Source organism: Rhineura floridana, chromosome 3 (assembly GCF_030035675.1).
Source record: "Rhineura floridana isolate rRhiFlo1 chromosome 3, rRhiFlo1.hap2, whole genome shotgun sequence".
NCBI classification, from domain to species: domain Eukaryota; kingdom Metazoa; phylum Chordata; class Lepidosauria; order Squamata; family Rhineuridae; genus Rhineura; species Rhineura floridana.
The window spans coordinates 190,535,338-190,678,915 of NC_084482.1; the positions used below are offsets into that span (position 1 = coordinate 190,535,338).

Consider the following 143,578-nt stretch of genomic DNA (forward strand, 5'->3'; position numbering starts at 1 on the left):
AACAGGATGGTTGAATCCACAGAAATCTGATAGGAAATCTGTAATAATAGTTACTTTTTACTAGCTATTGATTTTTCGTTCATTATATATTGAGTCATAACTGAGCTTCCATGACAACTTTTCCTATCAATTTTTTGCAGTGTTAGCTTCAATAGTGAGAACTGGGCCCACATTCTAGCAAGTTATCCCCCTCCCCAGCCTCTTCTACAGTTTTGCAAAAAGTATTCTTACCATGCAGCACTGATTCTGATTTCAACGATCTCAGCCAAAAATTATTTTGACTAAGGCCCCAGTGAGCCAGTGTCAGTAGATGGTGGCGGTGGTATGGACCAGTTCATTGATCCATGCTAGAGTAGCTCCAGATGTTGCTGGACTCCAGTTCCCCTGAGCCCCAATCAGCGTAGCCAATGGTCAGAGATGATGGGAGTTGTAGTCCAGCAATATCTGGAGGGCCACCAGTTTCCCATCGCTGCTTTAAAGCAATTCAGCACCTTGGGCTTTTATTCTTAGGGTAGCAGGGAGGGAGAGGAGTAGGAGATGACGATCTTCAGCCCTGCTCTCTAGTGTAAAACCCAAAGTCAGGCTAAAGGGCAAAATGTTGGCTCAATGGGGAGTCCTTTTTTTGCAGCCTGACACATGAGCCACACTTTTTCCTCTGCCCTCTTTCATAGGCAGGCTTACAGAATGACATTGTTGGAAGCGACCTTGGAAGTCATCTAGTCCAGCAGTGCAGGGTCCACAATGCAGGATGCATTTACCACAGGGTTGGGGTAACCTGCAGCCCTCCAGATATTGTTGGACTCTGACTCCCATGAGCCTCAGTGTGCCTGGCTAATAGTCCCGGATGATGGGAGTTGTAGTCCAATGACATCTGGAGGGCTACAGCTTCTCCATCCCTGATTTACCACATCCCTGACAGATGGATGCCCAAACTCTGCTTAAATACTTCAAGTGATGATATATACACAAAAGCACTGTCTCATTGCTGTGTGCACCAGGAGTGGCCCTCCAGAGGTGGTTGCGCATCCCTGACCATTAACCATGCTGGCTGGGGCTGATGGGAGTTGAACTACAACTACAACAACATCTGCAGGGCCACAGGTTTCCTACACCTCATCTTCATCTTCCTCTCGGCCAGTGGCGGCTGGTGGCTCCGTGTCAGTGAGGCAGTGGAATCCGTTCCAGAGTTTAGTCTGAGCTTTCAAGGAGCTGTCCAAGGTGCAGCAACTCTGACTGCTTCCCAAACACATGATAGCTGAGGCAGACATTAGGGCAGATCCACAACAGATAGTGAAAGCACAAACAATGCACATTTAAAGCACATGGCTTTCCTCAAAGAATCTCAGGGCACTGGGAATTGTAGCTCTGTGAGGGGGGAAACTACGGTTCCCAGAATTCTTGAAATGTGCATCCAGTGTGGTTTAAGTATATGGTGGATCTGGAGTCTGTCTGCTACAAGGAGTTCCTAAGAACACAATCTGGAAGCCCTTGATTTTTTTAGTGAAAGAATGGGGTGAGATAGTAATAGCTACAGCCACCAGATGGCTCTAGTTATTCTAGGCATCCGCTCTTCCTCTGGTCTTCCTCGCTTCCTTCACTCTCGTTTTTGAGGTTGGGCTTCCCAGGTTAGACGATTATGCTGCTTCCTGTCACTCCTTCTCCTCCTCTGCGACCCCCAAACCTGAGCGGAGCCCATCGGCTGCTCCTCCACCCCAAATGGAAACGATCCGCGCAGGGGAGAACCCTTGAACCCCTTGCGCTGTGCGGCAGAGGCCCTTCCTGGATGCCAGAGCCAAAGGAACCAGCCGCCCCTTGACTCCCACCGACTCGAGCTCCTAGGATCGATCCTTGATCGCTTCCGCACGGGTCTGGCCAGCCGGTTTCCTGTTACGATCTCTAGGAATGAGCCGCTGATGGTCTGCCCATAAGGACAAGAATCGCCCCTGGAAGGGAAGAAAGCTGACTTCTCCATCCAAGGAAGGGAGCCCGACGTCTTGTCCCCTTTTAATCCTTTAACATCTCTTTCTCTTCACGGAGGCTGCCCCAGTAACCACGGCCCTCTTTCTCGTCGTCGTTCCCCAAGACCAGCGGTTCCTAAACTGTGGTCTGCAGACCACCAGTGGTCCACAAGCTTCGTTCAGGTGGCCCATGGTATGTCTCTGGATTTGTGCTTGAAGATGGAAGAGGGTACATTTGTTGCATCAAATATAAATACTGATTTTAATTACATTTTTATTGCTGCTTTTATTTCTTATATATTGCATTTTATTTACCCAGCATAACCGCATCCACACAGGAGAGAAGCCCTATACGTGCACTTACTGTGGGAAAAGTTTGAATTCAAATTATAGTTCAATAAAATGCAATGTATAAGAAATAAAAGAAGCAATCAACATACAACTGAAAGTCATACAGCAGCTAGCACGGCACATTGAAATTGCTACAACGGGCAGAAAAGCCACTAAATGGTCTGCTAAGACCCTCAGCAAAGTGGCCCTTGGGGGAAACTATTTGGGAGCTACTGCCCTAGACTGCATTGGAAACAAAAATAGGCTAAATGCTACTGTGAAAGGCAAGAGATGGCACCTCTGCTGTGCCAGGTCCAGACCCTAAGAGGGTTACTGTACCTTTAAGAGGTGCAGGGAAGGCAGAATTCCATCAGGGGCAGCTTTCCCCCATCAGACTGATGCAGTAGCAGGAACTGCTGGAAATTTCATTTCTGTGGAGCTGTTAAAGGGGCAGGAGCCTTCTCAGGGTCTAGGTGCCCTATATAGGGATTGCAGCCCCAGCCCTAGAAGATGTACGGTGACAAGGGCAAGACAGTGCCAGGTGCGAGTTGCCAGGGTCTGGGGATGGGGAAAGAGTCCATCGATCACAGAGTAGAGCTGCCACCAGGTTTATTTTTCCCTTCCAGGGATACTTTACAGTTCCAGAGATGGACCGACATAAAAGCAGATGCATGTCCATCAGTAAGGCCAGAAGATCCCGGGTTTGAGTCCCCAGCATCTCCAGAGAGGGCTGGGAAAGAATCCGGTCTAAGTTCCTGGAGAACTCTCTGAAACTCAGTATTGTTGAGATGGAGTTAGATAGACTGATAGTAGGAGACAGTTTCCACCATGTGTCTGGGCTGGGGGGAATTGTGCCCATTGGATTTCTGCCCAGCATGCAATTGCAGGGCTCTCTCCTAGACGAACGTGAAGATGCTGGGGATTGAACCTGGGACCTTCTGCATGCAAGGCAGTGGCTCTGCTACTGAGCTACAGCCAGAATGTGCTGTGTGCCATGGAGAAGCCGCTGTCATCATTGTACAAATGAAGCTGAATATGAGGACGTGGGCTGGGGATATTGAGGCCAGAAAGAGGACCTGTGTAATTAAATCAATCCTTATATATTTATTGTATTATTGTTGTGTTTTATATGTTACTGTTATTTTAATTGAGTTGTTTTCTGGTTGCTGCTAGCCACTTGGCTTCTCTCGGGAAGGCAAGATATAAGCCAGGGGTGGGGATGCTGTGACCCTTTAAATATTGTTGGGCTGCAACTTCCATCATCCCTAACCATTGGCCATGCTGTCTGGGGCTGATGGGAGTTGGAGTCCAGCAGCACCTGGAGGGCAACAGCTTCCCCATCCCTGATACAAGCAATAATCAACATGTGTGCACCTTTCTCTCTGTTTATCTGCACAGGTTATGGAACTACAGGTGTGACCCAAGAGGGAGACTGTTCAGTTTCAGCAGAATCCAAGCAAGATGCCTCCAAAGAGATCCAGAGGGAAAATTCCTCAGACCTCAGGTCAGAAAAGAAAGCTGAAAGGCCAGAGGGCGTCAGAAGCACAGCAGCAGAACCTTCTCCTTGTAGAGGGGAAGCCTGCCCCCCCTGATAAAAAGGTGAGGAAACGCAAAGGCATCACTGCCCCACAGAGGACCTGCTCAGGAGAGAACCCTAACATCTGCACTGAGTGTGGGCAGACCTTTGCACAGAGCTCAGATCTGATTAATCACCAGAGAATCCATACGGGGGAGAAGCCTTATAAATGCTCCGACTGCGGGAAAATGTTCAGTGTCAGTTCCAACCTGAGCAGGCACCAGAGAATCCACACAGGCGAGAAGCCGTACCTTTGCTCTGAGTGTGGGAAAAGTTTCACTGACAAGTCAACCTTGGTTCAGCATGTGCGAACCCACACTGGAGAGAAGCCCTACCAGTGTATCGACTGTGGGAAAACCTTCAGCCGGAGCTCCCATCACAAGCGGCATTTGAAGAGTCCATCAGGAAAACGGCAGGTCAAATGCAGTCACCCAGAGAGTGCCACCACCAATGCCTTGGCTTCTGGCAAAGCCAAAAAGACGAGAGCCTCTAAGAAGCAAAACTCTCCCTTTGAAATCCCCCACACGTGTGCAGAGTGCTGGCAGAGCTTTAACCAGACCTCAGACCTAGTCAAGCACATGCGCATCCACACAGGTGAAAAGCCCTTTGAATGTAACCACTGCGGGAAGTGCTTCAACGTCAGCTCCAACCTTATCAGACACAAGAGAATCCACACAGGGGAGAAGCCCTATACCTGCTCTGACTGCGGGAAGAGCTTCACTGACAAGTCCACCCTCACCCAGCATAACCGCATCCACACAGGAGAGAAGCCCTATACGTGCACTTACTGTGGGAAAAGCTTCAGCCGCAGCTCCCACCACAAGAGACACCAGCGGATCCATGCAGGAGAAAACCCAGTCTCTTTCCTGCCCTTGTGGCCTTACCCTAACCAAATGTACTGACATGGACTCACACTTGTATGTCATTTGGTGGAATAGAAATTTCAGGGGATCTCGTTGTTGCTTCAGCTGGACAGAGATCCCCTGAAAATTCTATCCCACCAAATGACATACAAGCACCCCCAGCTCTCAGAGTCAAAATCTGTCTTGAGAAATTTGGTGGATGTGATTGGAGCTCTCTAATAAGGGCTTTCCTACTTCTCTTCTGCAAGTAACCTTCCCCTATCTGGTCCTTTCTTTAAGTACTCTCTTTTATTTAATGTCATCTAAGATGTGCATCCTATAGATTTTTTTAAAAAACTCAGTTAACAGAAATATTATTGCAACGTAATAAACAGTCACAATGTATGATGCTTTCATATATATATATAGTTGACGTTACTGTCCTGAACAGATTTTCTTCTGTTGGTGAGCATATTAAGAGTGTGTTCCCCTTCCGCTTTTCTGAACATGAATGATCAAGGGGATGGAGCGACTCCCTTACGAGGAAAGGTTGCAGCATTTGGGGCTTTTTAGTTTAGAGAAAAGGCGGGTCAGAGGAGACATAGAAGTGTATAAAATTATGCATGGCATTGAGAAAGTGGATAGAGAAAAGTTCTTCTCCCTCTCTCATAATACTAGAACTCGTGGACATTCAAAGAAGCTGAATGTTGGAAGATTCAGGACAGACAAAAGGAAGTACTTCTTTACTCAGCGCATAGTTAAACTATGGAATTTGCTCCCACAAGATGCAGTAATGGCCACCAGCTTGGATGGCTTTAAAAGAAGATTAGACAAATTCATGGAGGACAGGGCTATCAATGGCTACTAGCCATGATGGCTGTGCTGTGCCACCCTAGTCAGAGGCAGCATGCTTCTGAAAACCAGTTGCCGGAAGCCTCAGGAGGGGAGAGTGTTCTTGCACTCGGGTCCTGCTTGCGGGCTTCCCCCAGGCACCTGGTTGGCCACTGTGAGAACAGGATGCTGGACTAGATGGGCCACTGGCCTGATCCAGCAGGCTCTTCTTATGTTCTTATGTTCTTAACATACAGCCCATCTGGGTTCTGTTGGACAAGTTTGCCCACCCTTTGGAAGCAGATAGAAAGTTTCTGCCAAGTGAAGCACTTACAGTGCAATCTTATGCATGTCTACTCAGATGTAAGCCCTATAGAGCTCAACGGGGCTTATTCCCAGTAAAGTGTGTTTAAGATTGCAGCTTTAATGTTTCTTTAAGTGGCATTTTTGTATAATAATAATAATTGCCCACCTTTCACCAGTAGGTCCCAGTAGGTTTACAGAAATTTAAAATACAGTGTTAAAAACAAACACATTACATTCATAGGGATATGGTGGGTCCTGAAAACAGTTTCAAAGGCCAGGATGAAGAGGTACGGTGAAAGCTGTACAGTGAAGGTGCCAGACACACCGCAGTGGGGAGGGAATTTCACAGCTTAGGGGGGCTGTCACAGAGAAAGCCATCTCCCAGGCCACCACCCCGTGAACTTCTGAGGGCAGCAGAACTACCAAGAAGGCCCCTCTGCTGATCTTAACAGCTGAGAGGGACTCTAGGGAAGGAGATGGTCTCTCAGATATTTGAGGCCTAAGTCGTTTAGGGCTTTTCCTAATCGCCTTCTTCCTGGAGTAGAGGCTTCCTGGCTGTCTGGCCAGAAGCTAATGCTACCAGGACAGAGGGAAACACAGGTATGCTTTCTCATTTCTTGAGCATGGTGTGTGTGTGTCATGTGATGCAATGGTGGTGAGGCTACAACAGTGGATACAAAAGCTGTAGTCCAAGAATAGCAGAGGGCTTCTCCTGGCCTGTGGGTCCATCTTCCCATTTGGTCTGTCACTTGGTTTGGCCCAAACCTCGCCTATTTGTTCATCTCCTGATGTCATAGGACATCCGGCATGGAAGAGACAAAAACTACAGGGCCAGAATGCAAAAGAAGAATCACCCACCTGTCAAAGTAGTCCATGGGGTAATTGGGGACTTTGGGATCTGGGGCATTGGTCAGATCTAGTTTCCCACCTCTGCCAAAAATTCTGCCACAGTTCATTCTCTGCAAGCTGGGGCTTGTATTTTTAAGGGGCTGACCTTTTGCTCCTTCTCAGTGAGGTCATTTTTCTTTTGGTCTCTCAGAACTTGTGAACATCCAATGAAGCTGAATATTGGAAGATTCAGGACAGACAAAAGAAAATACTTCTTCAGACAGTGCATATTTAAACTATGGAATTTGCTCCCGCAAGAGGCAGAGATCGCCACAAGCTTGGATGGCTTTAAAAGAGGATTAGACAAATTCATGGAGGATAAGGCTACTAGCCACGATGGCTATACTCTGCCCCTATAGTTGGAGGCAGCATGTTTCTGAATACATTTCTGGAAGCCACAGGAGGGGAGAGTGCTCCTTGCACTCAGGTCCTGCTTACTGGTTTCCCACAACTGCTTGGCCACTGTGAGACCAGGATGCTAGGCTACATGGGCCGCTGGCCTGATCCAGCAGGATCTTATGTTCTTTGTGTCTTGTGGAACAGATTAGGCTGCAGACAGCCTGGTACCTCTCACACCTTACCTCTGCAAGCAAAGTCTCTGGAAATGATTTAAGTCCCAGAGCTTATAGCAAGGGATCCCTCTCCCTTTCCACAGTGCTCTTTTCTCTCTTGTCGCTGGTGAGCTCCTTCCCGTCAAGGTATACCTGGCTTGGGTCCACAGTCACCAGTACATCTCTGGTGCATTTCATTAGCTTGGAGCTGTTATCACCAGGTCCAAACATACATATAAGGCTGAAATTTGCATCTTGAGGGGAAATTCCCATTGAAGCAAATAGCCGGTGTGAGGGCCTTGATCCATAATGGGACCACAGCAGGGGACAAAGGGCTAAAGTGCAATTTCTCCTCATGCCAGGGTCCAATCCAGATTGGGCCTTTGTACCTGTAATTTGTAGTTTCCATTGCTGGCTGAGAAGCCCCCCCTTTTGCAACCAGCACTGAAATCAAGGAGGAAGGCCTATTAGCCATTACGGCTGTGTTCTCCCTCCGCTGTTGGAGGCAGTATGCCTCTGAATCAGTACTTGGAAAGTTCATTTTAAGAAGGAATCGGTTCCAGTTCAACCCCTCCAAAATTGATTCGCTCCAGTTTAAGTTCCCTCCCTCCAAAAACAAACTAATTCTGTTCCAGTTTTCTTCACAATTCATTGATGTGGTCCTCGGTATTTTTTTCAGCCATTTACAAGCTGCTCTGCTAAAGTATAAAATATACTTAAGACAAAGAAAACATGAAAGGACACACAAAGTGTAATGGGAATAATCGATTTATTTCCCCCAACAATGAAGATCTTTAAGCTTAAACAGCAGCATCACTTTTCAAATACGACAAAAATGGCAAATGCAATGGCCACAATCAAAGTTCAGTGCGGTGAAACCCCCAATAAATAAACTTTCAGGTGTAATTCAGGAATTTTTGAATTAAATTCAGTGAATCATTCTAAGCACTGCTCTGAATGCATGTTGCTCAAAATCTCAAATGGGGAGAGGAGCTGTTGTGCTCAAGTCCTGCTTGTGACAGACAATAGAAACTGCCTGCAAGTAAGTCATGATGCTGTGCTTGTGATTTGGGTCTCTGGCACAACATTCAGTCCTCCTAGAGAAGCCAGTTTGGAAGACATGGGATCATGCCCCTTTGTGGCTGTGTGTCAGCACCTGGGAAGATTTTGATGGACTAGACACACTAGTCACACCACTGCCTCCAAGCATCTTGGCAGAAGATCTCATTTATTTCTATACTGACATGATTAAGAACAAATATGGCATAGCAGCAAACAACATAAAACCAAGAATAAAATTACATCCATAAAACAGGCACAAAATACATCACAAATCAGTAGGTCAGTTTAACACATCAACAGGGTTGATTCACTCTTCATGGAAAGCCTGGGTGATTACAGATAAGTTTTAAGCAGGATTGGCGATCACTCGTGGCCGAGTAAGATTGTCTTCCAAGATAATTTGGATGGAAGATGCCTGTGCATGAATTTGTTTTATGTGGGGAGATCGGCGCAAGACGATCAACACACAATCTTGACAGAAAAAGACTTTGATCCAATGGCATGGATGCCACGACGATTGGAAGTCTTTTATCTGCTGCAGCCTTCATCCGCCTTCACAGCCGTTGTAACATACACATTGTTATCCTCCGCCTGTTCTGCCGTTGAGGACATGCTTGGTAAATGTCATTACTTTAGGTAACTCATGTGACCCTCATATGCAGAGTCACTCATGCTGCTCCACTGCAGCACATCTGAGGCTTGATTTGTGTAACATGCTGCAGAATTCTGCAGATGGGAGGTACCATTCTGAATGCCCCCCTTGCATTAAAAAAAACAAACCTCTGCAAGTAAAAAATAAGTACAGCAAGGAGTGAACCAAGCTAGAATGTTTCCCCTGGTGTCTTAGCTTTCTACTTGCAGGGACTTTGGGGTTTTAATGCAAGAAGCATTAGAAATGGCATTTCCCAACTACAGCCTCAAATAGTGCAGTCTGATCTGCCACCTCAGTATTCTACCACTTCATCCTGTTGCATGTGTAGACCAGGCCTCAGCCACAGATAGTCAAGCCCTGTATATCCCAGAGCATTTCTGTAAATATCTGAGAGATCACATCTTAATCCTGGACCAAGATCATCTAGGACCAGAGAAATCTGATTGTGATTCAGAGCTGCTTCAACCCTGACACTCCACACCATTCCACCCAGCCGCAGCGAGGTGCTCTGAATGTGTAAGACTTGAACTCCTGGCTATGTGAAGCAGCCATGTAACAACCGACTTGTACAACCAACAGACAATGCAGCTATTTCAGGGTTGGGAATCTCAGGCTCAGGGCTCAGTCGGGCCCTCAGGAACCTCACTAAGCCACACCACACTTTTAGGCCACACCCTTCATTGGCCAGGCTCTCTGCTCTCCTTTAGTGCTTTTGCTTGGCTGGAATATGTCCTTAAACTGTGATAATGTCTCTTGCTTACCTGAATGGATGGACAAATATACTGTGCTGCGTAGAAAACTGACTTTTGTGTGGCTGAAATGTAGCCTACTATACAAAGGTAAGTGTCAGATCTGTTGCGTCCCTCCACTTCTGCCCCAGCCTCCATCCACTACTGGTATATGGCCCCTAGAATGTACCACATGAGGGAATGTGGCCCTCAGGTTGAAAAAGTTTCCCCACCCCTAAGCTATATCATCAGCCAACTTGCTGCAGTATAATGTAGGCTGCCTGGAGCCCAATCTGCACCATACATTTAAAGCAGTTTAATACCGCTTTAAACAGTTACGGCTTCCCATAACATTCTGGGAACTGTAGTTTGCTAAAGGTCCTGAGTATTGTTAGGAGACCCAGATTCCCCTCAAAAAGCTACAGTCCCCTGGGTTCCTTGGAAAGAGGGATTGATTGTTAAATCACAATGCTAAGCCACACCACACATTGGCCTTAGTTTACAGGCCAGATATATTGGACCTCACTTTTGCTCCATCTGAGTTGATGGTGCACCCTAAAGCACATCCGATAGTCCCATTTATAACTACATATTTTTACAAGGACAAGCTGTATTTCAGGGAAGTTTGCCTGCTGTTACTCTGCCTTCTTGAGCAACCCCTAATAAGCTGTTGAGAGACCCCAGGGTTTCCCAGAACACTGTTTAAAAAGGGGTAGAATGTTTTTTTGAATTAAAATAAGCAAAAAGCGAAGTGTCCCTGAAAACAGAAGGATGCAGCACTGGATAGAGTGATCAAATTCTGCTATTTGCAGGATAATTTATTTGTGCTGTAAATAAGTATGTCAGGATGCATCTTTTCTTTATGAGATTCCTTGGGGATGTCATTGTGCATCAAGAGATGCCAGTTGCCAGAGTGACAAAAAGAGGGATCTTCATTCTGCTTTGGCGCATTGAATGTCGTGATGAAAGAGGAACTTTGTAATCTAGTTTTTGGATCATCTGTACCTGCATCATTCTGCCTGCACATTGGCATCTCAGTCAGATGCCCTCTTTGCTTGTTCATCCCCTATGCCTGTGAGGTGGGTGGGCAATGCAGAGAGGGTCTTTTCTGTGGTAGCCCCATGGTTGTGGAACTCCCAGTAGATCTGCAGTGTGGAGGAGCTATGCTTCAGGGTTTTTGGAAGGCCTTAAAGACCTATTTGTTTTTATTGATATTCCTTTGAGTAATTTTTATTTCATTTGCTGAACTGAGGCTGGTGTGGGGCCCCATCTGCACTACACATTTTAAGCAACCTTGTACCACTTTAATGGTACAAGGATGTGAATGTTCTATTTTTATTTTTTTGGTAATACTGATTCTTTTTTACCATTGTAGTTCTTACTGTTGTTAGGCTCTTTGGATCGCCGTTGGCCAGAAAAGTGCCACAGAAACATTTTCAAATTATAATAATGATGATGATAATAAAAAAACCTCTGAGTGAAAATGCATCTCTTCAGTTTGCAGTTTCACAACCTAATTAAATTTGGGAGGAACAAAAGCCAAGAGATGTTTCCAAGGATAAGAGAAGTGTGGTCTTGTTTAAACATTGTGCTAAACCAGACTTTGCCAGCCTGGGGTCCTACAGGGGGTTGGACTCCCAACTCCCATCAGTTGGAGTCCCATCGATTGGTGTCCAAAACACTGCACTGACAGGGGCTGATGGAAGTTGAAGTCTGGAAGGCACCAGGTTGACAAAGACTGCGCTAAGCCACGTAGAGTGTGCCTCTTCTATATTTTTACAAATGCATATGCTTCAGTTGCCCAGTTTTCATCACAAACTCCAGCACGGTCTCTTCTGCCACAGCACAAGAAGAGGAGAAATAGTCTTAAGTCCTGGATGTGGTTAATATACATATATCTACTCTGAGGTCCCATGTTAGTTTCATTGCCTTTAATACTGCTGCTCGAGATATTAGGAGCTATCAGCTTTGCAGGTACCTTGGTGTGGTGCACTTTGTTCTTAACAATTGCCACCACAGTTCCAGTTAGTCCAGCACTCTGTGTCTCCGTGGCCAGCCAAATGCTTCTGAGAAGCTCACAAGCAGACAGGATAGAGAGAGCCACCCCTTGTGGTTTGCCCCAGCATCCAGTAATCAGCACTATGTTTAAGGCTGGGCATTGCATTCTTAGCTATTTGATGGACTATCCTCAACAATCTATCTAGATTCCCATTCTCTGTATAATGAGTGGCATGCAGTAGTTTGGAGTACAGGTACTACGCAGCAACCATGAAGAGCCTTGTGGCAAATTAATTTATTATGGAATAAGGTTTCATGGACCAGAGCAAGTGTTCCCAAACTGTGGTCCATGGCCCACCAGTGATCTGCGAGCTTCATTCAAGTGGTCTGCAGCATGTCTGTAAAAACACATTTAAAATCATACAACATCTAGCTCAATACATTACAATTGTTATAACAGGCAGAAAAATAATTAACTGGTCCACCAAGACCCTCAGCAATTTTCAAGTGGTCTGGAGGGGGTTGGTTTGGGAACTGCTGTTTCATCTGATGAAGTGGTCTCTAGGCAACAAAAGCTTACACCATAATGAATTTGTTAGCCTTTAAGGTGCCATAAGAATCTTTGTTGCTTTTGCTACACTACAGACTAACATAGGTTTAGGAATTTATCCATTTGAGGCAGATGCATGGTGCTGGATGCAAGTAGGGGGGGTGCACTTGACCACTTTCATGTCCCCTGCAGCCTTATGATTTTACATTTGTCTGAGCTGGTGGCTACCATATGATACCCATAGCTTTCCCACCATTTCAACACCTCTCTTGCATTCTAGCGTTGTGGTCATAAAAATACTCACTGGCTGTTGCTCTATGGCAGATATGGTGTACCTGTGGCCTTCCAGATGTTTTTGGATACTAGCTTCCATCTTACCTAGCCAAGATAGCAAATGTTTAAGGCTGATGGGAGTTGGGAGTCCAACAACATTTAAGAACAAAGAAGAGCCTGCTGAATCATACAGCACAGGGGGCTCCTTTACTCAGGTTCAACTCATGATATCCTGGTCAAAGGAGAAAGAGAGGGACAGGCAAAGTCATATCTCCCCTTTTCTTTCCATCATCAAGAACCAGAGCCCTCTAGTGGTCACACAGTTTGCCACACCACCTCTCTCTCTTTCTCTCCTCCTCCCCACCCCCCCACTCCACTTCCCAGCATACATCTTCCACCAGCTTAGAGCAGAGATTGTCTTCTTTCTCCTGAAGTGATGAAAAGCTTGAGAATTGAATCTGGTGCTCAGTCTAACCCATCTCAACTTTTTAATGTATTTTCAGTGCCAGCGTTCAGTCCTGCAAGAGGCAAAGTAATACATGTGCCTCTGAGCATATGCCACTGAATTAACCACCATCACCCCTTCTGCTACGTGCCGATGAATTCTGTGTAACTAGAAAGTGTGCATATTCTGAGAGAAGATGGCCTAGTAAAAAAAATGTGTGTCTTTGGTCCACTAATAATAACAACAAGGTATGAGAAGGAACTTGGTTAGGATCCGTCTGAGTCACTCAAAGCGTTCCTGACACAATGAACTCCATTGGCTCAGAAACAAAAAGGCAGGTGAAGTCTTGAAGTCAGTGGAGATCTTTCTTTCACAAAACCAGGTGTACCTCATGAGGTCTGCTGCATAATTTTTATTGGCTGAATGAAGGATTTTGGCATATAGCTGGGATGGGGAACCTGTGGCCCTCTAGACACTGTTGGACTCTATCAGCCACAGCCAGCGTGGCCAAGGGTCAGGGATGATGGGAGTGGGAATCCAGCAAAAACTGGGGGCCAACTGTGCTCATGAATTGCATTCATGCTCTCCCCAACATTCCTCCTATCCCCTTTGTTATCTCCCCCTTCAGTGCTGCTCCACTGGGGCAAAGTTCCTGCTCTTCGTGGGCAGGACTAGCTGGCCAAACCTTCTGGCTCCTCCAACAGGCTGTTATTCTCCAGGTGCAGCAGAAAAGTACTGGGGAGTCTAAGGCTGGTATCCACCTTCCTGCCAGTAAAACTGTTGGCCTCCAACACTTTTCAGCTCATTTTCATTGTCTTCTTTGCTCATGATGGAGTTAATCAAAATTTCTTAGCTAGTTTTAGAAAGCCAAGACAGCCAGAAAGAACCAACAGAACTGTGCAGTTATGGAGAACAGAACAGGCTGCCCCCAATGACATCCCTATTGCTTTCCAAAAAAGGTATAGCTTGGCTTTTGTTTTCTTTCCTTTAGTATAGACTCACAGAAGATGCCTTAATTGCCATTACAGTTCCCAAAAGAACCCCTGTAATTTCTGACACCCTGGAAGAACACCCTCTAATTTCAAAACATGGTATCACCATCTCCCATCCCCAATATTCATAATTTGTCTTTATTGAGATTTGCAGGGCCGTAGGCCAACGCAAGTATAAAACAAACAAATACAATAAAAATTACCAATAGCTTAAAACAAATTCTTAAGAGCAATCAAAGAGAATTCCTCAGCTGCAACAAAATCACGAACCATCAACTTCATATGTCATTCTGTAATTAAATCGTAGTTTCCGCGCCGCTATCGCAAACAAGGATACATTGTGAGTCACCTCCAAATTTGAATCGAACATTAGAAAAATTATTTTATCCTCTTCTGAACTGAACAGATAAGTATCTAGCCATTTCCTAAGGAATCTGGTTCTAGGGATCTTATAAATTGGGCAGTAAAGTAATATATGTGGGAGATCCTCCGCCATATTGGATCCGCAGATGCATTTCCTTTGATCCTTAGGGATACCAGAGAACCGGCCCTCTCTATCGGCATTGGGCAGAGAAAAAAAACGTAGTGCAGTAAATGTCTGTCTAAGAGTAAGAGGGAGGGGTTGTGTGAGGTATAAGGAACAATGATAATCGAGCTTAAACCTCCAAAACCAAGGGGCCACCTTAGAGTTAATTAAAGATAGTCTGTCTAAATTCATAGAGTGAAGGAAGACAGCCTCACGAAGCCTTTTATTAGTTGGTATTGAATCAAATTCCTGTGATGAAAGATGATAACTGTGTATCAATTCATCTAATTTACAGCCCCATAGAATAGAGGCGAAGGGATGGTCGAGACATAGATTTAGTATTTCTCTACCCTGAAGTTCTTTAGAGGGTCTCATAAACTTCATAAGAGTGAGGTGGATATGTGCACTCAACGGGGGGAGACCAGTCTCTGCCCGTAGCATAGCTGCTGAAGTTCCCGTTGGGAGGGACAATATGCGCCTAAGGAAGTTGTTTTGAATGGACTCTAAGGACATTATGATCTTATTGTCCCAACCCCAAACAGATACTCCATACAGAATCTGGGGAATCACCTTAGCCTTAAAGATTTTTAAGGCTGGATGGATCAGGTTACCGCCTGTAGAGCAATAAAATTTTAGGATTGCACCCACCGTTTTTGCCGCTAGTGATTTAATATATTGTAGATGACATTTCCAAGTGAGAGTATCCGAGAAAAATACTCCCAAATACTTGTACTCACGAGACTGCGCTAACTGATGATTTGCCATTTGCCAACGGTGTCCTTCAAATCTCTTTCTGAAGAATAAAACTTTCATTTTTTCGTAGTTTATTTTCAGCTTTTCCCTTATACAAAAGGACTGTAGTCTTCTCAGCAACTTTCTTAGTCCAATAGGAACTAATGAGAGAAGGACCATGTCGGCATAAAGCAACACAGACACTTTCCTTTGCCCAATGGAGGGTGGAAAGTATTGAGAGCCAGATAAGACGGGAATGATGCTATTTAAAAACAGGTTGAAAAGCAAGGGAGCTAAAAGACATCGTTGCTTAACACCCCTCTCTACCGCAATCGGTTCGTACAGAACTCCAGATTGACCAACTCTAACCAAAGCGTAGGTGTTAGTATATAAAGCTCTGCTCCACGAGCTAGAGGGAGCCCCAGCTGACAAAGCGTCAAGGCCCCAGCTGACAAAGCGTCAAGGCGAGTTAAGCAGCAGAGCGAGTTCGGCAGCAGGTCGAGGAGGCCAGGGCCCCCACTCTGCCCGTCTGTTCCCTGACCTCAACTAAACCGCAGTCTCCAACCCATTGACGTAATAAACCTTAAACAAAACTATGCAGGTAAGAAGCCAGCAGGGGTGTGGGGGCTTTCCAGTGTTTTGCACCACCTGCAGCATGTACGACTATCTGCCTGTTGGACAGAAGTCGTGGGTGTGCTCTCGGTGCAATGAGCTCCTGGCTCTCCGGGAACGACTTCATTTCCTTGAGGCCAAGGTGGCGGACCTGGAAAAGCTGAGAGAGGCAGAGAGGTGTGTGGAGGAGGCCTTCAGGGACGTTATAGCTGTGTCCCACTCCAACGATGATAGCTGTCCTGCTATCATGGACAACGATGGTCTCGGGGAAGGAGAGCATCCAGCTGAGGAAGAGGGAAACGATCCCTTAGAAGGGACCCATTCCTTGGGGGATGAGCAGCTATCCTCTCGTGCCGAGGATATATCTCCAGGGGGTGGAGGGATCCTTGTAGTGGGTGATTCGATCATTAGGAACATAGACAGTCGGGTGTGTGATGGGCGTGTAGACCGCAAGGTGTTTTGCCTGCCTGGTGCGAAGGTTGCGGATATCGCCCGTCGTTTAGATAGTTTGGTAGACAGTGCTGGGAAGGTCAGTGGTCATGGTGCACGTTGGCACCAACGACATGGGGAAATGCAGCCATGAGGTCCTGGAAGCAAAATTTAGGTTGCTAGGTAGGATGCTGAAAGCCAGGACCTCCAAGGTGGCTTTCTCTGAAATGCTACCGGTTCCACGCGCAGGACCAGCCAGACAGGCCCAGCTTCGCAGTCTCAATGCGTGGATGAGACGATGGTGTCGGGTGGAAGGGTTTGGATTTGTTAGGCACTGGGGAACATTTTGGGACAAGCCGGGCCTGTACAAAAGGGACCGGCTCCACTTGAACCAGAATGGAACCAGACTGCTGGCACTTAAAATTAAAAAGGTGGCAGAGCAGCTTTTAAACTGACTGAGGGGGGAAACCCGACAGGAGCTGAGAAAGGTCCGGTTCGGAATAAACCTCCCCCCTGGGATAAAAACCAAAGAAATGATGAAATTTTAAAAGGGGTAGGCCTAGAAGTAGGCATTGTGAGAGCAGGGGCACAGGATATAAATTCAGAAGAGCAAAATTACCACAGGCCTAACCACAAGTGCCAAAGACACTTGAAGAGAGACACTGCTTACAAGTGCCTGTACGCTAATGCTAGGAGCCTGCGAACCAAGATGGGAGAACTGGAGTGCTTGGTCTTAGAGGAGAGCATTGATATAGTGAGCATAACGGAGACCTGGTGGAATGGAGAAAACCAGTGGGATACGGTTATCCCTGGATATAAAATATATCGGAAGGACAGGGAAGGACGTATTGGTGGCGGAGTCGCTCTATACGTGAAAGAAGGCATTGAATCCAGCAAGCTGGAAACCCCAAAAGAGGCAGACTCCTCCACAGAATCGTTGTGGGTGGTGATACCATGCCCCAGGAGGGACTTAATACTGGGAACGATCTATTGTCCCCCTGATCAAAATGCTCAGGGAGACCTTGAGATGAGATATGAAATTGAGAAAGCATCCAAACTAGGAAATGTGGTAGTAATGGGTGACTTCAACTACCCGGACATAGACTGGCTGCATATGTGTTCCAGTCATGACAAAGAAGCAAAGTTTCTAGATATTCTAAATGACTATTCCCTAGACCAGTTGGTCATGGAACCGACCAGAGGGACGGCAACCCTGGACTTAATCCTCAGTGGGGACTGGGACCTGGTGCAAGATGTAAGTGTTGTTGAACCGATTGGGAGCAGTGACCACAGTGCTATTAAATTAAACATACATGTAACTGGCCAATTGCCAAGAAAATCCAACACGGTCACATTTGACTTCAAAAGAGGAAACTTCACAAAAATGAGGGGATTGGTAAAAAGAAAGCTGAAAAACAAAGTCCAGAGGGTCACATCACTTGAAAATGCTTGGAAGTTGTTTAAAAACACTATATTAGAAGCTCAACTGGAGTGCATACCGCAGATCAGAAAAGGTACCGCCAGGGCCAAGAAGATGCCAGCATGGTTAACGAGCAAAGTCAAGGAAGCTCTTAGAGGCAAAAAGGCTTCCTTCAGAAAATGGAAATCTTGTCCGAATGAAGAAAATAAAAAAGAACACAAACTCTGGCAAAAGAAATGCAAGAAGACAATAAGGGATGCTAAAAAAGAATTTGAGGAGCACATTGCTAAGAACATAAAAACCAACAACAAAAAATTATATAAATACATTCAAAGCAGGAGACCATCTAGGGAGACAATTGGACCCTTGGATGATAAGGGAGTCAAAGGTGTACTAAAGAACGATAAGGAGATTGCAGAGAAGCTAAATGAATTCTTTGCATCTGTCTTCACAGTGGAAGATATAGGGCAGATCCCTGAACCTGAACTAACATTTGCAGGAAGGGATTCTGAGGAACTGAGACAAATAGTGGTAACGAGAGAGGAAGTTCTAAGCTTAATGGACAATATAAAAACTGACAAATCACTGGGCCCGGATGGCATCCACCTGAGAGTTCTCAAAGAACTCAAAGGTGCAATTGCTGATCTGCTAACTAAAATATGTAACTTGTCCCTTGGGTCCTCCTCCGTGCCTGAGGACTGGAAAGTGGCAAATGTAACGCCAATCTTCAAAAAGGGATCCAGAGGGGATCCCGGAAATTACAGGCCAGTTAGCTTAACTTCTGTCCCTGGAAAACTGGTAGAAAGTATGATTAAAGCTAGATTAACTAAGCACATAGAAGAACAAGCCTTGCTGAAGCAGAGCCAGCATGGCTTCTGCAAGGGAAAGTCCTGTCTCAGTAACCTATTAGAATTCTTTGAGAGTGTCAACAAGCATATAGATAGAGGTGATCCAGTGGACATAGTGTACTTAGACTTTCAAAAAGCGTTTGACAAGGTACCTCACCAAAGGCTTCTGAGGAAGCTTAGCAGTCATGGAATAAGAGGAGAGGTCCTCTTGTGGATAAGGAATTGGTTAAGAAGCAGAAAGCAGAGAGTAGGAATCAACGGACAGTTCTCCCAATGGAGGGCTGTAGAAAGTGGAGTCCCTCAAGGATCGGTATTGGGACCTGTACTTTTCAACTTGTTCATTAATGACCTAGAATTAGGAGTGAGCAGTGAAGTGGCCAAGTTTGCTGATGACACTAAATTGTTCAGGGTTGTTAAAACAAAAAGGGATTGCTAAGAGCTCCAAAAAGACCTCTCCAAACTGAGTGAATGGGCAGAAAAATGGCAAATGCAATTCAATATAAACAAGTGTAAAATTATGCATATTGGAACAAAAAATCTTAATTTCACATATACGCTCATGGGGTCTGAACTGGCGGTGACCGACCAGGAGAGAGACCTCGGGGTTGTAGTGGACAGCACGATGAAAATGTCGACCCAGTGTGTGGCAGCTGTGAAAAAGGCAAATTCCATGCTAGCGATAATTAGGAAAGGTATTGAAAATAAAACAGCCGATATCATAATGCCGTTGTATAAATCTATGGTGCGGCCGCATTTGGAATACTGTGTACAGTTCTGGTCACCTCATCTCAAAAAGGATATTATAGAGTTGGAAAAGGTTCAGAAGAGGGCAACCAGAATGATCAAGGGGATGGAGCGACTCCCTTACGAGGAAAGGTTGCAGCATTTGGGGCTTTTTAGTTTAGAGAAAAGGCGGGTCAGAGGAGACATGATAGAAGTGTATAAAATTATGCATGGCATTGAGAAAGTGGATAGAGAAAAGTTCTTCTCCCTCTCTCCTAATACTAGAACTCGTGGACATTCAAAGAAACTGAATGTTGGAAGATTCAGGACAGACAAAAGGAAGTACTTCTTTACTCAGCACATAGTTAAACTATGGAACTTGCTCCCACAAGATGCAGTAATGGCCACCAGCTTGGATGGCTTTAAAAGAAGATTAGACAAATTCATGGAGGACAGGGCTATCAATGGCTACTAGCCGTGATGGCTGTGCTCTGCCACCCTAGTCAGAGGCAGCATGCTTCTGAAAACCAGTTGCCGGAAGCCTCAGGAGGGGAGGTGTTCTTGCACTCGGGTCCTGCTTGCAGGCTTCCCCCAGGCACCTGGTTGGCCACTGTGAGAACAGGATGCTGGACTAGATGGGCCACTGGCCTGATCCAGCAGGCTCTTCTTATGTTCTTATGATAAGGTGTAATAAACAAGGGTCAATATTCAAGTTATGCAATTTAGACCAAAGGGCATTCCTGTCAACCGAATCAAAAGCTGAGGCCAGATCGACAAATGCAGCATACAGATGTCTTGTGGGGCCAGCAATGCTCTGTTTTGCCAAGAAATGAAGAGTTAGGCAGTGATCAGTTGGGGAGGAACCTTTTCTAAAACCGACTTGTTCAGGGTGGATAATCTGATGAGATTCCACCCAGTCTTCTAGCTTTAGGAGAAGGAATTTGCTGTAAAGTTTGGATTCCCCTTCAGCCCTAATTATGGATATTCATAATGAAAACCCTTTTCCAATTCTCCTGTTCCACTTAATTATCCTAACGACTTGAATGATGAACTAATTAACTGGATGTACTCACAGAAAATAGATGAATTGCTTTTGGAGAGTTCTTATTGAATATCAGGCAGGGTTACTGTCTTCTGTAGGCCCAGCACAAGAGTGGTTCATCAATGAACAGGTTAGCACCCAACTGCAAAGGAAAATGAAGGTAAGCACAAGAACAAGATAAAGGGTGGAGTCTTTTGTCCCATTATTGACTCTGTGAAAGAGCTGACAAACCTTCCATGGCAAAGTGGGATGAATCTGCAAACCTTACTGGGAAGCCAGGCTTGCTTGGCCTTCCAAAATGGTTTGCACAATACCTGCCTGCTCCTCTCCTGTTCCAAAGAGCACCTTTACAGTGGTGAGTGGTTCAAATGAATTCTGCCATAAAGGCTTTTGGCGGGACGGGCGAGGAGGTATTTATAAACACTGAATGCAATGCCACTCTGTTAGAATACTTCAGACAAGCCAAATCCACTGGTGTTATAACAACATGAGAACTGTCCTACCAATCAAACCAAATGACCATCAGACCCAGTATTCTGTCTCTGACACTGGCCAGTAACAGATACCTCAAGAGCCAGGGATGCGCAACAAAGAGGCTCCAGAGTACTCTTGAATGATGCACAGGTGCTTCAGGTTTGCATTAAGTAGGCTCCCACAGGACAGGTGGCCATCTGATTTAAAGCCCCCCCCCAATTTTTTTGAAACTGGGGACACACTGAGAAAATACCCCCTCCAGATAGGCAAAACACTTGCACGTAGCGCACACATCAGAAACTAACAAAACACATACAAAAATAGGAAACAGCCACCAAAAATGGCAACCCCTTTCCAAACCCAACAACAGCAACAAGAACTCATTTTAAAAATAAAGGTGCAGGGGAGTTGGTTGGATGCCAAGAGGGGTATCCAGAGTGCCACACTGGGGACCCCAGGATTACAGCTTTGAGATGCATGGGGATCTCTTCCCAGGATATGTGGCCACTGGGGGTTAGGAGTCATCATCACTTACATATCCTTGAATGTGCATTTTCTGCCAGTCTCTAAGGTTGAAGAATTAGGGAAAGGATTCCAGATTTTCCAGCAAAGACCCTGTGGTTGACAGAGGCAGTTGCTGGGGCTACTCCACTGAGCAGCTGTGGCTACTTTCATGTTCACAATAACCCTTTCATTTTAAAGGCCTTCACATGCCCTGCCATGCGCTGTCAGTTGTCACTGACAGTGGATTCTCATGCTGCAACTGTCGGGAGGGAACTCACTGACTGCAATGGCGGCAGCAGCTCCAGGGAGCATGTGTGTATATTTGTGAGAGATGGTGATGCAACATGGGAGAGCATTGGCCCAGTCACGTGAAGAATTCCCAGGCCAGTGCCACACAATTCTTGACAAGTTTTGTTATGGAGAAACAAGGCCTATGTGCCTGCAAAGTGTAATGCATTAAAATACAATACAAGAAATAAAAGCAATAAGAATACCATTAAAAATCAATATGACTACTTAATGTGATGGATGTGCTGTCTCCAGTATTTGGCCACAAATCTACAGACATGCCATGGACCACATGAATGAAGGCTCGCAGGCCACTAGTGGTCCATCGACCAAAAGTAAGTAAGGAATTGCTTAAGTCTCTATTTTGGCCAAAGAGTCTATTGTTGTTGTTGTTGTTATGTGCCTGCAAGTCGACTACGACTTATGGTGACCCTATGAATCAGTGACCTCCAAAAGCATCTGTCATGAACCACCCTGTTCAGATCTTGTAAGTTCAGGTCTGTGGCTCCCTTTATGGAATCAATCCATCTCTTGTTTGGCCTTCCTCTTTTTCTACTTCCTTCTGTTTTCCCCAACATTATTATCTTTTCTAATGAATCATGTCTTCTCATGATGTGTCCAAAGTATGATAACCTCAGTTTCATCACCCCAAAAATTTGACATGGGAGAGCAGTGACTGCTATCTTGGGAACTCTATGCTGCTCACTATGGAATTAGTTTTATATCTCATGTATTTTTTACTTACTGTTGTAATTCTGGGGATTTATCTCATGTGTTTGTTATTTATAATTTGTTACCTTTTCTTTTACAAAATTGATACAAATTAATGTAAAAAACACAATGTTCCCTGTAATATTGTTGCACACACCCCATGCTCTGTGCAGTGAGAGACTTCAGGGGTTCCAGCAGGCATCTGGGATTTGATTTCCTTGGAATGAAGGTAGCTGGAGACTGTGGTGTCTTTGTAAGATATGACTTTTTGTTGTTGTTATATGCCTTCACATTTATTACGACTTACGGCAACCCTATGAATCAGTGACCTCCAGGAGCATCTGTTATAAACCACCCGGTTCAGATCTTGCATGTTCAGGTCTATGGCTCCCTTTATGGAATCAATCCATCTCTTGTTTGGCCTTCCTCTTTTTCTACTCCCTTCTGTTTTTCCCCAGCATTATTGTCTTTTCTAGTGAATCCTGTCTTCCCATTATGTGTCCAAAGTATGATAACCTCAGTTTCATCATTTTTGCTTCTAATGATAGTTCTGGTTTAATTTGTTCTAACACCCAATTATTTGCCTTTTTCGTGGTCCATGGTATGCGCAAAGCTCTCTTCCAAAAACATTTCAAATGAGCTGGTTTTTCTCTTATCTGCTTTTTTCACTGTCCAGCTTTCACATCCATACATAGAGATCAGGAATACCATGGTCTGCATGATCCTGACTTTAGTGTTCAGTGATACATCTTTGCATTTGAGGACTTTTTTCTAGTTCTCTCATAGCAACCCTCCCCAGTCCTAACCTTCTTCTGATTTCTTGACTGTTGTCTCCATTTTGGTTAATGACTGTACCAAGGTATTGATAACCCTTGACAAGTTCAATGTCCTCATTGTCAACTTTAAAGTTACATAAATCTTTTGTTGTCATTACTTTAGTCTTTTTGACGTTCAGCTGTAGTCCTGTTTTTGTGCTTTCAGCATTCCTCTCAAATCATTACTGGTTTCTGCTAGTAGTATAGTATCGCCTGCATATCTTAAATTATTTATATTTCTCCCTCCAGTTTTCACACCTCCTTCATCTTGGTCCAATCCCACTTTCCATATGATATGTTCTGCATATAGATTAAAGAAATAGGGTGATAAAACACACCCCTGTCTCACACCCTTTCTGACTGGGAACCAGTCGGTTTCTCCATATTCTGTCCTTACAGTCCATTTCCATATTCTGTCCTTACAGCCAATTTTGCCCTAGCCGCAAAAAAACTGAGGGCGAGTTACATCAAGTCCCTTACAGATATGTGCTCGTTGTAATATTGTACCCCTCCCAGCTCCTATGGAGTTTATCTGACTGTTTATTTTAACCTTTTTGTACTGTGCAAAGGCCTATGGCTATATGCAATAAAGTTGATTGATTGATTGATACAGTCATTCATTCATTGGCGATCACTCGTGGCTGAGTAAGATTGTCTTTCAATATAAGGTCTTTAATGGTGGGTCCATAGGTGACTGTGGAGGCCAATTCTGGATCCACACAGCCTCCCACAGTGAGGACACAGGTTTCCAGATGGAAGATGGTCACGATGAGGATTTGCTTGACGTGCCTTCTGCTTAGCTCGTTTGTCCCTTTCACCCTGTACTCGTGCTTCTTCAAAGTCCATAGCACCTTTGATAATGGCCAACCTCTGACTGGGCCAAGGCTTCCCAGTTCTCGATGCTCATGTTACATTTTTTTAGATTAGCTTTGAGAACATCTTTAAACCTCCTCTTGTCCAGAGTATAGGTTGCATTACTTTACATGCATGGGATATTAAGGCAATAGTTCGATAATTACTGCATTCCCTGGGATCCCCTTTCTTTGGAATTGGGATATGGAAGGGCTGACAGTATTAACATTCTAACAGACCTGGCACCCTTATAAGGTTTCTAGGGGAGTCTCCAAAGCCATAGCTTTGGTTTTAGCCCAGAGGAGTTAAGCTTCCCAGCTCCAGACAAAACTGGCCTATGGTTAATTGTTCTCTTACACCTAGGATGCCATTGCCTCCAGCCAGATGAGAGGGATAGGCTTGCCCCCCTTCTAGAAGCACCTTGAACAAGCAGACTCTATGGCAACACACCTGCAGTTAGCTGACTCTTTAGCCATGCAAAAAGTTGTTTAACAGACTTGGCTAGAGGCATTAACATAATAAAGAGACTGGTTTGACTACTTCAGCAGTTCCTTCTGCTACAGAATCCCATCTTACAGATATAAGAACGTAAAAGGAGACCTGCTGGATGAGGCCAGTGGCCTGTCTAGCCCACCATCCTGTTCTCACAGTGGCCCAGATGCCCGGGGGAAGCCCACAAGCAGGACCTGAGTGCAACAGCACCTCTCCCCTCCTGTGTTTTTTTCTAGCAATTGGAATTCAGAAGCGTATGGCCTCTGACAATGGAGGTAAAACCACAGGCTTGGAGGGGACCCCAGAGATGATATGTAGACTCCCCCCACAAATCCTATAATACTGTGTTCCGTACTTCAAAACTGTTAAAAGTTACATCATCACCATCATTATTGTTGTTTTTGTTATTATAAACTGAATTTATATCCTGCCTTTCCTCCCAAAGGAGCTGAAGACGGCAAACATAAACAAAACAATTTAACAAGAAAAAGAGAAACATACTAAAAACAGCTAAAAATTACAAAACACAATTACAAAAACACTCAAAAACATTGAGTGGGGGGGGGATGCAGTACTCCATCCAATCTCCGACTGCTGTTGTGTAATGCCAGGTCTGTGGTACAGAAAACATCGCTCATCCACGATCTTATCCTGGATGAGAACGCAGACCTGGTATGTATTACGGAGACCTGGCTGGATGAGGCCTCAGCTCCTATACTTGAGGCCATGTGTCCAGCTGGTTTCCGATACGCACAGCAGCTGAGAATTGGTAGGCGGGGAGGGGGAGTGGCAGTCATCTATCGGGGATCTCTGATTTTCGCCAGACCCCCTCTCCATGAGACCAAGTTTGTTGATTGCATGTACTGGAGGTTGGGCCCAAAGGGCAGTTTAGGGATTCTACTTGTGTACCGCCCACCCCGCTGCACAGCAGACTCCCTGACCGAGGTGCTCGAGGTGATCTTGAGCGTGCGGTTGCTTTCCCCCAACCTATTGGTTGTAGGGGATTTCAACGTACACGCCGAGACTGCCCTTACGGGAGCCCCTCAGGATTTCATTGAAACCATGACTTCTTGGGATCTGCACCTTAGTAATACGGGGCCCACCCATGTAGCCGGTCATGCTATTGACCTTGTGTTTGTCTCGGGAGGGGAGGGAAGTGTTCTGAAAATGGGGGCTGTTTCTTCTAAACCTGTGTCATGGTCAGATCACTATCTGGTGAATATAGATCTCTCGATGCCGCACACCCTCCGCAGGGGACAAGGACCTATTAGGATGGTCCGCCCCAGACACCTGATGGAACCGCAGGGATTCCTGAATGCGCTGGGTGATTTGGAGCCTGCTGAAGGACGCCCGGTTGAAGCTCTGGTGACGGAGTGGAACAGGGAGATTACTGGAGCTTTGAATCGGGTGGCTCCGAAATGTCCTCTCCCCCTGAATAGAACTCAGACAGCACCCTGGTACACACCACGGTTGCGGGGTCTGAGACAGGAGGTGAGACGACTTGAGCGCCGGTGGCGGAAATCTCGCACTGAAGACGACCGGACACTGGTGAGGGCAGCAATAACTGTCTACCAAGTGGCAATAAAGACAACAAAGAGGGAGTTCTTTGCTGCCTCTATTGCGTCAGCAGAGTGTTGTCCCAGGAGATTGTTCCAAGTGGTCCGAAGCCTGGTCGGTCCAGTTGCTCAGGAACCCATGGAGCAATCTAAAATCTCCTGTGATAATTTTGCTAAACACTTTGCTGATAAAATTGAGCGCCTGAAGAGCACGATTCCGCTCGCCGTGGATACAGGAAGTGGGCCAGGGTCGGCCAGTTGCATTCTGGTCCGGTGGGATCAGTTCCGGCCTCTTCCCTCTGAGGAAGTGGACAAGGTGCTCAGTACTGTGAAGCCAACCACCTGTCTGCTTGATCCTTGCCCTTCGTGGCTTATTATAAGTTGCAAAGAGAGACTAAGCGAAGGGATCAAGGCAGTGGTAAATGCATCCTTGAAGGAGGGTGCTATGCCATCAGCCCTCAAGGAGGCGGTGATAAAGCCCATCTTGAAAAAACCCTCCTTGGATCCCCAAGAGTTGAATAACTTCCGCCCAGTCTCTAACTTACCATTCTTGGGCAAGGTGATTGAGCGAGTGGTGGCCAAACAGTTACAGACACATTTGGAGGAAACGGATTATTTAGATCCATTCCAATCGGGCTTTAGGACTGGGCATGGAACTGAAACAGCCTTGGTTGCTCTGGTGGATGATATGAGGAGGGCGTTGGATAGGGGAGAATATACCTTCCTCGTCCTCCTGCATCTCTCAGCGGCTTTTGACACCGTTGACCACGGTATCCTGTTGGATCGCCTGGGGCAATTGGGATGGGGAGCACTGTTTTACAGTGGTTCCGTTCCTATCTCTCAGGTAGATACCAGCGGGTGGCTTTGGGAGATGAGGTTTCAGACCCTTGGCCTCTTAATTGTGGGGTGCCACAGGGTTCTATCCTCTCTCCCATGCTGTTTAACATCTATGTGAAACCGCTGGGGGCTATCATCAGGAGTTTTGGGCTGAAGTGTCACCAATATGCGGATGACACTCAGCTCTATCTCTCATTTAAGTCCACACCAGAGTTGGCTGTGAATACTTTGTCCAAGCGCCTGGAGGCCGTAAGTGGTTGGATGGGAGAGAACAGGCTGAAGCTGAATCCCGATAAGACTGAGGTGTTGCTTGTGGGAGACAGAGGGAAGTTGGGCATTACGGACCTGATGCTTAATGGGGTGAGATTGCCCCTGCAGGACCAGGTCCGCAGCCTTGGGGTTATTTTGGACTCCAGGCTGTCCATGGAGGCTCAGGTTTCGGCGGTGAGTCGGGCAGCCTGGTATCAATTACATCTGATATGAAGGCTGCAACCCTACCTCCCTGTTCATCTTCTCCCACAGGTGATACATGCCCTGGTCTCCTCTCGCCTAGACTACTGTAACGCGCTCTACGTGGGGCTACCCTTGAAAACGGTCCGGAAATTACAGCTGGTACAAAATGTGGCAGCGCGCTTGATTAAGCGTGGTCGTTGTCGTGACCATGTCACGCCAGTATTAATAGATCTTCACTGGTTACCAGTTGTTTACCGGGCCCAATTCAAGGTGTTGGTGCTGACCTTTAAAGCCCTATACGGTTTCGGCCCAGTCTATCTGAAGGAGCGCCTCCAGAATCACCAATTATGCCGCCTGAGAAGATCAGCCTCGCAAGACCTTCTCTCGGTCCCACCAGTTAAAACAGCTAGACTGGTGCGGACCAGAGAGAGGGCATTTTCGATCGTGGCCCCCACCCTCTGGAATTCCCTTCCTCTAGATCTCCGACATGCTCCCTCCCTGACAGGTTTTCGCAAAGCCTTAAAGACCTGGCTATTCAGGTGGGCCTAGGAATGGCAGAGGATTGATTTTTATGTGGTTTTAACTGGAATTGTTCTAAACTGATTATGATTATGTTATTGGTTTATTATGTTGTATACTATGTATTGTTTTTATAATTGTAAGTCGCCTAGAGTGTCCACTTACCTGGACAGATAGGCGACCAATAAATAAAATTTATAATTATTATTATTTATTATTAAAAAACACAGCTTAAATATTTATTATTAAATAACACAGATTAGTTCATCAGTGACCTAAAAGGTTTCCAGGAACAGTCCCCTTCAGAACTTCGGGGGGGGGGGACGGACTTACACTGCTTGGATGATCGTTCCTAACTTCATGCCAGGAATGACCATCTGGCTCACATGCCCCTCCCTCCCCTCTGCACCTTCATTCCTGGCATGCACAAACCCAGAGTTCCCCATGACCCTCCAGACTCGCAGGACAAGTGTTTCCTCCAGTGATTCCTTGGTGACACACCTGTCTGTATTCTGCAGCCTCTATAAATAATGTTGTTGGTTACCTTTGCATTGTTACAGAGGCAAAGTTCAGCTTTTCTCCAACAAGGAAATGAAGCATTTACCTGTTCCTCCAAGGGGCATCTAGCGACAAATAAGGTCTCTCCTTTTTCTCCAAGGAGGAATCATCATCCCCGTGATATCCACTCAGTATATCACGCTGAAAAGGTAACTGGAGCATCCTAACTAGTCTGGGTCTTTTCACAAAACAGTATTTGAGGAATGAAACCACTGATTGGGTCCTTGGGGTGCCTGGTTACCGGTAAGTGGTTAAGCTTTGTGGACTGGAAACCAAGGAGACAGAATTAGCAAGCAGAATCGCATGCCAGGCAGTGGCCCTGGAGGGAACTTTTCAAGAGGTTACAGGACAGCACTTCATTCAGTGCTCTCTTCAGGAGTTGTGAGAGCAGAGCTGGGGGTCCTCTCCAGTTTGTGTCCTGTACCAATGAACACCTTGGTGAGGGGCAAATGGAAATGACAAGAAAAGCAGGTAAGGGACATGAACTTGCTCAGTGGAGGATTCAGGAATCCTTTGTGTACACACTAGGAATAAAAAGGGCATGGTTTTTACAGATGTGTAAATGCACCAGACTAATTCCCAGCCACTTGTGGGGGGGGGAGGAGGGAAGGCTAAATCCCCTGTTCGGGGGTCCAAGCAATTTCCCCCCTCCCCCACAAGTCCCTGAATTTTGCAGTGTATATTTTTGATATGTATTAGTTGCTTCCCTGCCATTTCCACTAATTGATTCTAATCTTGCAATTTTTTCTGGAGGAACAAACAGCAAGGGATGTCAACTGTCAATTGATGGAGATCATCCAGAAGAGCGCTCTCAGTTGTCCCCCATGTTACAAAGGCCCGACTAGCCTTCACCAGAAGTCAGGCATTTAGTGTTGCAAGTCCCATGCTGTGGAACACTCTTCCAGCAAAGATTTGGCAGGCATCCTTGCTTTTGACTTTCAGGCGTCTCTTGATGACTCTTTTGTGCCGACAGGCCTAGACAGCTATTTAAACTTTCTTGATTGGCTAGTCATTTTAATAATTACTTTGTACTGTTTTTATTGTGTTTTATGTTTTTATTGTATTTGTATATATTGTTTACACTGCCTTACTATTTTAGATGAGTTGGCAATATATAAATACTTTTTATAAACAAATAAGTGGGTTATACTGCTCTTTTTTTCAGCTGAACATCCAGGAGAAGAATGGCCTTTCATGATGGTTTATCTCGCACTCAGCAGATTCTGCTGGCAATCTTCTGCTTTCCGCTGCTGCCCTTCTATCTCTTCTACTTGTGTGAGTAGGAAGTGTTGCTTGATGGTTAATAATTTGTGCAAATGACAATGCTACACTTGAAACTCTGTTGGATCTGTGTTACAGGTGGCTGGTGTCTTGGCTTGTCTGTTTTGTGCACTACCCTATGACACACCTGAATAGGCCACATCAATCCCACACAGCCTTATTCAACTTGTTTAATATCCCTCTCCCCCAGGGAATCGTGGGAACTGTAGTTCTGAGGTGAGGACTAGGACTCGTAACAGGGAATTCTCACTACCACCTCATTCAACCATTTCTGTGACAGGCTGGGGGAGCCAATGACATTTGAATTGAAATAATCTGATACATTTGATATAGGTAGGGTGTGTGTGTCTGCCTTAAGTGTGTTGTTTTGCAGACTTTGCTATATCTTTTGCAACAGAATCATTCCTTTTTAAATGGCTACCAAATTATGTAAGAATCCCCAAGGGTCAAACAAGGGACTTGGGTTGCTTCTATATTAGAGATTTATTCTGAAAATGCCACCCTTCATTCACTCAATTTTTATAGAGAATCGAGACAACATCATTGCTAGTCCACTGCATTCCAGTGTTTTCTGTCTATCTCCACTATTGTCTGCCTGCGTCCTATCCCTGGATCAGATATGTGGCTATATTTTGTCTTAAAATGCAGTGCCAGTATGGACTGGCCAAATGCTAATGAAGCTTTAACAGGCTACTGTCCTGTTGTTTACGAGCTTCTTTCTACTCCCTTCTTTCAAATGTCTAATTAACTGCTTCCTATGCAATTTGGTCACACCACATTACTGCAGCATCCTTGAATTGCCCTGAATGGAACTTATTTCTAAGTTAATTTCTAGTGTTGTGCGATCTTTCACTTGGGGGTGGGCATTACGAAAGGTTTTATGAGGAAAACTATTAAGTGCCATGTGTAACCGCTTTGAATTCCACTTCCAGCTGATTGTGGAAAAAGGATACCTCAGTAGCACAAAAAAAACCCCTAGTGTGCAAGCGACTTCTCAGGAGTATTGTGTGTGTGTGTGTGTGTGTTGTGCACACCAGGCAAGTCAACTTCTATCATGAATATAAACCCTGCATTGGCATTTGATTTTTCTTCTGAATTCTCAGCCACATTCACATGTGGCAGAAAAAGCTGAAGGAAGCTCACATGTGCTTCTCATTTATTTATTTAAATATTTATAAACCATATCTTCATAAAAATATGACAAGGTGTGCACCATACAAAATTACAATGAGAGCAGTAAAAATTTATATAAAAACATCAGTTTGCAAAGGCCTGTCCTGAACAACATAGTTTTTAGGAGATGTCTTAAAAGAAGGCAAGAATGGTTCCTTATGAACCTCTACAGGCAGGAGTTCCACAGGGCTTCGTCCCTGGTGAAGGGCAACCAAACCTCAAGGGTGTGGAGAACCACAAGAAGTGCCCCATCAGAGGATTTCAGTTATCAAGATGGAGCATAATGGATCAGATGATCCTTAAGGTACTTTGGGGCCAAATTGTTTAGGGCTTTGTGAACCTTGAACCTGCCCTGGTAGCAAATTGGCAACCATAGCAGCTCTCTCCAGAGTGGAGTAACATGTTGACAGTAGCCTGGTCCTGTGATCAGTTTGGCTGCTGCATTCTGCGTTAGCTGCAGCTTCGGACCAGATACAAGCATAGCCCCAAATAAAGTGTGTTATAGTATTCAGGTTCTTAGTGTCCATCACATATGAAAACAACTACATCGGTAAAGTAATCTGTGGACTGGGGTGTGTAATGTGTGCCTTTCGGTTAGGACTAATATCAGCAGCTTGTTGTTATGGGCATTTCTTCTGGTCACTGGATCTACAAGGATAATTCAGAAGATTATTGCTAATCTCACCCAGCTACCTCATTCCACACTGATGCACTTGACCTTTCCTGTGAGGCTTCACAAGTGGAGGTAAAACAGGGAGGGATGTGTTGTTAAAGCAGCAAATATAGTACTTCGGGTCCCATTACAGGAGACGAAGGTAGGAGGGCAGACCTCCTTTGTTGGTGTGGCATAACGTCATCCCAGTGCAGAAGGCTGCTGCATGTTTGCAGTGGGGCCTTACAGCTCTGAGGATGTGCAGAAAACCCTGACAGGTTCCATTAAGGCAGAGATGGGGAACATCTGTGGCCCTCCAGATGTTGTTGGACTCCAGCTCCCATCAGCCCCAGCCAGCATGTGCCATGGTCAAGGATTATACGAGTTGTTGTCCAACAATGTGTGGAGGACCACAGGTTTCCTTCCACCCCAACCTAAGCCCAGGTTATGTTCCAAATGACATTGCTGAGAGGGAATTAAGAGGAGATGGAGAAGAAGAAAATTGTTCACAATGAGGCCTGTTTTCTATATTTTATTTTGTATAATGCTATCTCTGTAGGCTTTACAAGGAGTGAGAAGGATAAAGGGCAACCTGACAACCTTGGTAAGTGAACATCGACATTCTGTTCTGTTTCCTTCCTGTCATACTTTGGATGATAAGAATAAATACAATGGTGCTGAAGAAACCACTTACAAGGACACTCATGGGCTCTTGACGTTAACACTTGGTGTAACAACCAGCAGTCTAATACGTATAAGGTTTTGTCCAAAGTTGGAGCCAAGAGTGTGGAATATTGGAGGTGAAAATTAAACAAATACCTTACCCTGAGGGCTTACACTCTGTATGACTTAGTTTTTACCCGAGTATCTCTGGATGTCCTCAGCCAGTCTGGTCATCACGGGAAGAGAAAACTGTGTTGGTGCCATGAACGTATGTACGTATCTATAATTCCCCCTTTTCTCTGTGGGTTCTATAACCTCATTGGTGGCGATAACCATCTTTTGTACCTCATTTTGGATTGAGGTCTTCATGTTCATCATAGACTATTTGGACACCTAATTTGGATTACCTCTTCCCCCTGAAGAGGAATGTAGGAAGCTACCTAATCCTGAGTCAGACCATTGTTCCATCTAGCTCAGTATGGTTGACATACCGGCAGTATGTCAGCTCTTCAAGGTTTCAGACCGGGGTCTCTCCCAGTCCTACCTGGAGGTGCTGGGGATTGATCTTGAGACCTTCTGCATATAAAGCAGAGGCTCTGACACATAGCTATGGCCCTTCCCTAATGTAGGAACCTACTATAAAGACTCAAAGGTGTGGCTATATAATAGTATTATTGTATGTCAGACAAGAACGATGCAAGTTGGAGCAGTAATGATGGACTGTTTTTCCAACAGCTCAAGCTGAAGAAGGGAAGGTGCAGCAAGCAAACACACAACCCAGATTCGCAGGTGAGAGAAATGTGTTTCCTGAAATGGCAGAGCTTTCCACAGGGGCTTCCTGGTCTATTTTTTTTAATTGCCAGTTTTTCACCATGATGCCACAGTTAGTTCCTTGTTATGTCTGTGTATGTGAAATGACCTGGATCTTGCTTTTCTCCACATATGAGGCCTTCCTCAACATTGGAAGCTGCCTTATAAAGTCAGGCCATTGGTCCATCTAGTTCAGTATTGTCAACTCTGACTGGTAGTGGCTCCCCAAGGTGTCAGATAGGGATCTCTCCTAGCCTTACCTGGAGGTGCTGGGAATTGAACATGGGACCTTCTGCATGGACAGCAGGCGCTCAAAACAGAGCTATGGCCCTATTCTGAAAAATGGACCTAAAAGAGTATAAGTGGTGTGTTAGGAACATAGAAAGCTGCCTAATACTAACAGCGCTGGCTCCAGGTATGACTGCGCACTTGGGCACCAGCTTGACCCAGGCCCATGGCGCCAGAGACAAAGCCCCCCTGATACAGGCGGTGCTGGGTTAATAAGCTCACCTGCACACCCCATCTACCTCTTGTGCTATGTGAATGACATGCATGCACAGTGCACACACCATTCACACTGACAGGAGAGGTAGGTGGGGTATGCATGTGGGTTTACTGAAACCCATGTTGTCTGTATGGGAGGGTGCCTAGGAGCTGCCTCTCCACAATCACGGCATGGTCAGGTTGCAGGACATGACACTGCCACAGATCACGAAATGGGAGCACCACCCTCCCACCCTAAGGAGGGGCCCTTGACCAGGGCCCAACCTGGCCACCCTCTGGCACCAGCCCTGAATACTAAATCAGAACATTAGCCCGTCTTGTTTAGTATCATCTACATCAGGTTTTAGGGAACCTTTGCCCTCCAAAAGTTACCTCCAAGAGCCAGGGGTGATGGGAGTTGTAATTCAGCAACATCTGGAAGGCCAAAGGTTTCCCACACCTGGTCTACATTGACTAGCAGGTTTCAGACAGGACATTCCATGTCCTACCTGAAAGTGCTGAGGATTGAACCAGGGACCTCCTACATGCAAAGGAGATGCTCTGCCCCTGAACTATGGTCCTTCACCTATTTTTCGGGGTGGGGAAGAGTTTTGATGTTGTTATGTGCCTTCAAATTGATTTCAACTTATGGTGACCCTATGAATCAGCGACCTCCAATAGCATGTGTTATAAATCACCCGGTTCAGATCTTGCAAGTTCAGGTTTGTGGCTTCCTTTATGGAATCAATCTCTTGTTTGGCCTTCCTTTTTTCCTACTCCCTTCTGTTTTCGCCAGCATTGTTGTCTTTTCTAGTTAATCATGTCTTCTCATTATGTATCCAAAGTATGATAACCTCAATTTCATCATTTTAGCTTCTAGTGATAGTTTTGGTTTAATTGGTTCTAACACCCAATTATTTGTCTTTTTTTGCAGTCCATGGTATGTGTAAAGGTCTCATCCAACACCACATTTCAAATGAGTTGATTCTTTTCTTATCCATAGAGATCAGGAATACCATGGTCTGAATGATCCTGACTTTAGCGTTCATTGATACATCTTGCATTTGAGGACCTTTTCTAGTTCTCTCATAGCTGCCTTCCCCAGTCCTAGCCTTCTGATTTCTTGATTGTTGTCTTCATTTTGGCGAATGACTGTGTTGTCATTACTTTAGTCTTCTTGACATTCAGCTGTAGTCCTGCTTTTGTGTTTTCTCTTTAACTTTCATCAGTATTTGTTTCAAATCATTACCGGTTTCTGCTAGTAGTTTGGAATCGTCAGCATATCTTAAATTATTGAAATTTCTCCCTCCAATTTTCACACTTTCTTCATCTTGGTCCAAACCTACTTTCCGTATGATATGTTCTGCATATAGATTAAACAAATAGGGTGATAGAATACACTCCTGTCTCACTCCCTTTCTGATGAGGAAACAATCAGTTTCTCCATATTCTGTCTTTACAGTAGCCTCTTGCCCAGAGTATAGGTTGTGCATCAGAACAATCAGATGCCGTGGCACCCCCATTTCTTTTAAAGCATTTCATAGTTTTTCATAATCTACACAGTTGAAGGCTTTGCTGTAATCTATAAAGCACAGGGTGATTTCCTTCTGAAATTCCTTGGTATATTCCATTATCCAACATATGTTTGCAACATGATCTCTGGTACCTCTTCCCTTTCTAAATCCAGCTTAGACATCTAGCATTTCTTGCTCCATACATGGTAAGAGCCTTTGTTGTACAATCTTGAGCATTACTTTACTTGCATGGGATATTAAGGCAATAGTTCAATAATTACTGCATTCCCTGGAATCCCCTTTCTTTGGAATTGGGAAGTATATAGAACGCTTCCAGTCTGTGGGCCATTGTTTAGTTTTCCATATTTGTTGACATTTTTTGTCAACATTTGAAAGGATTCAGTCTCAGAAACTTGTAGCAACTCTATTGGTATGCCATCTGTTCCTGGTGATTTGTTTCTTCCAAGTATTTTAAGAGCAGCTTTCACCTCACATTCTAAAATTCCTGGTTCTTCATCATACGGTTCCTCAGTGAATGAATCTGTCATCCTGGCATCTCTTTTATAGAGTTCTTCAGTGTATTGCTTCCATCTTCCTTTTATTTCATCTCAGTCAGTCAGTGTGTTCCCCTGTTGATTATTCAACATCCCTGCTCTTGGATTAAATTTCCCTTTCATTTCTCTAATCTTTTGGAACAGGGCTCTTATTCTACCCTTTTTGTTGTCCTCTTCTATTTCTATACAATAACTATTGTATTAGTTCTCTTTGTCCCTACGTACTAGTTGCTGTATTGTTGCATTTAAGGTTCTGACCATGTTTCTATCTCCTTTTGCTTTTGCTTTCCTTCTCTCTTTAACCATTTTAAGAGTTTCTTCAGTCATCCATTGAAGTCTTTCTCTCTTGTTAACTAGAGGTATTGTCTTTTTGCATTCTTCCCTGATAATGTCTCTGACTTCAGTCCATAGTTCTTCGGGTTCTCTGTCAATTAAGTTTAAAGCCTCAAACCTGTTCCTTATTTGATCTTTATATGCTTCTGGGATGTTATTTAAATTGTATTTTGGCATTATGATTACTTTGTTGTTGTTCTTTAGCTTTACTCTGATTTTTGATATGACCAGTTCATGATCTGTACCGCAGTCTGCTTCTGGTCTTGTTTTTGCAGAAAGTATGGAACTTCTCCATCTTCTGCTACTAATTATATAATCAATTTGATTCCTATATTGACCATTTGGTGATGTCCACATGTACAGTCGTTTTTTTGGTTGGTCAAAAAATGTGTTTGCAAGAAGCAAATTATTGGCTTCACAGAATTCGATACATCTTTCTCCTGCTTCATTTCTATCTCCTAAGCCCCATTTTCCCACCATTCCTAGTTCTTTTCTATTCCCTGCTTTTGCATTCCAGTCCCCCATGATGATCAGAACATCTTATTTTGGTGTGTGATCAATTTCTTCCTGTACTTCTGCTTAAAATCTTTCCAGTTCCTCTTCTTCTGCGTTTGCTGTTGGAGCACAGACTTGGATGATGGCTATGTTAATAGGTTTCCCATTAAATCTCATTGATATCACTCTCTCAGACCTTGCTTTATAGCTCCTAATTGCTTTTGCTACATCACTTCTTACCATTAAAGCAACCTCGTTTCTTCTTAATTTCTCATTTCCTGCATAAAATATTTTGTAGTTGCCTAATTGAAAATGTCCCATTCCCATCCATTTTAATTCATTCACACCAAGTATTGTAATATTGATATGTTTCATTGAGGAAGAGTTTAGAGCTTTCTTAAAGGAGGTAGAAATAGTTAGGGGCAGAGGAGGGCCTTTTTAAAATGAGAGAGAAATGCCAAAAGCTTGAACTGATTTGGTTGCCAGTTAAATTATTACTTCATATTTCATTTGTAAGATACTTAACTTTAAAATCATTATTGTGCTCTCCCTGACATCAGCTCTGTGATGTAGGTCAGTACTACTTCACTTTACAAGTTAAGCTACTCATTTTGCAAATGGAGCTGTAGTGACTCACCCAAACCCACACAGTGCTACGGAGTACGGTAAGCTTTCAACTTCAGACCCTAGAATCCAGCTCTGTCTATAACTGGGGCCACACTGGCTTTCAGATTCATTGGCTATTTCTGCTGTGGGTTTATAGGGTCCAATTAAACTGTCAGCAGTCAACTGACTGACTTGCACATAGTTTTATTGATTTCCCTCAAAGGAAAATGGCTGGCAGTGGAAGTTATATATGCACTATGGTTGGGATCACACCCTTACCAGGAAGGGTTCAGTATTCATTGGTGAGAGAGGAGCATAGTGAAAGCGCATAGGGCTCCACCATGCCCCCTGCTGTGTACAGTGGATATATTTGCAGAAAATTCTGGTGAGCTTGGGGCGGGGATGGGGAACCTGTCGCCCTTCAGACTCCAATTCCCATCAGCCCCAGTTAGCACAGCCAGTGGTCAGAGATTATGGGAGTTGTAGTTCAACAACATCTGGAGGGCTACAGTTTCCTTATCCCTCGCCTAGAGGGATAAATATGTGAACTGATCCAAAAAATAATCTCTGCAGAGTTTAGCACTGTGACTTGTTAGGTACTCTCGGTTAACACATTGAAGAGGGTTTGGCCACATGCTTCAGGTACGGTCTCAGTAATGGTGGATCATGTTTCCAACAGCTCAAACCAAAGAAGGAACAGGTCAAGAAATCAACAGGAATCCCGGAGTCACAGGTGAGATTTATGAAGCAGGAGGTTGACCTTGATGGCCATGTAGGCCCCTTCTGACTACTATTCTATTATTATTATATTTTAGAAAAACCTGTAAAGCCTTCTAGTTTTGGCAAATTGGTCACTGTGACGCAACTGTTTGGTATTGTGGCTGTGCATGTCAGAGAGAACATCTCCCCATATTTATTGTATATCACCTTGAGATGCTTGTGTGGAAGGCGATTAATAAATGAATAATAATAATTAATAAGCCAAGACATTGTCTGAAGGCAGATGATGCAGCCACCTTGCTGAAGCTAAGCAGGTCTGGGTGCAGTCAGTCCTGCCTTAGGTCAGAGGGTTTGATGAGATTGCTCATGGACAGTTTTCTGGGTATATGAATTTTTAAATTCCTTTTGCTTTCCAGTCTCTGAGCTGCTCTCTTTTTTCTTTAACAGGTCAAGCAGCTGAAACACACAATGATGGGCAACAGCCAGTTGTTACCTTTCAGCCAAACCAAAGTATGTAGCATGAGCCAGTGAATGTTGATGTTGAGAGTGTTAAATATAATTGCTGTAAGTGTGATCTTGGAAAGAAGATCTTAATCAAGAGTTTGGTCTGGAAGAGTCTGAAAGTCTGATTGTAGCACATTTTTTAAATAAAGGAATGCACTGAATTATTTCAGTTATTGATTTTTCCCTCTTTGGCACCATCATTTCCCTGGACTGTTGCTCCTTCAGTGCCTTTTTTGCCTCTACGTGGTTTTTCTTCCCTCTTTCTGGATTAAGCCATGGATGTGATCCTGCCCAATCAGGGGTGAAAGAGTGAGCAGAATACTGTCTCACTGCTATGTAACCAATTGGATTTGCCTGGCTGTGTTCTGTTCCATCCAGGCAATGCCCTTAGCAGTAGGGGGCTTCCAGCCCAAGCAGGAGATTTAAGGCAACAGTTCTGCATCCAGGAAGGCATCATAGGGCAAAGATTAGGTTCAGGTGAGACAAGAATTAGGGGCTCAGAGAGCACTCTGGAGAGCTGTCTCTGCTGCTCAGGCTGGAGACTTCATAAGAGCCCAAATGTTGTAACTCCAGACTACGCCTTAAGTAGTGCTACAACTCTATCTGCCTGGCTGGCTCTGTTTTTGGTGAGATAAGCCTCTTCAGTTAAAGCATCTGCTTTTACAACCATTAACTCCAAGAGGGCAGAGGAGTTTGTTCCAGTGGGGCTTCCAGGGGCTCAGAACGCCACAGAGTGTGATTCAAGCAATTTATTATAATGAAAGGAAATTAACATATTCATTAGCACACTAAACAATAGCTCCTTAAACAGGAGTGGGGAAACCTTTTGGCTTCACGGGCCAGATGTTTATCAGGGCCAGCCTTGCGGGCCAAATTTGACAGTTGGGCGAGATGTCCACCTATCAATCACATGACATCACAATTATGTCATGGGCAAGGTGATTTGAAGTCCTGAAATTGGGACTTCAAACACTTTGCAAGGTCCTGCTAAATCAGAGATTTCCCCCCATCGTTTTAGCAAAAGACCCCTTGTAGGTTTGCATGGAATCTCCTGCTACAATGATGGGGAAAATGTCCCTTTTAGCTTCCTGATTCAGGGAGGGGTGTGCATCAAAATCCCTCACTGAAAGGGCAGCCTCTCCTTCCCTAGCCCCTCTCCTGAGTGCATGTTTAATTGGGGGTTTAAACTCTGATTAAACAAGCAATCAAGACGGGGTGAGGAAAAGAGGAATGGCAGCTGTGCAGAGACACCCCTTTCCTCCCCCCTCCAACTACAGCAGGGGTTTGATCCTGCAGGTGCTGCTGCTTGTCAAGAGCCTTTCCCATAGGGCAAGAGTGGGGAACCGCCAGCCCCTTGGGTCAATCTAGGCCCATCAGGGAGTCCAGTTTGGCCCACAAGCCCATTTTCCTTAGTCCACACTAGGGTTGCCAGGTTCAAGGCCTGAGACTGATCCTATATCTTTAGCAGAAGAGAAAGTCAGCCAAGTGCAGGTGTTCTTGCAATGCTGTAATGGGAAAAACCACAAGGTGGAATTCTCCCTTCCCCCTACACAACTTTTAAAGATACAGAAGACCTCTTGGTTGCCACTGGTGATATCAGCTGATGGGCAGGATAGGTTTAATCCTGCATTGACTGTACTCTCTGTTTCCAGTAGGGAACAGGATCATGCAGCCAAGGCAGCACCTTGCTCATCAGCTGATGGGTGGGGGTTAAAGCCCTTTCAAAAAGCGCTCTTTGAAGAAGCTCCGAGCTTTTCCTTTGAGTGAGCAGGCAGGCAAGCAAATGGGCAAGAGGATGAAGGAGCCTGTACAATCCAGGCTTCTTTCTTCTCTTTTAAGCGGGGGGGGGGAGCAGGGAGAAGTGTGGAGCTGCTTCAAAGGGGACTTTTGGAAAGAGCTTTAAGTCCCTGCATTCCTGTTTGAGACTCTGGAGCCACAAATGGGAGCAGGGAGGCTGTCTGAAAGCCCTTTGCAGAACATTCAAGCAAAGTTAAAAAGAGAGAGGCACTGTTTCAAAGAATGTTTTTTGCCAAGTGCTTTCAGACAGCCCTCCCCACTCCCATTTGAGGCTCCGGAGGCCTTAAAGCCCTTGGCAAACAGCAAAAGGGCTTTGAAGCCATTGTGGGTTCTCAAGCACCTGACAGCCAGCTGGCTGTTGGCTCTTGGAAACCCTGCACATGGGATTTCATCTGTAACATGTCAGTCATGTTACATCATAATGATACAATGCAATTAACAGGTTTGTGACCCCACTCATTTGTTAAACTTGGCCTGTGAGGCCAATCCTGATAAGGACCTGGCCCACAGAGCCAGAAAGGTTCTCCTTCCCTGCTGTAGGGTCAGAAAATCAGTTTAAAAAGGAAGGTGTTCTTTGGCAGTGCCAAAAATATTTGCAACAAACAGTCAGTAGTTCTGGCTGAGCCCCATGCTGAATATTCAATAAGCATTTCTAAAATAAATACTGGATTTATTTTACTTATGGCACCTTTGATGTGGGGTTAAGCCATGCACCAAGGAGCTCTTCATTCACAATGCAGAAGGTTAACTTCTATTCCACCCATGTATCTTCCCTTGCAAAGATGAATATCAGATCATTTCAAAAGTGATGCAGAGAAGCAAACCATTTCCCCCGGCAGTAAATCAGGTTTTCCCTCCCTTCTTCAAAGCAGCAAGAGTGTTTTCTTCTGCTTTTGTGTGCTTTTGCTGTGTAGTTGGCTTGACGTTCTCTTTCTTCTTGTTTGGGTTTTTTTGTTTTGTTTACTTCAGACCATATCACTGTAGAAATACATCCAAGACACAGCACATCACGGAGGGGAAAGTTCTCCTTCAGAAAAGGTAGGTTCATTTCTATATTACCATGACTAACAAAACAGAGATTAATTTTTCATAGGAAAACATTTCAGCTTCCACCTACTTGAGCTGCTCTGATGAGAATTGAAGGATGCGGCAGCCAAGGTGGCATTTCTAGAACCCTGAGGATGGAAGATTCCAAAGTGTTGCATTTGCTGTAACTGAGTGTTATCCTCCAAGTTGAGGCCATGTGGTGCTAAGGAGTCATGTCTATAGAACCAGATATTCTCTGTCATTTCCCAATGTTCTTGCATCAGATGGCATCTCTTTTGCCATAACTGAGACTGTGAGTATCTGAGCTAAAGTGCTGTGCAACTGGGTGTTCCAATTTATTTATGTTTGGTTAAGATTGAGGATTTACAATTCCTAAAGTGCCTGTGTAGGTTAGTTGTTGTCTTATCCATCTGATTATGGCACCTGGGCATTTGCATTCAATGATACTGTTTAAATTGCACTGTAGGACCTGCAGATGATGATGCCCAGGTTAACCCCTCATTAACTGCATCCTACCAGGATCCAGGGCAAACGTGGCTGAAGTGATGCATGAAACTTTAAAAATCTTCTCTCTCTCTCTCTCTCTCTCTCTCTCTCTCTCTCACGCACGCACACACGCACGCACGCACACACACACACACACACAGACATAGACACAGACACACACACAGCAAAACAATCACATAGTTGTGGCAACTGCTATATTGTATACACATTGGATGTGCTTCAAGAGGCTGTGTTTCACCTCTGTGAATGCGGATGTTGGCTGTTACGTGAGTCAGTACATAAATTATAGCTACATGCATCCCAATCTCCTAGCAGTGAGAGATTTATTTAATATTTAACAAAAGTTATATACCACTTGATTGTAACAAAATCTTTAAGTGGTTTACAAGAAATACTAATTATTTTAAAAGCAGTTAAAACAAGTATTAAATATTTTGAAACATTTAAAAGACAACTAGTATTTATTTTACTTAACAAAATTTAAATAATTTAAATAATGGCAGATTTCAGGGATGCCAGCAGATACCAGGGGTTTGATTTCTTTGGAATGAAGGTCACTAGAGGCTGTGGTGTCTTTGTGATATATGGTTTTATTTGCACATATATACAGGCTCAACTTCAGATAGCAAGACTTGAAGCATTAATACTCCAACAGATCTTGCTCTCCCTTTGGGATTCTAGGGACACCTCTGAAGCTATAGTTATTGAGCACAGACAGCAAGTCAAGCCTCCATGTTTTCCCAGGTCCAGACAAGACTGGCTCAGGTCTATTGTTCTCTTAACACTCACTGATGACATCACCCCCAGCCAGGGAAGGACTGCCCCTTAGCTCACCTTTGGGAAGCATCTGTAGCTAGTACTTTCTGTGGCAACCAGTTACCTGTACTCTGTAGACATGCACAGAGATACTTGGCTAGAGCCATTAACTTAACAAAGAGACTTCTTAGCAGCCTCTCTTTCTGCCGAACCCCATCTTAATGATATAAAACCACAGGCTCGGCGGGGACTTAAAGATGACATCCAGACTAACTCCCCAACCGTATAACATTATATTATTCCAGTTTGTGTTCATATGGATTCTCCAGTAGCTCATTCTTTTTGTGTGTGTGTTTCTGGTGTTGCAGGAATCCAGGTATTTCCCAGTCAGACAGGGCAGGACAACGAAGGTAAGGCCTCCATGTGGCAGTAAATTTGGGCAAAGGAGAGCTGTAGCAGATGAGCCCAGATCATAACATAGGACGCTGCCTTATACTGAGTCAGACCATTCGTTCATCTAGCTCAGTATTCCTGACACTGACTGGCAGTGGCTGCCCAGGCTTTCATGTGGGGGACATTCAGAGCCCTACCTGGAGATGTTGGGGACTGAACCAAAGACCTTCTGCAGGCAAAACAATGAACTACAGCCCTTCCCTGAAGGCAGAAGTCCCAAACTACAGGCCCAAACTACAACATGATGTACAGTCAATTTCTTCCCCTCCCCCGTTTCCTTTTTATACGAAAAGTAGCCATAGAAGACCAACAGTATGAAGACCAACACCAGGGTGAGGGAAAGCGGGCCTTTTAAAGCTTTTAAATAGTTTTTCTACTCTCCATCCCTACAAAACATATTTGCCTCATATGGGGGAAAATGTGCACTCATATCTTTTCTCATATAAAGTACAAGGGGAGTGCTTTGGAATGGAAAAACTGCCAGAGACAAAATAGTTAAAAAGGACCTCCCCTCCTCCTCCTGCATTTAAAGCCGTATCATACCAGTTTAAACAGTCATAGCTTCCCCCAAAGAATCCTGGGATGTGTAGTTTGTTAAGGGTGCTGAGAATTGTTAGGAGACCTGTTGTTCTCCTCACAGAGTACAGTTCTCAGAGTGGTTTAACATTCAGTCCCTCTTCCTAGGGAACTCTGGGAACTGTAGTTCTGTGAGGGGAATAGGGGGTCTCCTAACAACTCCCAGCACATTTAACAAATTACACTTCCCAGGATTCTTTGGGGAAAGCCGTTACTGTTTAAACAGATACGATACTGCTTTAGATGTATACTGCAGCAGGCCTGTTGTGGTCACTCCTAGGTGCTGGCTCTATGCTGTGAGGTTTGAGACAGCCTTCTGTTGCCATCTGGTGGCCAATAGGGAAAAATAGTTACCGCTGCTGGTGGTGGTTTTAAATATTTATTTATTTATTTATTAGATTTGTTAGTCGCCCATCTGGCTGGTATCCAGTCACTCTGAGCGACGTACACAAGAAAGCATAAGAAATACATTAAAACTGTAAAATCTCAACCAAAAATTTGATAAAAACCTATTCATGTGCATATTCATGTGCATGCTCCTGGAGTGGTGAGTGTCATGTCTGACACCACCCTCAAGCTCAGAGAGTGATTTGGGCAAGGAGTCCCCATACCCCCATCCTCAGCAGCGGCTCACCAGGTGGGGCAGAGCAGCTATGCTAGCTTCCCAGCAGGTGAGTCACTGTTGCTTATCAGGAGGGAAAGGGGGAAGGTGAGGTAGCGGGGAGGTTGGGGTGGTGCTAATTTCTTCTGGTGTGTTTGCACTGCGGTGCCCTCCTCACTGCTTCCTGCCCCCCTTGATAAGCAACAGGGACCCACCGGCACTAGCATCGTGGCTCCGCCCCACTCAGTGAGCCATTTTTGCCTACTAGGTCTTTCAGGCTTTAGAAGACTTACAGTGCTGGATGTCACCTATGCAGCTGTCAGATGTGAATGGAAACAAGACTAATTTATGATATTAATACTATTTAAATTATCTCTTCTTGGTAAGCCACAAGGTGCTATCTGAAAACCTAAAGTGATTATTGCAAGTACTGGAAATCTAAAGGGTCACCTTCTGGTATACAAATAAAGTATCAGACCAGAAAACACGCCTTTGCTGGACTTCTCAGATTCAGAATTCTCCCTTCTAGGGCAGCCCTCATCAGTCCCACACTACAGGAGCCAAAGGCTGCGGAGCAAGGCATGCCCCTTTAAAGGCTCAGATAGCTCCTCACAGGGGGTGCAGCCAACAGCAGGTCTAGCCTGGCCAGCTTTCATAATAAAAGGCCTCAGAAGGCCTTTGCACCTCAATGAAGCATCAGCTCTCCTCTGGCCCAGTGCTGTGCCTCACCTGGACAAGCAAACCTCTGTTGCAGGGACAGGGAAACTATGGCCCTCCAGTGACTGGTAGACTCCAGCTCCCATCAGCCCCAACCAGCATGGGCAGTGGTCCTTCAGCAACATCTGGAGGGCTGCTGGGTCCTCTTCATTGCTCTACTGTATCTGTCACTACTAAGAGATAGCGGAAATGTAGACACCTGGGAGTCTGGAGCCCAGCCACAAGCCAGGGCTTTTTTGGTTCTCCAAGATGGCAGTGCAGTTGGAGCCTCTGTAACATTGCTTGATTCAGAGACTTTTTAAGGCTGCAATCCCATGCACACGTATCTGGGAGGAAGTCCCATTGAACTCAGTGGAACTTAACCTCTGAGTAGACCAGAGCAGGACTGCACTGTAAAAGAGCATAAAGTAGTATAAGAGAGGCATCTTGTCCAACTGAGTACATGTGTGTTTATCTTGTGCTACAGCTGCTTCAGGTCAAGCAAGTTTTGATCATCCCTCCCCCCAAAAAACAACCACAAAAATCCCTTACAAAATCTGTTTTGTAACAGATGAAAGTGGGAGAAATGCTCAGAGATCATCAGTCTCTTTTTTCAATGTTCCTAAAAAAAAGAAAAAGAAAAGAAGCTATTGTTGGTCTCCAGCATTTGGAGGGTCAAAACTAGGGTTGCCATCTGGCCAGTACATTTTTGTAAAGGAAACAAAACGTAGAAATGTCAACAAGAAGTGTTAACTCTCAAACCTGTGCTTCAGTATAATCTACTAGTCCTCTGCTGCCTGCTTTACAGTGTAAGCATTTCTACTCTGCAGAATTAAGTTGGTTAGTCATATGTGTCTGAAGGGAATCGCTTAGTAACTTTTTGAAGGAGGCTCGGAATCTCAAATAGAGGAATCTGAGCACCCGTCAAACTACAATTCCCACAATTCATTAAGGCAAGGATAGGGAACCTGCCCCCACCCTGGAGGTTGCTGGACTACAACTCTCCTCATCCCTGTTGGCTGGGGCTGATGGGAGTTGTGAGTCTAGCAACCTCTGGAGGGCCTCAGATTCCCTGTTGATGCATTCAGGGCAGCTATGAAAGTCACACTGACATAAAAGCAGCAGCAGCATATTGGGGAGGAGGAATCTGTGGTCCCAACAGTCCTAGCCTGCATGGCCAATGGTCATGGATGACTGGACTTGTAATATATGTTTTAATGTACATATTGTCTCATCCCAACAATAATGATTTTGTAGGCTTTCAAGAGGATGGAGAACAAGGATCAACGTTGTCCCAGGGGCAAGATCTGTATGGTAAATATAAGTTCTTTGTTATGTTTATATATGGCAATTGACCTGGTTCTTCATATCAGGTGTGGGGGGACAATGGACCTCCAAATATTTTTGGACTACAACTCACATAAGCCCCAGCTGGGGACGATGGGAGTGGTAGTTCAGAAACATCTGAAGACCTAAAGATTCCCCACACCTGCTGTATATCTTAGTAGCGAAAGTACTGTTGGGTCCAGAATTAAGAAAATTTAAGATAAGAGGCGAGGAAGAGAGTTAGATTGACACCTATTAAGAGACAAAGATAGGGCTAGGATGCTTGTGAAAGTCATCCACTCAGCAGTATGACGTAAAACTATGGATACAATTCTTAGTTAAAGTATTTGGGAACACGTCTTCCTTTGTGCTGAGTTTGTTAATATGCACAGGATGGGTAAAGTGAGGCAAGATAAGGGACATATCAACAATCCAGAATGGGATACATTTTATCTCTTTTCCAGGAGGTTACAGTCAGTAAGGCGCCTCTGTGCGTTCTTTCTCACAAGAGAAGAAACGAAACTTAGAGTGTTATGTCCCCCACCCTCTCTTAGATCCATCATTCATTGCGGCAATAGTTCTGGCTACAATTTAACATCTCTGAACAACTCTTGGGGCCTGGAAATAAAATATTTCCTAACAATACTTCCCCATATGAGCCCCTCCACACCTGTTAAAATATTCCAGAAACAAGTAAATATTTACTGCATTGTACCTTTGCATCGAAGGATGGCCCTACGATTAGGCATAGCAAAGTGGCCACCTCAGGCAGCAGATGTTGGGCAGCAATGTTGAGATGTTGAGATGTTGAAGCTCTGCATGCTATACAGCCTGCCCTGCATCCGCTGAGTTGGCTTTCTCTTCTCAGTGTGGTGGAGGACTCTGTCTCATCACAAGGGTTTGGTTTCTGTAAGTGCTGTTTTCTATATGCAGAATGCTCTGTCTGTGTGTGTGCGTGCGTGTGTGCGCACGCACCTTATCTCAAGCAGCCATGTTTTTATTTTGTTATGCTATGCTATGAGTGTAGATCTTCACAGGAACCTACAGTTTACATCCCAGTGAAGTGAATGGATATATCGGAGATGGATATGATGGCATCTTAAGGGAAGCCTTTGCTGATGGCAGGGTAGAGATGCCAGGCATCACCTACATTAACAATCAGATTTTGTTGTGAAGAGGGTTTCCCTAAGGAGGCACCAACTATGGCAATGGGAGGAGTAAACTTCATGCCACTCTGATCACAAGAATTGCTTACTTTGGTCCAAGAAAAGGAATACTTTAAAACTGTCTTGCGAGAACCAGTCAAAGATCCATCTGGCCCAGCACTGCCTCTCCATCTCTAACTGTGGCCATTTAATCCTGTGTAGGCAGAGCTATACTGATAACTATGTGCCTCAGGGGCATCACTACCAGGGTGCGGAGGGTGCGGCCCACACCCGGGTGTCACCATGAGGGGGGTGACACCTAGAGCCGCCCCGCCCCACCCAGCAAGGCTGCTCCAACTCCTCCTCGGAGGCGGGCGGGCGGGCGAGACTGGGAGCAGCGTCGGCGGGGTGAGGGAGGCGTTCCGGCGTTCCCAGGCCTTCTCTGGCTGGGTGCCCCTCCGGCGCGCGCCCTCCCAGGGGCATGCACGGGGTGGCTGGCCTCGAGTGCACGTGCACACATGCGCACATGCAAGCCCAGCCACCTCGTCCATGCCCCTGGGAGGGCACGCACCGGAGGTCTGCACCCCCCCCCGCACTCCTGCTAGTGATGCCGCTGATGTGCCTCTATTCTCTGCTCCTGGATTTCATGTGGCAAGCACTGCAGTAAAACAGGGCTCCCTGTTTCAGTGGCCTTTTTGGTTCCCTGTAGTCCAACCCCTTTCATCCCATTATAGGTCCTTCTTTTCTCCTCTTCCCTTTTTATGCTGGATTTGCTCTGTTTCTAGAATGACTTTTCCATGTTTGTTCCTAGCTTATCCATGGGATAAATCCAGTCTGAAATCAATACAAATAGACTTGATGCAGTTTAAGGAATTGGATGCCTATGCATCAGAGGTATGCTGTATCTTATTGTGATATACATCATGTGAAATAACAGCCCTGTATGGAATCTGCTGGGATGCTGAGGTGTTTTTTTCCCCCTTGTGGATTTGGAATTTGATAGTATCTTTTAAGCATGCTCTTCTGAACTTCACTTCTGTTCACATTGAAGGTTGCAATGGGAAGCCTCATGAGTCACAAGACCATGTTCCTGTTTTGCACATGATTAACACAATTTGTTGTTTGTTGTTATGTACCTTCAAGTCGATTATGACTTATGGCGACCCTATGAATTAGTGACCTCCTAGAGCATCTGTCATGAACCACCCTGTTCAGATCTTGTAAGTTCAGGTCTGTGGCGTCCTTTATGGAATCAATCCATCTTTTGTTCAGTCTTCTCTTTTTCTACTCCCTTCTGTTTTCCCCAGCACCTATTTACATAGGCTGAGTACACACCATATATTTAAAGCGCATTCCTTCCGCCCAAGTATCCTGGGAACTGTAGTTTACTCCTCACAGAGCTACAATTCACAACACCCTTTATAAACTACAGTTCCCTGGATTCTTTGGGAGATGCCAGGTGCTCTAAATGTACTGTGTGTACTCAGTTCCTAAGCTGTGTCCTCTTTCTAGAGCACAGAGTATACAGATTCCTGGATGTCAGGGAAGTGAACTGCAGCTAGGGATGAGGGAGAGATGTGATTCAGTCTGCACTGAAAGGTGAATTTACCTAATTCTCACTTTTTGAAACCATGTGCAAACTGAAACTTACCCATCCTTTGAAATTCACGCTTCTCTGAACTTTGCAGTGCAGTTCTCCAGCCAAGTAATATTATATGCTACCATATTTGGTTGTTCTGAGATAACATTACTTTGGTCGCTGCTTTGCTTTTAAAATTAAAGAGATAAATCGAAAGTCAGATTAAGGGGAGAGTCAACAGCCACTGGCAATACCAAAATAACTTTAGATCTTATTTCTACTACAAACCTCAATTGATTTAGCAGTCCTTTCCTCTCCTGGGGGAACTCTGGGAATTATAGCTCTGTGAACGGGCTAGCAATCGTTAACAGGCAATCCTCGGCCCTTCATCAAACGACAATTTCCAGAAATCTCTGGGGGAACTTATAACAATTAAACTGGGATAAAATGTGTATGTAGTGTTGGAGCTTGTGCCGCAACTGGCCCCAGATCAGCCCAAATGCTGTCAAATGACAGCGGGAGGGGGGGGACAGCTCCGGATCCAGGGCTATTTCAGCCCCCAGGCTCCAATCCCCCCATTGTTTTTTTTGTTCACCCACACATTTGGCAGGTAGAACAGGGTTCTCAGTGCTGAGGGAGTGATGCTGGCATCATTCCACCAGCAGAGGTCGATACCTCTGCCCAATCCAACCCCCGCCAACTGAGAACAAAGAGGGTTTAGATTGTAGCCTAAGATTGCGAAAATGGTGTGCTTGTAAAACAGCATGTAAAAACAAGGTTAGCTTGCTTCAGAATGATTTATCCAGGGGCAAATTTTTGCAAATTGAATAAATCTATTGATTAAGTGTATGCATTTTAGTTGATTAATTAATCAGCTATCAGTGGAATCCTGAGCATGTTTGCTCAGAAATAAGTTTCATTGAGTTCAATAAGACTGGCACACTTGTAAGTACATGTAGAATTGCATCCTAAATTTTCTTTAAACAAGTGACAGTCTTAGATAGCAGCAAGGGACTGAGGTAGTACCCTCCTCCATATTAACTGCCACCAAATTTATTTACTTTTTGTAAAATAGGTGAATGCCAGCAGTAGCGTGGAAAATCTGGTGAGAGTCTTGCTCCAAAAAGCAAACAGTGATTTGGAGAAAGTCCGAGCTATCTGGATGTGGATTTGTCATCATATAGGTAGGTAGGGATGCCACCTTTACAAATGTTGGAGTCTCCATGCCTCTTACAACAACACAACAGGCAAGCATTTCACAGGTGAAGTTTTCTACCATCGCTGCGTGTCTATTTATATTGTTTTGCCTGTGGAACTGCCACCTGTCATGTGGCTGTTAGTGGCGTGGGGGTCCTAAGGGAGAACCCTAATGCAGGTGTGGGGAACCTGTTGTCTTATTTGTTGGACTACATCGCCCATCATTCCTGACTACTGGCCATGCTGGCTGGGGCTGATGGGAGTTGGAGTCCAACAATGTCTGTAGGGTCACATAGTCCCCATCCTTGCCCTAAAGATAGACAGAAATCAAATGTTTTTAACAGTTTTTGGAATGCTTTGTTAAAAAATATTGTTGATGTGTTTGCTCTCCTGGGCTCCTTCGGGAGAAAGGGCAGGATATAAACTGAGTAAATGAATAATAAATAAATCTCTACAACATTAGCAGGAAAACTTTGTGCTGGTGTCTGTTGCTTCTTTTCTGTAGATCATCTGCAGAGCCAGCATTGGACACAACGAAATAGCCTCTAAATAATCCCCCTTCAGTTGTTTATTTGAACCAGTGAAGGGTTTTTTTTAATTAACCTACTATAATGAGTTACTACAAGCTACTGAGACTGAATCTGTCCAAATTTTGACAAAAATCTGTCAAGAAATATGGAAAACTAAACAATGGCCCACCAACTGGAAGCATTCAATATACATCCCAATTCCAAAGAAAGGGGATCCCAGGGAATGCAGTAATTATCGAACTATTGCCTTAATATCCCATGCAAGTAAAGTAAAGTTCAAGATTCTACAGCAAAGGCTCGTACCATATATGGAGCAAGAAATGCCAGATGTCCAAGCTGGATTTAGAAAAGAAAGAGGCACCAGAGATCATACCGCAAACATAGGTTGGATAATGGAACTGACCAAGGAATTTCAGAAGAAAATCATCCAGTGCTTTATCGATTACAGCAAAACCTTTGACTGTGTAGAACAGATCATGAAAAACTATGGAATGTTTTAAAAGAAATGGGGATGCCACAGCATCTGATTGTCCTGATGTGCAACTTATACTCTGCACAAGAGGCTACTGTAAAGACAGAATATGGAGAAACCGATTGGTTCCCCATTGGAAAGGGTGTGAGACAGGGGTATATTTTATCACCCTATTTGTTTAATCTATACACAGAACATACGGAAAGCAGGACTGGACCAAGATGGAGGTGTGAAAACTGGAGGGAGAAATTTCAATAATTTAATAATTTAAGATATGCAGACGATACCATACTACTAGCAGAAACCAGCAATAATTTGAAACGAATGCTGATGAAAGTTAAAGAGGAAAGCACAAAAGCAGGACTACAGCTGAACATCAAAAAGACTAAAGAAATGACAACAGAAGATCTATGTAACTTTAAAGTAGACAATGAGGACATTGAACTTGTCAAGGGTTATCAATACACAGTCATTAATCAAAATGGGTACAATAGTCAAGAAACCAGAAGAAGGCTAGGACTGGGGAGGGCAGCTGTGAGAAAACTAGGAAAGGTCCTCAAATGCAAAGATGTATCACTGAACACAAAAGTCAGGATCAGTCAGACCATGGTATTCCCGATCTCTATGTATGGATGTGAAAGTTGGACAGTGAAAAAAGCGGACCAGAGAAAAATCAACTCATTTGAAATGTGGTGTTGGAGGAGAGTTTTGCAGATACCATGGACTGCGAAAAACACAAATAATTGGGTGTTAGAACAAATTAAACCAGAACTATCATTAGAAGCAAAAATGATGAAACTGAGGTTATCATACTTTGGACATATAATGAGAAGACATGAGTCACTAGAAAAGATAATAATGCTGGGAAAAACAGAAGGGAGTAGAAAAAGAGGAAGGCCAAACAAGAGATGGATTGATTCCATAAAGGAAGCCACAGACCTGAACTTACAAGATCTGAACAGGATGGTTCACGACAGATGCTATTGGAGGTCACTGATTCATAGTAGTCGACTTGATGGCACATAACAACAACAACAATTATAATGAATGGACAGCCACATCAATCTGGAACACAAGTCCTCTACCAGAGATCCAGGCACACCCTGGGCTCTGATTGCCAACCAAGGAAGATGCAGACATAAGGTCAGATCCAATTAAATCATACTTGGAGTTAGACCTCTTGAAATCAATGGACTCACAGACATTGATTTCAGTTGGTCTACTCTGAGTGTGACTTGATTGGAGATAACCCATAGGCTTCTTCACCATTCCATAGCCATCTACGAGTGCACCATTTGCACAGAGGATACTGGATTGTAACCAGTATTGATCAGGGGTTAGGGTGCTGGTGTTTGCTTGACTATGAAAGACCCAAATTAAATCTCTGTTCAGTCATGAAATTCACTGGGGTCAGAAGGTGCTCATTCAGACCCCTGTGTCCTGTCTCTTTTAACCTCTGCACTAGTGTAGATAAACCTTGGATTTACACAAAAGACTCTTCAGGCAGATCTATAGGTGCTTTCAGACTACCACTATTTCTGAGTGGGATTCAGTCACATACCAGCAAATTCAGGTTGTGCAATGCAAATGGATGTGGTGCTCTTGTGCAGTAAACCCGCCGCCTCCTGCCCTACCCAATCTGACTTGTTGCAGTAAGGAGAGTGACAGGGAAATGCCCTGGAAAGTGTGGGATGATTGTTTGATGCTACCCTCAAGCAAATCAGAATGAATGCTCAATAAATAGCTGAGGTCATCTAACTACCCCACAAACTTTGTGTAAACAAATCAGGATGAATGCTCAATAAACAGGTCACCCTGGAGGCTATGTCAGCAGATGGCAGGCATGGAGAGAGATGGTGCTTTTTAGGAAGCACCTTTCCAATGTGCTACAAAATTATGTGGCTATTATCATAGCAACCATGCTATTGTTGGTGAGAGAGAAAAAGCAGGTGTTTCATAGGAAAGCAGTTTTGTACACAGTACCTTTGGGGATGATTTGCAACACAATAAACTGTTATTTGGGGAAGAATATATATATTTTTTCATTGATTAATCACTTGGATCTTCTGCTAAATGTTTGCCACTCAAGTGAGGCTGTTGCAGTTCCTTCTTCATTCCATGCTTTGGGGTGACAATTTCATAAATGGCTTTATTTCTCCAGAATATGATGTGGAAGGCTATCATAACAAAGCCAAGAGATCTTGTGAGCCAGCTAACGTCCTTCAGTCAGGAAAGAGTGTTTGTGCTGGATATGCTGCACTCTTTGAAGAAATGTGCAGGTAACTCCCATCAATTCTAACCATCATGGTAAATAGTTATTACTCGGTAGGAAGGCCACAGATTCCCCACCCCGTTCTTCAGTGTCAGTGCTGTGAAGCACATTTGCATATATTACGACTGCATCGAACTAAGCCATACTCGGTGTAGATCCATTGAAATCAATGCATTTAATGACTAATTTGATTTTAATGGATTTCTTCCAAATCTGACTTAGGAGGATGCATCTCATATTCTCTTTTTTTGCATTATTTATTCTGACACCTCATCATGGAGACAAGCAAAGAACAAAGCATAGGTCACCCTCCTCCCAATTACTCGAAATCCTGCTTGGCCTCTCCCAACCACATTTCCTTTTTTAAGCATTGCCAGCACATTTTAAAGCCGTTCTGTGCTGCTGCAAGAACGATTCTCCCTCCCTTTTCAAAAAGTAAGCTGAGATTCTCAGGCTGCCTGATTCTGCTTCTAACAACAATTTTTACACAGATGCAGCATACAAACCGTCATGCCTATCTACTATTTTTTGGAAAGTTTTTTTGTTTGCCTTGCATTTAGATACCTCTTCAGGAATACAGGAAGCTGCCTTAGAGGATGGTTCCTGAGATCAAGGAGCAAGTTTTAATCTATGTTTGGATAGAATTGGACACAATTTCAAATCAAGATGGCGGACTGAACCTTTCAAAAATGCACTGATTTCAATATTGCAGTGATTTTTGGTTTCTTAGAATTCCTGAGCAATCCAGGTATAAGGCAGCTAGTTTACAATAAATGAGACAGGCTGCTGCCACACTTGGGTCCTTTAGTGCTGCTGAGCATTTGCTTTTCTGCAAAGTAAAGTAGTGGTCTCACATGGCACTTATCATAATTCTATTTTCTCTGTAAAAAAATCACAGTGCACATCCCTGATAGGCAAGATGCCATTTTACGTTTACTGAGAAGTCAGTTCCATTCAGCAAAAGTTCTATGTTCTTACTTCTATATGCAGCTGTTCCTTTAATTATTAGCTTCTTCTTTGAACCTTTGGTTTAAAATAATTAAGTCATTTCTTCCTCTTCAGTTACTGTGTCTGTGGTATTCCTGAATAGTTATTATTCATCATTGCCTGTTCTCTGCAGTTAAATGAGGGTTTCCTCTTTGTACCCAGAATAATAATGTTCATAATTTTTATATAATGATTGCAATGCAAAACTGTAAAATTGCACCAATAAAAAATACAATTGAAATAAATTAATGAGCAAGCAGTTTTACTTGCTGCATACTGGAATTCAGTAAAGATCCTGCACCCAATGAACAGGAACTGATTAATTGCACCCATTCAGGAATTCAGTGACCACCACCCTTTAACAGGAAACAGCTAATTAGCTGTTTTCAAGGGTGCAAGGAGGAAGCTACTTATTAAAAGGATAATAGCCCTCTAGTATGTTTTTTATTTAAAAGTAGGGAATTGTTTTGATTATTTTGTATTATATTTCTATTTTGTATGTGATTGAAAATTTAATAAAAACATTATTTTTTTTAAAAAAGCATAATAGCCTCAATAATATGTCTTTTAATAATGTTTTAAACCCTTTTTTAAAAAGTTTTTTTTAATGTTTTTAACACTGTTTTGTTTTAATGTATTTTAAGATCTCTTTTTATGATGTTTTAAAGTGTTTTTAGTGCTTTGTTTGCCACCCTGGGCTCCTGCTGGGAGGAAGGGCTGGATACAAATTAAATAATAAATAAATAAATAAAATAACAGTTTTCCAGTCCAAGTTGCTGCAACTATGTGTTAAGATGGAAAATAGCCACAAAAAAGCAAGCTTGAAAAATAAAGGTAGGAATACAATATGGAAAAAGTCTGAAATGCAACGAGCTGGCAAGGATGTTGTTTGGCTTCTCCATAAAACCAGGGCAAAATGAAGGATGGTCATTCCATTTCAAACCGTGTGAAAACAACTGCAGTCCTCTTTATAACAATGGTGTTCCTAAATCCCTTTCTTTTCCCTCAGTCTTGCAGGGATACAATGCAAAAAGTTGTCAGGCTACTCCAAAGGATATGAGTACAAACCCGGGAAAGTCTTTAAGGAGAGCAACCATGCCTGGAATGCTGTTTATCTTGATCAAAGGTGGCATCTTATAGATAGCACATGGGGAAGTGGCCATGTGGGTGACTCTTGTAGCAAGTTCACTTTCAGGTATGTTGTTAGGCTGTGTGGGACACAACGAGGGCAGTTCTGGACTACAACTCCCATCATCGCTGACTATGAGCTGTGTTAGCTGAGGTTGATAGGACACAGAGCCCAGCAACAGGTAGAGGGCATCAGATCAGGGAACGCTGGTTTAGCATGTCATCCAAATCCTAAACTGTGGTTAATGTTAACTATGGTTTGTTTAAACAAGTTAGCTTGATAAACCATGGTTTGTCAAACAACCCATAGTTAACTTTAAGCATAGTTTGCCAGATTAGGGTGATCCAACCAGCTGTGGCTAGTCTAAACCAGGAGCTAGTTTCCATTTGTGCAAGGGGAGGAAGTGGAGAGAGTGTGGGCTCATTCTCAATATGCTAAACAATGTTTTACTCGACATCTGAACTGGGCCTATAAGTATTCCATACTTTTCCTCAGATAGCTTTGTCTGTTGTCCCTTCTGCTATTAGGAAATATTATGAAACACTGCAATATTGTACTTTCTCCTTTTGCAGATATGATGAGTTTTACTTCCTTACCCATCCTGCTCTATTTATTAATGATCACTTCCCAGAAGACCACAAGTGGCAGCTTCTGAAACATACATTGACACTGCAGCAGTTTGAATGTAAGGTGCGGTATAGGTCTGAGTTTTATTTAGCAGGATTGATTGAAACATCCACGGACATGTCAGTCATTGAAACAGGTAAAATCAACAAGAAGCATCCGACCTGTTCCTTTTGATTATCACAGTTGCACTGAAAATCACTCATGTATTTTTTCAAAGGAAAGCTGCCCCGTCAAACAAGCTGCAACTGCAGTGTATAACAGAGATAGGAGACTTATGTCCCACTGGATGTTGCTGGACTACAACTCTTATCATTCCTGACCATTGGCGATGCTGCCTGGGGCTGATGGGAGTTGCCAAGTCCCACATCTGGTGGGCCATAGGTTCCTCACCCCTGACATAACAGAACCAGAACTTAGCAAATCTTCCAATACGTGAAGAAGGCTCAGGGAATGTTCTCCTGTCACCTTTGTCTGAAGTGTTAGGTACAGATATTGTGAGGCAACTGGACTGTCCCTGATCTATTTGAACAAACCCTGTGCATTAGATACTATGGGTTGTATCCAACTAAGTTTTACTCAGAGTAGATCTGTTTGGTTATATTCAATGTTGCTGTTCCACTAGTGTAGCAAATTTTTACTTGCATAAACAGAACTTTCCTAGCTCCTGCACGCCCACAAAATCTGCTCCAAAGGGTTGGTAGAGCTTCTGTAGCAGATTGAGGGCACTCCAGGAGAGAAGGAAGGGGAAAGGCTCATTGTGGGAGCAGAACTCTGCATGCACAGGGTTTCTTTATTATTGCATTTATATCCTGCCTTTCTTCTAAGGAACTCAAGGTGGCATACATAGTTCTCCCCCTCTCCATTATATCCTCACAACAACCCTGGGAGGTAGGTTAAGCTGAGTGGCAGTGATTGGCCCAAGGTCACCCCATTAAATAAACAGAAATATTTCCCAACAAACCATACAGCAAGTATTACTCTTAAAGAAAGTTTTTATAATGATGCGATGGTATCTGGTGCCAGCAAAACTTAATCGTATATGCAGAACAACAAGCAATGTATGATGGCATTGTAAAATCAGTAATGCTGATATACAACATAACTTCTGGACTTGCCCCAAGATAAAGAAATTCTGGTGCATGGTTATAAAAGAAACAGAAACAATCACAGGGCATATACACTTCAAGTGAATGTATTGGTTATTCTTTTTGGATATATTAAAAACCATGATCTAACAGATGATAAAAGAAGAACAGGTTATCAACTAATTAACTGCTGCTCATATAACCAATGACATAATTGGAAAAAATAAGGACCCCTTTATTTGAAGGCTCGATAATCAGCATGGGTGCATAGTACAGTAAATATGATAATACTGACTAATTTAGTCAGAACAGGCAGTCAATCTTATCATTTTATAGAAAATGAAGCATGTTTATAATGTCCAGTGTGGCGTAGTGGTTAGAGTGTTGGACTACGACCTGGGAGACCAGGGTTCAAATCCCCACACAGCCATGAAGCTCACTGGGTGACCTTGGGCCAGTTGCTGCCTCTCAGCCTCAGAGGAAGGCTATGGTAAACCGCCTCTGAATACTGCTTATCATGGAAACCCCATTCATAGGGTCGCCATAAGTTGGAATCGACTTGAAGGCAGTCCATGTCATGTTTGTGTAATAAAGTGCAGGAAAATGTAAATCCACACATTTCATTAGATATATTATAATGCATTCCTGTGTAGTCAAACACAGATTTTATATAGATCAAGAATATGTACTATAAGTTTCCATTACTTTTCTTTTTTTATGCTGCTTTTTCACAAGCATTAACTACAGGAAAACCTTTACTCTTGTTTCACAGAAGATGGCAAGGCAGCTGTTTTCATTGAGAGTCGTTCTCCAACACTCTTCCTTTGTGAGCTTAATGGGGCAAAAGAGCACTGTTTAATGACCCTGCAGAGGAACGGGATGAACCTGGAAGTGTATCCTCCGCGGGTGGGGACTCATAGTTTGGACATATATGCCAAATCTTCCAAGGCTGAGGAAGAAACATATCACCATGTGTTAGAATACTCCCTGAAGTGCAGCTCTGTGGACAAAAGCATTGCCTTTCCCAGAGCGCTCATCCATCCTGTGGGACCCAACTGGTATTCAGAAGAGAAGGGCATCCTAGGGGCCTTGCCTGCTAGCCCAGTTATCCACACTGACGATGGGCGCTGTGTCATCACTTTCACTCGGAGTAAAGATCTGGACTTCTTCACCACCCTGGACTCTGATGCCAGTAGCACGCCGGAGGATATACGGAGGCGTCACATCTGGAAGACCTGCCAGGGCACCCAGGTTGAGTTAAAGATACACCTTCCCCATGCAGGGGCCTTTGCTCTTCACATCTGGGCAAAGAAAGCATCTGATCCGGGTAGCAACCACTGCGCCCTCAGCTACCTCCTCTCCTGCCCAAACAAGAACGTGAGGTGGCCGGCTTTCCCTATGAGATATACAAACTGGGAGGATGGCTACGAGCTGGTGGCGCCTCTTGCCGGTGTCCTGCCAGCCAATCGCAATGTGCAGTTTAAGCTCAAGCTACCTGGAGTAGACGAGGTGTCTGTCGAATGCAGAGAGACTCTCCAGCTTACTCTCAGTGGAGATGGTTTCTGGGAGGGAGCCTGTAGTACCTCCGGTGGCTCAAAGGTGACAATCAGAGTATCAAAAAATTGTGATAAAACTTTGTGGTCCCTGTTGAAGTACAAAGTGGAAAGCCACTAGCTAGGAGAGGACCAAGTTCGGCCATGTAAAAAGGTCTAGTCTCACTAGAAGGGAGAGAAATGGTAATGCATCTATTAACAGCTGCTTGCTTGGCAGTCGGCTATAGCTGGAAAAAAATTAGTAGTCCCACACTACTATGGGATATGATATTATGGATATGGGATTGGATGTTAGGGGTATGGGAAGTGGTCCAAATGATTAATTATATTGGTCAATTTTGAGTAAGGAAAGGTAGACAACAATAATCATTTTGTTGAAAGATGGAGGTTTTTTTTACCGTGTATTGGCATAACAAAGAAAATGCTGAACCATATACATTTTGGGAACACTGTAAAATGTGTATATTACACACATATACAGTGGAGTTATCAGCCAAGCCTGTAAATTATTTTTTGTTATTATTATTATTTATTAAATTTATATCCTGCCTAGGACAGCAAACATGCGATAAAACACTAAAACATCTAAAAAAACCAATTCCAACACAGATGCAGACTGGGATAAGGTCTGTACTTAAAGGCTTGTTGAAAGAGGAAGGTCTTCAGTAGGTGCCAAAAAGACAACAGAGACAGCCCCTCTCTAATATTTAAGGGGAGGGAATTCCAAAGGGTAGGTGCCACTACACTAAAGGTCCACTTGTGTGGAATGGACCTCCTGATAAGATGGTATCTGCAAGAGGCCCTCACCTGCAGAGTGCAGTGATCAACTGGGCATATAAAGGGTGAGACTGTCTTTCAAGTATCCTTGTCCCAAGCTGTATTGGATTTTGTACACCAAAACCAGCACCTTGAACTTAGCCTGGTACCGAATGGATCTTTAGGGACATATATATTAAGGTATATATTGTTTTGTTTCTCTTTGATTCTTAACCTATTCTTATGTCACAATTTTGAAATAAAATATGGGGGTGGGGGGAGAAATTAGCAAGTAAATGGGACCATCTGCTGCAGCAGGACTTCATGCCCATGTTTGATGGACCCCCTACCCAGCCCTCATGCAGAGTATGGTATTTCATACCTGAAGCCAAGGGGAAAAAGAGAAATCTTCTAAATAAATAAAGAAAATATCTTATTTTTTCCTAATACCATGGTGGAATTTCTTTCTATGAGGCATCCTGAAGTGATTTCAATATAAGCATATTAAACTGTTACATACTTAAAAACAGTTAAAACAATTTTAAAAACATACTTAGGTTTAGAACAACAGCACATATGTGAAATCAAGTCAAATTCAAAACAGGTACCAACCGGGGTAAAGATCTCCATTTTAGAAGGCTTGTTGAAAGAGGAATGTAGGCACCAATAAGATAACTGAGAAGATGCCTGTGTGATTTATATTGGGAGGGATTCCAAAGGGCATGTGTAGCCACATAAAAGGCCTGATTCTGACATCAGGTGGAACAGATCTCCTGAAAGGACGGTATCTGCAGGATGGGGCATCCTGCAGAACACAGTGGTTGGTTAGGTGTGTACAGAGTGACAGCTTTAAGTACTAGGGCAGTGGTTCCCAACCTTTATGAGTACAGGACTCCCTCTGTAACAAAAAAAAATTGTGACTCCCCCACGTTAATTGTTGGTCCCCCTGCTGCTGCTTCTCTGGCCATCACCACGATTTGCATGCAGGCGGAGAAACAGAGGCAGGAGAGAGAAATTAAAGCCCAATAAATATGTAATAAATTTAAACACACAGTTTATGCAAGTGAATAAGCAAAATCAAAACAGGAGCAAACTTGGATGCTGAGGGGTGAGGGCAGGCTAGTGCGAGTGGGCAGAGAGAGATAGAAGTAATGCGAAGGGAGGGGGCAGGGTTAGAGGGAGGAAAGGCGTGTCAAGTTGTGGGTGGGGAAGAGATTCTGTGGGTCAAAAGAAGGCAGCAAGTAAGAGGCGGTAACTGCTGGAAGAGGGAAGAGGAGCAGCCACATGGGAGGGAGGGTGCTCAGGACATGAGAGCAGGGAGGACTGAAATAAAGTGGGCTGCATGTCCATTCTAGGTGTTTCCTTTCTCAGAGTGACCTATGGTGGCAGTGAGACCTCAAAACAAATGCACACGGTCCCATTCCTCTTCTAAGAACATAAGAAGAGTCTGCTGGATCAGGCCAGTGGCCCATCTAGTCCAGCATCCTGTTCTCACAGTGGCCAACCAAGTGCCTTTCCCTCACTCCCCACTCCTGTCCCCTTACACCAAAGGGAGGGTGTCCCACAGTAGGCAGAAGAAGAAAGTAGACAGTGAGCATGAGGGTGGAATCCTCCTCAACCGCCACCTCTTTCTCTCCCCCTCTTTCTGGGGCAAAGGGGTGAGGAGTGACCTGTCCTTTTCTCTCCCTTACCCCCCCTTCCCCTTAGCCTGGTCATGGCCTGTGTGGGGCTACAGGAAAATGCATGGGGAGGGGAGAGTGTGCTGCTGCGTGCCTCTCTCCCTGTGTTGTTCACATTGCAGGAGTCCGGCAGGTTATGGGAAAGGGTTGCAAGAAGGCCAGAGGACCCCTCTTCTCCTACATGCACCCCTCCCACTCAATACATGTTCGCCACCATGTCTACGCTCTCCTTCTGCTATTGTTGCTACTGCTGTCACCAGTCCATGCAGCACACAAAGGCTGGGGCTACCCTTCTCCATATGCAGTTAGGAGCTGGAAGATCAGGAAGAGCAATCGGCAGCTGGTCTCCCTGAGGGGCGGGGCGAGGAGCCAGGAATGGAAGTTGCTCGCAATTGCTCAGTTTGTTTCCTGAAGACTTAATAATAATAATAATAATAATAATAATAAACAATTCCTCTCTTGGCTCCTCGTGCCCCCCCCCTCCAGGATGACTTCTCAGCACCCCTAGGGATCACAGACTTCACAGGCTCCAGGTTGAGAATCACTATACAGGGGCTTAGAAATCCCTTTTCATCACAGGACCCATTTCTATCCTATATTCCACAGTGTAGGGCTTTCTTACCTACACCAGTGTATATTTTCCTATAGTGTGGTGGTTCCCCTCTGCTGCCCATGCTGTTCTACACTACTCTCTTCCTGGCTTCCTACAGGACAACAGCACAGAACTGCTCTCTTCCCTCTGGCTCTCCATTACCTTTCACCTCTGTTCACCTTTCCCTTGTGAATTCCCTGAGACCTCGCCCACCTATCCTGCTTTTAATGGCCACTGTCAGTAATGCGCTAATGTATTCTGCCTCCTCCTCCTGGCCCACCTCTTTTTTCCTTTGAATGAGCTGAGAGACAAACCTAGCAAAAGGCAGAGCAACAGGTCATGGATCCTCCTGGCAACTTACTTAATAAATTCTAGGCCTAAGGGTATTTCCATCCTTAACCCTAGGGCTGCAATCCTGTGCACATTTACTTGGGAGCATGTCCTGTTCAGTTCAGTGAGATATGAGTAAACACTAGGATGCTGCTGCAAAAAACATCTTTCAACTTGTTGCACACTATATGCACAAGAAGATGTAAGTCACAGCAACACCATATATTTAAAGCCCATAACTTCCTCCATCCTGGGAACTGTAGTTTGTTAAGGCTGCTGTGAGTTATAGCTCTATGAGGGGTAAGCTACACTTTCCAGGATTCTTTGGAGGGAAGCCATGGTCATTAAATGCATGAAGTGTATGGTGCGCATGTGACCTTTGAACACCAACTCAGGCCATTAGTCCATCCTTGGTATTGTTGGATAAAAATGGACTTTGAAGAAATAAAATTGATCTCGGTTTATTTGCCCCTCACCTAACCCTTCCCAGGTAACTTTACAAATGTAATGTGATTCACAATATACAAGTGGAATCCACACCTCCATGTTTATTGAGCCTTACCAGAGACGTGTCAAGGGATGAAAGCCTTTTGCCCCACAAGAATGTATTCTGTGCAAGCCTAAGATCGTTTGCCTTTTGCCTGCTTCTTTTGACGTCCCCTGTAATCTTCTCCCAGGCATCCTGGCACCAACTCTTATCTCAAGGCTGTATAATATGCAAGACTGATCTTGAAAGGGAGTAACATGTCCCTGGTATTTGTCCTTTCTTATGCCCCTCTCCCTCCCTCCAACCCCTGCCTTGATATGTAGTTTTCTTTATGTTTTATGACGTTTTACTTCCCTACGCTGTAACCTCTTGGGGAGGGTATATAATCTGAACTCTTTCAATAAACGAGGTTCCCATCTCTGGAAAGCATCTTGCTGGAAGGATTGGGACCCCTTTGCAAGGGTATATTTTGTTGTTGTGTCTTCCTGAGGCCTCTGGCAGTGGGGATAGATCTCTCAACTCTGCACCCTCCCGGGGTGAACGAGAGGTGAGTAGGTTGTGACGGCTTTTGGTTGGGTTTGGACCTAACAACTTGGGAGCTCGTCGGGGATCTCCTGTGTGACCCTCGTGCTGCCGGCGGCTTTTCTCTGGTTCAGGAAACAGACGCCACGAGAGATTTCTGGATAGAGAGCTCTCGCCGACAGCACGCAGGATAAGCAGCAGTTGAGAAACCTCTGCCAGACGCCATGGGACAAAGAGGGAGCATTCCTGTGGAGGAAGGCCCTTTAGGGATCATGTGCAAGTTGTGGGATGAGGAAAGATTGCCGGTTCAGAGAGGCATGAAGAAGAAAGAGATGATTGAGCTCTGCATGGAACGGTGGCCACGCGAAACTGCAGTTTTGGCACCTGGTGAGAGGTGGCCGAGAGGTGGCTCTTTTGAAGCTGCCGCATTGAGCGCAGTAAGGCAGCGGACTGAGGCTGACAACCCGGGACAAATGAATTTCTGGTTCCTGTGGCAGGCAGGAGCGCAGAAATGGAAGGAAATAATCATACCTGTTAGATCTTTGACCAGTGAGGATCCCCCTCCTAGTTATTTTACTGATGATTCAGTGGGAAGGTGCGTTCAGAGCCGCACCATAATACCTTCCACCCCGCTTTTACCTCCCAACCCCAGAGGTGAAACTCCCCAGGCGGGGCCTGAAGGGACTCCCCCTTCCTCTGAGGAAGTGTGGGAAGAAGAAGAGGAGGGGGCCTCAGGGGGAGTGGTCACCCGCTGGCGAGAAAAAGAGAATATTAGGAAGAAAAAGGAGAAGGAGGAGCTGGAGGAGAAACAGACACCAAGTTTTGAACTTCCATGGATTGTGCACGACCAGCCCTGTGTGGATAACGCAGGAGCCCTGCGAGACACGGCAGTGGTCGCGCACAAGACGTGGTTGGAATGGGATCTTAAGGAGTGGAGTAAGTTGTCAGGCTACTTCCGGGAGCAACCGAGGAAAGTGTTGGATTTGTTGAACAGGTTGTTTGTGAGTCACAATCCTACATATGCTGATGTGGATAATTTGTTGAGCAGAATGTTGACAGGAGAAGAGCAGAGTAGACTCTGGGCGCTGGAAGCGGCTTGGGCTGGAGAAGCCGCGGCGAGGACAGCCTGGCCCGAAAGGGCGCGGGCGGCAGCAAACTGGATTGTGAGGGACTGGACGCAGTCCCGCCGCACTCAGTTGCAGGCAGACAGGGAGAGGCTTTTGGGATATCTTTGGCAAATGTCACAGAAGCCACCTAACCAGGGCAAATTTATGGCCATAAAGCAAGAAGCTAGTGAGTCTCCAAGGCAGTTTTGGACTCGCCTGCTCGAAGGGGCTCGTAGTTTCACCAATTTGGATCCCGAAAGGCCGGAAGACCACCCCTCCTTAATCTCCTCTTTCGTTCACCAGTCTCAGCCTTCCATCCGGAACTACTTTTTGAACTATAGACCTGGTTGGGGCGGAGAGTCTGTGGCAGTTGTTCTAGATGCGGCGGACTTCATTTGGAAGAAGGAACTAGAACGTTGCAGGAAAAGAGAGAAAAAGGAGAATTTTCGGATGTTGGCAATGGCTTTCAGAGGCGTCCAGATGGGCCGTGGGTTCCGCGGACAAAGGAGGGGACAGGGGAGAGGTTCCCGGGGAGGAGGGCAGCAAGGGAGAGGGAAGGCATGCCAGTCTTGGGGGGGCGAAAGGGCCTGCTTTCAATGTGGGGATTTCACGCACTTCAAACGAGATTGCCCATGGAAGACGGGGGGTTACCACCAAAATGAGCCCTTCGGGTATGCTAATAATGAGTGTCCAGATTTCACAGGTGCACCCGCTAACTTCCCTCCACCACCTCCTCTTGCGCAGCAACAACAGATGCCTGCAGCCTGGGCACAGTACGGCCAGCCGCCCAACGCACCGCAATGACTGAGCCCTGGGGAGGAACGCATGCCAAACACAGGACTCGCAAATCTAATGTCTTTAGCCGGCTTTCCTTTCTCTTTCCTCCCCTACAACGGAGCCCGCCTTCCTCTCACTGTTCAGGGAACTCAGTTTTTTCCTTCCTTATAGATACTGGATCAAGTCCCACATATCCTTCGACTGTTGAATATGGTTCCAAAGTGTTTATGCATGTTTTCTTGTATTCTGAAACCTGTCCCATTCCCTCGATGGGGCGTGATATGTTGTGTAAACGTGAGGCCACTTTAACCTGCACTCCTGAAGGGGTGGGATTACTTCTGTGTATGTTAGGAGAAAGGGATTACACACACATGCTAGGGAGCCTTACATTGCCATCCGACCTTGCCGATCTGCCAGCTTCTTTATGGGGAGCCGAAGACACAGACGTAGGACTTTTGCAGTCTGTTCAGCCGGTAAGAATCCAGGTAAAGCCCTCTCTACCCCCCCCCCCGCCTCGCATCCCCCAGTATCCATTGTCCTTGGAGGCGAGGGAAGGAATTCGACCCATAATAGAGGACTTCATTGCCAAGGGAATTGTGCATCCCCAGCAAACCCCATGTAACACTCCCATACTGCCAATGAAGAAGCCCCCTAAGAAACCGGGGGACCCTGTGCGCTGGAGGCAGAATTGTTAGAGGACCCCAATCTCCTCTTTGAACGCTGCGGCCTGTTGAACCCGGCTACGCTGCTTCCTGACTTGCCTGCTCCCGCTGCAGACCACAACTGTGTACAAGTACTTCAATCCACCTTACCCGTGAGACCAGATCTATTTGATGAAACTTTACTCAATCCAGATCTCATCCTCTTCAAGGACTGGAGCTCCTTTTACAAGGACGGTGTTTGGTATACCGGGTTTGCCATTACTACTCAGTGGGAGCCGGTAGAAGCGGCAGCATTACCTGGGAGATGGGGCATGCAAGCGGCTGAACTCTACGCTCTCGCCCCCGAGCCTGTCAACTGGCTTCTGGTAAGACTATTACAATTTATACAAATAGCAGATATGCTTTTGGGGTCATCCACTGCCACATTCATCTCTGGCGTTACAGGGGGTTTACGACCGCGGGAGGCAAGCCCATCCAACATTTGGAGCTTGTGCGTAAACTCCTGCAAGTCGTACTTGAGCCAGCCACCCTCGCCGTGGTTCATTGCAAGGCACACACAAACGAACAGGACCCAGTTGCGCAAGGGAACGCCCTGGCGGACCACATCGCGAGGCAAGCTGCCCTGCTGTCTTTGGCGTTGCCCACATTGGCCCTTGCGGCTTCTGACTTTGTGCCTGCCCTAACTGTTTCTGTTTCCCCCTCCGAGGCGCAGCACTGGATCACACTAGGCGCGCGCCTGGACAAGGGACTGTGGATCATGCCTGACGGATGGGCTTGCCTGCCTCGCTCGGCGTACCGCGTGGCAGCAGGATGGCATCATGACAGGGGGGGTCACTATGGCACGCACGCACTGGTCGAGGCGATCACCAGGCACTGGTATGCGCCAGGGATACAGTCTATGTGTACTGCAATAGTGAATGCATGCCACACTTGCCAAGCTAACGGCCTGCCCTGCTGAATAGGGCCCCTCAAGGGGGGCATCCGATGCCGGCTGCTCCCTTCCTCCACATTCAGATGGACTTTGTTGATTTGCCACGGGCCATGGGCAAGAAACATTTACTTGTCCTTGTATGCACCCTGGCGTCCTGGATAGAAGCATTCCCCACAGCAAACGCCACAGCCACCACCGTAACAAAGACATTGTTAAGAGAATTCATCCCCTGTTTTGGAGTTCCTCTGCTTATTGACTCTGATAGAGGCACACATTTTCGGGACAGTATTGAATGCTACAACCGGGAATTGAAGACGGCTTTGGCTAAGTGTACCCAGGAGACAGGGTTAAAGTGGCCACAGGTATTGCCTCTAGTGTTATTCCATGTGCGTACCTGGCCCACTCGGGCGCTGGGGCTTTCCCCCTACGAATTGCTGTTTGGGCATCCCCCCTCCAAGGGGGGACTCTTGCCAAGTGTGGATGTTTCACTATTGGGGGGGACCACATAACTGTGTCTCAGTATCTTTCTTTACAGAACAGGTTAAGGGAGCTGTGGAAGGCGTCCAACTATTCCCAAACGGTGCCTCTGGAGGACAAGTCCATCCATACCAGCCTGGGGATTTCGTGTGGGCCAAGAAGTTTGTTGGAGGAGACTCCCTCCAACCGAGATACACAGGACCACACCAGATCTTATTGACTACGCAGGTGCCGGGACACAAGCACGGGCCACTGGACTCCGGACCTGCTTCCTTTCCAGAACGCTGATACCTTTTGACTTTTCTCCACCAGATGTCCAAGATGCGTCCCACGACTACTGCAATGCCTGCTGAACTATTAATGTTTTGCCTTTTTCCCCCGGGTTATTTCTTTGCGCTGCCCGCAAGGGGTGCGGATATGTGGAGCTGCTGATTACTATGTGCCCGAAGGACAGGGAGGTGCAGGGAGGATAGTACCTAGAGCCCCGGCTGATTGTCCCGACCCTTATTGGTATAACATTTACAAAGCACATTACCAACTCGAGAGAGCAGAAATAGCTGGGTGGCTCTGTAAGGCTGCGGTCATTTTGCAACACAACCACCTGGGAACTCTGGTTACACACTGCACTCGAGTGGAGCTGGAATGGTCCATATGGTTAGCTTTAAACTGCACAGGATCACACGGCCTGCAAAGGCAGTCAGCATGCCCTGCAGAGATAAATGAAACCACTCGATGACAATTGAATATAATATGATTACACATCACCCAACAAGTAGACAGGATCCCAAGGTGTACATAGGGGTAGGGGGGTCTCACGTGTTACAAAACCCTGCGGGCCACGATAAAGGCACGCCAACACCTGGATGCCAGCAAAGAGCCCTCCATAGCCCAACGACCAGCCAGCAATGCAGGGGGGCCCACAGCCAACCAGGGATGGGGGACAAACACCTTTTTGGCTTTACTGGAAGCTGCAGCCCCCAAGACGGGAACATGTTACGTATGTGCACATACCCCTCCCCACGGACTGGCTGGAGTCCCCCTGATAGGGGCCCCACTATCCCTAACTGAGTTCATTTCGTTTCCAAACATCAAGGCTGCTCAGGAACTAGAGGGGGGCCTGATACTCAGCGGTTCACTAATAAGTGAAGCCTGCGTCAGCAACACAGTCCAGGTATGTGGAGGCATGGTTTGCACACACATCATTTATTCCACTGGCTGAGACAGCTGGGGCCTTTGGAATGGGACACATGTGGTGATTAACTCAACCTGGATCACGGCATGGTGGGCTCTACTGAACCTCACTACCTCAGACCACCACCTGGCCCCCTTTCTCCTTACCTTTAAGTTCAAGCAAACTCCTTTGGGACCACAAGTAGTTATATGCAGCTTACTGATTGATCCATGGGCTCAATCAGTGCTGAGAGGGGGGATATTGTTGGATAAAAATGGACTTTGAAGAAATAAAATTGATCTTGGTTTATTTGCCTCTCACCTAACCCTTCCCAGGTAACTTTACAAATGTAATGTGATTCACAATATACAAGTGGAATCCACATCTCCATGTTTATTGAGCCTTACCAGAGACATGTCAAGGGATGAAAGCCTTTTGCCCCACAAGAATGTATTCTGTGCAAGCCTAAGATCGTTTGCCTTTTGCCTGCTTGTTTTGATGTCTCCTGTAATCTTCTCCCAGGCATCCTGGCACCAACTCTTATCTCAAGGCTGTATAATATGCAAGACTGATCTCGAAAGGGAGTAACATGTCCCTGGTATTTGTCCTTTCTTATGCCTCTCTCCCTCCCTCCGACCCCTGCCTTGATATGTAGTTTTTCTTTATGTTTTATGACGTTTTACTCCCCTACTTACTCCCCTACGCTGTAACCTCTTGCGGAGGGTATATAATCTGAACTCTTTCAATAAACGAGGTTCCCATCTCTGGAAAGCATCTTGCTGGAAGGATTGGGACCCCTTTGCAAAGGTATATTTTGTTGTTGTGTCTTCCTGAGGCCTCTGGCAGTGGGGATAGATCTCTCAACTCTGCACCCTCCCGGGTGAACGAGAGGTGAGTAGGTTGTGACGGCTCGTGGTTGGGTTTGGACCTAACAGTATTGTTTGCACCAGGAGTGGGGAACATTATTTGGGTCGAGGACCATGTTCCCCTGCACATAATCTTTCAGGGGCCGACCGCTAACAGTGGGGATGGGGGAGAGCCAAAAGTGAGTATGCCTTATTCTCTCTCTCTTTTTGACACCCCCTTATCTCTCTCTCTCTTTCGCTTCCTTCTTGTCCCTCTGAGGCAGCCTGTTGGACAACTCACTCTTGCCAGAGGTTAGAAAAGAGAGCTCCAACCATTTTGCCATTTCCTACCACCTTGCCACCCACATGACATTAGGGCAAGGCCTGCAGGTTTCCCCCTACTGCTATACATTAACTGGCAGTGGCTCTCCATAGTTTCAGACAGGAGCCTTTCCCTGTCCTATTTGGAGCTGCCAGAGCTTGGACCTGGGATCTCCTGCTTGGAAGGTACAGCCCTTCACCTATTTCAAAGACCATGAGTGTATGAGATGTGAATGCACAGGAATCTAGCTTTGAAATCAGTTGGGGACTGGTGGAAGATGAATGTACATCCTTATTTCTATTGGAATTTAGTATATGTAATAGTAGTGTGCAGAAATAACTAGTCTGGTAAGACTGGTGATTGAAGGTATAAAGAAACGTAAGGTTTATTACTCCTAAGAAAATCTGCACACCATTTTGAGTGCAGATATATATGTTGTCATAATGGAGTCATGAGGTTAGCACTCACACACACTAACTGACTAGAAGAAAGAGGAAGGAACTAAAGCCTGAGAAAAACAATCTGTATATCAACAAGCATTTACCAGAGAAGGTATCAGCAAGAGCAGAATTGGTTGCCTTTCTGTCTGTTGTCTCCCATTGGCTCAGGTTACTTGTTAGAAGTGTTAGTGCTTTACTCCCAACAATTTCAACCATTCAAAATGTTATTTGTGACACATACATATGCTCTTATCTAAAGTGCATTATTGATTGTCCATCAGCAAACATTGTCACAGAACTGTATACTTTCTGGACAAGTCAAGCATTACCATATAGCATGTAAAAAATTCAGATTTAGAATATACAGTTATTTTAATAAATAGACACACTGCTAAAGGAATTGCTTGCTCATCCTTGGTCACTACACACTTGCCCACTCTAAAAGGTCTCTCCAAAATACACAAGAACTCTGGGTGGATTGAACTAAGTCCTATTCAGAGCAGGCCCATTAAAATTAATGAACTTAAGTTAGTCATGTTCATAAACTTCAGTGGGTCTGCTCTGAGTAGAACTAACATTGAATACCACCCTCAATTACCATTCAAACAGGACAAATGCATTCCTCTGGCCAGAGCCATTCTGAAATCTCAACTTGGTATCATTCATTTAAAAGCAACAACTGTCACAACAAAGAAGAGCGTGGTTCACCTTTAACGTAAACAAATAACTAAATTATATCTCGCCTTTCAAAATTATTCACATTGATGTGTGGTTTGCAACAACAATTAATAATGCAAATCCTTAATAAAAGCCACCATATAAAAAGGGAATTGGGATTTTTATTAGGACCAACCAAAATGTCACAAAGTGAGGGTGTTCATCAAGTTCTACAGAATTAGGAGAATTTTCATTAGACAAGATGTTACACAAAGCAGTGGGATGGCGGAGGGAAGATAGAAAGCAAGTCCACAACAGGCAGGTACCACTAACCCTTGATTTTGTGACCAGCAATATGTAAGAACAAAAGAAGGGCGCTGAAGCTGGATCAGGCTAAAGGCCCACTAGTCCAGCATCCTCTCCCCACAGTGGCCAACCTGATGTCTACGTGAAGCCTCCAAGCAAGACCTGAGCGCAGCAGCACTCTCCCTCCCTGTGGTTTCTAGCAACCTGAGAGAGCTCTGGACACTTCCTTGGGAGAGCTGTGGCTAGTGTACCTCTTTCTTGGGTCCTATGGGGCTCTTTGAAATGAATACTGCAAACACAATTACAAAGTTGGTTTTTTTTATATATTAAGTAATAATGGAAAAGAACATAACACGATATATGCCAACAGAATATATCATATGTCTTCATAACATAATAATCCCCAAAGTCCTATGCATCCAGCAAGGTATCAATGAAGAAGTTGCTTGTAGAAGGTCCAGGAGAGAAAGTTCAGAAGTTTCCCATACACAATCTTAAAGCCCTAAATAAAGTATAAAATGAATTCAAATACATAAAGCCACAAAAAAAGAGAATTTACTCTTCCATTCCCTTTTACACACATAATTTAAAACCCCATTACCTAATTCAAGGTGACAAGGGCCTAATCCTTACTCCCTGGCACTAACAGCTCCTTTTCTCTTCAGCCCTCACGTTTGCTAGTCTTAAACTCCCAAGTACGATCATTCCTTCAGGTTTCTCCACGCACTGGACCGAACCAATAACCCATAGGGGTTACACTAGCATTTGGGGCAAGGATAAAAGAGGGTGCTGCAGGGTGCCCAGCAGCAGGGTGAACCTCATAGAGGACTGTCCCTGGGGGAGAAGCAAGAGAAACTAAACTCTCTTTGTTGCATTTACTATGGATCCCCCTCTCTGGCTAAGAGCCAGGAAAATGAAGGGTGTTTGGTGGGGCCTCTCCGTGTGAGTGGCAGGTTGTTTCACATTAAACTTTTGTGGTTATCTGAAGGCTTTAATGGGAATCTGGGCCTAGAGGCCAGAGTGGAGGTGATCAAACCTATTGTTGAAAGAAGAGTGGCTCCCTGCGAGGACTGGTGAAAGGGTGGTTTTTAAAAATACTTTATATGATGATCATGTATGTAGTTTTGACTTTTAGCCTCTATAAATTCTTTGTGCATTTTATAGTATGAAGTTATGAATTGCTATGTATATTTTATAATAGATGATCAAGCTGCCAGGAACCCTGTGCACTTTAACTTTTCAGCTTCTATGAAAAATTTTATATACTGTGAAAGTTTTTATACCATTTGATATAATAATGCAGTGGCTGCTGGTTATATTATCGTTGACGTCATTGTAATTGGAAAGTTTATTGTAATTGTCGTTAACGGATATGTTTTAATGACTGATAGTTTTATGATGACTGCAAAATGTTATAATGTTAATATAATCAAACTGAGTTACTTGTTGGATTGTTACATTTTGAAATGATTTAGTATGTTATTGTAATAATGTATTGATTTGCATTTTTGTTCTGTTGTGAGCCGCTTTGAGTATATTTATATTGAAGAGCAGCATACAAATGTAAATAAATAGAAACATTTTTAGCAACCCCCCTCACTCTCCCCCTTCCTTTGTTAATTCTGGAGAACAAAACAGCTTGCTGCTATATTTGGTGACATTTTGGTTGCTCAAAGACATTGTCCAGCCCTCGATTTTAGCGTTCTCTTATGGACCAACCATTTGCTTTTAATATAAAAAGTGTTATGCTTCTTACAATGTAAAGTTTCCTGTGCTGGGTGAGTGATTTTACTTATTTAACATTGCAATGGACACAGTCAGCAAGACAAGTGGGCTCTGTTACAATGCGTTACTGAAGTCAAGGTATAGAACAGCCCCTCTCAAATACCATTTGGATTGCTCACCAGTTCAAGCCTTACGTATCTGCAAAACATGAAAAGCAACAGCTATTTGGATGCATTTATCAATATTATTGTTTTATAGCGTTTTTAGTGTTTTTGTTTGCCGCCCCGGGCTCCTACTGGGAGGAAGGGTGGTTAACAACAACAATAATAAAATGTAAAACGTCATCTCAAAACACGGGGTGGGGAGGATATGCTGGCTGGTGCGTGTGTGAATACGCGCTGCTGAGGAACAATTGATACAGCTCAAGCGCTCCGCTCGGAATGGGCGGCGCAATTGCGATTTATCCACGTGGCGGGAACCTGCCGAGCCTCTATGATTCTTTGGCTTTTGTGTGTGTTTGTTTTGAAAGCCGTCCCATTATTTCCTGCTTCAGCTCTCTCCTTCACCGTCTCTCTCGCCTTCTGTCTGTGGGAGCTCCACCTTTTTAGCTCTCCTCCAACCAACCTCTTCCTGTCTCCATCTCTCATACTTAAGCCGGGAGGCGACGTCGGAGCCGCGAAAGGTAGTCGCCGCGCTTTTAGGCTGGGAGCTGAGAAGGCGTGCTGGCTCGGCTCTGCTGCCTTCCTAATCCCTCTTGTTTGGCTTCCCTTCGCAGGGATCCGGGCTTCTTGTAGCCGATCGTCCCGGCAAAGGAGTAACACCAGAGTAACACCAGAGTAACACCAGCCCCGCGAGAGCCGCTGACACGCGGCGCCAGCCGCTCCTTTGCCCTGAGCGCTTTTGTGTGCGTCCAGGCAGCAGCCATGGCCGCCGGAGCCGCAATCCTGGCCGGGACCGTCAGAGTGGGTTGATCCCCGAGGGAGTTTGGGGGGGAAAGAATGGCAGGCTATGGGGAGCGAGAGGTCTACGGGCGCCAATCCTAGCCCGGAGCGGCCTGGAAATGGCAGGAACGTAGCCCAAGGAATGGTATCGAAGTTTTGGTGCAGCGCAGGGGAACCGATGGTCCTTCGGCTGTTGTTGGACTACAACTCCCATCATACTTTATCGTTGGTCATGCGGGCGGAGGCTGATGGGACCTGGGGACCAGCAACATCCGGAGGGCCACAGGCTCTTTGTCTCTGTTGTCGGGGGACAGTAGGCTCTTAATTTGGATTTAGGCTGCCTACACAACTTACATTTAAAGCACATTCCCCCTCCCAGAACCCTGGGAAATGTAGTTTACCCCTCACAGACTTACAATTTGTCACCCTTAATAAACTAAAGTTCCTAAGAGTCTTTAGGGGGAGGGAATGCGCTTTAAATGTATGACGTGTATGCAGCCCGAGGCTGAGTGAGCTGTTGTACTCTGATGTGGAAGTGCTCTTATCTAGTCCAAGGTTTCTCAGACTTTTTGAACTTCAGCCCACCTTCTAAGTTCACTCTCCTTTCTAGCTACTATTCTATCCATCACCAACCATGTATTAATTTTCACACACGACTATTTGGAGTCGCCCCTCCCCATGCACAGTTGTGTGCAAGCAGCTCACTACTATGAGCACGATCTGGGATTTATATATTATTTTATTATTTATACTTGCCCAGCCTTCATCAGTCGGTCTCAGTGCGCATTACAAAAATGGCACAATGAAAAACAAATACAGATTACATTAAATCATAAAATAAAACCACACAATAATACAATTAGAAGAGGGATATGATGCCAAAAGTGAGACCTGCAACAAAAATGTGGCAGCATACTCTCACCTCTTGCCTGCTTAGATCAGAGATAACAGATCTCTGCATGTGATGTCATAGGACATCAGGTGACTTAGAAGGGGGTGTGGTTTGCCCCAAATGACTTCATGGGCTAAATCCAGAGGCCTGGTTGGTCTAATTAGGTTTGCGGGCTAGAGATTGCCCACCACTGTCCTAACAGGAGTGTTCTGGTTTAGGGTTCCAGCCAAGCAAGGCATTCCACTTTCCCCATCCCACTTTTCTGTTTTTTCAGAAAAAGAACATTTTGTGGGTACTGAGCATGCCCAGTGTTTATGGTTTGTTTTTGGGTTTGTTTTGTTTTGTTTAGGCAGGCCGGTTGCCCACTTACATTTTTCTTTATAAGTTTTGCAAAGTTTTTAAACGTTTTTTTTAGTTTTCCAACCGTCAGGGTTCCCCCAGGTATGCTGATACTTTCCTTTTGTACCTTAGTGGTCTCATTCTGTTGGCACTCACCAGCTGAGTTTGACTTTAGAAGGAGTGCTATATCTGATACTCTCCTAAAATACACATGCACAGGGAAATATTAGGACAAAGCCACAATTCTTTCTGAACTCCCTTCTTCCCAGGCTATTGTGGGATGGTAGAGTCGAGGGACTATAGTTACTCCCAAGACACAATGTGGATCAATAAGCAGTGGTGGAGAGGTGTCCACCCTATTCTTTTCTGTCCCTGGAATCCCCCCCCCAATCTTCCATATATATCACTCTAAGCTGTTTTATCTCTATTTTTAAGGGAAAATAGAGATATCTGAGAAACGCCTCTCTCTGTTCTAACCCACCCATTAAGACTTTGAGCCTCGCTTCATTAGGAACACAGGAAGCTGCCATACTGAGTCAGACCATTGGTCATCTACCTTAGTATTGTCTAGACTGACTGGCAGGGGCTTTCCAGGGTTTCGGGCAGTAGTCTCCCCCAGCCCTAACTAGAGATGCCAGAGATTGAACCTGGAACCAGCTGCGTATGAAACCATGTTCCTTTCCTATGTCCTAGTTTGCATATAGGGAACCTTTAGCCCTCCAGGACTTCTGCTGCCATCATCCCTAATCAGTGGCCATTCTGACTGGGGCTGATGGGAGCTGGAGTCCAAAAACACTTGGAGGGCCACAGGTTCCCTGTCTTAGCTGACCACTGTATTAGATGAACTAGGACAGGAATAGAGAACCTATGGCTTTCCAGATGTTCTTGAGCTACAACTTCTATCATCCCTGACTATGGGCAATGCTGTTTAGAGTTGATGGGAATTGGGAGTCCTTCAGAGTTTCCCAGCCCTGAACTAGGACATGAGGCAGGACTTTTCCAGTCTGACGAAATTCACTTCCCTCCCAAAGAGACCTGCCAGAGTCTTAAGATGGCAAAATTGTAGGAAGTAGAGGAGGCCATTTGCCAGAGTGGATCAAAATTCCTTTTGATACGGAGCTGGCATTTTATCAGTGTAAGCAGATTGCTGAAGCCACTTGCCATTAGAAGATCTGGGAGTTGCTCTTAGCAGCAGCTCCTAGGCTTCCCTCGAACTGAAATACTTGGGCAAGAGTGCCCTATTGCAAATGAAGAGTCTCCACGCTGCTTTACTGACTGGGACTGCATGGGTGGAACTGAAGTAGTTAAATTTCATTGGGGTATGTGAGGGTGGACTTGATAGTTACCTGTGTGAAAGTGGAGCTAGGAGCTTCAGTGAATAAGCACATCAATAAAACAGATCCTTTTGGTCTCTTCTTCAGGTGGAACTGCAAGAGCGCTTGGCCTGTCTAAGGAAACAGAGAGAAGCAGTGAAAGCTGACGAGAAGAAAATCAAGGAGCTCTTGGCAAGTCTCCAGAGCCACTCTCTTCCCCTTTTCTCCACCTGGCCCCTTGTTAGAATATTATGCCTTCAGGACATTATATTCTTTAGCGTGATATTGTTAAGTGCATAAACTAGGAGTGGGGATGTGACCCATGAATTTTGAGTTCCAATCTCTGGCCTCCCTTCCTCATGTACACTGGTGGTAGTACACAACCACTATGGCTAGTGGCCATTGAGAGCCTTTTCCTCGATTAATTTGCCTAATTCCCTTGTTGGTCGTCACTGCCTCTTGTGAGAGCAATTTTCATAGTTTGACTATGTGCTACGGGGAGAACTTTATCTGGAATTTCCCAACATTCCGTTTCATTGGATGCCCCCAAGTTCTAGTATTATAGGAGAAAAAGTTCTTTTTATCCACTTTCTTCACACAACGCATAATCTTACACACCTCTATGATGCCCCCCCACTCACTTTTTTCCTAAAGCTCCAAATGCTGCCACCTTTCCTCATTTTGGTTGCCCTTTTCAGAACCTTTCCCAACTCTACAATTATCCTTTTTGAGGCAACCAGAACCATACACACTATTCCAAGTGCAGTTGCACCATAGATTGACATAACAGCATTATGATATTGGTGGTTTTATTTTCAGTCCTTTTCCTAATGATCCTTAGCATGAAATTTGCCTTTTCCATGGCTGCTGCACACTGGCACACTTTTCCATGGCTGCTGTACCTCCTCAAAGCGACTGTTTTGTTTCCTTGTGACTCCTCCTGCTGTTCCCTTCTTTTGAGCACAGAAACGAATAGAAGCCGAGAAGCAGAAAATAATCCAGGAATGGAAGCAGCTACGTGAGTTTCTGAAGGAGCAGGAGCAGTTTCTGTTGAGCTGGCTGGAGATGCTGGACAAGAAGCTTGCACAGAAGAGGGAGGAGAACATCTCTAAGCTCTCCCTGGAGATTTTCCTGCTTGATGGTTTGCTTGGAGGAACAGGAGGGGAGAAAGAGAAGCCACTGTCAAACAGATTCCGGCAGGTGAGGCTGTGCTCTTGAATACTATCAAGCGTTTCTGTGTCTTTGTTCTCCTTGTGGAAGCACAAATAGGATTGTTCTCCCAAGTTTTGGTCTTTAAAGCACTAAACTTCATAGGCCCCAAATATCTGAAAGACCCCCCCAAATATTCCCTACAGACCATCTCGGATGTTAAGATCAGCAGAGGGGGCCCTCTTAGTAGTTCCACCGCCTTCATCAGCTTGGGGGGTGGTGGTGACAGACCAGGAGAGGGCCTTCTCTGTGTCAGCCCCTAAGCTGTGGAATTCCCTCCCACGTAGGTGCACAGTTTTCATTGTTTGTTGGAGACACACCTTTTTACCCTGGCCTCTAACACCTAAGAAAAATATTTTTAGGATGTACTCTGTTCTTCTAACTGTAAACTGTTTTAACTGATTTTGATATTGTATCTTTATTTATGTAACCTGCCCTGAGACTTTATGGTGAGGGGTGGGTAAGAAATCCAATAAATGACGATGATGATCTTATGGTGAAGGGCAGGTAAGAAATTGTATAATTGATGAGGATTAATAATGATGAGGATGAGGGCTAAGAGGCCAAAATAAAGGTGATGATGGGCTGAGAAAAAAAGGAGGGAGTGGAAGTTCTGTTCTGGGATGACACTTGGATGCTGGGCTAACACAGGGTGGACTCAGAGGGGTCACTACGCCCAAGAAGCCATATTATGAAAGGCTGGTGAGTATCCTTGAATGCTGAAGTCATGGGGTCAGGTATATAAGCTCCTAATGTGGTTCACAGCATCGAGGCGTCAAGCTGGACCCTGTGTTCATCACCAGAGGCCCTTCTTCATGTGCCCCCTCCACGGGTGGCTTGGAGGGTGGCAACAAGAGAACAGGCCTTTTCTGTCGTGCCCCCCCCCGGCTGTGGAATGCTCTCCCCAGGGAGACATGCCTGGCACCTTCTTTATCCATTTTTAGGCACCAAGCAAAGACCTAACTTTTCACTCAGGCCTTTGGCCCTTGATGTGTGCTGTCATAGTTACTACTTTTTGTTTGAATTTTAAGTTTTTAGATTAAAGTTTTTGTATATATATTAAGTTTTTATATATTGCATGTTTTTAAATTTGTTTTATATTGTATGTTTTTAATTTTGTTGTAAGTTGCCTAGAGACCATTGGATATGAGGTGATTAACAAATGAAATAAATAATAACTCGTATCCCAGAGCTTCCAATGGAATAGGCCCAAGACATGCTACTGACCCCTCACTTCTTTGTCTTCCCCACTAGGGCTTCAGAAGCACAGGGAACAGGTGAGTCTCTACCCCACACAGCTCAGCTACAATAGATCCTGTGACGAAAATTAGGACTGCTGGGTTGTCTGGGGACTGAAATTAGCCTCGCCATAACTTCTCTTCCTCTTCTTTCTTTCTCCAGTATGGAAGTTGATACTTCTCTGAAATTGGAGCTTGACTTGGAGGAGCTTGAACAGAGAGTCGAGTGTTTTTCTGAGAAAAAGGACACCCTGCAAGAACTGATGCTTGAATTCAAAGGTGATCAAGAGTGCAGTATCTCCTCTCCTCCCCCACTCCAGCCGTCAGTTTTGGAAACAAAGAGGTTATAGACTCCCAACAGCATAACCCTTCTAGGATCTTCTTTGTGCAGCGTGTGGTCTATTTCTTTATTAGGCAGATACATGTGGGATAGTCTGTCACTGGGTATGGAAGGTAAATAACAAGAGGTGCCACCTGAACCATCTTGGCATTACCTCATGTGCATTACCTCTGATCCTTATAACAAGCCTGTGTGGCCATCTCTCGGGGCTGGACTAAGTGACCACTAGGATCACTTCCACCTCATGATTCTATTATGAGGAAAGTTTTATTATTATTGTTGTTGTTGCTTGGTTGATTGATTGATTGATTACATTTTTAGTCACCTCATACCTAGTGATCTCTAGGCAACTTACAACACATTTTTTAAATCATACAATATAAAACGAATTTAAAAACATTCAATATACAAAATTTGAAACCCAAACAAAAAGGACTAAGACAACATACTGAAGGCCTGAGTGAAAAGGAAGATCTTTGCTTGGCACCCAAAGATGGATAGAGAAGGCATCAGGTATGCCTCCCTGAGGAGAGCATTCCACAACTGGGGGCCATGACTGAAAAGGCCTGTTCTCGTGTTGCTACCCTCTAAGCTTCCCATGGAGGGGGCACACAAAGAAGGGACTCAGATGACCAACGCAGTGTCTGGGTCAGTTCATACAGGGAGAGACGGTCCTTGAGATATTGAGGTCATGAGTCACGTAAGACTTTAGAGGTCAAAACCAGCACTTTGAATTGAGCCTGGAAACTAATTGGTAGCCAGTGCAGGCGTGCTGGTGTTATATGTGTGGATAGACCTACACTGGTCAGCAATCTGACCTTTGTGTTCTGCATTAGCTGGAATTTCCAAACTGTCTTCAAAGGCAGCCCCATGTGTAACACATTGTAGTAGTCTAACCTAGACGTTACCAGAACATAGACAACAGAAGTTCGGCTATCCCTGTCCAGATATGGGCACAGCTGGGGCACCCATTGAAGCTGGTGGAAGGCACTCCACGCCATCAAGGCTGCTTGAGCCTCAAGTAACAGTAATGGATCCAGGAGTTCTTACTGTTAACTCCATATTGCAGAAGGAGGGAGAGGGGCTGCTGCTGACTGATAGTTCCCGATGAGCTCATTGATGAGTTAAAATATGAACTGGGGACCTTTCAGTTCTTTTAAGCACTGCATTACACCAGCCCTCTTCAAACTTGCAGCCTCAGTTTTCCCATCTGTAATTTGTGAATAACAGTGGCCTATTTCAGAGAGGCTTCTGGGAGGATCAAATAGTGTTACGTGCCCAAATATTTTGGACAGGGCAGAATATACATGAGAGGTACATCCCTGTGAATGTTTGAGTCTACAATCTTCTCTTTCTTGCCTTGTTTCCCCCCCAGAGACTTTGTGGCTGCAGCTGGAGGGTGACACAGGTATGTTTCAGTATGTGTGAGATGGGGAGATGCAATAAAGCAAGATTGTGGTCGACAGGAGGAGCTAAGAACACAGGAAGCTGCCTTATACTCAGCCAGACCCATTGGCCCATTTAGCCCAGTACTGTCTACACTGACTGGCAGCAGCTCTCCAGGGTTTCAGGCAGGGAACTCTCCTAGCCCTACTTGGAGATGCCAGGGATTGAACCTGGGACCTTCTGCATGCAGGGCAGGTGCTCTACCGCTGAGCTGCAGCCCTTCCCCATCAGACCTGGACCACCAGGACAGGCCCACACAACGTGGTCTACCAATGACCTATTATGGCTAGCCAAGAATTTGACTGCTTTGTTTGTCTGCAGTACACTGAAAACTAGTGGTTCGTTGAGTCCGTGATGGCATATCATGCCTAGGTGGTGAGCTGCATTCAATCTGGGTTGCAAGCTGCGTAGGCTCCTTGCTCTGATGGTTTTTTCCGTCTTCCCAGCCACTCCCGCAGCAGGACAGAAAATCACCGGCTTCCATTCATGCCAACTCCACCATTGTTGCATGGATGTCCAAGACAGCCACTGATATTTTCATGCCAGTATGTTCCAGTAAAGCCCTTCTCTGGGGCACAAGTAAAATTGCCTCCTGATTGACTGGCACATTGTCCATGAGGGCCACACACACTGGAAGAGATTAATTGGATAGCATTTGTGGAGACCTCTATTGGACATTTGCCTATTACTTTACAAGAACTATTTTTGCAGAGATCCTTCAGGTGAGAGTAGTTCTTTCACTATGCATGGTTGAATCATGGAATCTGCAGCCACAGGGTATGGTGATGATTACTGGCATAGATGGCTTTAAAAGGGGAATGGACAAATTCATGGGAGGGCAAGTCTATCAATGACTAGTCAGGGTGAGTAGATGGGACCAACTGAAGAGAGCGATTGCAGGCAAACCCTGTTTATGGGCTTCCCAAGGGCATCTGGTTACCACTGTGGAAAACAATTCTGGATTAGATGGACCATTGGTCAGATCCAAAAAGGTTGGAGGATCATTATTTCAATCTCAGCAAAAGGCTGACTGGATGTAGTCTGCATCTTATAGGCCTTGCGGTAGCCAAAGGAGGATTCTTGATTGCAGTGGGAAAAGACATAGAGGACTTCAGAATCTGCAGGGTTTTTTTTACTTACCACCTTTAACTGGAGATTTTGGAGACTGAATTTGAGACCTTCTACATGCAAATCTGTTGTTCTACCATTGTGATATACCCCCTTCCACCTAAAGGTCTGCCCCCTGTATTCCCAGCGGCATGGGGATTGAATCCCAGACCTTTTGCGCTGTAAGCCACTGCTTTCTGTCCCAGAGCATTTCACACATCAAGCTATCATGGTGATAACTTTGAATTCATCGAGGCTTTACAGATTGGTTGTGATACCAAGATTATAACAATTGAGCCTCTGAAACTGCCTTATACTGAGTCAGACCACCTTGCCCAGTATTGTGTGCTCTGACTGGCAGTGGCTCACCAGGGTCTTCAGCTTAAGCCTTTTAACAGGAGATGCCAGGGCACAGTACTGGGGACCTTTTGCATCCAGTCCATGTCCTCTGCCACTTAGCCGTTGCTCCCTTAACAGCTTAGGGATGATTGGTTAGCAGCCTCAGATGAGGATGCACATTTCCATCTGCCCCAAGCTGGTTTAAGATGGACTCAGATGAGTGTTGCAACATGGGTCATGATGTGCAGTCACCTGGGTGACTATCAGCTTGCACATCCACTCCATGCTTGGAAAGAACCTGTTTTCCTTCTCGTATCGAGGCAATTGCATTTTTATTCAGCTATGTTAGGAAGTGGAGTGCCCAGGCATTTCACTGGAAGGCATCATTCAAATACCCATCTATAGAAAAGGCACAGCAAATGAGGATTTGTGGTGGAAGAAATTTGCAGGCAAGCATATGCATGTGGTCTGAGAGCACACGATGCAGCCACCTTGCTGAAGTGAAGCAGATCTGGGTCTGGCCAGTGCCTGGATGAGAGAGCACTTGGGAATCCCATCTATGCCACCTTAAGGTGGAAGGGAGGCAAGGTTTGAGTGTCCGAAACTACATTTTTAAAAAGCTGATATTTCCTATGTTGCACTTTCCATCTTGACAGGCTTCAGAACATCCATATTTTACTCCAGATCAACACCTCCTCACAACAATCAGCCAGTGGTGGTTCTTAAAGGAGCTTTACGTGCAGCAGAAGCAACTCAGGTAGGTAAGGAGGCATCCAGGGGCAGAATATGAGAATGGCTCTGGCAGGAGGCCAAAGATCTGTGCAGGGCACTGAAGCCCTGCCCCTGCACTGTGGGGAGCTCTTCTCAGCTTTCACAGTAGGTCATCCATTTCTTTCCACATTCCTCCTTTAGTGCAAAGAGGACTAGAACCTTGATTGTACAAACGTAAGAAAAACCTGCTGGATCAGGTCAATGACCCATCTAGTCCAGCATCCTCTAGTTCTCACAGTGGCCAATCAGATGTGGATGGGAAACCCGAAAGCAGGACCTGAGCAAAACCGCACTTGCCCCACTTGTGATTTGCAGCAACTGGCATTCAGAGGCATACTCCCTCCGACAGTGGATTGTTTTTAACTAGGAAATAAAACACAATATTCAAAGGATACTAGATGGTGCAGTGTGGGCACGGTGCAAACAGAAGTGTGCATGACTCATTTGGCATGGGTTCAAATTACAGAGTACTGATGTGTTCTAAGGTCAGGGGTGGGGAACCTGTGATCCACCACCTATGGTTGCTGGACTACAACTCCCACCATCCTCGATCATTGCCCATACTAGTTGGGACTGATGGGAGTTGTAGTCCAGCAGCATCTGGAGGGCCACAGGTTCGCCACCCCTGTTTTAGATATAGAAGCTGGTAGGCATCCCTTATAGCATGAAAGGAATAGGTTCCTGAAAGGCATCCTGTGAGTTTCAGAAGTGCGACAGTGCCTTGCACATTGCTTTTAGCCTGTCCAGTGCTGTCCCGGAGTGACTTTGCTTGAGTAAATGCACCAAAAACAGCTTTCAAGCAGGTCCCATTAGCTATTGTACATTTATGCTGTACACCGCCCTGAGAGCCTCTGGCTTTGGGCGGTATAAAAATCGAATAAAATAAATAAATAAATATTGTGGTGTAGTGGTTTAGAGTGTTGGACTGTGACCTAGGAGACCAGGATTCGAGCCCCACTTGGCTATGAGGCTCACTGGGTGGCCTTGAGCAATTCACTGCCTCTCAGCCTAACCTACCTCACAAGGTTGTTGTGAGGATCAAATGGGCAGGGGGAGAACCATGTACACCACTTTGAGTTCCTTGGAGGAAAGGTGGGATGTAAATGTAAGAAGTATAAGCAAACAAAAACATTCCTGCTCCCTCCTACTGCAGAACGAGTCTGTACCTCTTCATCCTGGGAGGTGGTGGCTGTGATTGGAAGCGGCCTATGAGGCTGTCTTACGCTACTTCCTGCCTGCGCAGCACCATTGCCCAGGCAAAGTTGCTGTGAGTGGTGATGACTCGAGCAGCCCCCCTCAAAAAAAAAACAGGGCAAAGATGGGGAACCTGTGGCCCTCCAGATGTTACCAGACCCCATGCTGGCTGGGTCTGATGGGAGCTGGAGTCCAATAACATCTGAAGGGTTCTCCATCCCTAGCCAGTGGCGTCTGTGTCTGATTGTGGATTTGAATCAGAGTCACTTCTGTCTAACTTCAAATCTCCTAACCCTTACACTATGTTGAAATATGCCCCTTGCCCTTGATGTTGGATGAAGATAAAAAACTAAAATTTAGGATGTCCATTTTTGTACCAATTACTAGATTCCAAATTGCATGTAGAATGCATGAGCACATGGCACGTGCCTAGCCCATAAGCTCCCCATTTTGCTATGACATGGTTGGATCTTTGGGAAAGCACATATACTTTTGTTTTTTCCTAGGGTCCAGTGGTCCTGGATCGGGTATCTGAACATGATAGCATGGAACAGTGGGCTATCAAGGAATCCAGGAGGCAACAGTTGAGCAGAGGCCTCGAGGAACACAGGGAAGGTGAATTGTGCTTAATTATATATTTCTCTCATCCTGGCTGTCATCTGTTGCTTCTGTCCAGCAGCTGCAATGGCCCAGCCTGACCCCGCCACCTTCTCTTCAAAAAGGGCATTTGCGCAGGTTCAAAACTGCTCATTATCTTGACTTTCTAACAAAATACTATATTCTGCTTGTATTGACTTCTCTGTAATTGAGAGCAACCACTAAGTTGATCCCCAAAGAGAAACCGCTAGGAATACAAATAGTTTCTGGCAATGCCGTTTTTACTGGCCTAGTTGTTTTGGTAAGGTGACTTGAGTTGCATTGACTTTTCCTTTAGACAGAAAGAGTTATGTGTGCCGTTAGCCATCTTTTTACAACCTTTGTTATATAATGGGCCTACTGCCCTCCAGTACTACTGGCTTCCAGGTTTTCATGTATTTATTTATTGAGACAATTTATATACCACTTAATTACAGTTGTCTCGAAGTGATGTACAAGAAACTCAATACAATGAAAATAAAAACCAGAATTATATTGCCTGCTGTTAAAATGCCTATTGGGATAAAAGATCTTCAGTAGGTGCCGGAAGTTCAATAGGGACGGGGCCTGTCTGACCTCAACTGGAAGGGAGTTCCATAAAATTGGGTCCACAATACTGAATGCACAGTTCCTGGTAGATACAAGGTGTGCATCTGAGCTATGGAGGACCACTAACAGTGACTCCACTGATCAAGCAGGGATATAAGGGGTGCAGGATACCTCAGGGACCAACTGAGTATGTGGCCAGCATATCTGTTGTGCTGGTGTATCACAAGTTCCACCATATTAGAGGGTCTTCTGCCAAGTCCTATAACCTCTCAGCTGGCAGATCTCAAGTACGGGATTGGTTCCTACAATTTCTAGGCTTGCAGTCTAAGAATAAAGAAAAAGTGGAGGGGAGAAAGGAAAGGAAAATAAAGGCAGGGAGGGTCATTCAGGATAAACCAGAATGATCAAATGTGCTTTAAGAAGGTGCTGTTCTGTCACACCTTTGTGTTTGCTTGAGAAGGGGACAGATGTGTCGTGGAATCTACGACTGAGTTCTTTTTGAGGAGACTTAATAATGAAGCCAAAGCCTGTTTTAAGGTTGTTTATTTAGCTAAGCGCTTAGCCAGAGTAGAGTACAGGACTCAACTCTCTTCCTCAAAATGGTGGTTGGTTACAGACAGTTATATACCTTTACCTCCGTCACAATCATGGCAACAGTTACATTGCATTGTTCTATGTTACAATGCTACAATGATGCTCTGCCCCCTGTTCCATCCGTCCTCCATTCATTCCTGCAATATCAGTGTCCTTGGCACATTTTCACTACAACAGCACTATTCTCTGTTGTCTACGTGACCCCCTGTTTAGGGAAAATGGCAGTCAGACTTGTTCAGTATTGATCAAAATCCACCTCAGATGCTCTTTTATGGTCATCACATAAGCAATAAGGTTTGACACCAGCTGTGCTACTCAAAGTGGATTTAATTCAGATCAGCATTACATTAAGATCCTTCATAGCAGATAAAACTTTAAACAACCCCAGCTATTGGGGGAAGGGGAGGTGTCCCTGGCAGAGAAGGGGGCCTCAGGTGAACAAGTCCAGCTGCCTCCCTAGGCCTTCACAGAGTGTGTGTGTTGGTTGATGTCTATGGATCTCTGTCTCTGCTGTGTCTTTATAGCAAGCAAGCGGTGATCAAGTCAGCTAACCAGCATGCCAGCCACAGCTGGTGCTAGGTAAGCTGACCTTCCTCTGTACAACTTCAAAGGAGGATTCTTACTTCAGAGTAGAATCATACTTATTGGATGAGTCATTCACTTCCAAGAATCCATGACTCGTCTCTTCTAGTCTTGTGGCAAGTGATCTAATAGAGAAAGGATGTGTGACCTCCTTTGAAAGTGATCACACCTATATAGACTGAAGCTTGCATTTGTGCACTTCCAGACCCTCAAAAGGGGCTATAAATGAGGCACTGAAAGTTACAATTGCTGGATTTATACAATATCCAGGCATCATAATTCCTGTGACAATATAGGCTCTTAATTATAAAATCAGAGGGAAGCAATTTGGAGGTCAGGTGGAAGGGCATTCCTGTGACAGGGATTTGGAAGACAGGGAGTAGAGAGAGTAATCTTAAACTGAATTAGAAGATTGGTACCTTTGGGAGAAGGAGGGGCAACCTGCAGCCTCAACCTCATTTCAAAAGTCCATGCCAAGTGATCAGGTGACCTCTGACAAGGGTGATTTGTTTCTTCCCTGTAGGGCAGGGAGAAAGAAGGGGAGAGAGAAAGAAGGGGTGACAGAGAGAGAAAAGATGATAGACCCCACCACCACCTGGAGGTGCTGCCCCTCTCAGGTTGCCCTCATGTGCTATAGTGAAGGGTTGGAGGGTGAGCATATAGACAAAGATAGATATAAAGAAGATGAGGCAGGTGTTTACTAAGGAAAGGGTCTTTTGTTGGTGGTGGAAAACATCAGATAGATATACCCCTGGCAACACAAGTTTTTAAGAAGAATAAAAAGAGGTTTTAAAATTTCTAATTTAATTTTGCAAACTGTCACTCTTCCTATACTGCAGGCTGCAAAATCAGATCCAACTATACCAATATTTGCCAGCCTGGTGCCCTCCAGATATTTGGACTACAGCTTCTATCAGGCCCAGCCAATATGGCTGCATACAGAGCTTTCTGATGAGCTCCGGTTTCAGAAGGATATGGATTGATGGGAGCTGTAGTCCAAAACACCCGGAGGGGCACCAGGTTGGCGAAGGCTGAGTTCTGCCATGTTTCCTACGTCCAGGAGACTGCCAATCCCTCCCTATCACTCCCAAGAAGTCTACCACCACTGTTTACCATTGATAAGTCAAGGACCTACCCAAGAAATCAAACTGAATTTAAACCCAGGATGCCACTAACATAAACATGTATAATGCATTTCTTTTATCCCAGTAGGTAATGGGATGGAAAGTGAGGAGGTTGAGATTGAGACCCCTCAGCAGGAGGACCCAACACAAACGGAACTTCCCAAGACTGCACCAAGAGAACATTGTGGAGTCGTCCCAAAGAGTCTCAAAAGAGAAGAGTTGATCATGGCTGAGTGCAGGTTGGGAAATAATCTGGCAGGAATCCAAGGCCATCAAACCCACCAGGAAACCAAAGTGCCTCAGACACATCCAGAGAAGAAGCCCCACAAATGTCCTGCCTGCGAGAAAAGTTTCCGCCGATTTTCCACCCTCATTACCCACCAGCGAATCCACACTGGGGAGAGGCCGTATGAGTGCCACCAGTGTGGGAAAAGCTTTAATCAGAGCTCCAACCTTTTCCGGCATCTGAAAATCCACACGGGGGAGAGGCCCCATGTTTGCCCTGAGTGTGGGAAACGTTTCAGTTTTGCCTCAGATGTCGCTAAACATCAGAAAATCCACCGGGTGGAAAACCCCCTGAAGTGTTCTGTGTGTGGGAGAGGTTTCAGAGACTGTGTGGCCCTCATCAAGCATCAGCACACTCACACAAGTGCAAAACTCTACAAGTGCCCCGACTGTGGCAAAGGCTTCAGGTTCAATTGTTTCCTGATGGCTCATCGGAGAAAACATACAGGGGAGAAGCCATATAAATGTGCCGAGTGCGGGAAAAACTTCAGTTCCCGCTCGGCCCTTTTTACTCATCGTAGAGTCCATTCAGATGAGAAGCCCTATAAATGTCCAGTTTGTGGGAAGAGCTTCAGTCAAAATTCAACCCTTAAGACACATCAGAGAGTCCATACAAATGAGAAACCCTTTGAATGCCCAGACTGCAGGAAAGGCTTCAGTCAGCGCTCCACTCTTATTAAACATCAGATAATCCACACAGGTGAAAAGCCGTACCTGTGTACTGAGTGTGGCAAGACCTTCAATCGGAGCTCAGCCCTTTTAGCCCATAAAAGGATCCACACAGGCGAGAAGCCTTTTGAATGCCCTGACTGTGGGAAAACCTTTACTCAGAATGGCCATCTGAACAGACACCGGAGAGTCCACACCAAAGATATGGGAACCTACTTAACGAGCCTGTGCCTAGACCAGGAGTGAAGCCCATCCTTGCTAATGGAACCACGGTTGAAGAACTTTGATCTGGATGGCCAGTCCACCAGCTGTTCATGCACTCCCGTTCTTGGAATTACATGGGGACATTTTAAGCAGAAAAAAACGCTTGTATTTGGACTGGATGGTGGCATTAAAAAAAAAATTGGGAGGAGTGATATGGCAGGTTCAGCAGGGGCTCTGCTGGACGCACAAGCTGCTGGGGAACTGGTGCCTCTGCAATGCAGGTGGTGGAGGTGGAATCCAGGGGCAAGTCAGTTGGGGTACACTCCCCTCCTGCCTGCACATTGCATCCAGTAGTGGCTGGTACCTATTTGGACTGTAGGGTGGAAGGCAGGGAGACGGCCAGTAGATGGAGCCAGAGGCAATGACAGGTGGAGCCAACTAATTCTACTTGTGTCCCCATCCCCATCTCCCTCCTCCCTGCTGAGTTCTACAAGGACAGCACAGACTCAGGAGGAAGCTGACAGGCAGTGTCACCCAGCTGGACTGGTCATAAGTAGGAAGGCAGGCAGGTGGGCTTGGAGGAATCAGGACCGAGGTTGGTGGGGCAGTGTCCTGTTTGCCCTAATAGACCAGCCACCACTGACTGCATCCTAGCATTGACTGCATAAGACTGTTGTCTGCTTCACTAATTTTTTTTTTTAATATTAACAGTTTTTTCCTAATCCCTATTTTGCTTTGTGTTTGTTTTGTTTTATTTATAATCTACTCTTGGTTCATACCCATGCAGTTCCCAGCTAGTTCAGCATGGCTTTGCCCATGCCTGAGGGAGGGGGGTGTTGTTTCCTCCTCCTGCGTGGTGCTCCCCACCATGTGCAGAGAAGCACATGTGCAAAGAATCTCAGCTGCAAATTAATTTCAAAAGCCCCCACCCTGACTGCTTTGTGCCTATGCTGTAACTGCAAGCACATTCACCTCTGGCGTGCGCATCATGCTCAGCCGCCCTCATTTTGTGTCTGGGCTTATTTCTAAGGCAGTGTCCCAGTTGCTTGTAACTGAACTGTGGATGTGGAGCAGCCTTTCCTAACTTGGTGCCCTTCAGATGTCGGACTCCACAGCTCCTATCATCCTTGACCATTGGTCATGGGGCTGATGGGTGCTGGGAGCCCAACAACATCCGGAGGGCAGCTGGTTGGGAAAGGCTGAGGTAGGGCAACTGACCCTTGAAGTGAGTCTACAAATAGACCTACGTGAATATTTGTTAATTGGAATTAAAAACCTCCTGGGTCTCTGCACGGTTTATTTTTTTCTTTTGTTGTTGTGTGCCTTCAAGTCGAATATGACTTATGGCGACCCTATGAATCAGTGACCTCCAATAGCATCTGTCATGAGGAAAAGAGAAGACTGAGGGGAGATATGATAGCACTCTTCAAGTACATGAAAGATTGTCACATAGAGGAGGGCCGGGATCTCTTCTTGATCGTCCCAGAGTGCAAGACACGGAATAATGGGCTCAAGTTGCAGGAAGCCAGATTTCGACTTGACATCAGGAAAACTTTCTAACTGTTAGAGCCATATGGCAATGGAACCAATTACCTAGAGAGGTAGTGGGCTCTCTGACACTGGAGGCATTCAAGAGGCAGCTGGACACCCATCTGTAGGGAATGCTTTGATTTGGATTCCTGCATTGATCAGGGGGTTGGACTTGATGGCCTTATAGGCCCCTTCCAACTCTACTGTTCTATGATTCTATGAACCACCCTGTTCAGATCTTGTAAGTTGTTATTTAAGTCTAACTATATTAGAAACGTCTGACACTATGGAGCTTCCATTTCATTGCCTGAGGCAAAGGACAAGATGGTGCACGCACACTCACACCCCTTCCATGTACCAAAGCCAAGCAGATTGGCAGTTGAGTCTTAATTCAACATCGGCTGCAGGGCTGTATCCGCCATGCCTGAGAACAGGCTAGCTGAGGGGTTGCAGGGCAGTCCATGCAGCATACACAGCTCTCTCCAGCATGTCACCACCACTGTGTTACCCGCAGCATCTGCCCCCTAAGGTGGCTACAGTACTCTGCCTAACAGTAGGGCTGTCCCTGGTTGCACAATCCAGGTCACACATACTAAATGAAAATTAATATTTGCTACAGAAAAACCTCTGTACTAAAATATTTGTTGTTGGGAAAGGAAGTTACCTGGAAAGGTGTAATGAATAACTGGGAAAGGCTGCTTGTTTGCAGATGTTTTCCTAGCAAGAAAGAAGTAAATTGAATGCAACAACAACAAAAAGACCAAATTGTTCACTTCAATGAAATACAGATTTTGCAGAATGAGAGCTCAAGCAGGGAAACTAGTACCATGTTAGTACAGCAGCATGCAGGTTTTGTAGATTTATTTATTTATTATGTGATTTATATCCCGCCCTTCCAGCAGGAGCCCAGTGCAGCAAACAGAAGCGCTAAAAACACATCAAAACATCATAAAAACACCCTAAGATACACCAAAACAAATCAAATTTAAAAACATTTTTTTTAAAAAAGCTTTTAAAAAGGGTTATAAAACATTGTTTTTTTTTAAAAAAACATTAAAAGCAATTCCAACACAGACTGGGATAGGTCTCAACTTAAAAGGCTTGTTGAAAGAGGAACATCTTCAAAGGGCGCCGAAAAGATAACAGAGATGGCGCCTGCCTAATATTTAAGGGGAGGGAACTCCAAAAGGTTGGTGCCACAACGCTAAAGGTCCGCTTCCTATGTTGTGCAGAACGGACCTCCTGATAAGGTGGTATCTGCAGGAGGCCCTCACCTGCAGAGCGCAGTGATTGACTGGGTATATAAGGGGTAAGACGGTTTTTCAGGTATCCTGCTCCCAGCTGTATAGGGCTTTGTATACCAAAACTAGAACCTTGAACTTGGCCCGGTAGCAAATGGGCAGCCAGTACAATTCTTTCAGTAGCAGAGTGACATGTTGGCGATACCCTGCCCCAGTGAGCAGTCTTGCCACCGCATTTTGCACCAGCTGCAGCTTCCGGACCAACCTCAACGGCAGCCTCACATAGAGTGCATTACAGTAACCCAACCTGGAGGTTACCAGTGCGTGGACAACAGTGGTCAGGCTATCCCGGTCCAGAAACGGCCGCAGCTGTCTTACTAGCCGAAGCTGGTAAAAGGCACTCCTAGCCACGGAGGTCACCTGGGCCTCTAGCAACAAAGATGGATCCAGGAGCACCCCCAGACTACAGACCTGCTCTTTCAGAGGGAGTACAACCCCATCCAAAGCATACAACTGACCAATTATCTGAACTTGGGAACCACCAACCCACAGTGTCTCCATCTTGCTAGGATTCAGGCTCAGTTTATTGGCTCTCATCCAGCCCACCATCGAGTCCAGGCAGCGGTCAAGGCCTCTCCCGATTCAGATATTACAGAGAAATAGAGCTGGGTATCAGCATACTGCTGACACCTCACCCCAAATCTCCTGATGAGATGATATGAAGGGCTTCATATTGATGTTAAACAGCATGGGGGACAAGATGGTACCGTGCGGCACCCCACAGCACAACTGCCAGGGGACCGAAAGACAGTCACCGAATGCTATTCTCTGAGAGTGACCCTGTAGATAGGATCGGAACCACTGTAAAACAGTGCCTCCAATACCCATCTCACCAAGTCGGCCCAGAAGGATACCATGGTCAATGGTATCAAAAGCCGCTGAGAGATCAAGTAAGAACAGGGTCTCACTCCCCCTGTCCTTCTCCTGATAAAGGTCATCCATCAGGGCGACCAAGGCCGATTCAGTCCAATAACCAGGCCTGAACCCAGACTGGGATGGGTCAAGATAATCTGTTTCATTCAAGAGTACCTGCAACTGCTGCGCCACAACCCTCTCGATCATCTTCCCTAAAGGGGGGGTATTTGCAACCAGTTGGTAGTTGTCCAAACCAATGGGTCCACAGTGGGCTTTTTCAAGAGTGGTCAGATCACCGCCTCTTTCAAGGTGGCTGGAACCACTCTCTCCCACAATGATGCATTGACCACACCCTGGATATTGTACAGAATTCTTCATCAGAGGGCTAGAAAAGGTTGCTAAGTATAGAAAATGAGACTGGTAGCAAAGGAATGGACTGTTCATTTCAAGTAATGGCCAATAAATATTTCCGTATTCTAACAAAGGAAGTTTTATGAGCAAACCTGAACTGTCTAAAATATTTGCATTTATAACCAAGGTTACTTTCTGCTTGAGAATGACCTAGCTATTCCATTCTGCCTGAATGAAGAGTTCTGTGTAGCTCAAAAGCTAGCATACTTCCCCTTTGAGGAAGGGCTGTAGCTCATTGGTAGAGTATATGCTTTGCATGCAGAAAGTCCCAGATTCAATCCCATCATCTCCAGGTAGGACTGGGAAAGACTCCTGTCTGAAATCCTGGAGAGCTGATGACGATATTGAGCAAGATGGACTAATGGTCTGACTTGAATAAGGTAAATTTCAATTTTATATTGATTGTTTATATACATATTAAATTTTTGATATTATTTTATAATAATGCATTCTATGTCTGTACCTTAACTTTGTTTTGGAGCGCTGTTTTTGCGTTAAGGTAGATTTTAACTTCACAGTTCTTGTTCCTGGAGTGATACCTAAAATAAGAAGACTTTTTTTAAAAAATTAAGATTCCTATCTATCTTTTTGCCAAAATGTACACACACAAAAATCCTGCTCCACCTTAGTGCTTGACGTGAGGTGTGTGGCAGATAAAGACACAACGTCCTACCAAAAGCAGGATTTGCAGGTGCCGCCTTTGCCTGATTTCAAACTGGCCAGACAAAAGAAGCATGATTACCACATCGTAAGAAGCTACAACCCCCCTGTGTCTTTCCCTATATGGTTAGCTATCACTGTGACATCAGGTAAGCAGTCCCACCCATCTGTCAAAATGGCCTATGGGGTGGAAGGGGGCATGTCAGGACCCAGTTCCCCACCCCTCACCTGAACAGCTTGGTATCAGCTTACCTGAAGGAATGCATTTCCCTTATCGATCTGCCCCATCACTAAGGCTTCAGGATAAGGCCCCCTGGTTATGCTATGGCCTGCAGAGGCCTGTTTAGTAGCAACCAGAAAGAGGGCCTTTCAGAAGTGGCCCCCTCTCTGTGGAACCATCTCCCCTCTGAATTGCAGCAAGCACCTACTTTGATGCAATTTCAGTGCTTGGTAAAAACCCATTTCTATCCTGACACATTTCCTGGGCATTAATACCAGTTGTCTTCTTTTTAACTTTTTTTGCTGTTGATCTAGCAGCTGCTTTTATTCTGATTTTTTTTTGCATGCCATCTTTATCTGCTTATGAAACATAGTACAGTAGGGCCCTGCTTTTCGGTGGCCCACATTTTGGCGTTCTGCTAATATGGCACTTGTTCTGCTTTTATGGCATTTTTCGGGCATCAGGTGCCATTTTATTGACGGTGTTCTGCTTTTTGGCAGGTGTCTTGAACGTAACCCACTGTATGAGTGGGGCCCTACTGCATAGAAATAGTTTAATAAAATAAAATAAAAATAAACAAAGGAGAGTCCACTACCTTCTAAGGCAGTCTGTCGGGTCCACTGTCAAGCAGCTTATACCATGAAAAAGTTCCTCCTAACATTTTGTCAAATTCTGCTTAGAAATAGCAACATGGTACAGCCTCTCTCTCTTCTATCCAATTGCTGGCCTGCACCTACTGGGAGAAAGGGTGGGATATAAGTTTAATTGATTGATTGATTGATTGATTAATCAAATCAAATCCCTTCTCAGAAATTCACCTTTCCCTCTTAATTTAATCCTCATCCCCAAATACAACATACACCTGCATCTTCTGCTCATCTTCATAGTTCCTTTTCCTTTCATCCTTGTTATCTGTCCCCCCAAACTCGGGCTGATACTCAGATTGTAAACTCCTTGGGGCAGGGGCCTGTCTTTCTGCTGCTCACAATATACACCAGTTTTCTAATACTCCCCTCCCCTGGACCGCTTGAAAATTGCTGGGGGTCTCCGTAAACCACTTAATACATAAATTACATGTTAATAACAATAGTCTTGCCTTTCCAATGCCGTGGGTGCATCTTTTTTGTGCGTGTGCGCACAGTTCTGTGAAGTTGTTCTGCTATGTCAGAAACAAAACAATCAGATGCAGGAATTCTCAGCTGTTCCACAAACATTCTGTGGATCACTTGAATGGAACTTGGTCTGCAAGCCACAGCTTGAACACATCTGCTCTGAAACACAATGCACAATAATCAAGCTAATTAACTAACAGTGCCATCCCAAGTGTGTCTACTCAGAAGAAACTCCCATGAGTTGAATGGGACTTACTTTTTAGTAAGCAAGATTGCAACTCCTCTGCCATAACAAGCACATTTATGAGTTATGACCTTTATTTTCACAGGAGGTTGCAACCTCTCTAGTATTATGCTGTCACATTAAGAAGTAATAGTCTTTTTAATGCAAATTGGGTGACATTGTAAGACCTGATTCCCACTATTAACAAATAGCCTTGTGACACCCTAAGAAGAGTCTTCTCAATAGCTTCCTTGTCTTTTCTTGCTGATTGGAGCCAATCAGAGGGAAAGAGGTGAGGCAGCCACTGAGAAGACTCTTCTTAGTAGCTGACACTTTCCCCTTTCATGCTGATTGGTTCCTATAGATGTTGCTGGAGAAGACATGAACAAGGATCGCATTCTCAATCCAGCAGGAAAAAAAAGGGGGAGAAGGGGACCTGGTTATGACTAACCTGAAAGGAGCCTGCACTTCTGATCTGGTTCTGACTAACCTGAAGGGATCCTGCACTTCTGAATTTACCACTACATTACTGAATCTCATACAATGCACGGGTTGCGTGTTATTTCCGACATGGAACTGCAGGCAAATGAAGCGGGCTGAGCGGTTGTTTCGTTATCTTTCGCCACCAGAGGTCTCTGGTTACCTCTGAGGGAGGGGCTGCCGCTACTACCGGCGGCCTGCTCGTCCTCCGCATGGTGGGGGCTGAGCTTTAGAGTTCAGATGCTGCTGACTCCATTGTGGCCTGGGATCCAGCTGCCGCTCCTGGTCCTGGTCCAAGTTCGATTTAAAACAAAAAAACAGGCAGAAGAAAAATCGGTTCTCTTTGTTCTTGCATGCTGCGATGGGAGTCAGCAGAAGTTAAAGATGTAGGGCTGCCGAGCCCGGTTGGAACTGGACTGTGCTGCCTTTCTTTCCTGAGCTGGAGAAAATCCCAGGTAGAATCAATCATGGAGATTCACACAGGGGTAGGGAGGAGGGGTCTATTAAATGTAGAGACGGAAGGCGGGAGAGAAAGATTTGGAGGGGACTGCGGGCAAATCACCACAGTAACGGATAGGAGGGAGGGAGGAATTGTTTAAATAAAAAGCGTTTTTTGCAAAGGGGACTGGAGAGGTGAACAATCCTATACCATCTTGAGCTACTATGCTTTCTTCCTCAGCCATCTCAGGATGCTGCCAACTTTTCTCGGATTAGCCATTCAGTTCTAAAAATGAGAGATATTGGGGGTTCAGACAAACCCCGCCGTTAGTCCGTAGAAGGAGTGGGGCTACCTGGAAACCAGGGCCCTTAGTCTCCGGTGTGAATGTGGTTTAAAGGTCTCTTGTCTTTTTCTATCCCTGTTTTTAAAAGAATGTTGGTTTTGTTAGAGTAATAATAAAAACAAAAAAGTAATAATTATAAAATTTATATCCCGCTCTTCCTCCCAGTAGGAGTCCAGGGCGGCAAACAAAACCACACTGAAACATTTTGCTTTCATGCTTTCACCTCTTGCTGTAAGCAAGTTTCAATGGAGGCCTTGGTTTGTAATTTGGAAACACTGGTGGGCCTCTGCATGTGCTCAGAGGTACTCCTGTAATATTCCAGGTGGAGAATCCCAATTAAAATTTAAAGGACTTGCTTAGGACTTGGTGAGGGCTGGGGAGGAAAAATAGTTATTAGGACCAACCAAAATGTTGCAAAATAGTGAGCAAGCTTTAGAGTTCTCTAAAACTCTTAATCAGGCTGGATGTTAAGTAAAATAGGGATTTGAGAGGAGAATGAAAAAGCTGGCTTGATGTTGTAACCACAAGGCTTGTGTTTAGTCTTCGTGTTCACACGGGGTGTAGCAGGAGATAGCAGCCTTAATTGGATTAAGTTCTAAGAGCTGCAGTGCAAGCTTCAGGTTACAACTAGGACTGCTGAGAGAAAGACAGAAGTAATGTCTGATTCCCCTCCCCCCTTTTAAAAATATAAAATCCAGCAATTACCCAGAATTTGTGTCCCACCTTTCTGTCAAGTGACACAAGTATATGGTTCCCCACACACCCCTTTATTCTAGCAACAGTGCTGTGAGGTTTGTCAGGGATGGGGAGCCTATAACCCTCTGGATGTTGTTCGACTCCATCAGCCCCAGCCCACATGCTCAGTGGTCAGAGATGAGGGGAGGTAGAAGCCAACAGCATCTGGATGGCCACATATTCCTCATCCCTGGGCTTAAGAGAGAAGTGACTGGCCTAAGGTAATGCTGGGAGCTTCATTGCTGACTGATAGAGTTTGAACCTGGGTTTCCTCAGCCCTAGGCTGACATCCTAACCACTACACTAAACTGCTCCCCAATTAGGGCTGCAATCCTATACACACTTAACTTGGGAGTAAGGTCCATTGGACACAGTAGGACTTGCTTCTAACTAGGCATATGCCAGATTGCCTACTCCAAGTCTGCCATGTCTAAAGTTGCACTTTGTCTTCAGACAGTAACTGAATGTAAAGTTTGTGAGATCATTGGGCTGAATGTTAAGCAAAATGGAGAAAGCAGAAAAGAAAAAAGCTGGATTGATGTTAGGCATGTTGGTCCATTTAGCTCAGTATTGTCCACACAGCCTGGCAGCAGCTCCTCTGTTTTTCAGACAGGGGTCTCCTTCCCTACCTGCAGATGTTGAGGATTGAACCTGGGGCCTTCTGCATGTAAAGCAGATGCTCCTCTGCTGTTGAAGAGTTCTAGAGAACCCAGAAGTCAGCTTCCTGTGCTTTTTATTTAGGCACTTGGAGGCTTTGTTTCAGGACAGGATGGAGACTTGAGGGGTTAAGGCAAGGGTTTCCAAATGAAGAGTGGTTGGAAGGAAGAAAGAGCAGCCTGGGAACTCTGTAGGCCTGATGAAGGAGAAAGATGATCTGTCTAAAACAGCTTTTCCTTCAGATGAATCAGATGTAGATTCATTTGGTGTAAAGACCCTCATCCTCTTTCAAGAAGCCTTTTCTGAAATCTTGGCACTGTTCCTTCTCAATCCCCACCCCTTTCCAGATGCTGTCTATGTGAAGACCAGCTGCTTCTGAAGAGAATGGCCCAAGCAAAGTCAGCTCAGGTAAATAAGGAACTTACCCTCCACCTTCACCCACTGGAAGACTGGTATGGAGAGATGGAATTCCTGTGTACAACTTCTAGGCCTGAGACATTTGGAGGATAAAGGTTCTCACTGATTACCACCCATAGTCAGTATACCTCTGAGTACTAGGGACCCAGGAAGCTGGCTTATCAGCCAAGTCAGACCATTGACCCATCTAGCTCAGTATTGTCTACACTGACTGGCAGGGGCTCTCCACGATTTCAGACAGGGTTCTCTCCTAGCCCCACCTGGAGCTGCCAGGGATTGAACCTGGGACCTATTGCATGCAAAACAGAGGCTCTGCCACTGAGCTACGGCCCTTCCCTTTCCTGGGAGTTGCCTGTGTGGAGAATGCTGTTGCATATCTCGAGGATAAGACAGATTTCTCAGGCATGTGGTGTGAACAAGTTCTACCCCTGAGGTGAAGGCAAGGCACTCTTTTAAAAAAAACACCTTATGCATATGTTGCTCTTGGATCCGTCATCTGACACTCTTCCTGGCTGCAGTTCATGCTGGGATTCCCCTTGCATTGTTTGGTCCTTTCTTATCTACCCAAGGCTATCAGTGGCTACACATGTTTATTTCTTTAACAAAATTTATATACTGCTTAACTGTAATAAAACCTCAAAGCGGTTTTGTAAACAAAACTGCCAGAGGCAGTATGCTCTGAATACCCCTAGCTGGGAATCTGAGAGAGAGCTGTTGCATTCAGATTCTGCTCCTGGGGTTCCCATGGCATCTAATTGGCCACTGTGAGAACAGGACGTTGGACCAGATGGGCCACTGGCCTAATCCAGCAGGGCCCTTATGTTCTTACTTGTGGGGGGGGGGCTTTCTGTTTCAGATCCAGCAGGATCTCCAGGACCCTGACGAAGGAAGCCTCTACAGAGAAGTCATGCAAGAGAGCTACAACACCATCTTCATGGGTGAGATGGTTTCTGCCTGTTATTTTCAGTTAACCGGGTTTGACCTAGTTTAATTATAAGCTTCCAAAGAAAACCATGGCAGCAGAACTAAGGTTTTGCTGGGCGTATCTACACCATAGATGTACAGTCCAGCCTATATAAGTTTACTCAGAAGCAAGCCCCATTGTGTTCAGTGGCGCTTACTCTCAGGTAACTGTACATGAGACTGCAGCTTTAAACTGGCAAATAGCCATTCTTTCATCCTGGGGAATCAGTTGTACTACGGGCAGGGTAGTGATGTCTAATATGGAATCTAACACCTTGTTAAACTTGCATTTCCTCCACCTCAAATAGATAAAAACATACAAGGCAATTCATATCTCCTCTGTCAGAGAGGAGTGGGAAATGCCTCTTCTCAGATTTTGATTGTTTTGTTTTATGAATGTAAGCTGACTTCACAATATTTTTGTATTTGAAGATAGTGTAGCCATTTATTCAATTGTAATTTTTTAAAAAAAAATTAACTGAAAAAAGGATCAGCTGCCTGGCTAATTGGAGACACCTTTTTAATCAGTCAACATATTTTAATTGACTAAATCTAGTCAACTGACTGGCAGTCTTAAAGCGAATGGGCCAGATCCAACTAATTCATTGCACTAGTGGAAGCCAACGCAAGGATTCCTGCTAGCGCAACATGACTTCCCCCCTCCTCCCCTTGCGTCCTCCCCCAATCTGGCCTGGAAGATCAGGAGAACCTCCAGAACTGTGCATGGAGGGAGGAGAGGGGAGTTAACATAAGTTCTAAATTAATGAGGTGTACATAAATATTGGGGCTGACACCAACTAAAGAAATCTTAAATAATCACCTGTGCAATGCAGTCCTATGCATATATATTCAGAAGTAAGTCCCTCTGTTTAATAGGTTTTGTTCCCAAGAATTGATTGATTAATCTGTTTAAATATTTGCACATCAAAAAACAATAGTTCAAAGTGTGGGGGGAACATATTTTGTGCTTATATCATCCATGCACATATCATAGCAAGCATCACCTTAAAAGAGGCATTGCCCCTTCACTCTGTTCATAGGGTGGGATGCCTTGTTTTAGAATCATAGAATAGTGGAGTTGGAAGGGGCCTATAAGGCCATCAAGTCCAGCCCCCTGCTCAATGCAGGAATCCAAATCAAAGCATTCCTGACAGATGGCTGTCCAGCTGCCTCTTGAATGCCTCCAGGGTCGGAGAGCCCACTACCTCTCTAGGTAATTGGTTCCATTGTCGTATGGCTCTGACAGTTAGGAGGTTTTTCCTGATGTTCAGTTGAAATCTGGCTTCCTGCAACTTGAGCCCATTATTCCGTGTCTTGCACTCTGGGACGATCAAGAAGAGATCCCGGCCCTCCTCTATGTGACAACCTTTCATGTACTTGAAGTGTGGTATCATATCTCCCTTCAGCTCTTCTCCAGGCTAAACATGCCCAGTTCTTTCTGTCTCTCCTTGTAAGGCTTTGTTTCCAGTCCCTGATCATCCTTGTTGCTCTCCTTTGAACCTGTTCCAGTTTGTCTGCATCCTTCTTGACGTGTGGAGACCAGAACTGGATGCAGTACTCAAGATGAGGCCTAACCAGTGCTGAATAGAGAGGAACTAATACTTCACATGATTGGAAAACTATATTCTGTTAATGCAGCCTAATATAGCATTTGCCTTTTTTGCAGCCACATCACACTGCTGGCTCATATTCAGCTTGTGATCAACGACAATTCCAAAATCCTTCTCACATGTCGTATTGCCGAGCCAAGTATCCCCCATCTTATAACTGTGCATTTGGTTTCTTTTTCCTAAGTGTAGAACTTTGCATTTATCCCTGTTGAATTTCATTCTGTTGTTTTCAGCCCAATGCTCTAGCCTATCAAGGTCCCTTTGAATTTTGTTTCTGTCTTCCACAGTATTAGCTATGCCCCCCAATTTTGTACCGTCTGCAAATTTGATAAGTATGCTCTGTACCTCCTCATCCAAGTCGTTAATAAAAATGTTGAAGAGCGCTGGGCCCAAGACTGAGCCCTGCGGTACCCCACTCATTACTTCCGCCCAGTTTGAGAAGGAACCATTGATAAGCACTCTTTGAGTATAATTCTGGAGCCAACTGTGGATCCACCTGATAGTTGTTCCATCCAGCCCACATTTAGCTAGCTTGCCAATCAGAATATCATGGGGCACTGTCAAAAGCTTTGCTATGTCGAGATATATTATGTCCACAGCATTCCCACAATCTACAAGGGAGGTTACCCGATCAAAAAGTGAGATGAGATTAGTTTGGCAGGATTTGTTCTTAGATGATGCTTGTTGCCTGGTGTTTACACAAGTATTTTTTTTAAATCTGCTGTCCAGTTAATTGGGAGAAGCTTCTCAGTCACACAGTTTTCAATCCGTTTTGATAATTGACTGAATGTTGTAGTCCTAATAAATACATTTATTTATTTTATTTAAAAGCATTTCCAAACTGCTTAAAATAGGTGTGGGGAGCTTTTGGCCCTCCCACTGTTGCTGAACTACAACTCCTATCATTCATTGCCATTGACTGTGTTTTCTGGGGCTGATGGGAGTTGTAGCTCGGCAGCATTTGGAGGGCCAAAGGTTCCTCACACCTGGCTTTAATATTCTAAAAATATAAAAACAACGTCCATTAAAGCAGAAATGTAACGTTAAACCAATAGAATAGTATCACAGCAAGAAAAACAGATTCAAAGGATTCATACACATATATCAGGGCCCAATCTTATGGATCAGGGAAAGCCTGGGCAAAAATATAAGTGCTTATAGAACGTCTGAAGCAACTGGTGGTTGCTGTTTCACATATGGCAGAGGGAAAGGCATTCCACAGAACAGGAGCAACAGAAATTCTCATGGGGTTGTATCCAGTAATTGTGTGAACAACTTATCTTCTCTTCCAAACTTTTGGGGTGGTGGTGTCTGCCTCAGGTGCCTGAATAACTGGCCTGGCCTTAGGTACCATGCGCTTTGACTTGGGTATGGGGTGGGCACTGTTTGCGTTCTCATCAGACAGCAGCTGTTAAAGGCACAGGAGAAGGCCATGCCACACTAGAAAGTATGTGCCTAGACAGGGGTGTGTGTGTGTGGCTGTTTGTTCTATTTAATAATTTAATCTGGATGTTCAAGGGCTTCTTTTCTAAATATGGATGGCTCAAAGCTCTGACCATATAAAAATGAGAACAAAATAATTTTAAAAACATTTGAAACAGCCGTGGAAGCAAATTTGTTTGGCTAAAAGCTATCTCACTATTTAAAACCATAAAATTTGCTTTATACTGGGACACTTTTTACAGTTTATCTGTGTTTCCACCTATGGGTCAATATCTTATCTTTTTGGCAATTTTCAATTTACATGCATTTGAAGCCTTGACCATTCTCAGGTCCATTTCCCGAGCCTTGCTACCTGGGAGATGCCAGGAATTGAACCTGGGACCTTTCAAATCAGGAGTGGGTGTGGAGTGGGAACATTTTCCACCCTGGGCTCCTGCTGGGAGGAAGGGCGGGATATAAATCAAATAATAAATAAATAATTTTGGCTTGGCGGGCCATGTCATTTTCTGTTCCCACCCCAATGGGACAACCCACCAGTCAATAACCTGGCATCATACTGTCAAGTGAATGAAAGGTGGGTTGTCCCATTCACCTGTCCAAGTTCCTTGCATAGCACCCTCTGAGCACCCAACAGCCATCTGGGGTGCTTAGAAAGGCAAGGCACTTTGTCAGTCCTGTGCTTGGCAAAGCTGTTTTTTGCAAGGATTGGCTACATGGGAAACTCAGTTATGCAGTCAATCCAACAGGCTTGCCCATCAATCCTGCTGTCTCCAGGAGCTAGCTACACAGTCGATTTCCCCATGGGGAACATATGATGATCAGATGTGGGGGCAGTAGACATGGGCTGGGGGAAATGGCCTCATCAGCCAAATTTTGGCCTGTGGTCCAGAAGTTTCCCATCTGTTTTTAATGTAAAACATGCTTTTCCACTGAGTATTGGGGCCTTTCCTCAATCTGTGATTTACACTTAAAAACAAGGGAAGAGCCTGTTGGATCAGGCCAGTGGCCCATCTAGTCCAGCCTCCTGTTCCCACAGTGGCCAACCAGATGCCTCTGGGAAGCCCACAAGCAGAACCTGAGTGCAAAGAGCACTCTCCCCTCCTGCAGTTTCCAGAAACTGGTATTCAGAGACATACTAGGGCTCCTACTGGCAGGAAGGGCAGGATATAAATCAAATAAATAAATACTGCCTCTGACAGTGAAGATAAAACATAGCTATCTGGATTAGTAGCTACTGATAGCCTTATCCACCATGAAATTGTCTAATCCTCTTAAAGCCACTTAGAGGCAGGCTGGGATATAAATAATGTATCAGGGCCCATTGCCCAAAGCAGTTGTGGTCTTGAAAACTGAATAGTATTCAGATGGTCCATAGCTGCAGAGTGATTGCTTGAACAGCAACCAGCTCGATTTCTCTATAACGTCTGAATGAGGAGGGGCCATGCAAGCCCTGGACCGGTGCCTGGACTTGGTGGTGAGCTGAATGAGGACCAATAAACCAAGTCTGTCTCCTAGCAAAATGGAGGCTGTGTGAGTTACTGGTTCCCAAGTTCAGATAATTGGTCAGCTGCCTGCTTTGGATGGGGTCGTACTCCCTTTGAAAGAGCGGGTTTGTAATCTGGGATGCTCTTGGATTTGTCTTGTTGCTAGAGGCCCAGGTGACCTCAGTGCCTAGTTGTGCCTTTTACTAGCTTCAGCTGGTAAGACTGTGGCTGTTTCTGGACCAGGATAGCCTGACCACTGTTGTCCATGTACTGGTAATCTCCAGGTTGGATTACTGTAATGCGCTGTATTAGCTGCCCTTGAGGTTGGTCCGGAAGCTGCAGTTGGTGCAAAATTTAGAGGCACGACTGTTCACTGGGGCAGGGTATTGCCAATATGTCACCCTGCTGCTAAAAGAATTGCACTGGCTGGCTGTTAGCTACCGGGCTAAGTTCAAAGTTCTGGTTTTGGTGTACAAAGCCATATACAGCTTGGGACCAGGATACCTGAAAGATCCCCTTATATGCTCAGTTGATCACTATGCTCTCCAGGTGAAGACCTGCAGATACCATCCGCACAACATAGGAAGTGGACCTTTAGTGTTGTGGCACCTGCCCTTTGGAATTCTCTCCCCTTAAATATTAGACAGGCGCCATCTTTGTTATAGATGACCTTCCTCTTTCAACAAGCCTTTTAAGTAGAGACCTTATCCCAGCCTGTGTCTAAGCTGGAATTGCTTTTTAAGATGTTTTTTAAAGCTTTTTTAAAAAGGTGTTTTGTTTTAATATATTTTAATATCTGTTTTTATGATATCACCCTCAGCTCCTACTGGGAGGAAGGGTAAGATATAAATTTAACCAATCAATCAATCAGTCTTCCCCAGGAAGGGTTAGAGATGTGAAGGCCCAGAAAAAAACTGGAAAAATTCAGGAAAAATAGTTTTCAAAGCCTTTTTTTCCCCCCCAAAAATTGAAAAAAATGAAGAAAAATTGATTATGGAATGTTTTATTTTAGCATGAGTAAAATGTTTCATTGAATCTTAGTCCCCCCTTTTTCTCAGTTCTTTTTATGGGAATGGATGCTTTATGTCTGCTTGACACTGTAGAGGACTGGCAGAGACATAAATAATTTTCTTTGTTATTAATGTTGATGGTTTCTTCTGTTTTTCTGTTTTAATTGTTTTTTACCTGCTCCTCATAAACTGGCAAAACAAAACAGGTTCCTTACAGTTCAGGAGCTTATAGCCCCATTTGTTAAAAAAAAAAGTAAAAATTTTTAAAAGTAAATTCAATTTGTAATAATTGGTATATTAAAAGTAGATTTTATTCAAACAAATGTGATAATTTTATGCTAAACCAACTTGTACATAATTACATTTTCTGTTCCTGAAGTAACAATGTGACTTTCAATCTGTAAAAGTGCTAATACTGCATTTTTTCAATTTTTCTGAAAATTTCTGTTCCCCCCCCCCCCAAAAAAAAACTAGTTTTTTTCCATGGCTTCAAAATTTCAAGAAATTTTACATCTCTAGGAAGGGTATGTTAGAGAGAGAACAGTCACTGCTGAGGAATCTGCTTCCAGGTTTGATTTCTTTTTCTTTCTTTAAAAAGCATGGGGATGTATACAAGACTCATCAATTGCATTCTCTCTTTCTCAGCCTCTCCTCTTCAGCTCCAAGCATCTGAACTTCTTGCCCATCTGGAACGAGGGCAAAAGACCTGGACCCCAGATTTCCAGAGCTCTTGCAGGGATGCTGATGAAGGGCTGGTAAAACAAGCGCTGAAAAAATGGCCGCAGACAGCAACCTTGTGGAATTCCTACCGGAGCCCCACAAGCGTGCCTAGTTCAGATTCATCTAGTTCAGGTCAGGATTGTTCTTATCATCCTTGGCATCTAAATGCTTATATTAACCTTTTAAGCCCAATTTGGAGGTGGCTAACTTATGGCATACCAGAGCACCCTTGGCCAGCATGGCCAATGGTCAGGGAAGATGGAAGTTGTAACCCAACAACATCTGGAGGGCACCAGGAAGTCCTCAAGCAGGAAGTCAGGGCGATATACCTGCCCAGTACAGCAACTGGTATTCAAGTGTATCCTGTGTCTGAACATGGTGGTTCAATTCAGCCATCGTGGCAAATGGCCCTTGATAGCCTTATCCTCCTCCTAATTTGCCTAATTCTCCCTGTAAAGCTGTCCATGCTAGTGGCCACCACTGCTTCTTGTGGTAGAGAATTAACATAAATTATGTGTTGTGTTTGCCCATCCCCGATCTCTTGCCAATCAAGTTTATTAGGTAAGCCTGAGTTCTAGTGTAATGAGGGAGGAAAACATCTGTCTCTTCACACCATGTATAACTTTATACATTTCAATCATGTTTGTCACCCCTCCTTTAATCTCCCCCCTCCCTAAATTAAAAGTTCTACACTGCTGCACCCATTCTTTGTAGGGAGGATGTTCCAGCCTCCTGATCATTTTGGTGGCCTCTCCCTTGCCTGCTCAGAGAATTTTTTTCTTTCGTTTTCTCAGCAGATTATGAATCAACAAGTGAGAAAGAAGAGGAAGGAAATACTAAGCGAGTTCCAGGTCCCAGAGTCACAAAGCCACGTGCATCTCTGTTGGGGAAATGGGGTGATGGTGACGTAAAGGAAGAAGCTGACCAAAATGATGAAGACCTTGTTGGTAATGGAAAGGGCCAGCGAGAAATCAATGCAGGAGTGAGAGAGAATGTATGCTTTGAGTGTGGGAAAAGCTTTAGTAGGAGATCAACCCTCAATAGACATCTAAAAATCCACAGTGGTGAGAGATCTCATAAATGTTCTACCTGTGGCAAGTGTTTCCTCGAGAAATCAAACCTCGTTAAACATACACAGATACATAAGAAAAAGTCTAATTTGAGAAGGGAATCCTATGAATGTCCTGAGTGTGGGGAAGGCTTCTTTACGAAAGCGTCTCTTACTGAGCATCGGAAAATGCACACCAGTGAAACAACGTATCCATGCCCTGGCTGTGGAAAAAGCTATATGGCAGAGAGATACCTTGTTAGGCATATGATGATGGTCCACTCAGGCATGACTCTTTGTAAATGCACTGCCTGTGGAAAAGGGTTTATGAAACAGAAAGATCTCATTAGGCATCAAATGACAATCCACACAAAGGACAATTTCTTTCAGTGTCCTGACTGCGGGAAAAGTTACAGGGAGAAATCATCTCTAATCAAACATCAGAAACTCCACACGAGGGAACTTTCTTGCAAATGCCCAGAATGCAAGAAAAGTTTTAGAGACAACAAAAGTCTTGCCAATCATTGGAGAATGCACGAAAAAGAGAACCCTCATAAATACTTTAATGATAAAATGCACCTTGTGAACAGGCCATCCCTCACTACATATAAGGAAAGTGATGCAGAAGAATATGTCCATACATGTCCTGATTGTGGGAAATGTTTCAAGGATAAGAGATGTTTTGCTAATCATCAGAGAGTCCACACAAGAGAGCAACAATATAAACAGACAAGCGAGGGGGACATCTTCAAAGAAAAAGCACTGCTCTCTAAAAATCAGATAATCCAAGTAGATTTGAAGCCCAATACATGCTTTGACTGTGGAAAACCCCTATGTACTAATTCAGCGCTGACTGTACAGCCAAAGACTGAAATGGAAGAAAATCTCTATAAGTGCCCTGATTGTGAGAAAATCTTCAGGGACCGCCAATGTTTTGCTAATCATCAGAGAAAAGAACATCAGGAAGTCTTTGAGGCTGACCAGTGGGAAACGCACCTGAAAGGAGGACCCTATAGATGCTCAAGCTGTGGGAAAATCTACACAACCCACTATAATCTTAGGAGACATCAACAAATCCACCCAGAATGCAGAACCCAAAAAAGTTCAAATCGTGGGAAAAGTTTTGCCTACAGTTGGTCCTTCACTGAGCATCAGAAAGCCCATGTCAAAGAAGAATACCATCCGCACAAATGCTCTTATTGTGGGAAAGTGTTCAGAGTGAAAAGTGTCCTCTATAGACACCTGCAAATCCACATAAAAGGCAAGCCCTACAAATGTACCACTTGTGGGAAGGCCTTTGCATACAGATATACTCTTGCTCATCATCAGGAAGTCCACGAGTTAGAACAACCCTACCCACATAAATGCTCTTTCTGTGGAAAGGCATTCAGAACTCCAACATCCCTCCGCAGACATCTGCAACTACACATGGGAGAAAAACGCTATAAATGCAGCACCTGTGGGAAAGCCTTTGCCTACAGATATGCCCTCACTCATCATCAGGAAATACACCTTGAAGGACAGCTCCATAAATGCTCTTTCTGTTGGAAAACCTTCCAAACCAATTATTCTCTCAGTAGACACAAGCGCATCCACATGGAAACGAGATCCTATCAGTGCTCAGTCTGTCAGAAAGTCTTTGGAACAAAATATTCCCTCCTTAGGCATGAGGACATGCATGTAAATGGCAGATCAGATAATTTGACTATTGGTGGGAAAGATCTTGTTGATGGCCCAAGCATGGCTAAAGGTCAGGCTAGTGCTATAGAAGACAATTCTAATAACTGGCCTGACAAGTCAACCTTCTCTAGGCATTGGGAAGACCATGAGGAAGAGAAAAGCTCCGAGTGTGTGGCCAGCCTTGCTTGTACTAAACACCAGAGCACCCTCTTAGAAGAAAATTCTGCTAAAGGGTTGGAATGTGAGAAAACATTCAGGGACGACTTGGTGCCTCTCAAAGATCCAGCTAGTCATGCAAATGAAGATGTTAATAAATGGTGTGAAAATTCAGTCTACTCAAGACATCGGAGAGTTGAAGTTGAAAAAAATCCCCCTGAGGCCTGTAGAAGTATGGACAGCTCAGACCTCACTGCACAGGCTCATTATATTAAAGGGTTAGATGGTGACACAATCTTCAGGGATGGCTCTGTGCTTGCTAAAGATCAAACTAGCCATGCAGAAGGAAATTTCAACCAATGGGCTGACAGTTTAACCAATTCTGGATGTCAAGAAGCCCCTATAGAAGAAAATCCTCCAGAGAGTTCTGAGAATGGGGGATCATTCATGGGTAGCTTACTACTTGCTGAAGATCAGAGCACCCACTTAGAAGAAAATCCCATTAAAGGGTTAGATGGTAAGAAATCTGTCGAGGACAGCTCAACCCACTCTAGTCATCCGGGAGTAGTCATGGGCAAAAAAAGGCATGGATGCTCTAACTGTGGGAAATGCTGCAGAGATGAAAATTCCCTCATTAGACATGAGAGAACCCACACCCCAGAGAGATCATATCAGTGCCAAACCTGTGAGAAAAGCTTCAGCAAATCCAAAAAGCTTGCAAGGCATCAGTTAACTCATACAGACCGTAGGCCTTATCCATGTCCTGAATGTGGGAAATGCTTCAAGGCAAAAGCATCCATTGATAAACATCTGAAGACCCACAAAGGAGAGAAGCCTTATTGCTGTTCTTACTGTGGCAAGAGAGTCACAACAAGCTCAATTCTTCATTCTCACCTGAGGATTCACACAGGAGAGAGACCGTATAAATGTACAGAATGCGATAAAGGTTATACGACAAAGTCATCCCTCAAAAAACATTTGGAGACCCATTTAAGAATGAATTCCACTGAGCCTGGCCCTGCAGATCAGCCAGATCAGGTTTTGTAGTAAGTTTTCCCATGACATAATGAAATGGGACAATCCTCAATGCAGTCTGCTGCTGTAAGACTCTTACCTAGGATTCTTTGTGCTGAATCAACCCTGCATCTTCAGATGGCCCAGCATCTCTATATTAAGCAATGGTCATAATCTACCTCATAAACAGATACTTGAACAATTTTCCTTGTGCCGCTTCAAAGTACCCAGATAGGCATCTTGGCTCAGGAAAAGGGCATTTTCTTTGTGCTGATTCAGTTACTGACCCTGAGTGGGGAACATGGGAGCTGGTTGATGGAAAAGGAAAGTGATAACCTAATGATCAGTCTACCTTCTCAAAAGAATAGGTGTGGGGAGAAACCATTGCATAATTCCTCTTAAACATCAGCTCCCCAGTCCCCTCCCAAAAAAGTGCTACAAAATATTGTTAAATTTAACATGGCTTAATTTGATGTTGAACTGGTCTGAATTCTAATCAAACTTCCTCTTACATCTTCTAGAATATCTTTTGGAATATGCGTATGTTCCAGAATTGAAGGTTTTTACTAAGGATATTTTTTCAAAGGGAGAGGCATAACAATTTGGTAATTTAAAATACAGTACCACAACAGAAGAGGCTGCCAGTTCATGAATCTTATGAAAAGACAAAATATAATATTTTAAAGGTTCTATCCAGTGCTAGTTCTACACAGAGTAAACCTATTGAAATTAATAGACCCATGTTAGTTAGGTTCATTAATTTCAATAGGTCTGCTCTGAGTAGGACTAGGATTGGATTCAACCCCAAGTATTCTAATGCATGCTGCATTTTGCATCTCACATTCACCATAGACAGCAACAGCAGGAGGACCAGAGTTCTCCATTCCTAATTTTACATTTGGGATCTGTGATAGATAACCTAAGAAAGAGCTTTCTTTACATTTCAAAATGCATTGGGAACTAAAATTGGTTGTTTCAGTCTTATGCAGGGAGGTCATCTATACCTTGCCTTCCCCTGTGCTGCTGCTGTCCTGGCACTCTCCCTTTTCTCCATCACATGTAGCTCAGGTTATTGTCCTAGCCTGGGACTGGCAAGGAAAATAGAGGTGTACAGACAGCTTTTATAGTAAGATCCTGTATTCAACAGGACATGTCTCTCCCTTCTCCTAGCTAAAGTTTTATAGGCAGTGGAGGGGGTTGTACCAGAAGATGCAAACCCCAAAAAACCAAAACCCAGTAGCAATGACAATGAAATTAAATATTGAAGTAAGGTGAAAAAATAGAACCAACAGATTTTTCCCTAATATATAGTGACCTAAAGCCCAAGATTGTTTGAGATAAATGGCATAACAAAATCACAAAAAAATGTCAGCTTTTGGCAGAAGTCCAGTTAATGAGGGCTTTTCACATGGCCATCTTTATAGCTTTTTAAATAGGAGCCGTCGTCACTTACTGCCATGGGAATCCTAAAATCATGAAGTTGATTTGTGTTGTTCTTTATAAAGCTTTTGTTATCAGTATCTGATTTCTGGATTTTGTTTTCGATGGGTGGGAGAGAGTGGCAGAAAAGAAAAAAATGGTCATGAGCACAGATAGTGACTTGTCTCCCTAGTCAGAGATACAACTCTTATGTGTGTTGTTATGGAGGAGCATTCAGTCCTGTGAACTGCCCCTGCTTTTTTGTGAGAGCCAACGAGGGAATGGCAAAAAACAAGTCATGCCAAACACCTCCGATCAGTCATCCACTTCCATCGTTGGTTGGCCAATGACTATTTTCAGTGCTTAGAGGCCAGTTGGACTTCTTGCTTCTGTTTGCTTTGTGGCCTAGTTCCACCTTCTTGAAGAATCTTGCAAGAGCCCTCAGGAATGCTGCTTTTGCTCCGCAGGTGAAAGCAGAAGCAAGATGCTGGGTAACATCAATAGTGTTTGGCTTTTCTCCCAAATTTCCAGTAATTTTCTGTTTCCTCCAGTTCCTCTGTGGAGCTTATTCGTGCAGCACTATGACAGGGCCATTAGACCCATGGCGGTAGTCTTCTCTTTACAAAAATACCAAATGCATAGAATCATAGAATAGTAGAGCTGGAAGGGGCTAAAAGGCCATCAAGTCCAACCCCCTGCTTCATATAGGAGTATTTGGTTATTAAGTCAAAACAGGGCCATAGTCACAGCCTTTCTAAACTGACTCAGTGCTATATTCCCTTGTGGAACTTCAGAGAAATAGACTGAAAAGAAATTATCTCATAACCAGTAACCAAACCCACATGCTTCCTATTTTAGAACCTACGAACTGTTTGCTTCAAAAAGTAGAAATCAAAGAGCAACCGTTTTTATATATATATATTAGTGCAGAACCTTTCCCTACTTAGAATGATCACCATCCTTAAAAATAAAGGCATTATGTAAAGACAAGTTTTTACAGATGAGTTTATCCAAGTGCTATGAAAGTCGAGGGGAACAGAAAATAAATGTATGCACACTTTGAGCTAAAGGCGGATGTCATTGGTGGATTCATAAGTGATTGCTGTTGCCCTTGACTGAGCTCCAAACCCACCCACCTTTCAGCTGCTTATTCCCTCTGGCTTTGGCATGTTGCTTAAGGGCACATTGTGAGAGAAACCCCCTCTTTCAATCAGCAGAAGCCAATGGGTGCTCTCCATGTGACCCCAGCTGTACTTTTCCAGGGACCTTCTCCCACCGCATTGGAAAGGAGTGCCATTGATGCAATGAAGATCTGGCAATATTGCAGAAACTTCTTGGGTATTCTCTCATGTATTTATTCTCAAGAGTCTTGTGGCACCTTAAAGATTGGCAAATAAATTATGGCATAAATGTGTGTGGTAGGTAGATGTGGCTGTGAAATGGAGACTGGCCCAGGGTCACCTTGTGAGCTTCACAACTGAGGGGGTTTTGAACCTGGATTTCCCTGATCGTAGCCTGTCCACTCAATCATGGGCATGTCTGCAGGATTTTTTTCTGGGCAGGGGAAGGGGGCAAGTACTGAATGGTTGGAGCAGGCTAGTTTGTTACTTAAAAAAAAAAATTGTGCCTGTATATTTTCCCTTCATAGGTTAGGTTCTACAATGCTACAAACTTTTTTTTAAATGAAAGCTGGGAATTGGGATTATGATTCATTCATCGTAGTGGGGGCAGGGAGGTGACCTCAACCAGCGGCCATTTCCCACAAGCATTACCTGAAGAGTTCTTAAATCAGGAACATGGCTACATTCACACCCTACATTTATTCCACTTCAAACAGTGGTGGCTTCTCCCAAGAATCCTGGGAAATGTAGTCTGTTAAGGGTGCTGAGAATTGTTGGAGATGCCCTATTCCTCTCACACAGCTACAATTCCCAGTTTTCTGGGAAGAGGGATTGATTTTTAAACCACTGGATATTGTAGCTCTGTGCGGACAATAGTGATTCTCTTAACAACCCTGAGCACCCTTCACAACTACACTTGCTAGGATTCTTTGGGGGAAGCCAGGACTGTTTAAAATAGAATAAATGTAGGATGTGAATGTGGTGTATATATTGAGAGATTGTAGGAAAGTGTGATTATTATTTTATTTATATCCACCCTTCCAGTAGGAGCCCAAGGTGGCAAACAAAAGCACTAAAAGCACTGTAAAACATCATAAAAACAGACTTTAAAATATATTACAACAAAACATTCTTAAAAACATTAAAACAAACATCTTTTTTAAAAAAAGCTTTTAAAATCTTTTTTAAAAAAGCTTTAAAAACGTCTTAAAAAACGTTTTAGAAACATTAAAAGCAATTCCAACACAGATGCAGACTGGAATATGATCTCTACTTAAAAAGCTTGTTGAAAAAGGAAGATCTTCAATAACAAAGATGGAGCCTGTGGGAGGGAATTCCAAAGTGTAGATGCCACCACACTAAAGGTCCGTTTCCTATGTTGTGTGGAATGGACCACCTGATAATATGGTATCTGCAGGAGGCCCTCATCTAAAGAGCGTAGTGATTGACTGGGTATATAAGGGGTAAGATGGACTTTCAGGTATCTTGGTCCCAAGCTGCATAGGGCTTTGTAGACCAGAAACTTGAACTTAGCCAGGTAGCTAGTAGGTAGCCAGTACAAGTCTTTGAACAGCGGGGTGACATGTTGGCGATACCCTTCCCCAGTGAGCAGTCTCTCAGCCACATTTTGCACCAGCTACAGCTTCTGGACCAACCTCAAGGGCAGAGTGCATTGCAGTAATCCAGCCTGGAGCTTACCAGTGCATGGACAGCAGTGGTCAGGCTATCCTGGTTCAGAAACCGTCGCAGCTGTCTTACCAGCTGAAGTTGGTAAATGGCACTCCTTGCCACTGAGGTCACCTGGGCCTCTAGCAACAAAGATGGATCCAGAAGCACCCTCAGACTACGGACCTGCTCTTTCAGAGGGAGTACGACCATCCAAAGCAGGCAACTGACCCAATTATCCGAACTTGGTAACCACCAACCCACAGCGGCTCTATCTTGCTAGGTTTATTGGCCCTCATCCAGCCCACCACCAAGTCCAGGCAGCGATCCAGAGCTTGCACAGCCTCTCCTGATTCAGACGTTACAGAGAAATAGGTTGACACCTTGCCCCAAATCTGATGACTGCTCCCAAAGACTTCATATACATGTTAAACAACATGGGGGACAAAATGGTACCCTGCAGCAGCTCACAGCACAACTGCCAGGGGGCCGAAAGATAATCACCCAATGCTATTCTCTGAAAATGATCCCGGAGATAGGATTGGAACCACTGCAAAACAGTGCCTCCGATACCCATCTCATCAAGTAGACCCAGAAGGATACCATGGCTAATGGTATCAAAAGCCACCAAGAGATCAAGTAAGAATAACAGGGTAGCGCTCCCCCTAAAGGTCATCCATCAGGGCAACCAAGGTCGATTCCGTCCCAGAACCAGGCCTGAACCCAGACTAGAATGGGTCAAGGTAATCTCATTCAACAGTACTTGCAATTGCTGTGCCACAACCTTCTCAAACATCTTCCCTAAAAGGGATATTTGCGTCCAGGCGGTAGCTGTCACAAACCAATGGGTCCAGAGTGTGCTTTTTCAGCAGTGGTCAGATCATCTTTCAGGGTGGCTGGAACCACTCCCTCCCAAAACAATGCATTGACCACAGCCTGGATCCACTTGGTCAAATCCTCTCGGCAAGCTTTAATAAGCCAAGAGGATCAAGGGTCGAGAGGACACGTTGCTGGCCACATTACCGCAAGCACCTTGTCCACATCATCAGGCTGCATCAACTGAAACCGATCCCAAGAAGTTGCAGCAGACGTTGCACTGGACACCTCACTAGGGACTATAGTAGTTGTGAATGGGGCATCAAGATTGCTTCAGAGATGAGCAACTTTACCCTCAAAGTGCTTTGCAAACAATTCACAGTGGGCCTCTGAAGGCTCTAAAACTCCATTTCCTAGAGTCGATGTCAACAGACGTCTGACAATACGAAAAAGCTCCACTGGACAGCTACTTGAGGATGCAATGGTGGCAGAGAATTGGGCCTTCTTTACTGCCCTTACCGCCACACAGTTGGCATGGTTATGTTTTACTCATGCCCAAACAGCCTCACAGCACACTTTTTGTCACTTGCTCTCTAGCCATCTCTAGCCTGTTTCATTGCCCTTAGTGCACTGGTGTACCAAGGAGCAAACTGGGCTCCACAATGCTGTAGGAGGTGCTCAAGGGCAACCACGTCAAGAGACCAACGCTCCTCGCTGTTCCACAGTGTGACAAGGGCTTCAATAGGGTCACTTGCACTATCTACTGGGAACTCCTCCAGGGCATTCAGGAATCCAGTGGACTCCGTTAGTCTCCGGGGGTGGACCATCTTAATCTGTCTTAATCTGCAGGGGAGGATTGGAGCTATAAGTCTAAACTTCACCAGGAAGTGGTCTGACCATGACAATGGGGTAACATCCCCCCCCATCTCCAGACCACCCCTTCCTCCTGGAGCAAAAACCAAGTCAAGGGTGTGCCCTTTCCTATGCGTCGGGCTGGTGACAATTTGAGACACTACCAACCAAAAGGAGAGGGTTCCTAGTGGAACCACAAAATACACAAAAAAGTCACTACCCAAATTTGCAAAGGAAAACGAAAAGCACTGTGGCATGCAACTGAAATGAAAACTAGCAACACAACAGAAACTTCTGAATGACTGTAAACAACAGAATAAATATACTGAGAGGCCCAAAACATGGAACCTGAACCAACAACATGTGACAATACAAAATGCTGCCACAGTGAATATAGTGACATGAAAAAAATATACAAAGGCGACAGGCAATGGAAAATGACACAATAATACAAAGATGACAGTTATTCCAGATTGGTAAACTGTTCAGACATTCGTAATACTCAAATTTCAGTGGCCAACCTTGAGTCTCCCACAAATATCTGTTAAAAATGTGAGAAATTTTACCCACATATAAGTCTATGAACAGTAAAGGTATTCAAACAGCAACATATTCAAAGTGAAAGTGCATAAATACCTCCACTGAAGAGAATGCAATGTATATAAGTTGCCAATACTTAACTCAATCACTGTCTTCGGGGGGGGGGGGGTAATATGCCCTACAATTACATAAATCATTAAGTATTATAAAGAAGCCAATAAATAAAACAGCCAATTGTATGTGTGATGAAGCATCTAACCATTTACATACCATATGTAAGAAAATAACCACTTCTAATCCGGAGAGAAACAAACGCTGCTCTGAAGCAAGCTGAGATCTCAGCTGTAATTATGGTATAATCAAGGTCAGCTGCTGGCAACAGTTAAAGAGACCAGGTGAATAATACTGGTGTAGATGACTATAAGAGGAACCCAACTGAATGTATGCGAGGGAAAATTAGCCACAATACACTGGTCTAAGATCTAAAGACCCTCCGTGGCGCAGAGTGGTAAGCAGTGGTAACGCAGCCGAAGCTCTGCTTATAGCCGGAGTTCAATTCCAACAGAAGTAGGAAGTCGAATCTCCACTCAGCCTTCCCTCCATCCGTGGTCGGTAAAATGAGTACCCTGCATATGCTGGGAGGTAAAGAAAGGCCGGGGAAGGAACTGGCAATCCCAACCCATATATACGGTCTGCCTAGTAAACGTTGCAAGACGTCACCCTAAGAGTCGGAAATGACTCGCACTATAAGTGCGGGGACACCTTTACCTTTACACTGGTCTAACTGCAATGTTGAACAATGATAAGAACATGAGACACTGCACTAACCTGAAAAATGAAATTTGCCAAAAATAATTATTTTAACAATATGATAATTAAAAAATATTTTAACAATATACATATGGTATGAAAATTTGAAGGATGAAATACTGGCAAGTACACAATTTACAGAAACACAGACAGATTCAAGCGATCATTGAGACCCCCAGGAAATATGGATTTTAATTTGTATATCCAGAAGGCCTCTTGTTTAAGTAAGTCTGTGAGTGAAACCCTTTTATAGGGAGAAGATTGCACCCGTTCCAAAGCCAAAAATTGTAACTCTTCAGGTGAATGTTGATATTGATGAAAGTGCATGGTAAGCGGAGCTTCCAAAGAGTTAGTACGTATTTCGCTTTTATGTTCAGTGATCCTGGATTTTAAAGGCCTCTCCAACATAGATCTTGGTACCTGGGCACATAATAATACAGATGACCTGATGCGAATTGCAGTTAGTAAAAGATCTAAGGGCATAGGTCTGATTGTCAATAGGATTAGTGAACTGCTTCACTTGAAGACTTTGACAGCAGCATGAGCAATGTCCACAGGGAAAATGGCCAGTTGTGTCACAGGAAAGAGAAATTCTGGGAAGATAATCAGAATGAACAAGTCTATCAGCCAGGTTTGAAGTTCTCTGAACCCTATGACAGGAGTAATGCTGCAACCAGGTATATCCTGTACCAAATGCCAATGTTTATATATGATGTGTTTAAATTGCTGAGCAAACCTGTTGACCTCAATGGACCAAAATAATCTATCAGACATCTGTTTAGACCGGGACTGTAACAAGGATTGTCTAGGAATCAAATCTGCCCTGGCTGTGGATGCTGTGATGACACTGTTAGGAAAACCCCTAGAAGATAATTCTCTAGAAAGTTGATCAACCTGTATGTTCTAGCTGTGAGTAAAAGTGCGGTTCCGTTTCAACCTTAAAAACTGCCGATATGATAAATTATTACAAAGATGTCTGGGATGGAATTTGAGACAGCCCCATGGTCATCATGGAGGCCATGAAGTCCTGAGCCAGAACACTAGAGGCAGACTCAGCGTGGACATTAAAATCACTCAGGACTATCCTTCTGGGCTGCTTCAATACCACAGCCAAGATGGCCTCCACCAGCTCAGTCAGAGAAGCTGCCGGACAGCAGAGTGGACGGTACACCAGCAGCAACCCTCGTTTATTATCTCCTTGGCCCAACACCAGGTGCAGGCTGTCATAGCCAGCTCCAAGACAGAGTGGTTTCCTGGGACAGAGATGGAAGTTTTGTAGACCACAGCAACTCCTCCTCCCCATCCCTGCAGCCTGTGCTGGTGCAGCACCAAGTATCCAGGTGGGCAAAGCTGGGTCAGATCAACTTCTCCCAGCTCACCCACCCAAGTTTTGGTAATGCACACCAAAGTGGCACCTTCATCCACAATCAAATCATGATGAGTGTGGTCTTATTGTGTACCAATCTGGCGTTAAACAACAGCACACACAGGCCAGTGGGCACAGCAGATGAACAATGAGGAACCCATCCATGAGAAGAGTGGGAGCGAGGAACAAGGCATAGATAGCCTTGCCCTCATCTTCTATGGTAGCTCACCACCTACGCATGGCTATATCACTCTCTACCCATGATCACTGAAATTGGAGTGGCATCACCCATATTCCTCCTTACTAAGACTAAAACTATTATGTGTGCCAGAGCGTTAACAGTACTTTATTAGAATATACTGTCCTTGTATTACATTGAAGTTGTCTTTTATTCATTTATTTATTAGATTCATAGCCTTTTGCAGATATGGTGCACTTTAGAAATCAATAAGGAACTGTTGCTTGAAATAAGGAGCTGATGTCAAGGCAACTCCTACTCACACATTAATAATAATAATAATATTAAATTTATTAGTCGCCCATCTGGCTGGATGTCCAGCCACTCTGGGCGATGTACAAGATAAAAACAATACATTAAAACGTTAACATTTAAAACCATAACAATAAAAACCTAACCCACCCCAAAAGCCTGCATTTGGGCATGAGGCACCTGCTGGGAAAGCTGCACTATAACACTTTCAAATTTCACAAACCTCTTGGGAGTTGTAAGAGGGCTCTAGTATCTAGCTGAAGTGGGTTGAAATTCCTCTTGTAATTCCCATCACAAAAGTTGGAAAAACAGTGACCTGCCTCATGGGAAAAGGTAGCCGTGCTGATCTTTAAGGAAAATTTCTTGTTGGGCTAATACCTGTATTAGGTCAACCAAATGTCACAAAATAGCATGCAAGCTTTTGAGTTCTGCAGAACTCTTAGTCATTGTTTACCATTTAGCCTCAGGAAGAAATCTGGAGAACTCAAAAGCTTGCACAGTGTTTTGTGACATTGTGATTGGCCTAATAAAGCTACTGACCTAATGGGGATTTTGGAATTTTACCTCACAGGGTTGTTGTAGTGGTTATGTCTTAGAATCATACATAATCTGCAGAAAGACTTAGTGAGGTCTGTCTAGCTTTACTAAGTAATTTTAAACCCATTTCCCATCTGACATAATGTAGTCGGTCCTTTGGAGAGAAAGAAGGCACAGCTTGTTGCAGAATAAAAGGACTAGTATGAAAGTAATTGTCTTCTTTTGCATCTGGCCATGTTTGCTAAAAAGTGGCCTCAAATATTTAAAGTAATTTATAGTGCAGTCCTATACATGTCCACTCAGAAGTAAGCTTCAATGAGGCCAGCAGGACTTACTCTCAAGTATGTATAGGACTGGACCTTTACTAACTAAAATGTTTACTCAAAGGTAAAGCTTATGCAGGAAAACTGAATAGCGCATATTCTCAAGTAAGTGGTAATAGGATTGCAGTCCAATAATTGTAAATAACTATGGGGGCAAATACTCTCCATTAGCATCCATACAAGTATATGTGGAGAGATTCTGTGCGGGTTTTCATGTCATAATCTGCACCTGCTTTATTCAGAATTAAGTTTTACTGCTCTGTTTTGCAAATTATTGAGAATTTAAACAGAAACCCAGCTCTGTAGCCCTGGATACTGGCAGTAGAAGAAATCAGAGAGCTACAATATGGAGACATTCAAATGAAGTTTGAAATTATTAAGAATCAGCATACTGATTCTCCTTTATTCAGAATCAAAACTGACTGCTGTATCTCACTGTCATATTAAATTATTGAGAAAATGGATTAATACCCTTCCTCAATAGCCTTGGATGCTGACGTTAGAAGAAATCAGAGAGCTACAAAATGGAGACATTCAAATGAGGTCTTAAAATGGCTGCCTCCTGGCTGTAGTTTTTTGTTTGCCTTCTTTAGCTTTGAATACATGCAGTTAAAATTGCCCTTCATGGTAGATCCCTTGCTTGCTTGCTTCAAAATAGTCATTGATCAGGATATGCCTTTTTAATAGTCTTCCTATGCCTAAACCTATTACTGCCACCTGCTGGTACAAAATCAGAATGAAAAACAGCAATCACCTGAGGAAATGGGGCAGGGCATTTGTTGAGTTGGCGGGTCTGTGTGTGATCATTTTTTTAACAGGTAGGTTTGCCCTCAGGTTTTCCACAAAGCTGTTTACCTTGTAAGAAAAAGTTTCAGCGTTTCAAACTGAAAAATGCAAGTTGCCTTCTTGCTGCCAGCTCCCCCCTTCTCTCACATCCTCTTGCTTCTGTTGCAGATTCAATCATTACTTCAATGTCATTATCTCCCCCCCCTTCTAGTAGAGGATTAATTCTATCAAAGTTTAATTGTAAACTCTAGAAGGGCATGCAGAGAACCCTGAACGCTAAGCCCATTAAGCTTGATTGTGTGAGAAAGAAATCCTTTCTTTGTCCTCAGGTGTGGAGAGGGCTTAAAATCTATGATTTGGAGACACCACCAGCAGAAGAAACCATGCATGGTGATAAGACAGCAAAGCCAAATACCAGATCAGGGTTTTGAAAGCAGCAAAGGATCCACATGAGAAAACATCCCTTATTGTTGTTATGTGCCTTCAAGTCAACTACAACTTATGGCAACCCTATGAATAAGCGACCTCCAATAGCATCTATCCTGAGTGAACTACCCTGTTCAGATCTTGTAAGTTCAGGTCTGTGGCTTCCTTTATGGAATCAATCCATCTCTTCTTTGGCCTTCCTCTTTCTCTACTCCCTTCTGTTTTTCCCAGCATTATTGTCTTTTCTAGTGAATCATGTCTTCTCATGATGTGTCCAAAGTATAACCTCAGTTTCATCATTTTAGCTTTTAGTGACAGTTCTGGTTTAATATGTTCTAACACCCAATTATTTGTCTTTTTTGCAGTCCGTGGTATGCGCAAAGCTCTCCTCCAGAACCACATTTCAAAGGCTCTCTAGATATCATTGGAGTCCAATTTCCAAGATATTACTGCTTGTGGTGATGATGAAATATAACAAGAGCTCTGTAGCCTTTATTTTTAAAATTTAATGTAATTTTTCAGCTGCCTTTATCAGTTATCATCCGAGGGTAGTTTACAACACAAGATCAATACATTAAAACAGGAAAATTCAATTTAAATTTGTTTGCTGTGAAGGGTGAATTAAAATATTTCTAAATAAAATACATAGAAACAAAATGACAATTAAAGCACAAATATATTACAATACAGACAGAAATAATCAATTTACTGCTATCCTTTTTAAATCAACTGCTTCCAAAGGCTTGGGTGAAGAAATACAACCTCAGCTAGCACTAAAAGCTAAACATCAATAGTGCCAGTCAACAGAAGGGAATTCCACAAATGGGGTGCTGCCCTATTTCACACCACTGCACTAAGGGCTTCATTAAGTGGCAGGGCATCATGAAGAGAGAGCCTTTCCGGCAGATCTTAATATACAAGTCAGTTGATAAAGGCATTAGGGAGGGATCCTCTTTCTGGTATTTGGGCCCTAATTTGTTTTTTATAAGTTAATATCAATACTTCAGTAGCATATAGGCAACCAGTACAGATCCTGCAAAATTGTTATTGAGTTCTGATATGCCACATTGATCAGCATTCTGGCAGCAACGTTCTGCACAAACAGCAGCTTCCAAACCATCTTCAAGGGTAACTCCTCTCAGAGCACATTAGAGCATGGATTACTGTGGCTAGGCTATGCCATTCCAAGAACAGCCATAGCTGATGAACCTGCTGTAGCTAGCCATAGGCACTTTGTACCACTAACACCACTAAGGCCTCCAATGACAACAGGGGATCAAAGAGCACCTCCAAGCTACTATCTGAGGAAGGGCTATCGCTCAGTGGCAGAGCATGTGTTTTACATGCAGAAGGCTCCATGTTAAACCCCTGCCACCTTCAGATAGCCAAGATGTCTGCCTAGAACCCTGGAAAGCCACTATTGACAATACTGATAGATCAATGGTCTGACTGCATAATGCAGTTTCCTATGTTCAAGAGGGCTCCCCATCCACAACACCTCCATCTTATTGTAATTCAGTCTCAGTTTATTGGTCATCATCTGGTCCATTACTGCCTCCAGGCACAGGTCCAGCACATTTACCTCATAAGGGTGGCCTGGTACAAAAGAGGATAGCGGCTCTGCAACTTTTGTTCATTGTGTAGAAAAGGGAATTGCAGCAGGTGTGTCTTCTGCACCACTGTTAAATGTGCACAAGGTCTGCTCCCCTTTGTGTCTGGCCACCCTCATTAAAATGTTGGACAAATGAGAGCCTGTGTGACACCACGATTAGAGTATTAGACCAGAACTGGGGAGTCCAGCTTGACTTCACCATGAAACCCAATGGGCAATGCAGGGTCCGTCACTGCCTTTCAGCTGGAAGTATCTCATAGAGTTGTTGTGAGGTTAGAACTGGAGGGGGGGAACCATATTTATCATCTGAGTTCTTGGAGGAAGAGGGATATTAAATAAACAAATAATGCAAAATAGTTATTCAGTTTTATCATGGGAAGAAATCCAGAGTGACTTGTTCCCCTAGAGTGCCAACAAATTGGTTTTTCTTCTTCTTCCATGGCTCCTGCACTTTTAACAGCAATCTAGCACACTTAAAAACAAAACAAAACAGATGAAACTTCATCTCCAGAGAAGGGAGAAACTAAATTTTTCCATGTCCGGTGGCTGCCACAGATCCGTGGGACAGGGACACAGAGGTGGCATCTCTGCTGTTAATCTATCCCAGCATAAAGGCAGCTTTTATTTAAAGTTAGAAAGGACAGCCAATCTGTGCATGGAGTTTACCTCCACTCCTCCTTCCCATGCTCTAGCAACTCTGCCTATATATTTGAATAAAATCTCAGGAGGCTTCAGTAGGATTATTTGCATTGTCTGGTGTCCTCATCACCAGCAGATTCTCTATAGAGCCTTTTGCATCGATTGAATCGACATTACTGGTTGGGCAGTGCATGCATATGAAAGAAATTCACTCTCTGCAGTTGCCTAGAGGCACAGTCTTTTGATATAAGCTGCTCGTGCCTCTAGGGCAGGAGTTCACAAACTGTGGCCTGTGCAGACAGCATATCCATCCCATTGAATATTCATATTGATTTCAAACTGTTTTATTGCTACTTCTGTTCGTTAGATTGTATTACAGTTTGAAGTATATGGAATTACAACCCGCAGACAAATCATGAAGCAGGCAGACAAATCACTAAGTAGTCTCTTAAGACCCTCAGCAATTTTCAAGTGGCCTGTGGGGGGGGAAAGTTTGGACACCGCTGCTCTAGTGAAACCAGCCTGGACTTTGTCATCAGCTACTAGGGAATGGAAGAGACTACCAGCCAGATACATACCCACCTTATGCCAAATGTCCCTTTATATTGTATCTTTGTATTAGTATTGTTGCCAGGTACTTTGGGAGCCACTCTTGGTTGAAAAGGGATATAAAGATAACGAAAAAATAAAAGGGCCGTCTGCATGGGCAACATGATTTCGAGGGAAACAGCACCTGTTGGGTTTCTGCCTGCTGCACACAGCTGTTGATAGCACAGGAGCTGTTGTCAGGATACAAAGGTGGCAACCTTAGCCGGCCATTAGAGGGCTCTGGCTGAGGGCGGGGAACTGTTTTTCTGTCCCACACACCCTCCCGCTTTCCTCGGGTTATTGGGTGTTGGGCTGCCTGCTGGGTCAGATGCTGGTGCTTTGGAGGCTTTGCCCTCCTAGGAATCCAGCATGGGCCAGCTAGGGCAACTGCGGCTTCACCAGAACACGAAAGGAAAGACTTGCACCTGACTTGGAAAGTGGAACCAGCCCGTCTTCTGTCGATTCTTAAGGTGAACTTGGAGGCTTTCGGGTACGCAAGCAAGGAAAGAGCCGGTAACTATGATGACCTTCTGACCAAATGGCGGAGAGTCTAAAAGCCGTCATGGGAGGCAGAGAGAATGAAACGGTCCACGAGAGGAGGGATCCGGTGTGTGCGTGTGCGTGAGAGAGGACTCTTTGAATCTGCCCAGATCAAGTAGTCCGGTTTGGGTGGCTGTCCTTAGGAGTGAAAGTTGGGGGGGGGTGAGTTTGAAGGGGTGGGAATTGGGAAGTATTTGAGTTCTGTAGCTTGTGTGTATGTGTATATTTTAACTTTGCTTTTTGGTTGGGATTTGAGATTCAAAAAAGCATCATCAAGGGCATCATTTGGTGTTTTGAGAGTACAGGGTGGGGAAGTAGTGGGTCATATCCAAAGCTAAGCGACTCAGAGTAGCCCCGTGGAAGTAAATGCACATGGCTAACTTGGGTTCATTAATTTTTTTGAGTATTTTTTTAAAAAAACTATTAATGTTTTTACAAATCTTAAAGATATAGAAATACAATATATACAAAAATAGGAACTTTACAAAAGTATTTTAAAAATTGAAATATAAAAGACAAATAAAATAGATTAAAAACTGTAATATAAACTAGCTTGTACTTTAATTTATTTAACAATTAAATAAATTACTTATTTTATATTCATAGTGCAATATGTGCAATATGGTATGTAGTTGCACATTATCTTGAACTTTGTTACAGCGATATATATGACTGCGGAACTCCATCTTTCAATAAACCAATTATCTTGTTGCCTACCTTCTCTAAATCTTATCAAATTTATGAGCTTTACTATATAGATAATGTTCCATAGTTTTATTATCCACTCATCCATTTCTGGAGTTTTTGCTTTTATTCCAGTTCAATGATAGGACCATCCTAGCCACTGTTAGGAGGTGAATAACCATTCCTTTAGTGTATGAAGTACCAAATCTTTAAGATAACGGAATAATAAAATTAGGGGATGTAAGGGTAGTCTATAGCCAATGATAACCTCTGTTTCCACATTAATTTCAATGGGTCTACTCTGAGTACAACCCTGTTTTGCACTCCATAAAGCACCCTGCAATTATGGGCACAGGGGAGGGCTATAAATCTGACCGGAACTCTCCTGCTTGGAAAGAAGCCTTTTCTGAAACCCGCCCTTCTTGCTCCTCAACAGGCTACAGGACGTACACCTCTTGTTTGACTCAGGATCATCCTAAACTCCTGGAGGAGGAGGGGAGATGGCTGTTGTAGAGATGGCTCAAGTAAGGGAGATTTAGGGAGCTGCTGGTGGGGTGGGGGAAAGGTGAAGGCTTGCCATGAGGGCAGGTGTGGAAGTGAAAATGGAGGGTATCGAGACTAAGTGGATCCAGGTATGAAGAGAAACAGACAGACCCAAAGGGCCACCTGTTTTTCTGCTTCAAATGTAAGAGTTTCCAGTGTAAAGAGGGCATATTTTCTGATGTGAAAGACGTACAATGCAGATAGCTTTCCTATCTCTCTGTGGAGGAACATTATAGTAATTAAGGGGAGAAATAGTACTGTACTGCATTTCAGGTACTTGGGTTGCTTCGAGCTATGCAACGTTCATGTAATATCTCTGTAGAAAAGGCCAGGAGTACTTGCCATGTGTTGAAGATAAGGGACTGAGGCTAAGAAAATAATGGCTTTTGGCCGCCTAGTGAGTGGTTTTTATTGTTGCATTTTAAATCCAGTCTAACTCTAAGGAGCTCAGATTGGCATGTATGGCTCCCTACCATCACCACCACTTTATTCTCACATCAACCCTGTAAAATAGGTTAGGCTGACAGAGAATGATTGGCCGTGATCACCCAGTAAACTTTATGGGGCTGAGAGGAAGATGAACCCTGGGTCTCCTGAAGCAAATTGCTATGCATCACACAGCTCGGGTGTGAATTTTCCAGTTACTGCTCTTAAGATGGATTTATAATATGTGTGTGTGGACACAGCACTGGCTTTCTCTTAACTTGAGAGCATGTCACTTTGAATGCACGTATCGGGATGAGTGGGGTTGTGCCTGCTGTCCCTGCCCCAGATGCACATTCAGTCAAAGGTCCTTGTGTCAGGTGTGGGGAATGTTAGGGGGTCAAATGCAGCCCCCCAGCCTCTCCATCTGGCTCTTGGACACTATACCTCCCCAGCCATGCCCCTCCTGCTGAGGCCAGACCCCTCACTGGCTCTGCTTGCCCTCCCCCACCTTGAGTGTGTTTGCGCGGCTGGAGTGAGTTGCTGAACTCCATTGATTCCTTTTGCTTGCTTGGTTGGAGAATAGAAAGGGTTTTGCAAGCATTCGTAAAACCAGTTTAGTGTACGAAGGTAGAATTTACATTTGTTGTTCCGCCTGCTTTTGCTTCTGGCCTGTCGCCGGCATGTGGCCCTTGGAAAGTTGCCTAGAAGGGCACGCACCCCTCGGTCTGAAAAGGGTTCCCCGCCCCTGCTCTCTGTGTATTCCCTTGTCATGTTCTAGGCTTTTCTCTGGTAAACATGGCCCCTATCTATCCAAGACAAGCAAGAGGCACTGTTGGGAGTTCATGGACACAGTCCAGCCTGGCAAAAACACTCGAGGGGTGTGTGAAGCAGGGACACTGAGGAGCGCGGCCTGTGGAGAGGGGGCATTGCTGGGGAGGTGTTACCCTGGGGAGAGCTCTACTCCCTACTGTGCATGCATGTTCGGAGAATGTCCAAACCGCACTTTGAGTCCTGTATGCTCATTGAGTGGCAGCTGAGAACCGGCTCTGCTTGAAAAGCATTGCGATGAAGATGATGATTGTGAAGGGATGTTGGTGTGTGTGGAGCAAGGCAAGCAATTAATGTGTGTGTGCAAACCAACCCTTAACTACTGCATTAAATATAATATATGAGTTCCTCCTTTGGACATTAGATCAGGAGTGCAGAAAGCAGGTAGGAGGTGTTTGGGCAAGTCCTTCTATGGCATCTTTATTATAATATTTACAGTCTTGCCCTTCCTCCAAGGAGCTTACAGCAGCACATGTGGTTCTCTGCCACTCTTGTATCTTTGCAACGGCTCTGTGAGGTAGGTTAGATGGTGAGAAGGTAGCCCAGTGAGCTGCTTGGCCAAAAGTGGATTTGAACCTTGGTCATATACCACACTCTGACGTAGGCCTGATTTTCTGAGAACTTTGCATTTGTCCTTGTCTTCCTGCTATCTTCATTATCTGATTGTTGCCTTAAGCATTAACTTGAAAGTCAAAGTTTTAAACTTGATCCCATTACCTTGTTTTTATCACCAGGTCAACTATGTACTTGAAAGCCAAACTGGGAAACCTAGATTTTGTTCAAGCTGTGCTTATAAAGTCTGATCATTTATAAAGACTGATAATTCTGTCCTTGTTGGAGTTGGGTTTCCAACTCTGGCTGCCCCTTTAGCATCAGCAACAATTAGCTTGAATCCAAAGGCCATGGAAAAACTTCCACTTGCTGATTTCTGCATATCAAATGTGTTAAAGGCACAAGAGTTGGCCAGGCTATGTCTCTTCTCCCTGCTACTAGCTGGAAGCCTATAATTAGTCTTATAAGATTTATGCTACTAATACTATTCAATTTCTCATTAAAAAAAACCCCAAATTCTGCCAGAGAAGGGGGGAAAACAGAGGAAATACTGAAATCAATCAAATTACTTAAGATTTTCATTGCTCTGCATAATTTAGGTTTCCTTTATGCAGACGTTCATTTGGTCTCCTACTGTTTAAAAACAGAACTTTCCTTTTTTGCCAGGGAACACTGGGGTAGAGTCAAGTCTGACCTCTGCAACTCTCGCCATGGCAAAGCAAACTTAGCAGAGAGGGAGCTGCTTTTGTCAATCACCGAAAGGAAAAACGGGAAAGTAATGAAATTATTTACTTTTATTTATATGGCACTTCCTTTGCCAAAGTGCTTTATAGCTGCCTTAGGCACTGTAGAAGTAAAGTGGAGGGCAGCTTATAAAGAGTTTTATTACATTACAAATCCAAAAAGTCATAATTGCTCCCATTTTCCAGATGTAGGATTGGTGTTGAGATATAATACCTTGTCCAGACCATCTAGAGAGAATTGATGAGTATATTGCAATTTGGCCGACACTCTTTCAGCATTGCACACTCTACAAGACTTTATGCTGATTTAAATTTACAGAGAGAAATTCTCTCTCACCTTCATACGAACATGCCCCATCTAGTCCAGCATCTTGTTCTCATAGTGGCCAAACAGATGCCTCATAGGATCTGCAGCCTTCTTCATGGAACAGATTTCAAACCTTTATCCACTTCCACAATTCAATAGAAGCTCTGTGTGTTGGGGATGAGGGGTCCATTTAGATTTGTGCCTATTATGCAGCAACTAGTATGCAGCAATTAAAAGTATGGAGAACTTGTCCATGAAAAAGGGGGCATTCCTCCTGGTATTGCACTCCCTAGGTATTTTCTGTTAGCCTTATTGTGCTTGGCCCCAGAGCATGCTGAGATAGTTGTTGTTCAGGGTGGCCATTTAAAATACTCCCAACTTACAGCCCTCCCCCCCAATTAAAGAGCATCTCTAGATCTTTTCTGATTATAGCCCAAATTTGGGCTCTTTAGCCTGCACAGCACAGGGTAAATTTTATCCTCTCCAAAGAAGAAAGACCTTTCCTGCAACACAATTCTGTGCACGTTTACTCAAAAGTAAGCGCCAGTTGTGTTCAATGGTCTGAATGATCTTGACTTTAGTGTTCAGTGATACATCTTTGCATCTGAGGACCTTTTCTAGTTCTGTCAAGAGTCAGCATGGCGTAGTGACTTGAGTGTTGGACTACGACCTGGGAGACCAGGGTTCGAATCCCCACACAGCCATGACGCTCCCTGGGTGACCTTGGGCCAGTCACTGCCTCTCAGCCTCAGAGGAAGGCAATGGTAAACCCCCTCTGAATACCGCTTATCATGGAAACCCTCTTCATAGGGTTGCCATAAGTCGGAATCGACTTGAAGGCAGTCCATGTCATTTCATCTAGTTCTCTCATAGCTGCTCTCTCCAGTTGTAGCCTTCTTCTGATTTCTTAACTATTGTCTCCATTTTGGTTAATGACTGTGCCGAGGTATTGATAATCCTTGACGAGTTCAATGTCCTTGTTGTCAGCTTTGAAAATGGAAATGGACTGCCTTCAAGTCGATTCTGACTTATGGCGACCTCACAAAGAGGGTTTTCCTGGTAAGCGGTATTCAGAGGGGGGTTACCATTCCCTCCCTCTGAGGCTGAGAGGCAGTGACTGGCCCAAGGTCTCCCAGTGAGCTTCATGGCTGTATGGGGATTCGATCCCTGGTCTCCAGGTCATAATCCAACACCTTAACCACTACACCACACTGTCTCTCTTAATAACTATTGTAAGACTCCCCAAAGCATCTCCTGATGTTCAACCAAAATCTGCTCTGCTGTAACTGAAGTGCCTTCGATCTAGTCCTGTGTTGTGGGGCAGCAGAGAGCTAGTCTTTGCCCTCTTCTCTGTGAAAGCCCTCAGGCGTGTGAAGAGCGCTATTATATCCCCTCTCAGCATATGTAAAGTGCTTTGAACCCTCTCAAAGTGCTACATAAATGCATAATATCATAAGGATCAAAAACAAGAGGAAGAAACCAACACTCCCAGGAATCTGGGATAATAGGATGGACTGCAGCCTATCTGAATCTTCCTTTGAATATCACAGCTGGAAAGAAAGTCATCCACTTCACTGGCTATCTAGGCCAAGCAATGGACAAGCAAGTGACTTCTTTGCTGTTACATATCTTTTGTCATTACTTTAGTCTTCTTGACATTCAGCTGTGATCCTGCTTTTGTGCTTTCCTCTTTAACTTTCACAACGCTATTATAGTTGTGATCATTGTTGATTTTATCACTAACTGCTGGATATAAAACTGATGCTTGATTTGTTTTTGTTTTACATGTTGCCAGCCAAAAAGGCAGATAATGGAGCTTAAACATAAACTTCATTTTGCTCATTTTCCCACTTAACTCTGCAATCCTGTGCACACATCTACTTAGAAGTAAATTCCGTTAAGTCCAATGGCACTTCCTCTCATGAAAGTAGGGATAGGACTGCAGCCTTAAACATTTTCTAGTCATTAAAATTTATTATGCCACATGTTGAAAATGGAAATCAAGTTAAATTTAAAATATAATATTTATAAAGCAATAAATAAAAAGTCCAAATTTAAAACTTAGAGTCAAACTGCATACGTTGCTCTTGAATGCAGGGTTTTTCTTTCACAAATAGCCAGGGTGGGAATCCAAATCAGGGCCTTGGCATGGGGTGTAGGAAGAGTTTCACCTTTTGTCGTGCCTAACCTGGATTGGGGCAAATGCCAGAGCACCTGCTTTGTATGCAGAAGGTCTCTGGTTCAGTCCCTGGTTTCTCCAGATGGGTTTGGGAAAGACTCCTGCCTGAAACCCTGGAGACCCTCCGCCAGCTGGTCTTGAAAACACTGATTTGGTATATTACAGCTTCCTCACTCAAGGGCAAACCATTCAGATTTATTTTTATTTAACAAAACGTATATACAGCTTGAATGTAACACCTCTAAATGGTTTACAATGTAACATATAGTTTAACCCTATTCTAATGAGTAGTTTGGCTGCAGGTCCATGGGCCTTATTTCTTATTATTCTTACTGAGGTCCCTGGGACTTATTTCTGAGTAGACACGCATAGGATTCCTCTAAGCGATTAGTCTCAGTTGTGGCAAGAATGCTTCAGTTGCTCTTAAGAATGTAAGAGCATCCCTGCTGGATCAGACCAAAGGCCCATCTGGTCCTACATCCTGTTTGCCATAGTGGCCAGACAGATGCCTCTGGGGAAATCCTTAAGGAGGACATGACGACAAAAGCCCTCTGCTGTTGGTCCTAGTACCAAGTATCCAGATTAACACGGCCTCTAAGCATGACGTCTTGCCAGTAATTTCTGTTAGTAGCAGCGTCCCCCATCCGGATGTAACTGGAATGCAGCTCTCATAATCCCTGATCAGTGGCTGTGCATGCTGGAGCTGATGGAAGTTGTAGACCAACACCATCTGGAGGCCACCACATTGGAGAAGGCTGCTTAATTGCAATTGATACTTATTTCTGTTTGAAACACAAAAAAATGGAAAAACAAATGTTCTCCTATTGAGGTCCTCCCTTAATACTGCAGATGGTGGGTACAGGAAGACATACCAGCAGAAAGTGAACCATTTATAATTGTTACCCTATAAAATCAGATTGTTCAGCACTTTTTTGAATTATAAAGAGCAGGCCTATGCGTGTATTCTCAGAAGTAAGACGCACTTTGTTCAGTGGAGCTTTCTCCCAAGTAAGCATGTATAAGATTATGGTCTCAAATTCATGACCTCAGAAGTATAAATGCAACCAAAATAGTGTTGGGTCTATTTGCACCTTCCTCAGGTGTTCTGTAACTATGAAGTGAGCCCACAAGGGGCGGAGAGTGGCGATGAGCCCTCCAGCTCTGCCCCTCATTGCCCTTATCCTCCAGGAATTGGAAGGCAACCTTGTGAAGTGGGGAGCCTTCTGTACTTTTGGAGCCCCCTGCACATTGTAGAGCTCTGATTTTCTCTGTTATGAAACATGCTGGGAGCATCCATGAATACAGAGTACAGTGTTTTCAGTTTATAACTCAGTTATTTGTTTTATAATTGCATATTTTATTGTTGTTAGCTGCCCTGGGACCTTATGGTAAAGGGTGGGTAAGAAATCAAAGAAATAAATAAGGCACTTCTCTTTGGAGAGTTGCACTCCAACATGTAGTGGACAATAGAATGATAGGGAGGGGGCAGAGGTTGCTGAACTACAACTCCCATCAGCCCATCAGCCCCAGCAAGCATGGATAATGACCAAGGATGATGGGAATTGTATTTCAGTAACACCTGGAGGGCCAAAAGCTCCCCCTGCTCTACATAGTTACAGAACACCTGAAGTAGGCTAGTCTAGCCTTTGCCAACCTGGTGTCCTCTGCCACTAATCAATGGCCTCAAAATTCTTAATTTTTTTTGAGATACTTATAATCCAATTTAGATGAGTATCATGCAGTTGAATAAAATGAAGTATAAAAGGAAAAAGGTTCCATCTGCCATATTGGGAAATTTAGAATTGAAATTATGAAATTTTCCCAGGGTTTAGAGTGATTCAGATTCAGCACCTCAAAGTCATATAAGAACAGTAACAAAAAAACCCATATATGACAAAAGGCAAGGTTCAGCCTGTTCTTCCCTGTATTATTTTAGCATGAGGTTGCGTCTTTGCTTGTCCCACATCTAACATTGCATATGACATCAGGTGTAGAACAGGTGGGTGTAGTGTGACCAAAATGGTCTCGCTAGCCAAATGGGAAGGCCTGGCAGGCCTCTTGAGGCCCATAGATTGGAGGTTCCCCACCGCTGTTTTAGGAGCTCTGGATCAAATCTACCTTCAGCAGATGCAGTCTTTTTCACATTTGGGATTTACCTGTGGAACTTTGGCCTGCACAGCTTCTGACACACAGACACCCCAGCCAAACATTGCTCATCAGCTATATATGCTTGGTGCTTGACCACCTCTCCCTCTCCTGTCTTCACAGCCCCATGCAGATGTCAACACCTGAAGGACTTTAGAGCCCCTGATAGGCCACTGTACAGGGTTGGTCTTCTGTCATTAGCTTGGTAGGCCTGAACAAACTTGTTGTGACCCACCTTAAAGGAACAGAAGTCCAGCTCAATGCAATGAGGGCAAGCCTGTTAAAGTAAATGTGTCAGCCTCTATTAATTCTGGCCCAGTGCCAGCAGCTGTGGAAGGGCCTGGAGCAAACAGCCAGACAGGGAAGTTGTTGCCTGTCACTTCTTAATCCACCCCCCTTGATTTCCACTTGGGATTTAGTCTCCTGCACATTTCCTGTCATTCCCACCCCTGGCCCCAGTTTTCTGTTGACTGTTGTCCATCTATCCATTTCTCCTCCTCCTTAAGAATTTGATATATATATTTCCTTATATAGCTTTTCATTTCAAAATAAATACATTCCAGAGCAGTGAACAAAAATACACAAGACCAGTAAATTATTTTTTTTAAAAAAACTTCAGAACAGAATACAACATGAGCAAAATGGACGAATTGGTCCAACTCAAAGCATCCTTGACAAAGAGAGGTCTTTAGCCTGCCTTCGAAGAAGTGGTATGGAGGGGGGCAGAATAACCTCTATGGGAAATTTCCAAGCATTGGGGCAACAACATAAAAGTACTGCTTCTCAGAGAGAATTGATTTCATTCATGCCATTCTATTCTACTTTCATCTTCAGGTGATTCCAGGGCTGGTTACATAGTAGAAGCACTACACAAGTATTTGGTCTCTGTGTGAAACACCATTCAAATTTGGGCCTTTCCTGTAGATTTTGATGGATTGGGAGGAGACATTCCTTGGGATGGCATTTGGTCCATGGTAAATCAGTTTTTCAAAATCTGACTCTCAGGAAGCCAAAATCAAGCAATATAATTGCAAACATGCTTAAGATTGTATTACAGGGACTGGCAGGCTTCAGGCTTGTGGGATCTTTTTTTTTAAGAGCCCCATGTTCTACCAATTAGACTCAGGTGCAAAATAGCGGGCAAGAAACTGTGTGTCTCTGATCACATGTTCAGTTCAGAAACTTGTTTTTGATACCAGAACTGAGCTGAACAACAACTATATCACCCTGACCTGAGCCAATGAGAATGCACTTGGTGGAGTTTAAGAAGAACTGTTCCCTGCTAGTACATTGTTGTTATTTCATTACACTCTTTAATGTTAAAGTCATTACGCTGGGAGATTATTTTTTTATGGAATGGTGGTACAAAATTTTTACTTTTTTTTTATCCTATCTTTTCTTATAGGAATGTACAATTTTTTTCTCCTGCTCATTTATCCTTACAACAACTCTTGTTAGATGGAAATAGACTTGTTGGTTTAAGGTTACCCAGCGAGCTTCATGTCTGGGTGAGGGTTTGAACCGATGCTTCCATCGTCCTAGCTCAAACCGCTACGCTACACTGTCTCTCATTGGCTAGCACTGCAGCTTCCTGTTTTTGTTCCTGTTGTACTAGGTGCCAGAAGCCTTTGTAGAGGTGACGGTGTACTCAAATGAAGGGCAGTGTTCACTTATGGGCCATCGGCAGAAGGCCTTCTACAGGAACGCCATGCAAGAGAACTACAGGACTGCAGCCTCGCTTGGTAAGGGCTCCTTTACAAATATCTGGTCACTGAAATCGATCCAGTCTTGATGAAACAGTGGCAGGCAGAGGCTCCTCCTCCTCCCACCCATTGTTAAGGAGCAGAACAGGGCTGTCGAGCATCCCTTTACTCATTGTTAGGGGAAATGTCAGTAGCTCAGTGGCAGAGCGAGTTATTTATATGCAAAAGATTAGGATCAGTCTGACACAGGGCTGGGTCATTTGTTAGGAAGGTTTGGCGTCTGCTGAGGGCCCGCACCCTAGCAGGAGGCCCATTGAAAAGAGTTCCCTGGCGCAGTTGCAGTGGGGGGGGCATGGAGATTGTTTTGCCTAAGGGCCCTCCAAAACCTGGACCCGACACTGCCCCAACATCTCCCAGGTAGAGCACAGTAAGTCCTGAAATCCTGGACAGCTGCTGCCAGACCGACAGCCTGACTTCTGTATCCTTTTTGTGATAGATATGTGTTACCCACCCTTCACAAAAGGTCCCAGGGCAGGGTACAATAAGAATAAAAGCAAAATTATCTGTGAGGCAGAGTATATGTTCCTTCCTAACCATCAGAAAGTCACGTGTGATAAAGAGTGGCATGTAGGAATGCTCTCTTTCCAAGAAGTACTGTGACTGCAATCGCCAGCTTCCAGTCCTGGCAAATATGAGATCAGATCCCTTCCTAAACTGCTTACACACTACATTTAAAGCATATTATTTTCCCCAAATAATCCTGGAAACTGTAGCTTGTTAAGGGTGCAGGGAATTATGGCTTTGTAAGGGGCAAACTGGAAGTGTTCAATATACATTCTAATTCCAAAGAAAGGGGATCACAGGGAATGTAGTAATTATTGAACTATTGCCTTAATATCTCATGCGAGTAATGCTCAAGATTCTACAACAAAGGCTCTATGCCAGACACCCAACTTGGATTCAGAAAGGGAAGAGGCACCAGAGATCATATTGCAAACATACGTTGGATAATAGAACGGACCAAGGAATTTTAGAAGAAAATCACCCTGTGCTTTATAGATTACAGCAAAGCCTTTGACTGTGTAGATCATGAAAAACTATGGAATGTTTTAAAAGAAATGGGGGTACAACAGCATCTGACTGTCCTGATGCACAACCTATACTCTAGACAAGAGGCTACTATAAGGAAAGAATAAGGAGAAACCGATTGGTTCCCAATTGGAAAGGGTGTGAGACAGGGGTGTATTTTATCACCCTATTTTTTAAATCTGTACTCAGAACATATACGGAAAGCAGGATTGGACCAAGATGAAGGAGGTGTGAAAATTGGAGGGAGAAATATCAATAATTTAAGATATGCAGACGATACCATACTACTAGCAGAAACCAGTAATGATTTGAAACGAATGCTGATGAAAGTTAAAGAGGAAAGCACAAAAGCAGGACTACAGCTGAACGTCAAGAAGACTAAAGTAATGACAACAGAAGATTTATGTAACTTTACAGTTGACAATGAGGACATTGAACTTGTCAAGGATTATCAATACCTTGGCATAGTCATTAACCAAAATGGAGACAATAGTCAAGATATCAGAAGAAGGCTAGGACTGGGGAGGGCAGCTGTTAGAGAACTAGAAAAGGCCCTCAAATGCAAAGCTGTATCACTGAACACTAAAGTCAGGATCATTCAGACCATGGTATTCCTGATCTCTATGTATGGATGTGAAAGTTGGACAGTGAAAAAAGTGGATAAGAGAAAAATCAACTCATTTGAAATGTGGGGTTGGAGGAGAGCTTTGCGCATACCATGGACTGCGAAAAAGACAAATACTTGGGTGTTAGAACATATTAAACCAGAACTATCACTAGAAGCTAAAATGATGAAACTGAGGTTATCATACTTTGGACACATAATGAGAAGACAGGATTCATTAGAAAAGATAATAATGCTGGGGAAAACAGAAGGGAGTAGAAAAAGAGGAAGGCCAAACGAGATGGATTGATCCCATAAAGGAAGCCACAGGCCTGGACTTACAAGATCTGAACAGGGTGGTTCATGACAGATGCTATTGGAGGTTGCTGATTCATAGGGTCGCCATAAGTTGTAATCGACTTGAAGGCACATAACAACAACAACGAGGGGCAAACTATAGCTCCCAAGATTCTTTGGGGAGAATAATGCACTTTAAATGTATGGTGTGTATGCAGCCCCAGGCTTCTCCATCCCATCCAGTGCCCTTGCATATCCTAGTAAAGCTCCTCCTCCCCTTTCCCTGGACTTCTGTCTAGCACTTGCAGTGCCATTCATAATCCCAGGAGAACAGCATCTCTCCTTTCAAACATAGCCAGAACAGACTTCCACATCATGGCCAGAATTTCCTTGTATTTGTGTCCTTCCTTGCACTCTTTCAGTTGTTCGTGTACTGATGCCCCCTGACATTCACAGGTCTAGAAATGTTCAATTCATGTGGTAAACATGAGAACTAGAAACCTGTTTTAGAAATGCAGGCTTGTGTTCTCAGTATTCTGTGGCAGCTGCAGCGTTTGGCAGGAAAAACCTGATACTGTGATGCTTTAGAGAACTTTCTATGGAGTATGTGTTATTACAACGGGATGGATATGCCCATATTTCTGTAGGTGAAGACGCCATACAGAATAAAGTGAGTGGCTTGTATATTTATTTAAAAATTGATAAATGGTTTTAATTTTTTTTTAAAAAAATTCCAAAGCAGTATGCAAAAGAATAAAAAGCAAACAAATGTAGTAAAGCAATATATAATACAGTTCCACAGCTTTAGAGGGACCAGTAATATATATGACCAGTAATAATTAGTACTTTATAGAGTGCTTTCATGTGTTCAAAGCACTTCATATGTATTATCTAGTCGTAATCCTTCCTGACTTTTCTTACAGAATGGTTGCATTATTCTTCCCTATGCTGCAGCCGAGGGGGAGGAGACAACATGGGGGGGGCTTGCCTAAAGCTGTCTAGCATAGTAGTCTTCTGCCTATTCAGACCAGAGACATACCTTTAACCCACACATACATTTGAGGACCCATTTTTTAAAAACATGTATTTGTATGGTAGAAGTGCTGCGGTTGCACTACTAGGAGTACCCACCAGGAGTGGGTCCCAACCCACCAGCTGAAGACCAAGGATCTAGCAAGTTCGTGGAAGAGGCAAGGTTCAAACTGGGGCTTCCTGATTCATAGCTCAGTCTCTTAGCTGGTGGGCTTCACCACCTCTCTCTCCGTCTCTCATGTATTCTGTTAAATCTCCTCACTTTCTCTTTGTATCCACAGCAGGAGGGTTCCCAATTCACACTCCTGAGCTGCTCACCCGCTTGGAGCGAGGGGAAGAGGCCTGGGTCCCGGATCTTCAGAGCTCCGATGAGAGTGCGGATGAAGGCCCAGTTAAGCCGACCCTGAAGCGATGGCCAAAGGGAGGGACATGGTGGGATCGGTACAGAAGTCCTGTGACTTACCCCAGTTCGGACTCCACAAACTCAGGTCAGGATTGTTTGCACGAAAGTCCTGTGTTTAAAAGATAACAGAGATGGTGCCTGCCTAATATTTAAAGGGAGGGAATTCCACAGGGTAGGTGCCGCCACACTAAAGGTCCATTTCCTATGTTGTGCAGAACGGAACTCCTGATAAGATGGTATCTGCAGGAGCCCCTCACTTGCAGAGCGCAGTGATTGACTGGGTATATAAGGGGTAAGACGGTCTTTCAGGTATCCTGGTCTCAAGCTGTATAGGGCTTTGTACACCAAAACTAGAACCTTGAACTTGACCCGGTAGCAAATGGGCAGCCAGTGCAAGTCTTTCAGCAGTGGGGTGACATGTTGGCGATACCCTGCCCCAGTGAACAGTCTCGTCACTACATTTTGCACCAGCTGCAACTTTGGGACCAACCTCAAGGGCAGCCCCACATAGAGCGCATTACCGTAATCCAGCCTGGAGGTTACCAGTGCGTGGACAACAGTGGTTAGATTATCCCAGTCCAGAAATGGCCGCCGCTGTCTTACCAGCCGAAGCTGGTAAAAGGCACTCCTAGCCACGGAGGTCACCTGGACCTCTAGTGACAAAGATGGATCCAGGAGCACCCCCAGACTACGGACCTGTTATTTCAGAGGGAGTACGACCCCATCCAAAGCAGGCAACTGACCAATTATCCAAATTCGGAAACCACCAACCCACAGTGCCTCCGTCTTGCTAAGATTCAGGCTCAGTTTATTGGGTCTCATCCAGCCCACCACCGAGTCTAGGCAGCGGCCAAGGGCTTGCATGGTCTCTCCCAATTCAGATAAATAGAGCTGGGTATCGTTAGCATACTGCTGACACCTTGCCCCAAATCTCCTGATGACCGCTCCCAAGGGCTTCATATAGATGTTAAACAGCATGGGACAAGATGGTACCCTGCGGCACCCCACAGCACAACTGCCAGGGGGCTGAAAGACAGTCACCCAATGCTATTCTCTGAGAGTGACCCTGGAGATAGGATCGGAACCACTGTAAAACAGTGCCTCCAATACCCATCTCACCAAGTTGGCCCCGAAGGTTACTATGGTCAATGGTATCAAAAGCTGTTGAGAGATCAATTAAGAATAACAGGGTCGCACTCCCCCCCGTCCTTCTCCCGATAAAGGTCATCCATCAGGGCGACCAAGGCCAATTCAGTCCCAGAATCAGGCCTGAACCCAGACTGGAATGGGTCAAGATAATCTGTTTCATCCAAGAGTACTTGCAACTGCTGCACCACAACCCTCTCAATCACCTTCCCTAAAAAGGGAGTATTTGCGACCGGTCAGTAGTTGTCACAAACCAATGGGTCCAGGGTGGGCTTTTTCAGGAGTGGTCGGATCACTGCCTCTTTCAAAGCGGCTGGAACCACTCCCTCCCACAACGATGCATTGACCACACCCTTGATCCACTCGGTCAGACCCCCTCAGCAAGCTTTAATAAGCCAAGAAGGGCAAGGGTCGAGAGGACACGTTGCTGGCCTCATCATCGCAAACACCTTGTCTATGTCATCAGGCTGCATCAACTGAAACTGTTCCAATTTATGAAATTTACTCTTGCAATATGTGATAGCCATTAGTTAGATGGCTTTAAAATAGGGCTAGACAAATTTGTGGGAGGGTTATTTGGTCTGTCAACACCCATTATGCAGGTTTGCAAATGCAATCTCTCATGCAGAGGCAGCAGCATACACCTGAATTCCAGTTGCTCAAGTGCAACAATGGGAATGGTCTGCTGCCCTGCTTGTGAGGGAGGCAACTGACTGATTGCTGTAGGAACTGGGATGCTGGACCAGACGAACCTTTTGGCTTGGCCCTTTGTGTGAATTGTGCACCCTCTTTCTGGCCCTTCTCCCCTCTTCTCCTACTGAATTTCTCCACCCTTTCTTTTATTGCTCTGATAATGAGCCCGCAGTTATATATTTTGTCCCCTTTTGTTGCCTGTAGATGAGGAGGAGGAGAGCGAAGGTGAAGAAGAGAAACCTCAGCGTGGAGGTCACAGGCTGACAGTACTTCGTAGAAATGTATTGGACAATTCTAAGAGGAATGGATTCCAGAGTCTGAAGCAACGGGAGGCCTTTAGGAATGGGCCTCAGCTGAAGAAACATCCGCGAAGCCAGCTGGGAAGGATAAAGAGTAACTTGACAGAAGTTGGTGACATTACACAATGCACAACCAAAGTGAAGGCTTCTGGAGGAGAACATCAGAACCCCTGCCCTGACTGTGGTCGGGTTTTCAAGGCAAAATCATCCCTCTCCAATCACCAGAAAATGCATTCTCATGAGGGATCCTATGAATGCTCCTTCTGTGGGGAAAGAGTCACATCCAGAAAACTCCTTGCTAGTCATCGGAGAAGTCATGCAGAAGAAAGGGGTTATAAATATCCTAGTTCCATAAAGCATCAAAAGGTCCACCAGCAAGAGAAACTTTATAAGTGCCTACAGTGCAAGAAGTGCTTTAAGCGGAAGGACCACCTCCTATTACATCAGAAGAGCCATACAGGTGAGCGGCCTCATAAATGCCCTGAATGTGAGAGAGCCTTTATTCGAAAGGAACATCTCACCAGACATCAGAAAATCCATCTGAGACAGAAGATTGATAAACCTCTCAAGGATAAGAGAGAAGCAGTAGTGGGAATTTCACCTAGTTTTCCTAAAAAGAAACCCTCTTTAGCCTCTGTCACTAAGAAGACAATCTTATTGGCTGTTGGCACCAATGGACGCCCAGGGATCTATCCAGATCTCTACAAATGCCAATTCTGTGGAAGATGTATGCGGACCAAAAGTTTGCTCATCGATCACGAAAGAATCCACAGGGAAGAGAGGCCCTATAAATGTTCCCAATGTAAGAAAAGCTTCCATCATAGCTACAAGTTGCTGAGGCATGAGGCAACCCACACAAGGAAGGCAGCCCACAAGCATCCCATGAGGCTGAGTGCAAAGAGTGTCCTGTCTGGCTCCAGAATCATCCACACAGCAGAAAATCCCTTTAAAGTCTCAACTGGCATGAAAAAAGTCACAAATGGTTTTAGCTTTGCCCAATGCCCAAGAAGTCTCAGCAGGGAAAAGCTCTATAAATGTCAGTATTGTGGGAAATGCTTGAGTAGAAGCAGTTTGCTTGCCAATCATGAGGAACTCCACAGAAGACAGAGACCCTATAAATGCCCTGACTGTGCAAAAGGTTTCTTTCAAAAGCACCACCTTATCCAACACAAGGCAACCCACACAAAAAAAAAACCCACTAAGGATATTGAGCATGTCAGAAGGCCGAGGCTGAAGAGTCGCTGCTCTGTACCTGAAAGAATCCATGCAGAACTGAAGCCTTCTAGAGGCCCAAGGGGGTGCATTGTCACTCGCAGTGTCACCCGTAGCACATGCCTTACCAAGCACCAAAAAATCTACACAGAGGACAATGTCTATAAATGCCAGTATTGTGGGGAGTGCAGTACAACAAAAAGTATGCTCTCTGATCATGAGAGAATCCACAGGAGAAAGAAGAAGCCTTACCAATGTTTGGAGTGTGAGAAAAAATTCTCTCAGAAGAACTACCTTGCTGCCCACCAGAGAGGCCACACGAGAAAACTGCTCTCTAAATCCTCTAACTTTGACAAAGAAATCACAAAAAATCCCCCCTCCTTCAAGCGTGGAAATCCCCACAGAAGAAAGGTGCCATTATTATGCTTTAAATGTGGGAAAAACTTTGATGACAAGTATTCCTTCACCAGGCATCAGAGGGTCCACTTGGGGGAAAAACCCTTCAAATGCATCACGTGTGGAAAAGGTTTCATTCAGATGTGGCATCTGAAGAGACATGAGAAAACCCACCTCAAAGAGAAATGCCATAAACAGCCCATTGTGGCTGAGGGGAACCATGTATTTTCCAATTCTGCAAATGGCATCTCCTTTGATCAGGGGCATCTGCCTGTCAATGTTGAGCAACTGACCAAATTACAAAGGGTAGAAATAAATGCTTTTCAGGACATTGAGGAAGGAAAAAAACAGTCACTGGTGGTATTAGCAGAAGGATCTGAGGTGGGAGTTCCGGGAGGATCTGAGCAGGGAGGAAAGCATGTGGAGGTGCAAGCACAATTATCCAGACAGTCTCAAGGAAACACCCTGCAGGACCACAGAGAAGGAGAAGTCTCTATCAGCCAGGCAGTGAAACCAAGAGCTAACAAGAAGTTAGCAGGAGAAGACAATGTTATTCTGCGTTACAAACAAGACAAACATTGCATCAGTCAGCAAAGTCGTCCAAGACAGTGTTCCAAAAAGATCAGTCTCCAGAGTCTCAAGGAGAAAAAGGCCTGTGTCAGATGGCAATTGAGATCACAGACCATGTCAAGAAGAAAATCTAAGCGAGAGACACAGCTGGACGGTAAGCCATCCAGATCTTGCTTCTGTCAGCAGGAGGGGCCAGAGATTATTCAAAGAAGGACATCTAAAAAACCCCAGGACTCTAGGAAGGTAAAAGTGTGCGTTGGTTCTCAAAGGAACCCACATGCAGCTGCTTCTCCCAGCTTGTTTAAAAGTGCCCTAAAGGGCTGTAAACCAGGAGGACTAAGCCTCTGTCGGCCATCCCAGAAAGTGTTGCCCAGAGAATCCAAATTGCGGGCTACTGAAAGTGCTGCACAAAGGAGGTTGGCCTGTGTTGAATTGCAAAGGGAACCGCAGGAAGTGCTGGGAAGGCAGTCCAAAGAGAGCTCAGATTCTCGGAGTTGCAGGACAGAAAAATGTGAAGCAGTTCTCATCAGTGAACAAGCGCCGCAGCTGATACCTGAAAAGGACCCTCAGCAGAGCTGTCAAAAAGTTCAAGCTGCAAATGAGCTCCAAACCACAGCTCTTCAAAACGCGGAGATGGCATCTGTTGAGCAGCAACCAGAAGCACAGGTGACACCGTTGGGAGCAGCAGGAAATCCTGCTCCACAGAGTCGCAAGGAGGGAAGAGGCTGTGTTGAACCACAGATAGCAATATCAACAGAACCCCAAAGCAGAGCTCCTCAGGGCAAGAGTGTTTCTAGCAAGTGTAAATCAGAAAAAATGCAGACTGAGCATGGGTGCAGTGAGTGTCAGAAATCCTTCAAGAGTCAAGCAGCTCTTTTGATACATGAGAAAACCCACACCGGGGACAGGCCGTTTTCATGCACACAGTGTGAGAAAAGCTTCCATACTGTGCATACCCTTAATGTTCATACGCGAATCCACACGGGAGAGAAGCCGTTCAAATGCTCTGAGTGCGAGTTTCGCTGCAATGTGAGTTCTAATCTCAGCAGGCATAAGAGAACCCATAACCGAGAGAGACCCCACCCTTGCCTGCAGTGTGGGAAAAGCTTCTGGTTCAGCCACAGCCTTCTCATCCATTGGAGGATCCATAGCAAAAAGGAGTCGTACACATGCTCTGACTGTGGGCGAATGTTCATGCACAAGAACTTGCTCAAGCTGCATAGGAGGTACAAGCATGATTCAGAAACTGTTGAATTAGGCTGTTCAAAAGTGGAACAGCCCCTCCCTTCTCCTGGCAAGGTAAGCATGTGTGACCGCTCCTAGTGCACATGCTTGGTACGACAGAGTACTGTTATAGCACAGCCCACCACCCTAAGCTGAGACTGGAAATAGCACACTTTTGCACTCTTAACTTGTGCAAGTGAATCATCATGAGTGGCCCAGGCAGAGCCCTCCTTGACCCTGCACAATTGCTCATCCTCTCTATCTTGCTCCCAAGCAAATTCTTGCTACAGCCATAGCCTGCATCGGAAGGATGCAACTTTCATCCCCTCTTGCATCTCTTCCCACAGCGCCAGGAGTCTGGGTTGGACCAGCGTAAATATCCCCCCCTTCCCAACCTCTTATGGTGAAAGAACAAGAGCGGCAAGCAAATGTGGACCAGGCATCTTGGCAGGATAATCAGAAAGGATATCACCATTCTGAATCTTGGCTGGATGGGTCACAGAAAGAATGACAGTTTCTTGCTTTCCCCTTCCATGTGTGCTCCCATCCCCTCTGACATGTGCAAGAATATAAAGACTACTTTTGTAGGTCTCCTGGAAGAGATAAATGGATCCTTGCTCTGCCAGTGGTTGGCTTTTTTTGCCTTGGCCTTATCTCTAGGATACCAGCATTCATGATGCAGCCAATGAGAATGGATTCTGGACTGAGGAAATGCGGGGCCCCTTCTGCATAATAACCACAGTTCTAAACTGAAAGGTGTTTAAAGTATGAGAGTGCCTTTTGACTCTATTATTATGATCCAACGTACCTCCTCCTTTTCCTGTATGTGACATACTTGCTTGGCTGTTTGACTGGCTTCCAGTTCTTGAAACTCCCTTGATCTAATTATTAGTTTTTTTAAAAAAAAATGATGCTCCTGCTAAGATCCCCCCCTTCTCCACCTACCTTTGTATCTACCCATGGAAGAAGCACCGTATATTAATCTCCAAAGTGAGAGGGAGTATCTGCAAAACAGTCCCCTTCCCCCCACAAACCTGAGGATTTCTCCTGTACATTTTTGTGCTTCTACTTCATACTCTGTGCATCACAGTAGGAATACAGGGGACCTGTGGGCTTTCAGGTGTTGTTGGACTCCAACTCCCATCACACTGGCTGTGATGTTGCTCAGCATCTGTCTTAACGCAAACCTTGCTGAGACCATCCACCTTCTGCCCTTCAAACAAGAAAGTCAGTCCTGCTGGGCTCTCGATTAATGGCCTTGAACATATGCAAAGTGAAATCTCCTGAGTGTTTACCAATTATTTTAAAGCAGCCACAAGGGATGTTGAATGCCTATTCCCACCCCAGCCTTTGTCTTCCCTGGTCTAATCCCCTTCCCTGAAGCTGCTATTATCCTCTTGGAGAGGGAG

At 44.6% G+C, this 143,578-nt stretch overlaps 5 protein-coding genes across 17 annotated transcripts in view; all 5 read left to right on the top strand.

Moving 5' to 3' along the window:
- Window positions 1-1,604: 1,604 nt before the first annotated feature.
- Window positions 1,605-5,111, top strand: LOC133382395 (zinc finger protein 501-like). Its single transcript, XM_061622101.1, has 2 exons — window positions 1,605-2,151; window positions 3,687-5,111. Exon 2 carries the CDS (start codon window positions 3,750-3,752, stop codon window positions 4,764-4,766), a length of 1,017 nt encoding a protein of 338 aa, XP_061478085.1. The 5' UTR covers window positions 1,605-2,151; window positions 3,687-3,749; the 3' UTR covers window positions 4,767-5,111.
- A 35,276-nt stretch (window positions 5,112-40,387) lies between these two features.
- Window positions 40,388-58,834, top strand: LOC133378821 (kyphoscoliosis peptidase-like). The gene is made up of 10 exons (XM_061613436.1): window positions 40,388-40,400; window positions 40,928-40,996; window positions 42,637-42,678; window positions 45,852-45,908; window positions 47,877-47,959; window positions 49,720-49,828; window positions 53,005-53,122; window positions 55,112-55,297; window positions 55,804-55,994; window positions 57,716-58,834. Exons 1-10 carry the CDS (start codon window positions 40,388-40,390, stop codon window positions 58,615-58,617), a joined length of 1,770 nt encoding a protein of 589 aa, XP_061469420.1. The 3' UTR covers window positions 58,618-58,834.
- Window positions 58,835-62,818: 3,984 nt separating this feature from the next.
- LOC133380838 (zinc finger protein 436-like) lies at window positions 62,819-89,315 on the top strand. Of its 7 annotated transcripts, none has more exons than XM_061618948.1 (11): window positions 62,819-62,887; window positions 66,874-67,986; window positions 73,057-73,243; window positions 75,875-75,958; window positions 76,733-76,966; window positions 78,230-78,252; window positions 78,377-78,492; window positions 79,929-79,961; window positions 82,102-82,202; window positions 83,917-84,025; window positions 86,981-89,315. In XM_061618948.1, the coding sequence occupies exons 3-11, from the start codon at window positions 73,205-73,207 to the stop codon at window positions 88,093-88,095; spliced, it is 1,854 nt and encodes a 617-aa protein (XP_061474932.1). In that variant the 5' UTR covers window positions 62,819-62,887; window positions 66,874-67,986; window positions 73,057-73,204; the 3' UTR covers window positions 88,096-89,315. The 7 variants fall into 7 exon arrangements, with proteins under 7 accessions (XP_061474932.1, XP_061474936.1, XP_061474934.1 ...); XM_061618952.1 differs by lacking the exon at window positions 62,819-62,887 and adding an exon at window positions 63,233-63,249; XM_061618950.1 differs by lacking the exon at window positions 62,819-62,887 and adding an exon at window positions 63,541-63,798.
- A 5,708-nt stretch (window positions 89,316-95,023) lies between these two features.
- LOC133380837 (zinc finger protein 665-like) lies at window positions 95,024-108,768 on the top strand. Of its 3 annotated transcripts, none has more exons than XM_061618944.1 (5): window positions 95,024-95,300; window positions 97,367-97,427; window positions 98,293-98,374; window positions 104,592-104,798; window positions 105,461-108,768. In XM_061618944.1, the coding sequence occupies exons 2-5, from the start codon at window positions 97,404-97,406 to the stop codon at window positions 108,595-108,597; spliced, it is 3,450 nt and encodes a 1,149-aa protein (XP_061474928.1). In that variant the 5' UTR covers window positions 95,024-95,300; window positions 97,367-97,403; the 3' UTR covers window positions 108,598-108,768. The 3 variants fall into 3 exon arrangements, with proteins under 3 accessions (XP_061474928.1, XP_061474930.1, XP_061474929.1); XM_061618946.1 differs by having other exon boundaries at window positions 105,464-108,768; XM_061618945.1 differs by lacking the exon at window positions 95,024-95,300 and adding an exon at window positions 95,627-95,681.
- Window positions 108,769-122,764: 13,996 nt separating this feature from the next.
- LOC133380839 (zinc finger protein 569-like) overlaps window positions 122,765-143,578 on the top strand; it is a 21,449-nt gene continuing 635 nt past the window's right edge. The window contains exons 1-5 of one of the 5 annotated variants that reach the window (XM_061618954.1): window positions 122,765-123,067; window positions 124,215-124,302; window positions 133,117-133,243; window positions 136,508-136,714; window positions 138,673-143,578. The exon at window positions 138,673-143,578 is cut by the window's right edge and continues 635 nt beyond it. In XM_061618954.1, coding sequence (XP_061474938.1) covers window positions 124,279-124,302; window positions 133,117-133,243; window positions 136,508-136,714; window positions 138,673-142,268 — 3,954 coding nt within the window. In that variant the 5' untranslated portion in view covers window positions 122,765-123,067; window positions 124,215-124,278 and the 3' untranslated portion in view covers window positions 142,269-143,578. Of the gene's footprint in view, window positions 123,068-123,220; window positions 123,257-124,214; window positions 124,303-133,116; window positions 133,244-136,507; window positions 136,715-138,672 lie in introns of those variants that run through there. The other 4 variants (XM_061618955.1, XM_061618956.1, XM_061618957.1 and 1 more) reach the window with 4 other exon arrangements.

Bases quoted from the DNA above. Each gene is read 5' to 3' on its own strand.
- LOC133382395 (XM_061622101.1), top strand. From the start codon at position 3,750: ATGCCTCCAAAGAGATCCAGAGGGAAAATTCCTCAGACCTCAGGTCAG.
- LOC133378821 (XM_061613436.1), top strand. The intron at 42,679-45,851 runs GTAAGGCCTCCA...ATGATTTTGTAG, and splicing joins GACAGGGCAGGACAACGAAG to GCTTTCAAGAGGATGGAGAA. The intron at 45,909-47,876 runs GTAAATATAAGT...GTTTGTTCCTAG, and splicing joins CCAGGGGCAAGATCTGTATG to CTTATCCATGGGATAAATCC.
- LOC133380838 (XM_061618948.1), top strand. From the start codon at position 73,205: ATGGCCGCCGGAGCCGCAATCCTGGCCGGGACCGTCAGA. The intron at 75,959-76,732 runs GCAAGTCTCCAG...TTTTGAGCACAG, and splicing joins AGAAAATCAAGGAGCTCTTG to AAACGAATAGAAGCCGAGAA. The intron at 84,026-86,980 runs GTGAATTGTGCT...CTTTTATCCCAG, and splicing joins CCTCGAGGAACACAGGGAAG to TAGGTAATGGGATGGAAAGT.
- LOC133380837 (XM_061618944.1), top strand. From the start codon at position 97,404: ATGGCCCAAGCAAAGTCAGCTCAG. The intron at 97,428-98,292 runs GTAAATAAGGAA...TTTCTGTTTCAG, and splicing joins CCCAAGCAAAGTCAGCTCAG to ATCCAGCAGGATCTCCAGGA. The intron at 104,799-105,460 runs GTCAGGATTGTT...TCGTTTTCTCAG, and splicing joins TTCAGATTCATCTAGTTCAG to CAGATTATGAATCAACAAGT.